Genomic DNA, 144,179 nt, shown 5'->3' with positions numbered 1-144,179 from the left:
CAAACGAATACGATATTCGTGATGGCTGAGGTTTCATTAACTAGGCTCAGCTGTTTTTTCTCGTATTTAAAACCGCTTCAGCTTCCCTTTAAAGGGCATCTCCGCCGTAATTCTTATAGTCATGGATTTCTATAAAATTTTCACCATGTATTTGCGTGCCCTTCCTGAGCATGTGTACGAAATATCTCGGAAAAATATTAATTTTCTTAGAAGAAAATGAATTTTGAAATTTACACGTCCACACCCAAATCACTTGCTGCCGCCCTACTGGCAACACTGAGGAAGAGCGGCACACGGAGGCTGCCATGATGGCACTGACGTTGCCGTGACGTCACATGTTGGTCAGGGTGTTTGCTTTGGAGCTTGTTGGTGCTAGGACTGTCTGGTTTTTGCTTATTTTATCGTTTTATACAGCACACGCGAGCGCGCGGATGAAATGCACGTTCACGAAGCCGAAGCTATACATGCACGAATGATGTCTCAAACGACGCTTTTACAGCGCGAGAATGGAAATTGAGGTTACGAGGCCCTAACGATCTACCGTTTCCGCGCTCGTACCTTCTTTCCATGGGGAGTTTTAGTAGATAGTTATCAGAGGCCCGCTACCCCTCCGGGCGCGCGCTAGAGCATGCTTGGAAGTGGCGGCGCAATCTCGCGCTACGGAAGCGTCGCTTGAAAACATGGTCTACTAAAACCGTCTATTGTCAGACCCCAAGATATAACAAAAAGTGCCTCCAATTAAAAGGCATAACGTCGATCAGTTTTTCTTGGCGTGCTAGCAACAAAAACTGCCTTACCATTCCGCTTCGGAAGCGGCATCTGGGTCCACATGGCGGATCACGAATGCAGCCGCCGCTGGCGCTTCCCTCGGAGGCGATGCCGACGGATCGTATGAAAACGGGTTATCGTCATCGTCCTCAAAATCTAGCCGCATATCCTCATCGTTGCTGGATTCAGACGAGCTTGATGAGTCCATTTTCATCCGCGGCACGAACACAAAACAGTGACCTGCTGCCAGGCTGGCCAGGCTCAAACTGCACACGTGCGAGTGTTTATACCATATGTGACGTCACATCAAAATGGCGGACTAGTCGAGTGGCAAGTTAGTTTCGGTTTCGGTTTCAGCGTATTTTAACGATTATAAATTATGTAAACAGTTTTTTCATGATTTAACCGCTGCTATAATCTACATTTTTAGTATCCTTTCCGAAAATATGTTTCGATAAAAACGCTCAAATTGACGGCGGAGCTGCCCTCTAAGTATGGATCGACGGGAAGATTGGGGACCCAAAGGAAGCCGAATCTTCGCACGTCTTCTAACTGATAATAGCCTTCTCGGTCCCTTTCTGGCTCTTTACTTGAATTCCCAAGCCACGGCGGAAAGCTGGTACTCATTCTAGCTCTGTGCCGTCTGAGCTGGATGAACTTAAAACTGCTCCTGCTTTCAGAAAGCCAGAAGTGTTCGTTACTGCCATGGCTAATACATTATTCAGTTCAGACCGGAAAGTGTGCGCCGACTATTCAAGGAGCCACAAGAGAATAGTGTTTTACGGACGCCATTTTCGTCAAGTCTCGGAGCTAAACCTAAGTATTCTTAAGCAAGTTCTACCGGTTGAGGACGCCCAGCGCGTAAGCCCTGGAGATGTTCTGTGCAATAACTGCTACACAATGTTCTAGGGTCAGATTGAAGGACATAAGCCAGGACAGGAAATTTTGTCATCAAGCTCATCGTCATCATCCCTGAAACCAGCGGAGAGATCATTCGTTGACGAGGAAGCCCTGGTCCAAAGAGTGTCTGAAGGAATTGATGCTGCCGAAGTGTGACACCACTTAAACTCCCTTCTAGCGTGACCCCACGAGGTCGTACCGGCTGTGTTAAGCGAAAAAAATCCGAGATAACCGCGGACTTCAAAAAGAAAATTGATCGTAAACTAAGTGACGTGTAAGGAGAACCTACGGGCACAGACAAAGAAGATCCATGCTCCTTGTACTCCGACTGGGTCAGCAATTTACGAGCAGCCTACGTCAAGAGCGCGTCGCAGGTAGAACGCTACCGCCTCTTAACTCTCTTTCCATCTAACCTCAAAAAGAAAGATATCCTGAAAGCAATTCCTGAAGTGACAAAGCATGCTTTGGACCAATCAAGAAAGCTGAAAAAAATGGGGGTCTGGGCGCCACCTGACCCATACCAAGGACATGCTCTCAACGAAAACAATGTCGCTCTTGCGTTGACTTACTACACATCAGATGCGAAAGACTGCTCAAGACAAAGCCCGAACAAGAAGGATGTCCTAAGGCTTTTTATTGATGGTCAGGAAGTCTTCGTCACGAAGCGATTTATGACGAGATATATTAGGGAAACCTACAAAGAATTCAAGGCGGCCAATCCCGAGTCAAAAATGGGCCTAGAAAAATGTTTTTCTCTTCGGTCCAAGTGAGTTAAGAAACACCCTGTACATGAAGAGTGTGTGTGTGTGTATGCTGCGCCAACTTCATACTCTGTCTGACATCTCTGTCAAATGCGGCGGGGAAGACCATGACCTTTGAAGTCGTCCAGAAAATTTTTCTGTGTGAAAATCCTTCCCAAAACTGCTTCTTGCTGAGGTGTGAAGCCTGTTCGAACCGGAAGGGCATATCCCTCGAGATGCTAGGAATGAGCGCTGAAGATTAACTGGAGTTGGCACTGTGGGAATCTGGTGGCGAGTTGGTGAAAAAACATTTGGAGGCCACTGCTTTTCTTAACGAACTCAACAAGTGGACGAAGAAATACATACCCCACTATAATATTCGGCGCTCACAACAGAGAGCAATATGGCTTGAAAAAGCAAATGTGAAGCCACGTGTCGTAGTCCTCCACTTTGAGTTCGCCGAAAACTGGAGTATTGTGCTCCAACGTGCAGTGCAGGGATACCACTGGAAACCCAACGCAGGTGACCATCTTCACCTGCGTTGCGACGACCACGAAGGGAACACTAAGTTTCGGCGTCGTGAGTGACGATACCTGTCATGATTCTGCACACGCGCTCTTTGCGCTCACAATGATTAAAGACAGGCTCGAAGAACTCTTGCCCGTATTTTTAGAGCTGATCTATATTTCGGACGGCGCTCCAAGTCATTTCAAAAATCGGCACCAATTACACGAATTTCAGAAGAAGTTTGTTGTCAGCAGGTGGATCTACTCGGCGTCAGGGCACGGCAAAAGTGATGGAGTAGGTGGTGTGCTGAAGCATCATGCGTCCCTGCATAACTTGAAAACAACTGAGCTGAGCTCCATAACTAACGCGCGTACGTTCGTTGAAGCTCTCGGCCAAAAAATCAAGGGCATAACGCTTCTCTTCATCGACCAAGAGGAGCTGTCCCGTTATCGGGAGCTTAAAAGGAAGGGGTGGGAGAAGGTAACCCCATCGAAAGGCATCAAATCTTCTCATGTGTGGACCAAAGCAATGGGAAAAGGGGGAGGTGATGTGGTCCTAGAAAGAGTTTACCAAACCCTAGAATAGACAGAGCTAAATGGTGGGACCGTGAAAAGGCCGGACAGTTTCAACAGTGCGTTCATCCTTGTCCCCCTGTGAGTGCGCGCTGTGTGATCAGACGACGCGCCATAGACTTTGACACTGAACTGACTGCAATTTGGACAAAGCGAAAACTGGCTCAGAATCGCATCAACCTCTTGTCTCGAAATGTGCTACGTCGAAAGATGACTACCCCTATCCCAGGTGTTTATCACTGTTTTTGTGCGAGCAGCGCCGTGTAGTATTGGAAAGGTACTGCCTCGTCTATCCGTAAACCAGACGGAATTCGGCGGTGTTCAATTCATTCTAAAGTTTATATTTGTATTAACTTTGAGTGTATTTTATGTTAATTAGGAATATATGAGACATTTGGTCAACACATTTTGATATGTTTTATGAAATGAACATGTTTAGGCTACAACATGAAATATTACTTCTCTTCTCTGGTTACGTGTCGCATCTTGAGTTTAAAATTCCGAACTTTATATGTAATTGTCATATTTTCTTATGTCAAACAGATATGCAGTGCATATACATATGTGCGATTTAGTATCTGACGCTTAGGAAGTACGGTCTATTTTGTGCACATACGGGCTCTTTCGTAAAATAACGAGCATTTCGTGGCGTGTAAGGACGAGCATTTCGAGGCGTGTAAAGCTTCAAATGCGTTAGTCATGTGTTTAGGTTTCATTTCTATTTGCAGTGATTCATGCCAGGTTACTTAGACTTTTCCCTCGTGACTTAAGTTTGTCCGTGAGTTTAGATGTTACGTACTTCTCCGTCAATACATAAGGCGAAGCTCAGACACCTTTCAAATCACCCCAGTGCCAAGTAAATATATATCGTAAGGATAAATATTGTTACCTCACTTGCTTTTACGCTCAGATATTGTGGTAAGTACTAACATTAAATAGAAAACTTTACATTGGCCAAAATTCTGCTCAGCAAAGCACCTGTGCGAAGTCCCGTTCAAAACGCTCATAGCACAAGATTCGAGTCTTAATAGCGACCATACAAACAATATATTACAATTTCTGTTGGTAGTTCCTGATAGACTACTATATTAACTAACTGTAAATAAAAAATGAAAAAATAAAAAGTGTTTTTTTTTAGAAAATTGACTCCAAACTTGCTAGTTTTTCGAAGTATTCGTTTTTCAGGCACATGTAGCGCATTATATACTTGTGGCAAAATATTGAAATTATACTCAAAAGAAAGAACATAATAGGTGCTTTACGGTGATATAAAGATAATAAAAATATGTTGATTGGGTCACACAGCACAGCTTGCTGAACTTCGTCAAATATCGTCACAGAGAGGCGGTTTGACAAATAAAAAAAAAATCCTTAAGAATGTTATGACCTAGACGCTTAATTAGCATGAAAAAGCCTATGTCTAGAGTGTTCCCAAAAAAGTTATAATGATGTAGCGTAAAAAGTAGGGAAAAGGGATGGAGTGAAATATGGCACCTCCGATAGGCTGGAAAAACATCAATTTCCACCTTGACCGCTTCAACGGTCCATAACTTGAGAACAAAAAATCCGACGAAATAACCGTTTGCGTCTTCTTTTATGATAGGAATTGCCCGAAAACATATATTGTTTTCGTCAAACTTAAAATTTCGACCCTAAATCCGTGCCTGAGTTGAGATGAAATCACCCATATATATATATAGTATTCGACGTTTCGACCTCAGGCAAGTATCGCCAGGAATAGGGATACAAGAAAAATGTGGTTCTATTCATACAGTTCTTAAAGGGGAGAGAGTTTGCATATAAAGAGACTACGTAAGGAGAACAGATAAGGGTATACACCACCCAGAATTTCACACAAAAGAAGGGACGAAGTCGGGGGATGCCGCACACGGAGCTCGCAAAGTACATTGGTGACACATAACTAAAAAAAAAAAAATGTACCGTGTACTGGAGGGCTCGTATCTCGTCACCCTAGATGTATCATCACTCTACACGAATATCTCAAATGACGACGGAATAGCCTCTCACATTGAAATGTACGAACTACACAGACAAGAAGACACCCGTGATAGTCACGTAATTGCCACCCTCACGCACCTGGCCTTAAAACTGAACTCATTCGTATTCAACAAAGTATATTATAGGCAGTTTAACGACACTGCAAACGTTGTCGTGTGAATGTTTATACAGCCGGAAGTTGGTCTGCCTCAGTGGGCGTCTGGTGTCTCAGCTGTAGATGAGTTATTTAGCCAGTGCGCTACAACCGCTAGCCAGGGGTCTTTAACGTGCACCACGCAGTAGTGATACACGACCGCACGCCGGTATATTTTTCTTTATTCATGAAAAACCCGCAGCGCCTATACAGGCATTATTGCAGAGGGACACAATTTATTAAAAAAAAGATCCACAATCTCGCGGCACACCACTTTCGCCGGTAATGAGTTCCCTTCTGCGATGGTTTGTGAAATAAAAGTGTTTTATAATGTTTGTCCTGCAGAAGTACGGCTGAACCTTATAACAATTCTCTGTATGAGCAGAACGGTAATATGGTGAAAGCAGGAACTTCGCAGCACGAATTCCTGTGCGGTTATAATAAATCGAGTAAAACAATTTGAGGCGCAGCCTTTTACGACGTTCATGCTCATCCATGCTCACGCTCATCCAGTTAGAAACGTGCAGGGGTGCGACTCGAACCCTGCAGCGCGAAATTTCGCACCACGTGCTCCGAGCTGGTGTGGGCTGCAATGGTGCGATGGTGTGCGGCACTGCGATGGGTGCTAAGGTGGCACCTAGTTATGCCAACATATTCATGGGAAAACTGGAGACCGAATTCCTCGCTGACTCTTCTTAGCAACCACTGATCCACAAGAAGTTTATAGATGACATTTTTCTTATTTTTCCGCACACAGAAGAGAAGCTGCTAAAGTTTATACATCAGTACCACACTGTACATCCGACCATCTGTTTCACTCACACTTATTCTCAGACCAGAATCAACTTCTTAGATAACACTGTTATATTAGACAAGGGCAAGCTTACCACGAAGCTTTATCGTTAGCCAACAGATCGACACAAAACTGAGTTACGGGTTTTAGTTGAGCTAGTTGGTAGATACTGTTGGCAATCAGGTCAGCTGAACACGGAACAAAGAAGAACACGAAGGAAAGGACTGGACACCCTATTGGAAAACCCCAATATAAACAGCGTATTGTGGATATTGGTAAACAATACATTTTTATTGTATTGCAATACAATATAGACAGTGTATCGGAAAACATTACATTTATTGTATTGTATTACAATAAGGATTTGTTATGGGATTACAATATCCATAATACGCTGAAAATATTGGAATCCAATACCGTATAAACCCTTATTGGATCCCCATGTGTCGTATGGGGATCCAATAAGGGTTTATGATTCCAATATACTCAGCGTATCATGGATATTGCAATCCAATATCTTGTATCGGCTACCAATAAAACTATATACAAGTTGGAATATCACGTTCAGCGCAACATTTCTCTGCAACGCAGTCTCTTCTTGTGTGTATTTCTGAGTGATAAATTAAAAAAATGTTGCTGTTGTCAAATTGTGAATAAAGAAGCAAAACACTGGACTTATCCATACCAAATATATTTAACATACTCCTGAACTGGAGGATCTGGCATTTACTGCAAAAGAAAGTTAATTGTTTAGGACTCTCATTCAAAAACTTATGTTTGAAAACAGAATGTGAAATCCTCACCTTAATGAAAACAGCACCTGCTAGCTGTAGCCATATAGAAACTGCAAAATAAAAATTTGTGATTAGTTTGCGACAAGTAGCAATCCTTCACGAAGCCGGATAGATTCAAAATTATGTCTGCGTTTGATTGTGGAAAAATAAGCTTCAATGCCACTGCCACAGGTCATTCTGAGCTCGGTCAATTAAATATACGTATCCGCTCGTCTGGATTCACTATTCCTGCTTTGCACCTAGCTAGAGTATCTGGAATGCTCACCTTTGAGGAAAAACGAACTGGTGCTTGCTTGCTTGTAGGCCGTGGAAACTGGAAGAGAGATTTGCGGTTAGTTGCGTCCAAGTAGCAGTTACTTTAAGTAGCCACGTAAGGTACACTAAGTCTGAAAGATTCAAAATTACGTGCGAGGGCCATAGATATCCTCTTGCGACGTAACTGGGCACGTGTCAATGTCGCCCGCTTTTATTACAGAAAAATAAGCTTCAATGCAGGAGCTCCCAGCCGTTCTGAGCTCCGTCAATTAAAAATGCTGTACCGGTCGTATGGCTTCAGTATTCCTGCTTCGGGAATCTGGAATTCTTACCTTTGAAGAAAAGCAAACTGGGACCTGCTGGCTCTTAGGCCGTGGAAACTGCCAGGAAGATTTGCGATTAGCTGCGTCCAAGTATCAATTTCTTTGACCAGCCACCTACAGCACACTAAGCCGGATAAATTCAAAATTACATGTGCGTGACATAATATGCCTCTTGTGACAAAAGTGGGCACACGTTTTGTCGCCTACAGCAACACTGAAGCCAGACAGCCAAGCGGTACGGCACCTTTATTGACGGAGCTCAGAACGAGTAGGGACGCTTTCACTGAAGCTTGTTTTGCTGCAATACACACTTGTATCGCAGCAAAACAAGCTTCATTGAAAGCGTCCCCAGTCGTTTTGTCAATTAAATATGCCGTACCGCTTGTCTGGCTTCAGTATTGCTGCTTCAGAGCAACCTAGAAAATCTAGAATCCTCACCTTCGAACGTTGAACGAACTGGCGCCGGCTGGCTTGTGGGCCATGGAAACTGCAAGAGAGATTTGCGATTAGTTACGTCCAAGTAACAATGTTTTTGGGTAGCCACCTACAGCACACTCAAAATTACATGCACGGGACACAGATGCCTCATCCGACGGAACTCCCTTCGTCCTTGTTTTCTGTTAACTCTGCTCACCTTCACCACTCGCCTCCGATTTCTGCGCTACTTCTTTAATCTCGATTCCCTGCTTCCCAAAGGCCATGGCATGGCTTGCGCCAGTCACGGATCTGTCAGCTCTGCGACTGGCGCTATTGTGGCAAAGACGCCACAGCACCTGGCGCTTGATGCGCTCTTTCAATATTTTGAGCACGGCTCAAAACAGGTGGATGGGTGACTGGTATGCCCTTTGCTTATTTGCGGATCGTTCCGAATCAGAGGGTAGGCGCTTCTGCGACCTGGGCGCATGCCCGGTATTTTAGAATAGTTGAAGCCAAACTCTGCAGGAATCTTGAAACATAACAAACATAATGTGCACGCCAAAAGGCATAGCAAATGAAACACCCACCATCTATCTCTTTTCGTTTCTTGTCCGCGAGAAGCTGTCGTATATGTAGCCTCCCTTGCTTAAGCCGTTCTTCCCTAGTGTCCCGGTTGGGTCTCGTCCTGATGAATCGTCGGTGGAGACCTGAGGAGCGGTCAACATCAGATTAGACCTTTTCGAGATAGAACCATATACTTGCTGAGAGGATGCACACTTAAACGAATCTCAGGCATGTAATTTATAGTGCGTTTTAAATTGAGACGCATGATCTAAAATGAGCCGTCAATACTGACGCACCCCTTTTGCGAACCCAAAATTTTGAAGGCCTTGTCCCCCTCACTAGGGGGACAAGGCACATGAATCCCGGCAAGTGGATGATATTTTTACCTTAACATCCCGACTCAATGCCCATCCCTGAATAACCGCCACACTTAAAAAAAAATATTTTTTTTAGAAAACGCAGAGTTATCTACCACCCCTGCAAACGCCTGAACCAAGCATACTCGTACCGTGGCTTGTTTGCTCCGTGCCGCCCCCGAGATAATTCGGGCTGACAATGATTTTTTTTTTTAAATGAAACCCACATTCTTAGTTTTGGTTTGTCTTGTAGAAGCAGGTGGATACTTTTATAACGCTTCCTCTCCATGCGCTTCGGAGTCAACATTTTTGCAATGGCCAACCATTGGGCTTTGATTTTGCGCTCCTTGATGAATGCTGAAACTCATATAGGTGGGCAATAGCTCGCCTTGAAAATACTTGACTTGGTGGCCGAGAACAAACTCATGTTCCTGATTGGCAGCCACTTGCTGCCAAGAATTGATGCACATATCCTAAAGACTAGTCTAACACCGATGCTTTGGCCGGACAGAGACACAAAAGCCTGAAACAAGACCACTATACAGACAGGAAATAGAGTGTCTGTGAGAAATGACACAAGCAACTCAGATACGCATCCAATCACTCACCTTGAAAACACCTGCCATGCGCGGCAAAAAACAAACTTCTGGCCTTGATTGGCTGGTTCTTGCCACAAAGACCTGCATGTATAAGAAAGAACCCGGTCTTAATTAAACTTGGGTGCTTTTGCAGAAGAGAGACAACAAAATACTAGTGCAAGATCACTACACATAGGAAATGGCATCCAAAAGGAATGAAACACAAAACTGATATAGGTGGGCAATAGCTCACCTTGAAAATACTTGCTCTTAGTGGCCGAGAACAAACACGTGTTCCTGATTGGCAGCCATTTGCTGCAAAGAATACCTGCAGATATCCTAAAGAACCGAGTCTTACTGTAACACAGATGCTTTGACCGGACAGAGACACCAAAGCCTGACACAAGACCACTATAAAGACAGGACATAGAGTGTCTGCGAGGAATGAAACACACAACTCAGATAGGCGTCAATCACTCACCTTGAAAATAATTGCCACGCGCGGCAAAGAGCAAACTTCTGGCCTTGATTGGCTGGTGCTTGCCACCAAGACCTGCATGTATAAGAAAGAACCCGGTCTTAGTCAAACTTGGGTGTTTTTGCAGAAGAGAGACAACAAAATACTAATGCAAGACCACTACACATAGGTTATGGCATTCAAGAGGAATGAAATGCAAAACTCATATAGGCGGGCAATAGGTCACCTTGAAAAAACTTGCTCTCGGTGGCCGAGAACAAACTCGTGTTCCTGATTTGAAGCCATTTGCTGCGAAGAATACCTGTAGATATCCTAAAGAACCCAGTTTTAGTGTAACAGATGCTTTGGCCGGACAGAATACAAAAGTCTGATACAAACCACCAAAAGCAGGAAATAGTGTCGGCGAGAGATGAAAAAAGACCCAAGTGGAGAGGCTCGTTCTGTTTCACATTAGTCAAATAGTGTAGCTCATTTTGCTAAAACGATGCATATTTGCTAAAAAAAGTATCTATATTTTGCCCCATTTAGCAGAGTTTACTGCCAAGGGTACCTGCACACCAGAATAAGTCAGAATTAGTCCGTTTTTTTTTCTTCTTTTGATGAGCGACAACAGAATCCTAAACAGGTGATGAAACAAAATATGAACCCAGCAAGACAGGCTAGTTTGCCTTGATGCAAGCACAGTGCCTCGGCCAACCAAATGAGGTTCTATTCTTTATCACTTGTCATATTTGGTGGGAATAGTAAAGTAAATGAAAATAAGGCAATCTCTCTTGTAGCCAACAGCTGCAAACAAAATTCACATACCTCGATGAACGACCTGGAAATAAAATTGGGTGGTGGCCAAGTGGTTTAAGGTGTCGAATTTCAAACTTACAGACTGTAGTTTTGGTTTAAGTCCTCCTGGTGTATATTTTTATCCTTATAACTATAATTACATTGTTTTTTTTTGTATTTTTGAGGCACAAGTACTTAATTTATACGCTAATTCACCTTTAGAAGCGTTTTAATTACACTCCATGCCTTTCTAGTGCTCGTAACTGATTCTTGGTGAAACCGGTCTTAAATTTTTCTTTTCTTGCTGTCGCTGCTGCTTGCTCTCTCACCTTTAGAATGCTGACAACTCGACACAAAAGTAATGAAAAATGTGTTTAAAATGTCATGAAGATCAGCATTTCCAAGCTGTACCCCTGCTTCATGCGCCGACCATGCCACCATACCATAGCTGAGTGCAGCGACAAATGGTCCCAGGTTTGTCACCCGACCGTATATGGGCTTACGGTGTGGCGCGACTCACGCAGCACCAATGCTTCGCGATGGAGCCAGTGAGCGAGGTGTGACACACTAGGGCTGTGCAAGCCACAGCTTTACAGCCTGCAACGCTTGGGAAGATCCCTCTCCCTTTGCAGAGCTGGCATTAGCTCACCGAGAAGCTATTGCAAGCACTAGAAAGCCACTGAGTGTGAATAAAAGTGCTTATGAAAATGAATTAATGTGTAAATTATGCATCTATATGTTAAAACTTAAAAAAAGTGTATATGTATATATATATATATATATATATATATATATATATTTAAATACTAAAAAAGGCGAAAAAAATGTTTCCAGATGGGCTTGCACCCAGAGCTCCATGGCCCTTGAATTCAGTTCCCTAAAGCCCGCTTCAGACGGAACAATTTCGCCCAGCAACTTCATGTCGCAACACCAGCAACACGGGCCGCCCGCGTTCACACGCAGCAACCGAATTGCTACGACTTGCCATCATCATCATGAAATTTTATTTTTCTTACAGTATATAGATGCACAGTTATATCCTAAAAACATATTTTTATATCTTTAAAATGCACTGAGAATACTAACTCATCTTTTTGAAACAGTTCATATTCAAAAATGATCCATTTCAAACCATAACTAAGTCCTCAGTTCTCATCATCACGACCACAGGGGTGTCACGTGAAAATATTGCATTCCTGATTGGCTGCTGCCGCTTCAAACTTCTCCGAGTAGTCAGAGTTGCTCGTCCGCTTCGAGCCGGACCCCATCTCAGCAATTCGTGTCGATCTAGGGAAAACCAGGGAACAACCCGCCAGTAGCCCCGAAATTGCTGGATAGGTTGCCCCGTCTGAAGCGATCCTATACTCTGTTTCATACATAGAGTGCAACGCAGTCAAAGCTAGCGCACCGGTTTGCAATGCTGACCGTGCCTACGTTCGCCCCATAAGATAGTGCATCCCCTGCAAAAAACTTTTAAAAAGTCGAAAAATGTGCTTCCTTGGGGCTAGTAACTGATAGTGGCGTTATGATTTCAACAGAGCACAAATGTTTTTCAAGAAAAAGGAAAAGATAATGTAAACCACCTTAAATTGTTTTCGTGTTCATCCGTGTGGCAGCCGCTGTGGGTTTTCGGGTTGTGTTACACTGGCTGGTTTTGAGAAGATGGCGTCTTACGCAGCAAGCTCAAGTACCTCTCCTGCTCGGATGTTTTCGAAGATTCGTTGTGCGAAAATCTTGAAGGAGTGCAAGCAGATGATAGCCAATGTGTACGGGAGTATAAGAACACATTCCCCGGAGAATTCGGTCGTGAAGTCCTGGAGACGGCCAGTAACGACACTGGAGTGTGCCCTGTACTGTCGCGAAGTGCAAGGCGCAGTGCCTATCTGGCAAGGTGGCGTCCCCGAAGCAAAGACCTCGCAACGTGAAAGTTTCGAGCACGGGGACCGTCAAACATGACGAGTTCACACAGAGCGCCATTCGCCTGAAGGTGCATCGCAAGTACTCCGAGAGGGAGATTCCTACCCTTGACAGCTATTTCAAAACAAACTGTACAGGCCACAACTTTTGTCGATTAACGTCTTATTATAAATTTTGGGACAAGGCCGCTATCAGGGCGATTCCTCATTCCACGCTGCACGAAAGAAAAATGTAACTCGGTGCTAGAGGCAAATAACACGTGCAAAGCGGCAGACCAGATGGTAGAAATCTGGCCTCTTGGCGACTTATAAATAAAAATCAAGAAGGTGGAACTGAAATATGCACTTCGTCAATGCGCACAATCTTGCACATAAAGTATGGCTAAAAAAGAAAAAAAAACAAAAAACTTTGCGCGTAAAATGGGTTCGAACCGCGGCCACCGAGACGTCAATGTCGCCAGAGCAGCGCCTTCTACCACTCGTCCACGAAACGCACGGAGTAACACTTTTTCTATTTTTTTCATGTGCACCACTTTAGTACCTTTGACAGCGTTGCGCGCTAAGTATGAAACAGAGTATAATACACCCTATTGTCTGGTACAGAGACCATTTATGAACGCTTGGGTGTTAGATGATGTACTACAAGTTACAAAAGGAAAAAAAAAACATTGGGTGTTCAAACGTTGTACTACCCTTTTTTCAATAAAAAAAGCAACAACAACAACAATAAAAAACACATTTCAGAAGAAAAAGTTAAGGAAACCTAATGTACCATTATGTTCAGTGAAGTTTGGTGACAAGACTCGGGATTCGGGCAGGAATGCAGTTATCCTTGGTGTGACCCCATGATACTGTCTTGATGCCTTTTCTGGGGTTTATCTAACTGAAGTACTTGTACAAAAAGTAGAACACATGTGCATAACACTCATTATTCACAAAAAAATGTGTCAATGTCCAAAATGACCCATGAAGAAAATTATGCGAGGAATTTTCAGGCTGCGTTGGCCGAGTCACCTCTCGTGGCCAATGTTTCATAGCAACTTTAATTGTAGTGAACAGTTCTAGGGTATATTACGAACAAAGCGCAATTTGGTTTTGTAGGAAACTATAACACACAAAACGACACTTGAATACAGTATGTTGAGGCACCTCTAAACAAACTCCAGGGTTTCATGTCGCCTCGTTCAGATACCTGATGTTGAGCATGAAATATGTTCACCAAGGAGTGAGCAAACAGCGACATCAGATTTGTCTCTAACACCAGCGACATGTCGACAAGGAGTGCAACGTGTAGAAGGTCGTCTAGAAGTGTGCCAAGATGAAAAAGCAAGATGTAACGATATCAGAATAAGATCAGACCAACGAGGCACCATTGTGGTGAGACAATCTACGATGTAGAGACAGTAATCGGGAGTCAACAGACGTACGACCGCGATTTACTTTGCGGCAACTAAATTGAAACATCGCAAAAAAAAAAATCGAAAATTAAAAAACGCTTTTTTTTTTTACATTATTCGTTGAGCGCAGCCGGTAGCAGAGCAGTTGGGCGGCGTCACGAAAATCTGACAGACTCGCTAGCTTTTCTCAACTTCGTACGGCGGCAGTCGGCACCACAGATGAATGGTCGGCACTCTTAGTCTACCAGGGAAGAAAAACGTACGAGCTCAGAGCCCAGCGTCGATCGCGACTTTCGTAAAGAGAAGCTCCGGTAACACTTCGGCGACTCGCGAGCGTAAAACAACGCCTCTTCGAACGAGCCCACGAATCCAACACGTCGAACGGTTTGCGCCGGTAAGCACGCTGGAAGCCAGGGGGCTGGAGGTTGAATATCCGAAAGAGACGAGGCGCTGGTTTCTACGTCTATTTCGCACATGAGACAACAAGATAGCGAAGCTAGCCGAGTGTAAACACTGACTGACGTTACATCAGAGTACACGCAGTCGAAATGACGTCTGCAACGGAGCACAGTCAGACGCTTTCAGCAGGGGACGCATGCGTTCAAATAAGCTGCGATTTCAAAACATCATGTCTCCCTTCTGTCCTTCAGTGTTCACTTTGATCTGTGTATACCAAAGCACTCAATGCTGCAAGTAATAAAGTCGTCTATACGTACTATCGTGGACACTGTTAGCTATAACACGGCAGCGGCGGCCGTCCCGTACCCCCAGCGCCCCATAGCAGCCGCCGTCCGAAACTCCGCGCATGCCCCGTGCGGCAGACTCGCTCTTCCCTTTTGCGAGCACACCCTCGCTTTACCGTCTGCTAGGTGCAGAGCAGGCGATGCTACAGTGCTGCTCGTCTGGTACCCTCGCTATAGCGAACTGGTCTCAAATTCATTTTCAACTAACGATTTGTATTGGGGCAGAATGCAGAGTCATTAGAAATACCCCTGTTTAAGATTTTTTTTTTTTTGCTTTGTCAGAAACATTATTTTTAACGATATGCGTTCGCAAACCAGTATGAGCGCAGCAGGTGTGATTCGGAAATAGACTGTTATACTCCATTTCACCTTAAGTCCGACCGCAGCGTACACTTCAAAACGACAGAGCCAATCAAATAGCGGCAAAGGTGCAACGTCACGGAGTGCATCCCCGGGGGACCCAATAAAGTGCAAAAAGTCCTTTCGTCGCTGTTTGGTGGGTCATATCGTCTCGTAGCGTCCGCAGCATTTAGACCTAAAGTGAAACGGATGATAACTGCAAGTTTGTCTCATAAAAAAATTTAATCTACCGTGATGTTACATTTAGTTTACGATGATTATCCTTAGCCAGCGGAGTCGGAATCAATCGTGGGCACCTCATACGCGGTGGTTCGCTGAACCATGTTCAGCGAAAATTGGCGAGCGCTGTGGCGTCGTCTGCTCTGTGCCTAGCAGTCGACAAAGCGAGGGTGTGCTCGCAGGCGGGAAGAGCGAGTACGCCACACGGCGCATGCGCGGAGTTTCGGACGGCGCCTGCTATGGGGCGCGGGGGGTACGGGGCGGCCGCCGCTGCCGTGTTATAGCTAACAGTGTCCACGATAGTACCTTTCGAAGCGATTGAAAGTGCGTTGGTTTCACTTGGAACCCACAAGCAAAGTGCGCGACGAACTTGACGAGCTGTCGTCCGTCGGTCCCGCCATCGCCGCCATCTCGCTGGGTTGGCGCGGTCGCGGTCGCTGCGCAATAGCGCAATCGCGCAATCTCGGCGCCTCAGCTAGGCTTGGCTGGATCGGCGGATTCGGCCACTCGGCGGCTCGCTCAGCCTGGCTCAGCCGCTCGTCTGGCTCGATGGGCTACTCGCGCGGCTCGCTCGGCTGCCCTCTCTTCGGAGTTCGAACTGCCTCCGAAGCTCGAGCGCTCGAGCTTTCGCGCGCGCGGGTTGACGATGGAAACTTTTCTCATAAAACGAGTCTGTAACGTATCGTTTGATGGCGCAAATGCACGTATTTTTCCCGTCGTTTTTTACAGTGTGTGAATCTTGCGAAACAGGCGACGAAGAGTGGTGGGTGAAATGTGCTCGTGTGTGGTTGGGGATTTTGTGTACGACGTAGTATTACCCATAAAGGTGGGTCAATATCGATAAATGTGCGGGTAAGAAGCACGTGACCTGTCAAGCCGATTAATCCTCATTATTTTATCGTGCGAACTGACATTGTCACGTATCGCGTTCGATTTGGGTTCCAACATCGGTAACCTAACTTTTGTTGCATTAACACTGCAATAAACATTTGTTTGAAAACGATCACTCCAATGAGGACGTCGTTATTGGGCTTCTTCATTGAAAGGTAGGTCGCGGGTGTCCCAGCTAGTTATTCTGAATGGTTTGGTGGTTGTCAAGCATTTCAAGCGCTCGAGGTTGTGTGTACTGTGTGCCGTACGTACACTTACGCTTTCGATCAATGTGAATGTGTTTGCAACGCGGAACGTTTGTGTTCTGTGTGTATCCACCTCCAATATCGTTCTCTCTCGTATTGCCGTATGGTAACTCCTGCTGTTCTACGATATCATTCACGCGATGTCGTATATGAGGGCGTACCGATATCCACATGTTGCTTCACGGGCGTTCAATACTGTGTTACGTATCCTCTTAGTCCGCGGTATATGCCGACGTAATTAATGTTGGTAACTTGGAATTCGTTCTGAGATTTATCCACGCGATATTGTATTCTCCTTTGGGCCCGTGATCGACGACCGATATTTATATATCGTGTGGCCGCACAGTATGCCCATGTCGGTCACCAATATGCACGTGGTGTCGTATTCTATTCCAATAACCGTAAGTTCTGTCGGGATATTGTGCTTCGATATCGTGTTGTATACCAATAACCGCAAGTTATATCGGGATATTGTGCTCCAATATCCTGTTGTATACCAATAACCGCATACTATATCGGGATATTGTGCTCCAATATCCTGTTGTGTACCAATAACCGCATACTATATCGGGATATTGTGCTCCGATATGAATTCCCATCGTGCGTATTGGGTTAATCGGATAACAATACGTTTTTATTGGTTTTCATCAACTTCATTGGAATACAATATTTCCAATAAGCCGAGTTCATATTGGCCTTTTTCAATAGGGCAGTCACACACAGCGGTGTGAATATCCAGGCCAGTCCTTCGCGTTCTTCCCCGTAGGGGGCACCTGTGAAAGCGGGTGTTTGGAGAATGGCGCCTACACGGACCCCGAGCCATGCGGGTTCGCCCGCCCACGTCTGGCTGTGCGTGGCTTTCCCGTGCCCGGGGAAAAGGAAATCCTGGTGGCTGAGCTGAAGCCGGGGTAGGTTTGGGCCTTTCGGGGCCCCCCGGGTGAGGCAATACACCACTTCGGCCCCCGCTTCTCGTAGACGGGAGTCCTGGTAAGGCCCGGCCAGGATGATTCAGTCTAGTCGCATTTTCTTCTACTATCCCCTCCAATCTTTCACCTTTACCTTTCCTGCTTCTTTTACTTCTCTCTCATTCTCTTACTCCTTTTTCACCCCTCTATGGCGGCAAGGGCTAACCTTGGGTGGCAATAGACCTCTGTCTTGACCCACACTTTGGTATAGTTTCCCGGCAGCACTGTTAGCGTAACGTCTCCAGCCAAGCCCTTCTTGTTATGGTGCGTTACCTAACCCCTTGTTGGGCTCGGTGGTGGGCGGTGCACCGCGCATTTTGAACACCCTTTGCCCTCCTATGGCGCCCCACCCCTCTAAACCCCGTTCAGAACACGCCCTTAAAAGGCGTTGTCTTAAAAACAAAACCACTGACAAACATCCGGTGATTGAATCCTTTACAAAGCTTTCTGTTGTTCACTCTCTTGATGAACAGAAGTCAGTTGCAAAGATGTCACCTTTCATTGTAGCCAAAGTTCTAGAGCACCTTGTAGGGTTTTCCTACAAGGCAAAAAAACTGTACTCTGGAGACCTCCTTGTGGAGGCAAACAAGAAAACAAAGCGAAGCACTCCTCAACCTGACCACCACTGATAAGGATAGATAACTGGGCGAGTTGTTGAGAGTTCATGTTGAAAAACAGCGCGACTAAGACGAGGACACAAAGAGACGAAGGGAACAGCGCTTTGTCTTGTGTTCTCTTCGTCTCTTTGTGTCCTCGTCTTAGTCGCGCTGTTTTTCAGCATGACCACCATTGTTGACGTAAAGGTGTCGGTGAGTCCTCATCGCACACTTAACACCATTCGTGGAGTCCTCTCTGGGGGTGACTTTTCTGACACAAGTGAAGAAGAACTCCTCGAGGGACTCAAAAGTTCCAGCGTTGTCGCCGTTAAACGCATCATGTTTCGGAAAAATGGTGAACAGGTTCCTTGGATACATGTTCTTCTGACTTTTGAAAGGCACACACTCCCAGAGACCGTCAAGGCAGGATATCTGAACTGCCGCATTCGCCCTTACGTCCCCAACCCCTAGCGGTGCTTTCGTGGCCAACCTTTTGGTCACGGAGCACGCAGCTGCCGAGGGAAGGAGACATGTGCAAAGTGTGGCAGTCAGGGCCATGTTTCTGGCATTTGTGAGGAGGCTGTGGCCCACTGTGTTAATTGCCGTGGACCACACCCCGCTCAGTATCGTACCTGTCCCTCGTGGAAACAAGAAAAAGACGTCCTTACCATTAAAGTGAAGGAGAACCTATCCTATTCAGAAGCAAAGAAGCGATTCTCCTTTCTGTCAAAGGGGCGTTTCGCCGACATGGTGCGCAGGGGCCCAGCACCACGCTCGGAGTCGAGGGCCACCCAGGTCTCTCCCGAGATCTTGGCGGCTGACCGCAGGGCCCCAGCTCCCCAACAGAGGCAGCAGCAGCTTCCCCCAGTCCCTGTTGGTAGCACGCGTGCTGCCCCTCCATCCAAGGACAGGCCGGCAGCAGCCGCGCCTTCCCCCTCTCCTAGGTCCCCTCCTAGGGAAGAGCGAGCTTCTCGCTCCTGCTCGGTGGAGATGGTCCCCCTACCGAAGGAGCCGCATTGTACCCATGCAGCTCCTGTGAAAGGAGGTGTCAAGACGAGCTTGGGTGACCCCTCGCCCAGCTCGTCCGCCTGTGACCCCATGAGACTGTCTTGCTGCCTTTGCTGGGGATTATCTAACTGAAGTACCTCTACGAAAAGTAGAATAAACATATGTGCATAACACTTAATATTCACTAGAAATTTTGTTAACATCCAAAATGACCCATGGAGAAAATTATACGAGGAATTTTTCGGCCACGCTAGCCGAGTCGTCTCTCGTGGTCAATGTTTCGTTGCAACTTTAATTGTACTGAACAGTTATAGGGTATATTACAAACAAGGTGAAATTTGGTTTGGTACGAAACTACAACACAGAAATGAGCACTCTAATACAGTATGTTGAGGTATCTCTGAACAAATTCCAGGGTTTCATGGGGCCTCCTTCAGATAACTGATGTTGAACATGAAACACGTGCACCAGGGAGTGAGCAAACAGTGGCTTCCAATTAGTCTCGCGACATGTCGACAAGGAGTGCAATGGGTCGAAGGTCGTCTAGAAGTGTGCAGCCAAGATGAAAAGGCAAGATATAACGATATCAGAATGAAACCACACCAAAAAGGCTCCGCTGTAGTGGGACAATCTGCAATCTAGAAACAGTAATGACTCAGCCGACGTACAGCCGCGATTCACTTTGCGTTGATTGAGATGAAACACGGCCAAGAAATATATGTAAATATATGTAGGAGGAGGAGTGAAGGGTACTGAGGGGAGGGTAGACCCCTCCCCCTTCTCCTCCTCCTCCCCTCATTCTTTAATATGCTCCGGGGGGGGGGGTGTCACGTGACTTCGGGGAGGGGGTCACGTGACCTCGGGCAGGCGTGACCTGGGGGTGACCTGAAGGCCACGTGACCCCAAAGGTGACCCCCACGTGACCTTGGGGGTCACGTGACCTGGAGGGGTCACGTGACCTCGGGGGGTCACGTGACCTCGGGGGGTCACGTGACCTCAGAGGGGTCCCGTGACCTCAGAGGGGTCACGTGACCTGGGGGTCACGTGGGGTCACGTGACCTTGAGATGACCTTGGAAGGGGTCACGTGACCTTGGGGAGGCGACCACGTGACCTCGGGGGTCACGTGACCTTGGGGAGGCGACCACGTGACCTCGGGGGTCACGTGACCTCAGAGGGGTCACGTGACTTGGGGGTCACGTGACCTTCAAAGGGTCACGTGGGGTCATCTTGGGGTCACGTGACCTTGAGATGACCTTGGAAGGGGTCACGTGACCTCGAGGGGTCACGTGACCTTCAGGGGGTCACGTGGGGTCACGTGACCTTGAGATGACCTTGGGAGGGGTCACGTGACCTTGGGGGTCACGTGACCTTGGGATGACCTTGGTTACGCCGACGCCGACGCCGACGGCGACGGCGACGCCGACGGCGACGCCGACGCCGACGGCGACGCCGCTCAAGCCGGGAACGGGCCCCTAAGAGCTGCGCTCTAAAAACGTGTCTTTTTTGACACTATTTGCTTTGCGCAGTTGAGAGCAGGGCAGTTCGGCGGCGTCACAAAAATCTGACTCACTCGCTAGCGTTTCTCAACTTCGTTCGGCGTCAGTCGGCACCACAGATCAGTGGTTGGCACTCATGGTCTACCCGGCAGGAAAAAAGTATGCGCTCAGAGCCGAGCGTCGATCGCGAGTTTCGTAAAGAGAAGCGGCCGGTAACACTTTGGCGACTCGTAAGCTTCAAACAACGCCTCTTCGAACGGGCCCGCGTATCTAATATGCCGAACGGTCGCGGCAGAGAGCGCGCCGGAAGGAAGGGGGCTGGAGGCTGAGTATCCGAAAGAGACGCGGCACTGGTTTCTATGTCTATTTCGCACATGAGATAACAAGATAGCAAAGCTAGCCGAGTGTGAACGGAGACTGACGTTACATTGGAATACACGCAGTCGAAATGACGCCTGCAACAGAGCACAGCTAGAGGCTTTCAAGGGGACAAATGCGTTCAAATAAGCTGCGATTTCAAAACTTCACGTCTTTTTTCTCTCCGGTGTTTACTTTGATGCTTGTACACCAAAGTCCTCAATGCTACACGTAATAAAGTCGTATATACGTACCTTTGGAAGCAATTGAAAGTGTGTTGGTTTCACTTGATGCCCACGAGAAAAGAGCGCGACGAACTGCCCGTCGGTCGCGCCGGCGGCGCCGGGTCGCGCGACCGACGCCCGCCCGCTGCACACTGCGCATGCTCGGCGGCTCGCCCGGCTCGGCCTCGGCTGCAGCGCAGGCTCGCGCCCTTCGAACTACAGTGGTCCCACTCAATGCCACCTCCGGTAATCGCGCATACACAGCGGTCCTCAAACCAGAGGGCGAAAGCTGAAGGTGTAAAACGAAAAAAAACAAAGAAGAGGGAAAAAAGAATCGCAAGAAACTAAATTGAGTGCGTTAATGTTAATATTTTTAGAAAACTTAATAAGCTAGGTTATAATGATAAACCAGTATGGAAAGAAAAAATCGAGCAGTTACCGTTAGCCTTAAAAGTTCATTGCCCTAACCGAAGCCATGTTTTTTTTTTTTTTTTTTTAACGTCGCCGGTCGCGTTGTCGGTGTTGCTGTTCTGCGAATTTCTCTTTCTTAGTACATTTCCCTTTCGGTTGGATGCTCGCTTGGCGTTTGAATGTCACGTGAGTTACCGAATTACGCTATGAATGTGTTCTAAATGGGCCTGGTCAGGCAAGAAGCCAAAAAGCCGTGGACTCACTTCGCCGTTCGAGATTCCGGGATTCCGCTTCAAGTTCGTTGCTGGTGATTGCAAACATTTTAAAGTGCTCGTGCTGTCTTTCGCGTCAGGCATGGCACGATCGTCTTTATCCAACGCAGTGTATGTGACTCCGTGAATTCCTTAGGCGTATGTACGTCGGACGTGACTTGTAAAACGGTTGAACGTAATGAATTGCTTGTTCACGCGCAACCTCCACGTTTCGAACCTTTGACACCACTTTACTGGAAAAAATATAAATATCGTGGCGATTGTTGCGTATCAGGACCGAACCGGGGATTTGCTAATCTGTAAAATCATAAAGGAGAAGTTGGCATTATGGTATAAGATATAAAAGAAACAAAAAAACAAAAAAATACGCAACATTATAAAAAGTGAACTTACCAGTTGTTATATATTTGCAAACAGGCTAACCCTACTGAAAAAAACCATTTGGCGCTTATATGAAAATGAACGGGTCCATACCGGTCACAGTTTAACCATACCGGTCACAAGTTTGTCAAAGGGGTCGCCCGTATGGCTCAAAGGGGTCCCCCGTATGAGCCATAACGGTCACCTATTTGGACAAACAGGTCACTCCTTTGGCAAACGGGTCGCTCTTTTGGGCAAATGGGTCGCTCGTCTGGGCAAGTGGGCGACTCGTTTGGGCAAAGTTGTCGCACGTTTGCTCAAACCGGTGACCATGTTGCAAACTGCATCGGTTTAATCAAACGGCTCTCCGAAGCCCATTTGATACTGAACGTACAGATCGGCGGCGTGGACACGCCTAGCGTTTCAGCTGTGGCAGCCAATGTTTCCGGAAGGCTGGGAGCGCCGGTTCATCGATTTCAGATCGTCCGCGTAATGTAAGTAATTATATTTATATTTCAATTGCGTTGATGTTCGCTTATACTGCAACTAAAACTAACACCTTTTTTTGTTGTTGTTTTACTTAAACGCGCGACGTTGGTGAGCCGATATTTTTGACAGAACTTTAAAACTTTGTCCATTTTTGTTGCTCAATTTACTTATTCAGCTGGAATCTCTCTCGCAGAAGACGCGACCGCGTGAAAGAATGTACGTCTAGACTCCGTTTCACTTTAATTCAAGACGCAGCGAAGGTAGCGCGTGTACACGCGGCTGCAAGAACATCGAGCATTCCGAGAGCACGCCCGCCATTGCAGCAGTCGAACTACGAGCTCGCGCTGAGTACTTCCTTCGCTCGGGCGCAAGCCGAGCTTCTGGCCGCTCCGCCGCCATTTCCAAGGTTCGAGCGTGCTAAAAGGTTACAAAAACACATCTCTCTGGAATGCCTGGGGAGAGGGAGAGGGGCTGTCCCTGTGGTCCTCCCCCCCTCACTCCTCTCTTGTCACCTGTCACTTGACCCGCAGTCGCGCGGGAGCTACACGCTGATAAGCATCGAGATCCGGAAGGGTGCGCCTAGCAGCCGCTTTTTTCTTTGTCTGCTTGTTGTCAGTTCCAGCTCGAACTTCGGGCGTCCACCTGCTTCGATCTGTCGCCTAACCCTGCGGTCTTATTAGGATGTGACTGGACAACGTATTGGATGTGCACCAAAGCCACGAGTATTCGAAAAGTCCTACGTCTATATCGCCAACAAGCGATTCCTCGAAAGTCAGGAATTCTTGCGGTTTGGTTGGGTTCGGCAACTGACAGCTTGTGCGCCACATCGTGTTGATACTTCCAAGAAGCCGTTTCCTCTCATTTGTGTTTGTGTGGTTGTCCTGCTTTGACCGTGTCAACAAATATCACGGATTACATCTTTCAAGTCCGCTATTTTTATGGTAAGTGCACTGCAACGTACTTCTTGGCAACGAGTGACCGTTCTTCTACTCGTACTCTTTCAGATTATCTATATAATTATGCCGTCACTATTCTCGCGGCAGCCGGGTGAATAATTTCCCGAAAGTCTACCTTCATAGTCTATAATTACCTCGGTTCTTGTTTGGTTTGCTATCTTCTCAGTTGGATAAAAGCTTAGAGTGCCTCTCAAATTTCACAGATCACTTGCACGTTTGTACTTGTCTACAGAAGGCGTAATAAACTTTGAGGAGAATTGAAAACAATCTTTTGTGTCTGTTTTCCTGTCCATTTGCAAGCACCTACGTGAGCACATTTGTTCTACGTGTTTCCTCCATGTTATAAATAGGTTTATGAGTTTAGGAACGTCCTAAATACGTTTAAGATAACCAACCTACCAGATGATCCCCGTTTAGGGCTAGCGCATAATTTCCCGATTCGAATGGCACGTTCAAACGTGTGGTCACGTGCAAGGTCGAACGGGCACCTGTATCAAACGGGCAGCCGTATCAAACGGGCACCTGTATCAAATGGGTACCGTTTCAAACGGCTACCCGTATCCCATAATCACGTTTGATCCAAACGGGTCGACAAGTTTGCACCATTTGATTTACCAGTTTGCCACCCGTTTGAATTTCAAATGGTTTTTTTCAGTAGGGAAGCAAGTTGAATGGCTACATTGAACATCATTCTGAATTAACTAGTCAGATGTATGTCCCTTGAAGAGAATTAATGGGAAGGCATCTTTAAAAAAAGTGTTGCTAAAACATGCGAGTTTCCTGGACTCACACCTGTCTTTTCTCTCTCTTCAGGATACCCTGCGGGTATGGCAGCATCTGGCACCTCTCGTTCAGCAGGCGTCAAGACCCCCCCCCATGTCAAGCTCCAGACATAATTTATCTCCGCTTGGCACGCCATGCAGTAAGACCCCCAGTACTTATATAATTTAGAAGTATAAGCAGGGACGGATCCAAGGGGGGCAACGGGGGCGGCCGCCCCCCCCCCCCCCCAAACAAAGCCGACCCCCCTCCCCCTTTCTCGGAGGGCAATTTGACATGGGTGTACTCCCCGGTGCACACGAAAGAATGGAAGAATACTATCCTTATAAATTTTCAGCCCCGCCCCTCCAAAGAAACGAAAAAAAAAGTAAAAGCCGTTTACAACTCCCTGTAATGCCGAATTAGAGCGCAGCTCTTGAGGAGGAGGAGGAAAAGGTACTGGGGGGGGGGTCAAGTGACCTTGGGTGGGGGTCACGTGACCTAGGGGGGTCACGTGACGATGCCAATGACGGCATCAGTAACGATGACGATGTGGATACCGATGACGTCATCAGTGATGATGGGGATGCGGATGCCGGTGACGTCATCAGTGATGATGACGATGCGGATGCCTGTGACGTCATCAGTGACGTCACTGATGACGTCATCAGCGATGATGACGATGGGGATGCCGGTGACATCATCAGTGATAATGACGATGCGGATGCCGGTGACGTCATCAGTGACGTCACTAAAGACGTCATCAGTGACGAGGATGCCGGTGACGTTATCAGTGATGATGACGATGTGGATGCCGGTGACGTTATCAGTGATGATGACGATGTGGATGCCGGTGACGTCATAAGTGACGTCATCAGTGATGATGACGCTGACGATGCGGATGCCGGTGACGTCATCAGTGACGTCACTGATAACGTCATCGGCGGTCACGTGACTTGGGGAGCCACGTGACTTTGGGTGTCACGTGACCTTGGGGCTCACGCGACCCTGGGGGAGGGGTCACGTAACCTTGGGGTGACCTTGGGGAGTCACGTGACCTTGGGGTCACGCGACCCTTGGGGAGGGGTCACGTGACCTTAGGGTGACCTTGTGGTCATGTGACCTTGGGATAACCTTGAGGGTCAAGTGACCTTGGGATGACCTTGGTTACGCCGACGGCGACGCCGCTCAAGCCGGGAACGGGCCCCTAAGATCTGCGCTCTAAAAACATAAAAAAACGGAGTTTTGAGTCTGGCCCTGAGTATAAGGTGTCTCACTTTGTACATTCACCTGTACGCTGGTACTTTCGTGTTCCAGTACGATGGTACCTCGGAGAATCAAAGAGAATACCACGTGGGCGTCAAACGTGTGGAAAGCAAGCTGCAAGGGCCGGACGCCAGAGACAAGGATTATCAGTAAACAGCCCGAAGGAAAAATTCATCAATGTAACCCTGTTTGGCAGTCAATGTTTTCTAATGGACCGCTGACTGTGCCTGACTGTACGTCAAACATGTCTGATTGGCCAACAAGTTACTCTGACCGACAGTCAAACTCCAGTCAGACCCCGCTTGTCGGTTTTCTTATGGTTTCCTGGTGGCAGTCGGCCGCCGCGAAATTCCATCAAGATGTCTTGGTGGCGATTCTGATTGTACATCGATTGGCTCTGACTGTACGTCAAAAAGCTTTGACGTGCAGACAAACGTACGGTCAAAGGACGTAAATTTAGTTCGTTCGGATACCACTATTTCGTCAAATCTATGAATACGAAAAATAATCCATGCACTGAAAACGATTTCGGGACGTGAGCCCATAAAACCGCTGATGTTAGAGATATGACACGCAGCCCACCGACAAGCTTGATCAGAAGCCCGCCGAAACGCCGAAAACGCCACTTCGCTTCGCCCATAGCTTCGCCGAGCTTTCATGAACGATTGCTCTCGACTCGTTTTGTTTGCCCGCTTGCTCCAACCTGTCTTTCCTGCCCGGGCTCTACAGTGTTTTATGTTGTAGTAGAATTTCTACTCTACAAGACCCAGCCTGTTGTGAGTTCCGACGATGTAAGGGACTTTAGCGGTGTAGTTGAAGACGACAAGGTGTACCAGGTCTACTGGGCCGGAGACGCGCGAACAAAAGGGTCGTTCTACGGCGCAAAAGTACTCTACATGGCGGGTGAGTAGAACTGAAGTACGGCGAGTGATGTACGAGTGCTTTGCATAACATGCTGAAGTCTTAACTGGATTTGCAACCGAGGCATCTCATATAAAACGAATGGTGAAATCGAGTTTTCTAACCAACGGCGTAGCATAGGGGTTAAGGTGTCCGATTTGTACGCAAGTGGTCGCGGATTCGACCCAGGGTGGTCCTGCTTTTTTTTGTTTCTTTCTTTTTCTCGATCATTTTGTTTTATCGAGACATTTGGCGATATTTATGAGTGCGTATAGTTTTACTCTTCTATAAATGCTGCCGGGTGATTTCAGATAAGATCGACCAAAGGGTGGCTGGTCGACATTTTTAAATCAACTGATGTTTTTATATGACATTGTCTAGTGTCTGGTATAAACAAATCCACACTTAGTTTTGACCAGAAAAAAAATTTGGAGACAAGAAAAATCGTAAGGCAGGGAGAGGTGGACAGTTGCAATAGCGCGCACTGATGGAGGGGGCAAGTTTGAAAGTGAATAATTAAAACAATAAAATTCGGACAATTTTAAAACTTTTTACAAACAAACTATGGGTACAACTTGCTTGTAATATAAAGTAATAATATTTATTAAAAATTTATTTAGTTTTCTAACAATTGCCAAACATGCCTGCTCGAACGACAAATGGCAAATTTTGGAAATCTGTATCTCATGAAATAATTTAATCATTATTACATAACTTGAAGACATTATTTTACTAATATATGGCTATTATTGAAAAAATAAGTAAGGTATCTGAGTGATACAATAGTTACAATATATTTAGGCAAACATGGGAAAAAAATCAAACAAAGAAAAATTCCAATGCGAATAAAAAAAAACACCACCTTCGATTTTTTTTTAAATTTGGGTACCCTGTTATACTCTATTTCGGCATTCATTTCTATTAAAACATGTTGCATCATTGCACTGTGAAAGATGGAACAACTCCCCAAAGTAGGGTCCTTTTTCAAAGCCTACACTTAGCAGTGTCCTATACAAGAAGTGACTCTGAGTTCCAGTTTCATGAAACTTGCACAAATCTTTTATATACATTTATTCAGATGAGGTCATTGATAAAAAGAGTGATCGGTCACACAGTAAAAGGGAGGAGAAACTATATACAGCATTTTACATAAGCGTACAAAGTGGTATCATATTAGAGACTAATGATTTGAGAAAAGATGATGCAGTGTGAAGTTGTACCTTCCGGTATATTTTACATCTAGAGTAAAATAAATAACTTTACTTCCACACACAAAAACAAAGATATAATAGTAAGATATTTAGGTTGGCTGTGTATTTACGATTACAAACAATTTCAGGTGACGGATGCCATAGTGCCTAACTGGAGCAGCTTCGATGCTCTCGGTGTATGAATGAATCGTGGCAAGCCGATATATTTTATCCTGCTCGAGGATAACATTTTGGGATTTTTTTTTTTATAGTGATCAGATCAAAATTATTAGTAACCACCAACAAAAACAGTAGGTTAAATACCCCGTGAAGAAAAATGTGATAAATAAGATGTCCCTGCATTCAAAATGAGCAGTCCTTGGGAAATCAAATTCGGCACTTTACGCTAAGGTTTTCCTCGCTGTACCCATTTAATAAAGTTGCTTCCAAGCAGATCCGACTGTCCGTGCTACATATACGTCACAGGTCCCTTCTGTTGATGACTTGCTGAGCCGCCACGCGTGCCAAGACTGAATGCCAGGGAAGGCGCGCACCGTCAGCCACTCTTCTTTTTTTTTGTTCACGAAACCGAACAACCTCATTTTCGTCCAGATATACAAGATGCACGCCTTTCAGTTTCTTTGATAGAACGCTCACCATTGTCCTGGCCGTCTGAATTGCGCTTACTGAATGTTCTCTCAGGTTGTTCAGCGTGGCCTGGTGCTTCACGAGTCCGCCAACTCCGTCACATGCATTTTTCCCATGTCCAGATGCAGAAAATAACCACTGGGCTTGTGGGCAATCGTCCTTTGCAAATTGGTGAAGCTGGTAGCAATTCTTGAAATGACTGGCGGCGCCGTCACTTACGTACGTCACGTACGAGTATACCGCAACGTTGTCTTCAACCCACTCTTCACTTTTTCTAGAGCCAAGCAAGCGTGAGCGGCGTCGTGACACAGGTCCTCACTGATTATGGCAAAGCTGTTTGTAGATTTTCTTGTCGTCACTACACATGTAAATATCGAAACTTGTTTTTTTTTTCCAGTGATATGCTTGCACTTCGTCAGGAAGCACGATGGTCCAGTTTTCAGCAAAGTCAAAATGAAAGACAATGCTCCCGCGTTGCATGCACTGTTTTTCATCGTAGATCGCTTTACCTTGCGTTTGCCGGATATGGTTGTGAAGTACCCAACTTCCAACCGTCACTTGGATGACTTTTAGGAAAGTCTCAGGTTCCAAAGTTTTTTTCACAAGGTCGCCGGACTCCCATGTTGCAAGCACTATCTCTTCATCCTCCGGGATATCAAGTTCCTGGAGTGTAAGAAACTGGCCTTTTGGGCAGTGATCACAGTCTCCTTGAAGGCACAGTTCTGTTGCTGTGTCGCACAGAAATGCCGAGTTCATTTCACCAGTGTTGAATGTTGAGCCTGTAACGTTCTCTAGAGCGGCAATACAAAAATAATAATTGGCGCAGCGCACACAAACGTACACTTCCTGGTGTGGAATACATTGGACCCATCTAGGGCGCAACGAATAAAATTTCGTTAGCCCAACGCCGGAATCGGGATGCTTGTCTTTGTATGTACGGAAGGCCTCTCGTATTGAGCGTGTCATGAAGCGCTTTTGCACGAACGTTTTCTCTCCGTTGAGCATGACAGAGATGACGTCCTTCTGGTTGGGACTTTGGCGCGAACATTGTAGCTCGTCTTTCGTGAAGTACTCTAGGGCAGCAGACAGGTTCTCAGGGCTCACCTTGCACCTCATGTAAGGATCCGGCTCATTCCACACGCCATGCTTTTCCTTGAGTTTTCGGGATTTACTGATGAGGTACATTGAGGCCTGTGGAATCATCTTTTGAACCTCATTCTTCGTCAGTGTTGACGGCAGGAGTGTAAGCAGTTGACAACGTTCCCGGAGAGAGGTGGCGGTTTCAAAGGCCTGCCGAAAGTTGTCCACCCACTCAGTGCATGTGGAGCATGTTGGTTCGGACGACCCCGATGGTGCGTCCCTGTCGTACGCAATACGTAGCCTCGAGCGTATATTCTTGACAGCAACCTGCTCCAGTTCTGTCTGCTTTCTCTTGACATAGTCAGGCCTGTCCCGACTTCTTACGACGCTTGGTTGTCTCAGCGGCGACACATCTGTAGGTAGTATGCTGCGATTTAGATCTTCAATTGCTTCTTTAGCTGGCACAAATATGTCAGGGCACTGCTCTGAGCTTCCCATCGAGATCTCCTTAGTGATGTGCATGAAGAAATGGTAGCACAGGTAGTCCGTCGCACTCACTTTGGTGGAACAGTCAGGCGGAAGAATTTGCTTCAACGAGTTTAGGTCCAACTCGCCAACACTTCGAAAATTCCGCTGCTTTGGTATAGTCTTTTTGTGTTTGCAAAAGTAATCTGCACAAAACACTCGTTCGGAGCTCCAGGACGTCTTCATAATGTATACATAAATAATAGAAATTAAACCCCAACTGATGGCATATAATTGCCAAGTGAAAGAACTACTGGGTGCACAAGTGACAAGTCCGAGGCTGAGGAGCTCACTCACTGCAAACATACATTTGAAAAGAGAGGTCACAACTGTGGCTGTCGGCAAAGCTTGATCCACGTCAAAGGAAGAAAGAGGGAAAGTCTCCAGACAAAAAATTGTGGTCAGCGGCCTTCGAAAAAGACTTTCCGGAATCGCACTGTCGTCCCTCCACGCGCTGATATGAAAGCACCCGAGCTTCTACCACGTGGTTCATGACACAGCCTGAGCCATGTCGGCGACCGGTTCGCGAGGGGTTGGCGGTGGGGTTACGTTGATGGTCACTCGGATTAGCCCTTGCTGTACTGAGCTACCGCCAGCAGTGCCTTATCGCCGGCTGGTGTCAACAACGAGAACACACACACCCTGTCTACACCAAAACTACAAGCGTTCACCGCACACGCGTCGCCGCCGCTTTTAAGCTTTTGTGAAATTGCTTTCTTTTGCCGCGGAGAACCGCCTTATCTTAACTACGCGCCTGAAATCCTTCCAGGCGGGCGTACACAATATCAAGCGTTTCGAGAAATGCCCGTGGAGTAGAACTATGGGAAAATTCGGAGCCCGCGATGTCGATATCGTCACCGTTGTGTTAGTACGCCGTCGCGTACTGCAGTCCCCCGTTGGGGGAGGGGGGGGGGGTGGTCTTACTACGATAACATGGCGACAGCGTTTACACTCTATGTATTTACGCGAGGCTCGAGTATTTGGGGATAATGCTGCCGGTTGGTGTGCCCCTTTGTGCCTGATATTATCGCCCGTGACGCCAGCGAGTGAGATGGCGACAGGCATGACTGCTCAGTAAATAGGCGTCGGCGGCCATGTTTTGCTGGTTGAAGCGAACCCCCTTGTCCTTGACAGCGAGCGGGGAAATGCGAAAAAAAGATTGTATCGGCCGTTTTGCCAGAACTAGCGACGAGTGTCGTCTGGGGTTTCCGGCAACTATTTTGCCATAATCGTTAGCTTAGCGAGGAAATGATTTTTGCTAGCCACAGAACACTACCACGCAGAAAGGGAATGCTTGAACATGTTTTTGTTCTGGATATATATCAGGGATATATATGAGAGAGAGAGAGAGAGAGAGATGAAGGTAGAGCGGAAGAGGGAATAGCATATAGTGTCGCAGGAGAATAAAGTAAACAAAGTTCCTAGTGGCCGATGGCTGCATGATCTTTTCTCGGATTACTAGTCCGTAATATGATACCTCTTTGTACACAGTAGTTTCTCCTTAATTTAAGTGTGTGAACGATTTCTTTAGTTATCATTGGCCTCATCTGAATAAAAATATATAAAAGATGTGTGTTGGTTTCATGAAACTGGAACTCAGAGTCAGTTCTTGTATAAGACACTGCTAAGTGTAGGCTTTGAAAAAGGACCCTACTTTGGGGAGTTGTATCTTCTTTCTCAATTATATGATGCAACATGTTTTTAATGGAAATGAATGCCGAAATAGAGTATAACAGGTTAACTAAATTTAAAAAAAAATCGAGGGTGGTGTTTTTTTTTTATTCGCATCGGAATTTTTCTTTGTTTGATTTTTTTCCATGTTTGACTAAATATATCCTAACTATTGTATCACACATATACCTTAGTTATTTTTTAAATATTAGCTATATATTAGTAGAATAATATCTGCAAATTATATCATAATGATTAAATTATTTCATGAGATACAGACCTCCAAATTTCGCCGTTTGTCGTTCGAGCAGGCATGTTTGTCAATTTTTAGAAAAATAAATAAATTTTAAATAAATATGATTACTTTATATTACAAGCAAGCTATACCCATAGTTTGCGCGTAAAACGTATTAGAGTTCTCCTAATGTTATCGCTTTAGTTATTCACTCTCAAACGGGCCCCCTCCATCAGTGTGCGTTAATGCAACTGTCCACCACCTCATGCCTTACGATTTTTCCTGTCCCCAAGTATTTTTTTTAGTCAAAACTAAGTTTGGATTCGTTCATACCAGACACTAGACAATAACATATAAAAACATCAGTTGATTTGAAAATGTCGACTAGCCATCCTTTGGTCGATCTTATCTGAAATCACCCTGCCCTTGTTGATGAAAATCCCTTGGCAGTGGCAGTCAGATGTCATCTGATGGACCATCAGATGACGTCTGATGGTCCATCACGTTTCATCAAGGCTGCTGACTGGCAGTCAGTGTCCCAAATTACGTATCTTGATGGAATTTTAAATAGGGATGGGGATAAAGTTAGAAAGCTTAAGAGGCAGCTCATCATCTGGGCCACAAGAAGAAAATCGGAGACCGTACGCTGGGAAATTTGTCGACGCTCATCCTTGGGTGGCATGAGCATTTTCTGGTCATATTCGTACGTGAGGTGAACTGTTACTGGAACTAGATTGACTTATTCTTCTGCAGCTTACAGGGCGTTACCAGAGCTACGGCACCAACCAGACAACCGGAACATTTGGCTGAGGGATGGGACAACATATTGTGGGAGTATACTCTTCCTACGGAGAGCTCTCACAAAACTTGCTTCGTTGCTCTGATAAGCTCCAAACGGCGGCAGTGTTTTTTCTTTGTAAAATTAGGCTGAAACAAATTATAGCTGTAATGTGGCCACCAAAATTGACATTGCGGCATAACATTCCTCATGAGGGTTCTGGCATCTATTGTATGATCTCTTATGCAATTATGAATGTCGCAGCCAGAAGTGACCACCTGGCAATAAACTGCAACTCGTCATATGACAAATGCGTAAATGGTTGGGTAAGTGCTGTAGCGGTAGTTCTGCATATCTGGGAAAAAACAGTGGCTGGGAGGGCTCCCTTCCTCATCACAATCTGTCTTAGGGAAAGCTGTTTTGAAAACCCCTGTCAAGTCATAAGTCTGAAAGGGAGTTTCTGGGATACCGCTGACGCATAGTAATTTCGGGCATCTATGACACACTTGAGAAGGAAAACCTTATGCAGTTGCAAGCTGCGAACTAGATTGCAAACCGTGAGGACGACTTAGATCAAGTGTACGAGTAATCTCAGCATTTGGCACGCAAGCTGTGGAGCAATTCCGGCAATTGGAACTTCAAGCTCCTGTATACTGGAGCTGTTCCCTTCAGCACGACAACCACTGCTGGTTGCGACGCCAGTAGACCTCGTTCTGAAGTCACCTGAAGAAAACAACAATAACCTGTTGCTGCCATTATGTTGTATTGGCCAATGGTCAAGAACAAGACTTTTTCTCTTGAGCTCGGACAAAGTTTTCTTCAATTAGTTTTCTCAAAGCCCCTTTCACACGCATTGGCACACATAACTTAGCTCAGTGAACACCATACCTGTTAGTAGTGTTTCTAGTTTGTGTAAAGCCACGAAAAGAGCCCTTGAAGAATAAGGTAGTGATGTGAAAAAGTAAATTTTTAATTCCTTATACCGGAGATTCTCATTCGTTGGAGTTTCAATAGTAGCAAGCTGTAGTCTGCTCTGTTAAAAGCCTTTCTGAAGTCTAACTGGACGATTTTGCACAGAGTTCAGTTGTTGAGGCTGGTGCTAAGTGCATGGGTGAAAGCTGCAAGGGCCGATTCGCAGCTCCTGCCGGGGCGGAAACCGTATTTGTGGGGGCTAAGGAAGTGCGACAGCTCAAGGTGGGCTAAGAGTCGCTTGTTAATAACTCTCTCCATTGTTTGGCAAACGATGGAGGTTATGGAGATTGGTCTTTACGAGTGGATGTCAGACTTGAGGGGGCACCGTGTTCATTTTTGAGAGGCGTTACTGACGCAACTTTCCAGGATTTAGGAACAGAGCTGTGGGAGAAAAAATCGTTGAAGAGGCGAGTGAGGACGGGGGAGATACGGCAAGCACAGGATTTAAGCAATGCAGGATGGAGGCTGTCTGGTCCAGTGTGTTGAGAGGCGTTGACACAGGCGAGGGCTTCATAAGTTCCACTTCGAAGAATGGCTGTGGAAGAGAGTGTGGTTGTTGCTGTGGCCTCGAGTGGAACAGTTTTGGGCTGGGTGGGACAAAGGTTAGGTGCGCTAGGGTTGAGTAATGCTGCAGCCTGAGAAAAGTGGTAAGAGAAGAGCTCTGCTATGTTGTCAAGATTAGAATAGAACCTGCCGTTATGTGTGAAGACCGGTGCATGGAACATTTTTTTATGGTGAAACATGCCCAAGAGTTTGGGCTGGCAGGTTGCTTTTGCTCCTAGTTGCTGTAGGTTATCGTTATGGGAGATGTGGATGCTATGTTTGACTTCAGTACGTGCCTGGTGGGCTTGGTTGAGATGAGTGGGATTTAGAGACGCTTTTTTGAATAGCCAGTGTTTACGTGTAATTAAGACTGCAATCTCCTTTGTCACCAATGGAAGGCTGTCGTGCCTCCTGCTGATCCTTAGGGTGAACACATTTGTGTTGAATTGCTGATATGTTGAGCAAGAGGTCGTTGGCCTCGTCAACCGATGGGAGTTCAGACACGATGAACCAGGGAGCGAGGTGAATGAGCTGATTGAGATGAGGGTAGTTAGTTTTTTAGAGCTGTTGGAACTTCTTGGCTTGTTGACGTCGCTTAGGAGCTGAGGAATGGATATTGGTGGGGAGAGCACTGCGATCACTGCCTGGTAGGCTGGATTTCACTGTGCTGTGGTATGATAAGATGGGATTATTGGTGCGGACGAAACCGAGGAATGTAGCGTTGCTGTTTTGAGAACTGTAGAATGGGGCGTCATGAAGTTGGTTGAGGCCAGCAGTGTCCATTACGCCTAACAGCATGTCATCGAGTGGATCAGATGAACAGTAGAGAGAACTTGCTGGGGTCGACGCGCTCTAGGCTGTCTTGGAGGAGGGTGTATGATTGTTCACGGAGGGAGGGTTGGCGATAGGTAGACACCGGAAGAAGCTTTCCATCTTTGGCAAATACCTCGACAAAGATGGCTTCTATACACAGCGGGTGAGGTTGTCGAGACGCTGGCAGGGCAAATGTTTTTGCAAGGCGAGAACGGACGCCTTCCTCCCAAGGTCAAATGCGCCTGGGACGGTCTTGCTGGAATAAAGAGAATTGTGCGAGGTTGATTAAGTGTTCATTAATCAGCCACCGAAGAGAGGCGTCCAGCCATGTCTCGCACACAGCGAATATTGTACTTGGGAAAGATTACTTCAGTGCTTTAAAGTCAGGAAGGTTGTCTTTAGAAACAAGCGTTGGAAAACCAAATGTGATTGGAGTCTGTAGACTCCAATCGCGCACTTTCCTCACGAAGACAATGCCAAACGCGGAGTTGTTGTGCGAACGGTGAACGCTGCCGATGTTTTCGCTCGCCGGAGGTGGGTTGGAGAACTACTTGGTAGGGCTGGCGATGATGGTGGGGTACGCAGGGGCTCCGTGCTGCTTAGGGGATGGAAAGCGGTCATCGGTTACGGGTGGGAGCTGGCACGCCGCACAGAGCCATTCAGTTGATAACGAGAAGAGGCGTCTATACAAAGTGAGAGATACATCTTCACATTTTTGGTGGAACCACAAATCACTAACGTCGCATTGGAGAATGGCAACATTGTCGAACACAGACTGGGAACAACAAGGGCAGATGGGACGTGAGCCGGAGTTTGAAGGTACACCCGTGAGCATTATGAAAGTGAACAGCCCTCTTCTTGTTTTTGACGCTCTTACAAGTTTTGAAACAAGCTCTGTTCTAGAAGAGGGGTAAAACGCAAAGTTTAGACCCCAAGCCACGTACAATTTGAGATTTTGAGAGTTAATATAGGTTTAGAGAGCCATAAAACAGGCAGGAGTCCAGGTAAGGTGTTCACCTTCATATTGCAGGCGGCCGTACATCACCAGTATTCAGCAATAATGGGATTAGATGAGGTTTTTGGAGAGGGTGACGAGAGAAGAATGCTCAGCCAGGGGGTTGCTTCCATGGACGACAATGTTGGATGGTGATGCTGCAGTTAGAAAGTGGCATTCTAGATGATTACGGCTTGTCGATGATAGGTGATATTTCTATCGAATGGCCAGTAGCCCCGTTGGGCAGATATGGAGACGAAGGGTTGTAAAGGCGCGCTGTCAACGATCCTAACATCTAAACACTGTGCTGAAGAAATTGACTGACTAGATCCAACATATCTCATAGAAAACTGACCAGGGGGCTATGTTGGACAAATGTAGAGTTTCTGCTAACAAGAAACGGAAGTGACAATATCGCGTCTGATTGGTTAGGGGCTCAAATGACGAAAGAGGGAACTTTCATCATTTGAGCCTCTAACCACTCGGACGCAATATTGTCACTTCCGTTTCTTTTTAGGAAAAACGTGACATTTGTCGAACATAGCCCCCCAGCTATATTGAACATTCATCTTTTTGGGGGGGGGGGGGGGGGGGAAGGTCGGGCAGGTCAAATGCACCTCCAGACACTGCTTCATTCTTAACCACATTAGCCTGTAGTTACTGTTAAAGCAACTGGTTTGTAATTGCACTCATTATGTAAAACAATGTCACGTGTGTGCAGTTTATTTTTGCATGGTTTATGAATAGCTGTTTTGAACTATAGTCGGTTACAAGTCAAGGAGGTAGGAGAAGCTCCTCCCACATGTGTGATGCGCCTGTTTCAAATCTCTCCGCAGTCGAAAGAAGAGTTCACTGGAAACGCTCCTTGTTCCGCTTCCACAAATTCCCACTTGTCTCCGATCCCACTTTTTAAGAAAGCGACCTTTGTGTTCATCGGAGGGGGAACCGAGCCCCTGAAAGCAGCCTTTGAATCCATCGGGGGGGAAGCTAATCCCGGAAAGTCGTATTTGTTTCCGTCGGTGGGGGAGGACTCTAATCTCCCTCTCGTGGCTTCCACAATGCTAAGTCGAAGTCGAAAGATAAAGCTAATATGTACAGAAGGGCAAGACCCTCCTCGCGCGTTGGCCGCGACGTCACGGAAACGGTGGGACGCTATTGGATGCGGAGGTGGCGGAGGGATATCTGATTCCCTTTGAGGGGCATTTGCCGCTACCTTCTTAACCTGTAACTGACTATACCTTTACCGCGACTTTACCTCTACCTGTTTAGACTATGTTTATCGATCTTAGGTTTGTCATTTTTTATGCACATAGCTTGAAGGCTAACATTCAAATTGTTTGTACTACCGGGTCTGTTCGCTTACCCGTCAGAAACCTTATCATTGCATGTGCTGTTTGTAACGTTTTCGTATAAATTGTACTATGTAGAGCGAAAATAAACATTTGCCTGCTTGAAATAACTCTTGTGTACATAAATTACCTGTAATTGTCGTCCAGTGGTGCGCACGTCACAATAAAGCGAAAACGCAAGCAAGCGGACGCGAGAAGCCGGTAAACAAAATGCCATGGGGGCCGCCATCTTGAAAAGCAAAACAATCAAAATGAAACATAAAATGTGGTTAGTTACCCCATCCGTGGTGAGAGGGAGCTTTTACGAGTTTAAATAATTGCTTGAGGAACTTTAGCTCTTTTTGAATTATTTGGTTATCAATATAATTTATATTGTGTAAATAATATTAAATGAGTTTAGTTCTACAATGTACTTTTATTCACACAAGGCCCTCGATCACGTGGTTTGCGATTACCGCAAGCTTATTCTACAGTGGGCAAACTGTGTATGATAAACAGTGCTTCGAACTGCCTCCAGAACGCGAGCTGGCGTGCGTGCTGGTTGAGGATGGAAACTGATCTTCTAAAAAAACAAGCCTGTAACGTATCGTTCCATGTCGCAAATGGACGTATTTTTCACGTCGTTTTTTATACAGTGTTTGAATCTCGCGAAACAGGGGACGAAGAGTGGTGGGTGAAATATGCTCGCATGTTGTCGTGTATTCTGTGTACCACGTAGGATTACCCAGAAAGGTGGGTCAATATCGATAAATGTGCGCGTAAGAAGCAATTACATGCACGTCACTTGTCAAACCTATTTATCCCTATATTTTATCTTGCGAACCGACATTGTCACTTATCGCATTCGATTTGGGTCCCAACACCGGTAACCTCGAATTGTATATCGTGTTCGATGTTGTATATCCCACCGTCGGTAAATTCGTATTGATATTGTATTCGATATTGTGTCCCAACACCGATAGTTTCTTGCTGTATTTCGATGTTGTGTTGCAACACCGAATTGTATTCCGGTATGTTTGGTTTATCGTTTGGCGATCAACTTTTGTTGCATTACAACAACTGCAATAAACATTTGTTGGAAAACGTTCACTCCTATAAGCACGCCGTTAATGGGCTTTCTCGTTAAAAAGTACGTCGTGGGTGTTCCAGCTAGTTATTCTGAATAGTTTGGTGGTTGTCTAGCATTTCAAGCGCGCAAGGCTGTGGTTACTGTGTGCCGTCCTAACAGCCGTACATACTTGCACTGTCGATCAATGTTGAAGTGTTCGCAACGCAGAACGTTTGAGCTCCGTGTGTATCCACGCCCAATATCTTTCTCTCGCGTATTGCCCTGTGGTAACTCGTGCTGTTTTACGATATCATTCACGCGATGTCGTATATGTGGGCATACCGATATCCACATGTTGCTCCACGGACGCTCAATATCGTGTTACGTTTCCTCTCACTCCGCGGTATATGCCGATGTAATTCATGTTGGTAACTTGGTATCCGTTCTGAGATATATGCACGCGATATAATATTGTATTCTCCTTTGGGCCCGTGATTGACTACCGATATTTATATATCGTGTGCCCGTACAGTGTGTCAATGTCGGTCACCAATATGCACGTGACGTCGTATTCTATTCGAATAACCACGCATTATATCGGGGTATTGTGCTCCGATATGGTGTTGTGTACCAAAAACCGCAAGTTCTATCGAGATATTGTGCTCCCATATCGTGTTGTATACCATTAATTTCAAGTTATAGTGTGCTCCAATATTGTGTTGTATACCAATAACCGCAGACTATATCGGGATATTGCGCTCCGATATTTATTTTTATTTTATTTAGAGGATACTACAAGCCATCGAAGGCCCAAGTAGGTGTGGGAAACAACATATACATTCACACATAAAACGAAAGCAAATAACACGACATTAAAAGGTTTACAACTAACTAGCAAATATACAGGATATATTATTTAAAAAAAAAAAAGGGGGGAGGGGGAAAAGCAAGCATCAAGCAGTATGTAATTCCATCATGCACTAATACAAAATGACCTATCCAGATGTAGTATGAGGGTTTATACAATCCTAATGTGCATGCGAAGAAGATGAAGGTGCAGCAATGTACAAAGCAAAACATGTTAGTTATCAAGACGCTCGAGACCTTCTACAAAGTTGGTGTCGATAAATAGTTCGAGAGGTAAACCGTTCCAGTCGCTAATAGTGCGAGGGAAAAAGCTAAACTTAAACATATTAGTACGCGCAAAAATGGGTGTTAGTGAAAACTGATGTCTGTGCCGCGTAGCTCTTGACGCTAAAGGGGAAATATATTGCAATGGGTCTATGCGAGTCTGTCCTTGCTGAAGATGAAACAAGAATTTCAACCGCGCTAGTTTCCTTCTGGCCTGAAGAGTCTGTATTCCGTTAGCCTGCATAAGTTGAGATGGTGAATCCAGCCTTCTATACTTTCCGTAAATAAACCGAACCGCTCGACGTTGCACCATCTCCAACTTCTGGATATCTTTCTGAGTGAATGGATCCCAAACGATATTTGCATACTCCAACTTGGATCTGACTAATGAATAATACGCATGTAGCTTAACCTGAATCGGAGCGTCGTTCAACTTTCTTTTAATGAAACCCAACTTCCTGGATGCCGAAGTACAGATATGTTTTATATGAGGAGACCAAGAAAGTGTGTCCGATATAATTAAACCAAGATATTTACATTCTCGCTCCACAGTAACCGGGGTGTCCGCGATATTATAAATGTATTCAAAGGGTTGCTTTTTTTTTGTAATACGTAAAAGTGTTGATTTAGCAGAGTTAAGCTTCATTTTCCACGTATCGCACCATGATACAACGGAATGCAAACTATGATCTAGCAATAACTGATCCGAGCTCGAAGTTATTTCTTTAAAAATAATGCAATCGTCGGCAAAAAGACGTATATGGACACCTGCGTCAATGATTGAAACAATATCATTTATGTACACCAAGAACAAAAAAGGACCTAAAACGCTCCCTTGGGGGACCCCTGACGTTACAGGCAGAACTGGAGAGATGCAACCTCCGACGGAAACAGACTGTGTGCGATGTGACAAGTATGCAGCAATCCAGTTAACAAAACCATGTGGAAGACCAAGCTGTTCAAGTTTAAAAAGCAGTTGTTCATGAGGCACCTTATCGAAAGCTTTGCTGAAGTCCAGGAAAAGCACATCGGCTTGACCTCCCCTATCGAGGATTTGCGCAAACTCATGGATGGTAGTGACGAGTTGGGTCGTAGTTGACAAGCCTTTGCGAAAGCCATGTTGAAATTCTGTTAGAAAATTACGACTGTCCAGCAGTTCATTGATTTGACTGCAGATGATATGCTCTATTAATTTACACGAAGAAGAAGTCAAGGAAATTGGACGGTAGTTCTCAACTGCCAGGCGATCCCCTTTTTTGTGCACAGGTACCACTATGGCAGTTCGCCAATCATCTGGCAGCGAGCTGTTTGAGTATGATGCACGAAAAATAATGAGAAGATAATGGGCTAGGGACTCAGCGTACCGTCGTAAAAACGTGTTTGGAATCTTATCGGGACCAGCACTTGTTTTCGTTTTCAGTGACAACAGCGAAGAAACTATGCCGTAATAAGTTATGAACTCAGAGTGATAGTTTGATGTGGTGGAAATCACATAATCATGGTTACGGATATCGGAAAAAACCGACTGAAAATACTCATTGAAATGGCACGCTTAACACCAGGACCAGTTGAGACAGTGTCATTCACCACGATTTGCTCAACAGGCTTATTTGTTTCAGTCAAGTAGCGCCAAAACTTTTGGGGGTCATGTTTAAGATAGTTTAGAAGCGTACCGGAGAAGTAGTTGTTTCTAGCCACTGCAATTAGGCTACGAAGATCGCTCTGCTGATTGGTGACATCACAGTTAACTGGCCTTGATTTCTTCGCTCGTTTTATCCTGCGTTTGAGTTGTATGATTTTTCTGGTAATCCACGGATTATTACGATTAATACGCTTGTATTTTGTAGGTACAAATTTGTCAAGGCAGTATTCACATAAGTTTTTAAATTTTAGCCAAAGGGTATCAACATTTGTATCAGTGAAATTATCAAGATTTATGTCAAGATAATCGAGTATGCTAGTATCGTCAGCTCGCGAGTAGTCTTTGAAAGGCGAATATATAACTCTTTTTGTAGGTGAAAAGCGCTCAAGTAAACAAGTCAAGAGGACCAAATAGTGATCAGATATACCCTGTTCAACAGATATGGTGCAATCACTAAGCGAATTGTTTACGAAAACAAGATCAAGAATTGAGTGACTTGTACCATGTACTCTGGTTGGAACCTGAACTAACTGCGTCAGATCAAAGGCAAACATCATATCAAAAATAATTTCAGTTGCAGAAGAAGAACCACACATATTCGGCCAGTCAACGGACGGGGTATTAAAGTCACCAGCCAGGATTATTTTATGGCTGCTAAATTTAAACAAGTGGTCAAATAACCTGCACAAGTAGTCAGGAGTAGCAGAGGGGGGTCGATAAACAGTTCCAAGGATAACAGTGTTGCCCCAACAGTTAAGGCGTAGAAACAAGCTTTCATGATTTTCTATTTGGGTTTCCAGGACCGCTTCAATGCCTGGTTTAAGTAAAACAGCCAGTCCGCCACCCCTTCCATCACGATCCCTGCGAAATACATTGTACTGATCCGGAAATACCTCTCCGTCACTAATGTAATCAGTAAGCCAGGTTTCGGTTATAACACAAACATGCGGGTCATGCGTAAGAAGGATAGATTCAAGTGCGTGTGATTTGTTGCCGACACTTTGTGCATTTAAGTTCAAAAGTCGAAACTGTTTACGATTAGGTACAAGTCAGTCAGAACGGGTGGTTTTCATCTGGGTTGAAATACTCGCGCGTGTATTTTTGTTTTCGTCCCATACAAATACATCGTCATTCACGTGAAGCTTATCATTAAATAGATAAACACGGGCGCCTTTATCTTTATCGTTTCTGGCACTCTCCCACAGCATTTTTCTTTTCATGAGTGTAGCCTGCGAGTAATCATTGTTTATAAACACTTTCGAGCCTTTAAGTTTTTTAGCATTACGAAGGATTTCCGTTTTTTCATTGTAATCCTGAAAGTATAAAATAATCGGTCTTTTGGAGCCATGTTTACCAAGCCTGTGAGCACGCGCCACGGACGAACACGCAACGCCCAGTTTATCTTGAAAAAGTTCAACGAGTACTGTTCTTTTTAATTGGTCGTCGGTTTCATTGGGAGTTTCGGGGATGCCATGGATTACAAGGTTTGAACGGCGACTTCTGTCTTCCAGATCAGTAATTTTTGCATTTTGTTTCAATATAATTTGCTCAAGAGTAGTTACAGTTTGCTTTAGGGAATCAATCTGCATAGTCTTTATTTGTAGATCGCTCAGAGTTCTCTCGATTCCCGTGCATTTAGACGTTAGGTCTTCAATTTTTTTGTCATTACGATCGTGTCGAGCCCTGAGCTCAGATATTTCACTTTTAATCGCGATTTGGCCATCAATGATTGTCTGAAACATTTCTTCAGTTGTAGGCCCCGGGTTTGACTCCACATCCCCACACAAAAGAAGCGTACATACTAACAAACAGTCATGCGCAATGTGACACAAAGTCCGTGGGCACGGCACAACTACAATCGTAATATCATCACTTCTAAACGATCTGAATGAATAACCAACCTGTAGGAAGAGCCAGCAGAAGTTAGGCGACATGCTTGCTCGACAATCGCCGTGCCCACTGAAGATGAAATGTTGTGGCAGCTCCCTTTGTAGGTGTCTCACAGGTGACGTAACCGCGGAAGCGGAAATCGATCCAAGCGCTGCGATGACCGTGGTGGGCTTCAGCGCGTGAAGATGACTGGCGTCCGGCACGGGTTTACTGAGCGTCATCGTGGGCGTGGGGGCCAGGTGGCTAGTGATGTTGCATTCCCCGTTGGAGCGTCCGTAGAAGCATGACAGCGCCTGTAGGAAGAGCCAGCAGAAGTTAGGCGACATGCTTGCTCGACAATCGCCGTGCCCACTGAAGATGAAATGTTGTGGCAGCTCCCTTTGTAGGTGTCTCACAGGTGACGTAACCGCGGAAGCGGAAATCGATCCAAGCGCTGCGATGACCGTGGTGGGCTTCAGCGCGTGAAGATGACTGGCGTCCGGCACGGGTTTACTGAGCGTCATCGTGGGCGTGGGGGCCAGGTGGCTAGTGATGTTGCATTCCCCGTTGGAGCGTCCGTAGAAGCATGACAGCGCCTGTAGAATTCCCATCGTGCGTATTGGCCGTTAATCAGATAACAATAGGTTTTTATTCGTTTCCATCAACTTCATTGGAATACAATATTTCCAATAAGCCAAGTTCATATTGGCCGGTTTCAATAGGGCTGGGATCGAGTTTGACGATGATTTGAGTTTCAATAAATCAACTGGAAGTTGGCGCCTGTCTGTGTCGCACGTGTGTCTTTTTTCGTCATGTTTTTTCGGGTCTTTTAACCATTTAATCGTAGCATTCTTAGTTACTTCTGAGGTGAAGTAACGGGTAACTGTACATCGTTTTTTTTTTAGGAGTAATGTATACAACGCGGTTTGTACAGCCCTGTTTTAATTCTAACCTGAGTATGCGTTCATTAGGAGAAAGGCCGACGGGCAACTAAAGAAATAGCTAAACGGTTTGACAGTGTAGCAACGTTTATCGTTTAACACGCGAGTCGAACTCTACAGCTGGGAATGTCCTTCACCCCTCTAGAAGGTTGAACCTTCTAGAATCGTGCACAGACCAAATTTAAACCCGGAGGTTGCATACACGGGAACGATTATAACCGATTGTTAACTTGAAAATTTAGAAGCAGTGAAAACAAGAGAGAAAGGTGAATCACAGTATTACCAACTCTTTCTGAAGTACAGCAAGCCGTTCCTTCGAGAGCATCAGTAGAACGACTCATCACCTTTGCTGCAGACGTATTCTCAAGGAAGCAGAGAAACATAACTGATAAAAACTTGCTACTGCTGAAGCGCAAGGACTACTGAAAAGACAATAGTAAACCGGAAAAAAGCTGTTGTGTTTGTGATTGTCAAAGAAACGAGAAAAGTAACTTATTACTTTGGAGGTAAAGCAACGCGTTAATATTTTTGGGAATGAGTAGTGAGTAACGTAATTAGTTACTTATTTAGCAGCGGCCGAAATGAGGGAGCGGTACCTGAAACAGATATCAGAGCTGTCTTGCGATTAAACCAATGATGCGGCAGAGAATGAAGCCGGAAACACATTTGCGAAAAAAAGCCGAATTTCGTGCGAAAACCGCACACGGAAATGGCACGGCAGCTAGGCTCCTCCCCTTTTCCGAAAATCGGGAGCGGTTCGAAAGATCTGCAGCGCCAGATATTTTCGCACGGCGCCTCCGAATTCGGGGCGGAGGAGCTCGGTGAGCGAAAGCCCGGAACGGGACGGAACGAAAAGATACGATCGGCTCGCAACATGGCGGCTCGCGCAGCTTCGGAAGCAGCGCAGGCAACATCATATGCCGTCCCTGCGTTCTCGTCTCAACCTTCGTAGAAAACCCCTTCTCTCTTTATCAAAGGGTGGTGGTACAAAGGCTCGCGTGGCATTCAACGAGGTTTTAATAGCTGACGTTTTTAAGAGGCGCGAAATATGGGACGCCAGTTCGCCAGATTACCGCACAGCCTCCTGAGGTCGGAGCACGAAAACCGCAGTGCATTGCGATTTCCGCGCCGCGCATTCCACCTCATGTGGCTCGTCTTCCGAAATTCGCAAGCTACGATTTTCGCAGCCTCCGATTTCTCTCCGATTTTTGGTTCGTTTTTTCGCAAATGTGTTCCCGCCTTTTAAGGCGGCTCTTGCGATTGTCGCCTCTCCCCGATAGAATTATCGCATAAGATCTTCGTTTCTTTATCACCCACGCTTTAAATTTTTACTTGTTTGTGTTCTTGTTTTTGCTACTCTAGTCGCATCTACGAATTTACCATGTGGGGTTACGATATCACGGTGATTCTGCAGTTTCTCTGATAAAGGCCACCTTCTTAAAACAACAAAAGAAAAACATAAACAAAGAGCGATTGGTTTTATCGCCGAGTCACGCATCGATGATTGTTTCGGAGCTGGGAGTGTAACTCCAGAAAACAAGAACGGCATAATCTGCCAGAGTGAGCCGGTAGATGACGCATACAGTTTCTCCGGCCACCACTCCCGCGGTATATTTAACAGTTAAGTACATTGTACATTCTTACCCCGAGCGTAAACGATAATGAGGCCAAAATGGCCTTGCTTAGTCACCCACGCCCTAGCTCTTTCACGAACGTTCTAGGCCGAATTATGGAGATGACGACCGTAGTAGATAAATAGCCGAGCGCCATATTGCCAATTCATTCACTATTTCTTTCTCACGATAGCCGGTTGTTGCGCCTATACTCCGTTTCAAACATTGCGTGCAACGCTGGGAAAGCTACTGAAGTAGTGCGCATGAAAAAACAAACAAAATTGTGTTACTCCGCGAGATTTCGTGGACGAGCGGTACAAGGCGCTGCTCTGGCGATGCCGGCGATGCCGACATCTCGGTGGCGGTGGTTCGAATCCACTTAGGGCGCCAAGTTTTTTTTTATTTTTTTTTTTACGAGCGATTTTTTGTACAAGATTGTGCGTATTGCGGAAGTGCATATTTCAATTCCTCTTTTCTTGTTGAGTTTTATTTATAAGAAGGTAGACTAGGGGCTGGTGTTCCGCTCGAACTTGCGCCGGCCTCGTCAAAACGGAAGAACGGTCGAGATCCAGGGCGTCTCTATTTAAAGCCGTTTATTTACATGGTAGCGTGAAAATCATAGAGTACCTTGAAAGTGTGGTGGACGGTCCTTTATATAACGAATATTGTGATTAGGGGACCGCACTGCCATTGTTCAGACGGCTTGGCATTCCCTCACGTGATGTGACTTCATGGAAGTTTCCTTCAGAGTCAGAATACTCGCCGGTGTATGGAAGAAGTCATCCAGACGGCAGTATCTCGGTGCTCTGGTGCCGGCGCCCCCATGAAGCGGGAGTGATTCACAATAGACGCGTTCACAACACACGGCACTCGAGATCAGGATCGAGTGTTGTTTCCTTTTCGAGGAAAGCAGGGGCCTCGGAATACAGGCACGGGCATGTGCGTCGTTTACTTAGCCGACCGTGCCTCAGGCAGACGGAGCCGATCAAGGTTACGGTCCCGCAGGCAGAAGAACCCAGACGCTTCGGAATGCAATCACGGGCACCGCCTGCTGTAAGGTCCCGCAAGCAGACGGAGCCGTTGTCACGATTCATCACCGACACAGTTCCTTCTTGAGGCTTGTTTGACTTTGAAGCCATAAGGCCGATTTCAACACCAGAAATAACAGGTGGCAGTTCACAACACTGTCCGCGTGCTCGGAACTTTCACGTTGCGAGGTCTTCGCTTCGGGGACGCCACCTTGCCAGACACTCCGGTGTCGTTACTGACCGTCTCCAGGACCTCACGGACCGACGTCTCCGGGAAACACGTTCTTGAACTCGCGTACACGTTGGCGATCACCTGCTTGCACTTTTGCGAGATCTTCACACAACGAATCTTCGAAAATATCCGAGCAGGAAAAGAAAGCCATCTTCACGAAACCGGCGAGGCAGGGGCAGCCGCACAACCCGAAAACCCGAAGCGAGTGCGAGTGCCGCACGAACGAAAACGGAAAATAATTTGGAGTAGTTTACATTATCTTTTCCTTTTTATTGAAAAAGAATCGGTGTTCCCTCGAAATCATAACGCCACTATTAGTTACTAGCTACAAAGATGTACACTTTTCGACTTTTTTTTTTTTTTCAGGGGCCGCTCTATTTTGTGGAGCGAACGTAGTCGCGGTCGGCTGTGCAAACCGGCGCGCTAGCTTTGACTACGTTGCACGCTATGTTTGAAACGGAGTATAAGGTCCCTTGATACTTCATTTATAAGTAGCGACAGCCGATACAAGTCACAAAGCATATTCCGCTGGAACCAAATGGCGGCATTCAGCTCAAACCTCTGCTGTGCGGCGCCCGCCATTCGCTTCCTAAAACCTGCACTGTCACCTAGTCGGCACTTCAATGGATGTCGCTACTTGTAAGAAACTCTTATCGAGGGATTTAGTCACCCCGACGTACCGCCGCCTGCGGCTGCCGGCCGACGCTCGCTGCTGTTTCTCGACGAGTGTTCTTCCTTTTTGTTTCTCGCACGAGTTCGCCCTAGTTAGATATTTAGTTCTTCGCGTTTTCGCCTGCCTCATCATGTGTCATTCGTTAGATTTCCGGTGGAGGTGCGTTCTACTGAAGCCCATGAAACGTACCCCTCCGAGGCCTCGCAGCGCAAGCCCAGTCCCCGGCTCAGAAGACCTTCCGTGGAAACTACCGAGACACGAGGAAGCTGCAGTGTTCAAGGTTCGCCCCCGGAAGTTTGGCTGCTTCCGTAAAAGTCCCACCGGTCGAAGAAGCCAACGATGTGCAACAAATCATCTTAGACGCCTGCCGCACCCCAGTCGTGTACTTCCCCGTCGCTCTTCGTACACCAACGCCCTTCCACGGCGAGATTAACGAAGACGTCGAGGACTGGATCCAACACTACGAGCATGTGGCACGCCAGAATAGATGGACGCCGGACGCGTGTCTACAGAAAGTTTATATTTTCACTTGAGAGAACGGAGCGACACTGGTAGGAAAACCACAAGATGACGATCACCTCATGGGAACTGCTCAAAGCGGGTCTCCGACGGACGTTTTGAAATAAACATCGACGAGAGAAAACCGAAGACCTGCTTCGGTCGAGAACCCAAGGCCCGAATGAGACCGTCTCTAGCTTCGTGAAAGATATCTTGCACCTGAATTCCCTCCCCGACCCCCAGGCCACAGAAGGAAAAAAGCATGAAGTCCTCATGCGTGGCGTAGTGGACGACATCTTCGGTGGCCTCGTCCGTAACCCCCCGACGACGGTTGGTAGACTTGTCACCGAGGCAAGCGACATTGAGCGAGCACTGGCGGCCCGAGCTCGCTACTACTAACGACACGACGACGCCTCAACCCTCCCACTGCCGCACGCAGAGCGCAGCACTAAAGGCGACAACCTTCGCGACATCATCCGGGAAGTCGTTCGAAAGGAGCTCCGAGAGCTGCTGCCTACCGCTGTTCCTCCAGCATATCTCTCCATCGTCGGCACTGTCCGCAAAGATCTCCAACGTGCACTCCAGCCAGAAGTTTCGGTCGACGCTGCACAGAAAGCACCGGCCTGACATACGCCACCGTGGCTCGTCGTCTGCAGCCTCCCGTCGCTCAACACCACGGGGCGCTTCTCCAACGTGTTGATCCATCGCTGGAGTACTCCCGACGCCAAGACGAACGTCCTTAGTACGCTCGCCCTGAGCAACCTGCACCTGGGAGGACGGACGTCTAGAGAACAGTCGAGCAACGCCCGCTTTATTTCCTTTGCGCGGAAGCCGACCACGTTTATCAACGTTTGCCACTACCGCCAGCTGGGACTGCGAGGGTTTGCGCCCAATAACCTTCGACCACGACTTGGGGAGCGAACTCAGGACATCACGGACTTCCTTCGCAGCTCGACATCTCCTGAGCTGTCGCCCCGCCGAGCATATCAATAGCCTTCACCGCGACGCCCTCCATCGCCTCTTCATAGGTCCCGTCGCCAAAGCATGTCTCCCCAGCCTCACCGGGAAAACTAAGCGCGGCAACCCCCGAATGTGAAATTGCTATCGACCGACGACGTAAAGAGCCTCCAAAAACTCCGGAAACCTCCCACTCGACCGACACCATGCATCGAAGTGACAATTTCGCAACGGTGCCCAATAACCTCAACGTTGTTAATGAAGGCCACGACGCGTCGGCACTCGTGGACACCGTTGCGGACTACTCCGTATTTAGAGGGACACTCTTTCGACGCCTAAGGAAAGTGACGACGCCATGGGACGAACCTGAAATACGAACCGCCGGAGCACACCTCATCACGCCTGTTGGAAGATGCACTGCTTGCGTCGAAATTCACGGAAAACCTGTCTAATCAAGTTCGGCGTCCGTCAGGACTCTGAGAGAGACGTCATTCTTGGCATGGACTTCTTGTGTGAGCACAATGCCGTGATCGACCTAGCTGAGAACAGGATGATGCTGCGAAAGCCCGCCCTACCTTCGGAGGTATCCAAAACGACGCCAGCCGCCGTCCGAGTCATTGCAGCCCACGCGAACCTGCCGGGTCTCCCCAAGAGAAAGAGAGGCCATTCATTAAGAAGTACAGGAGATGCTCAACGGCGACACCATTCAGTCTTCAAGCAGCCCGTGGGCATCTCGAGTCCTACTGGTGAAAAAGGACAGAACGCTTCGATTCTACGTAGCCTACCGGCGGCTCAACGACGTGTATCTGGTTTCCGCGTCGACGACACACTGGACCGGTTCCGCCACTCCCGATACTTCTCGTCGATGGACCCGATGAGTGGCTACTGACAGATCGACGTCGACGAAAGGGACCGAGAGAAAACTGCCTTCTTCTAGCCCGATGGACTGCACGAGTTCAAGGTGATGCCCTTCGGACTGTGCACGGCGCCAGCCACTTTACAGCGTATCATGGACACTGTACGCGGGCCTCATGTGGAAGAGCTGTATCATTTATCTTGACGACGTCGTGGTATTCTCGGCCAACTTCCACCAGCACTTGCGACGCCTTCGTGCCGTACTGGAAGTCGTCAGGACCGCCGGACTCATCCTCAAGCTGACGAAGTTCCGGTTCGTCTAGTGCGAACAGAAGTTCCTAGGCCACGTTGTGAGCAACGAAGGTGTTCGCCCTGACCCTGAGAAGACTCGCGCCGTAGCGGCATTTCCAACGCCCGCCGACAAGAAGGCCGTCCGAGGATTCCTGGGGATTTGCACGTACTACAGGTAGTTCTTTCGGGATTTCGTCACGCTTTTTGTGCCGCTCACGCACCTCACAAAAGACAATGTGAACTTCGAATGGGGAGAAGATGAAGAATTATTCGACGAGCTGGAGCGACGACTGCAGTAGCCACACATTCTCTGCCACTTCGACTAGTCAACTGAAAGAGAAATTTAAATGGACGCCAGCAATACAGGACTCGGAGCGGTACTGGTCCAACGACAAGAGGACACAGAGCGCGTGATCCCCTGCGCTAGTCGGACGTTGTTGAACGCGGAACGAAATTACACGAAGACCGAGAAGGAATGTCTTGCCTCGCCTGTGCGATCGAAAAATTCAGCCCTTACTTATACGGGAGCCCTTTTCCAGTGGTCACCGAGCTCCACTCGCTATGCTGGTCAGCGAGCCTGAAGGACCCATCGGAAAGCCTTGCTCAATGGAGCCTACGGCTGCAAGAGTACGACGTGACCATGGTCTACGAATCAGGCCGAAAGCACAGCGATACGGACTACCTGTCCAGAGCACCGGTCGAGTCTGCTACCGGCTGCGCCGAAGGCGGCAACGGCGACGACGATAGCTTTCTCGGTGCAGTGAGCGTTAACGGTATGGCAGCGCTCCAACAGGACAATCCTGAACTGCGCGCGTTGATCGACCAATTGGAGGGGCGAGGGGGTATAATTCCCCGAGCCTTCTCACGTGTCCTTCCAGCATCCGCCATGCGGCCAGGTATGCTCTACGCAGAGAACTTCGAGGGTAGTAACTTGACGCGGCTCCTGGTAATCTCTACAAGAGTTCGAGAAAATATCTTCCAAGCCTGCCCCGACGACCCGACAACTGGGCCCCCGGGCTACTGCAGAACTCTTGCACGAATTCGAGAAAAATACTACTGCCGAAGCACCCGAAGAGTGTCCACCTCTACGTCCGATCGTGCCGCGAGTGCCAACGACGCAAGAAGCCACCGACGAGGAGGGTAGGACTGCTGCAGCCGATCACTCCACCGACTACGCTGTTCCAGCAGATCGGAATGAACTTGCTTAAACCGTTCCCATCATGGACGCAAAGAAAACGATGGATCGCCGTCGCAAAAAATTACGTCAGAAGGTACGCCGAGACAAAAACGCTCCCATAGGGAATCGCTGTGGAAGTAGCCAAGTGCCTCGTCGAGGCCATCGCCCTCAGGCACGGCGCCCTCAGAGTAGTGATTACAAACTGAGTGTCGTCGTTTTTGGCCCAGCTAACTCAGGAGATCCTCCGACTCAGCTACAGCGGTCATCGCCGAACGACGGCGTATCATCCGCAGACGGACCGGCTGACGGAACGGCTGAACAAAACCATCGCCGACATGATCGCCATGTACGTCGAGATGGAGCACAAGACTAGGGACGAAGTCTTACCCTACGTCATGTTTGCATAATACAGGGTGGTACAAGAGACCACTGGAGTCACACCTCTCCGACCGGTACATGATCGAAAAGTAACAACGCGATGCTGAACGCGATGCTGCCCCACGAACCAGCTAACCATCTGGGCGATGACGCCCAGATGGTTGCTCAGCGGGCCGAAGAAGTCCGCTAACTCGCACGACTGCGGATTCAGGACCAGCAGCGTGTCAACGCTGGCCGCTACAATCTTCGTTGTCGGGATGTTCATTCCAAACCCTGAGACAGGGTGTGGGTGTGGGCACCCATTCCTCGCCGCGGCCTCAGCGAAAAACTGTTGAAACGACACTTCGGACCGTAAAAGGTACTTAATCCCCTTGGGAAGCTTAACTGCGAAGTGGTACTTCGCGGATTTCAAATATTATCACGACGCTGACCTCGACCCGATATGGTTCACGTCGTTAGACTGAAGCAGTTCTACGCTAGGTAGCACTGAGGATTTTTCGTTTTTCAGAGGATGTTTCTAGCTTACTATTATTTCGTTTTGTTTTTTGTTGCATCGGGCGATGCGCTTTGAAAGGGGGCGTAATACCGCATGCATGATCGAGGAGATACGGTTCACCGTTCGTCGAGAAGATTCGCGTACATTCTATAAGTAGGCCAGAATAACCCTGTCTAGTCAGGCTTGCCCTAGCTCTTCGCAAATCTAGGCCGAATATTCGAGACAGCAAGCATAGTAGATAAGGAGACGAGCGCTGTATTGCCAAGTTATTTACTGATTCTCTCTCGCAATTGCCATCTGTTACGGCTACGCACCGTCGCCTGCTGCTGTCGCCTCCAACTCTCGCTGCTGCTTTCTCGACGTGTGTTCTTTTTTCGTTTCTGACAGAAGTTGACCACCATTAAATCTTTAGTTCTTCCCGTTTTCCTTCCTCATCGTCCGCCATTCGTGACGATCATTGTTCTAAATCTTTACTAAATAAGCTATTAAAGATAATGTGATCAGTTTTATTGCGAGGTCCCAGTATTCAACTTCTGCTAAAACCTTAATATGTAAAGCATCTTCATTTTCCTGTAACATTTACCTCTCGCTTTGTGCCGTCAGAGTTGAGAAATTTGAGTTACTTTGTGTGTCCGAATAAAACTTGTCATGCCACTGCGACTCGAAAGGGGAGTCTAAACCAAAACGATATTCTCTTGAGTGACTGTCGCTGCTCCGGAGTGAATAATTTGGGTCTCGCCGTAAAAAAAAATAAAAGAATATATTTACGGAACTATATACAGTATCAGAAATTAAATTACTTGCTCATTCCTGGCCGAGAACTGCCTGCATAGCATACTTGGCACCAAACTCTAGAAAATTGAGTGGGTCGCGTTTTAACGAGAAGCAAATGTGAATGAATTTCATTTTTTGAAAATATTTACGAAATTTAATTTCTTAATAGTTATGGGACGTGCTTTCGACATGTCGGCGAACATTGTCTTAATAATGACAATTTATATTGGTGCTTATTTGAATCTATCTTCGGAACACGTTGACGCTCATTACCACGATCGATAGGTTTTCAAATATACAACGTTAATTTAAACATTATATTAAAAATAGCCAACATGCCGTCGATCTTGTTTTGCATGGCGTCATATTATTGAGCTCGACTTTCTAATAACCGATAGCACCAAGTTACCTGAAGGTTTATGTTGAAAAAAAATCTATCAAAGTAATTCGGAAATGTAAGAACACATTTTTGACTTCTAAGCTTTCGAGGCTACAAAATCTAAGGTATGGCGTAGAATTTTTTTTTTCAAGATGTTTTTATTAGCTAGTTTCCCTGGCAATATTATTCCAGGATTTCCTCGTCCGACAGTTAGTTGGGTGGGTTGCGGTCGTAACATCCGTGTTCATGTTGCCTGTAATAGAAGGATGGATGTACTTGAAATCGAAAACGCGAGTTGGGGTGGGTATTTTGAGTTGCCTCAAAAATACACAGGGTATTTGACTAAAGGAGTACATATTCGATATTGCGAAAACTACGCATCGAAGCAAAAAAAAAAAGGCTTGTGTCGTTTTGGTCCTGCGCCAGGGGCTATCTAGGAAAATGATTAAAGTCCGGAATAATTAGAGTATCAATTATTTTTCCATAATTAACTATTTTAATATTGCGTTTAAGGGCATGGTTTCGACTAGAAAATTGATCAGCATCATCGAAAAAACATTATATCAACATAATGCAGAAGGATAGAAGACACGGGAAGCATTTTACGGCTTTCTGAAACACCACACAAATTCGACGGTTTGCAATCGGAGCGCATCTCGCAATGCAGCCTCTGCTGCATTGCACGAGGACAGCCCCGCAGATGATAGTTGCACTGATTCTCCACGGGGCGCGGTTCCGTTGGTGCCGAGAAGCGCTTCAATTGCAAACCGAAACTTAAAAACCCGTCGAAGTTGTGCGGTTTTTCAGAAAGTCGTAAAATACTGGGCATGCCTTCTATCGTTCTGCAATTTCTTGATTTAGTGTTTTTTGATGATGCTCAGTAAGATTCTCATTGAAACCACGCTTTTAAACTCAATATTAAAAACAAATACGGGAAAATAATTAACAATGTAATTATCCCGAACTTTAATAATTTTCCTAAATAGGCACCTGGCCCAGGACGAAAACGACACACGCCTTGTTTTGGTGCGACTCGTAGTTTTCGCAATATCGGATTGGTCCACCTTTCATGAAACATCCCAAATATAACAGCCGCACTTCCGTAATAAGCAAAACCGCAGTTTAAATTTTATAGAAAGTTTACTTCCGCCGAGTTCTTTTTAGGGGACCCAAGGTGAAATTCTACATTTCCCCTGATTGATTTTTTAACGCAGTTCCGTGCGTTGTTATGAATAGGTGAAAAAAGAAATGTTCACAATAAAATTTATGTATGGTGCGTGTTGGGCGAGTTGGTGCTGGAACTTTTAGAACATGTTAGCGCTTCTAGACACGGACGAGATGGGAGAACAGGACAACACACTGCGCAATCATAGAATTTTGCTATATAAACGTAGAAAAAACGGTCTTTTTCTTTTTGTCTGAACTAATCATTTTTGCCATTTTAATGCCAGAAATAACGGGTGACACATATCGTACATTCGACCTTCTGGTGAGATACTTGTAGCTTTGCATCTTAGGATACATATAAATGTTGCTTATTAGATACTCTACACCTACAGTCATATGCATATCCTATCGACTGGTATCACTTAAGTTTAAGTTAGATTATTTGCACAAAATATGCATCCAGCAACTTAACAAAAAAGATTAAATTTAGTAATTTTTTAGGTCAACTTTAGTGTAAAGAATAGCATTTTTATTTCTTTTGATATTTGTTTTCCCACTTGTTTCAATGATGCTAAATTTCTATTGGCCCAATGAAAGGTTCGTATGTTTCGTTATAATTTGTGCAGTTTTTTTCTTTAGTTTTCCGAATCGACAAAACTACAGGTTTGTTGATTCGGGAGCATTGTTTGACATCTTGGTTAAACAATGACCCCCTCTCAAAAAAAAGAAAAAAAAAAAAAAAGAAAACAGCGGTGGTTTAGCGCGAGTTGGCTTACTGCAAGGCTTTCCAGGCTTAAATGCTACGGGCATTGGCCTTGTAAGCTTTCAGCTTGGGAAGTCAAGGGGCTGGGGGAGCCGGCTTTCGAGAGGTGAAGGGAGGGGAGAGTGTGTTGTGAACGTGTTCCTATTATAAAAATAATGTCTGGCCCGCCCCTCCGCTCTTCTGACACGGTAGGCTACGAGTGCTTTTGCTTTGTTTTATTTTAAATCAGTCACTTGAGTCGAGGTGCATTTTGTTGTCTATCTGAAGTTTAATATATACCTTGTTTTTAAGGCTTCACAAAATTTGTAAAAAACGTGAAAACAACACTAAGAAGTATTTAATAGTGGACTTATACGGCAAGGAGAACATAATAGAAGAGTATAATCTTCAGGATAACTGGGTTAACGAAAAAAAGGTGTTAATGAACGTTTTTAATTATGGAAGACAAATATATAGTTCGATACGAAATCTTTGTGAGCGTAATCTTAAACAACTAAATAGTAAATTTGAAAAAGATCCGAGGCCCATGGAAGGCGCGGTGCTGCGCTAGACATACGACTCGTGAAACTGCGCAATGCTAATAATGCAAAAACGGGCCTGCGTTTTTTTTTTTTTTTTTTACACGTTTTTATTTTTTTTTATTTTTACACCGCCAGCATCGCGTCCTTCGCACAATTGGTAACTGTACCGCACCACCGCGCTTCGAACGCTCCCAACGTCTTTGTAAACTTTCTTTACAAAGTTGTTTTCAGTGGCGCTCCGCAAGTTTCGCACTAAAAGCATGGGTTTATTTTCAAAATTAGAAAAGGTAAAAGACGCTTTTACAGAGTCCATCAAGCAACATTGACCGTCGCCATTTATTGGGCATGAAGAGCCTGATTGAATCCGAGTCTTCGCCGAATGCCGACGCAGCACTCGAGTCCAATAGATTCGCAGAGCACGTGACCAAGTCATGGTGGACAGGCGAAGGCGAGGACTATTGGAAAGGGTCTAATAACAAATCTTTGATAATGACTTGGCTTAACGTGAAACCTCTATAATATGCCCTTTTTGGCCTCATAACTCACTTGCACAAACCGTATTAGGCAGCTCTTGCGGCTTTCATGAATAAATTTGTAAAGCGCTCCCCTCCCCCCCCCCCCCCCCCCCCCCGGGCCAGACACATAAAAAAGCAAAACAAAACAAAAACACAGTGTATATTTTTTTCCCCATATTGTTCCAGTTTTCTTAGTAAATATCTTATATTTATGAGAAAGTTTCTAGTCCAATAACCGCATATGACTAATTATGATCATATAAGGGCATGGAATTACCTTTTAAGAACATATAAGAACAAGATTATATAAGAATTTATAAGACACTTTTTAGAAGTTTCTTGTAACTGCTTATATAATATTAGGGTCGAAGCTCCTTAGGGGCTAGCCATGTCCGTATGTCCGTCCGCCGTCGGGTCACCAGCACCTGACCACGTGCTCCCGTGCTCGTGTAGGGCAAAAAAACAACAAAAAATAACCGCATCTCCACGTGGTGAATGATATTGATTGGGTCGAAGCTCTGGTGGTGCTTGTCTGCGCAGACGGTGAGCCGCAGCATGCCGTGCCTTTCGTTCGTTTTCATCCATGTAAGAAGGAGAATGGGTGGTATGGAACGTGGTTATATACGCATTTGAGCATTTGACCGCAGCGTGACATGGATGACAACGAACGAAAGACTCGGTATGCTGCGGCTCAGCGTCTACGCAGAGAAGCACCACCAGAGCTTTGCCTCAATCAACATCATTCACCACGTGGAGATGCGGTTTTTTTTTTTATATTGTTGTTTTATGTTCTTATAAGGTCATTGTATGCTTTTTTATTATCTTATTTATTCATATGCGTTTATTGTACCTAGAATTTTCTTATACATATAAGATTGTTTTCTAGGATCTCTGTCTGTCGTGTTTTTTCACCACTGTAGAATATAGGACTTGGTCCCAAGAGTTAAAAACCGGACGAAAACATCTACAACCCATAGACCTGGTAGTGCAACTATCATTCAAGATCCGAACTTTAGCCTTTTACTTTTAAAGTTGGTTGCGTCTAGTTTTTTAAATTACTAATTTTCACAGATTTGATCAACAAATGATGGTCGACGAGCTCATGTTAGTACACTAGTGCTCTTTACGAGTGCAATGTGCTCAAAGACTTTGTGGAAGGAACACCTGGCGGCATATTAGACCATAAAAATTTCCGTCGGCAAAAAACAAAAACCTCCTACAGTAACAGCTGAAAAGAAACATAGGCAAGCCTGAAGTTGCATTTAGCTAACATTTAATTTTAAAAGGTAATAGCTACAGCCCATTGGGTCGATCCCAGCAACTGAAACTTGGTAGCTTATTGCTTCTGCTTCCCGTGTAAGCAGTTGATCTATGCGCGTTGAGGTTTTGCCAAGGCGGTGTTTGGTAGGGGGAGATAACAGCTTCAGATACTCCTATCAGCGTTACGGTAACTGAGGAGAAAGGATTAATCCGTCAAATGTAAAAATATCTCCATAAAAAGTGGAGAAAATGCAGACACTTTTAAGTGCGTGGAAATTATAAGATTTTTTTTTGTGGGTGCAATATTAGCGTTAATGTACTGCACTTCTCAGAGAGTACCAATTATAAAAAAAAGGTATTGCAAGCAGAAGATCGCAGTCAAAACATACATGATAATGTCTTTTGTGGAAACGTATCTGACGTGTCTGAAAGCTATGTAACGGAGGCATTAGAAATTACAACAGTTTATTCACTCCGTTCATCAGGAACGAATTTGAACGTAAAAAAAAAACAGCATATGTTAACAAGGGCTGTACCGCTATAATCTTTTTTCTACCCGTTCAAATATGAAATGACAAGTATAATAAAAGATATCTCCCTCAGCGCTTGTCAAAGCTGGCCTCAGCATTTCCACGCTGAGGTGTTTCACAGAGCGGAAACTTTCATTCCGATGTGTCATCTTATTCTGTTGACACTCCTGAACAGACTTGACCAAAGCTTGAACGTCTGCCATTGAGAAACTTAGACGCAAGCAACTTGGAAAGTGAAAAGCCGAAGCAGCGGTATGAACGCTATTAACAACACGTACAAGGCGTACCTTCGTAGATCTTGTCGTCTGGTTTCTAACAGCCGTTAGGATCGAGTTCTTCAATTTTCGATGGAGAAAGAACACGACAGGCAGAAAAACACAACGTGAGAGGTACAGAATTGTTGCGCACAATAAACTAAAATAAGCAAAAGTACGTAGGCCGACTCAAATCTTCTAATTCGAATTGAAAGCAAAAAAGAAAAAAACGCGTAATCATTGGTATCAAAACAACGGTAGATTGGACTTTTTGTTTTTGTTTTTGTTTTTTGCTGATGGCTACACGTTCGCGAATCCCTTTCCCTTCTCTAGCACCTTCAAAGCCAGCTCATGCCACCCACAAACAGGCAATTTTAATTAAGCCAATAGAAAGTTAACATAATTTGGAATAACACGAAAAATACCAAATAAATACAATTCGCGTTTTTAAAGAAAAGAACAAAAATAGCAAAATCCATTAATGCAATTTAACGATTCATGTTATCGTTGTCATGAAAATAAATTTATATAAATTAGTACCGGAATATAAAACATGTATAAGATTTCAGGTTAGCGCTATTTAGTAAGCGATGTAGGTGCTTACTCCTGAGATGCAGGGCTCCAAAACATGTCAACGAAACGTAAATTGTACGATGTTTTTCAATGTCAATCTCGTACTTGTTTACTCGAAAAAAGCAATCGTTTACAATTGCGTTGGCTTTTTGTAAAACATAGTCTAATATACTTCTTTACTGCAGAATAAGAAATGTAACTGGCCGTTGCTTGAAAATGTAACCGTTACTTTTCAGATTACTTCATATTTTCAAGACGAACGATTTGTCTGCTGTTTGAAAACGTGTCTTTCGTACCTTTTATTATTTCATCAGAATCATCGAATTTTAAACTACTTTCCTTCTTAATCCTCCAATTTCTGTAAACCATCCTCCTGTCTGAGACATGGTTCGAGGATTCATTGGTAGAAATCTTGTACAAATTGCGCCATTAGAAAGAAGAGTGAAAAAATGTAACGGTTAGAAAAAAAGTTTAGTACTTCAAAAAGTAATATAATAACTTTTGTGATTACTTCCAAATGAATGTTATACACAATTACTCGAAATGGCAATCGATTGGAAGTAATTGTATTACTTGTAAATAATGCCGTACAGGACCGAGGGTTGTACTTTCGACATTTGAAACGGGGGGGGGGGGGGGGGGGGGAGGGAGTTGGCTGATTAGATTTCCTCAGGCTTCTTTTGCAAAATAATTTCGGTTTACGAGGGACAATCCTACTTGCAACACATATTGGCCCCCCCATTCTCGCATTATGGTTTCGTAGTCTGTGTTCCAAATCTTACCCAAATGAATCCCAGTTGCTTCGGCGGGTCGTGTCACGTGACAACACAGGTTGAAAAACGCTGGACGCGGGTAGGTTGTGGAAGCCCAATGTACAAAATTCTTACCCTGGACTAAAATTGTGTAAATATTGGAACACGACGGTTTTATGCTCGTTGTAGTGACGGAAGAAAGAAAGAGTGAGAGGAAAACACGGATAGTGTTGTCATGTGCGAGCCCAAGTTTTTTTATTGAGCTAAAATATTATTTAAATAATAATAAATTTAGCAGTGGTCTTTTAATATTACTGGTCTAGTGAGAACGTCATTGCTTATTGTTACTGTAAATAATTAGCGTTGATTTCTAATCTAATATCTCTATTACCACTGAGTTGTTTTTGTTCAACTAAGTGCAGCCCATTAGCATCACACAAACCTCAAACATGTGCTAGGGATTGTGGAGGATGTGAATTAATAACTGAAGGCGCACGTACCCTACACCCATTATGAACGAGGCCGCAGTGCACTCCGAGAGTGTTTCGTTGTTCTTTCCATTCGGCTTCCCCATAAGATAGCCGTCATCGTAGTCGCACCCTTCGAACCCATCACTTCCTGGAACAAACTCCCAACCAGGAGGGCCTTGACCGTCTTCCACGGCGCCCATACTAGAAGGATAAACATGTAAGTCTTTCTCATGAAGTCAGCACATAGATGCAAACAAAAAAAAAAAACACATTATGAACGATGCAACAACTGATACAACAAAGAAACACATCATAGAAGTCAGTATACGTTTTTTCAATAACTTTTCTTTTGTGATTGTAGTTTCGAACGCGATGATAGCGTAAAACTAATTATAGGTGTTTCCGTTTAGCTTATTGAACGAAAGAGAACTATGTAGCAGCTAGGAAGAAAACATGGAAGGCGCAGGTTGTGAGGACCCAATAAAGATTCCGAAAACGTTCCAAAGACGCAAGAAACTGTATTGTAGAGGGTGAGTCAAAGGGAAATTGGACCACATACATCGCCTTCTGAGCGCATCGAGCTAAGAGTTTGTACAGAGGTGGCCAAGGAGCTAGCATTACGCGTGTCAAATTTTCGCTAAAAAAGCTGAACTGAGTAATATGTTAGGAATCCCTTTCGACGGCATCCAGAGTGGGGTGCAACAAATGTTTATTTATGGTTATTTACAGAAACACCTTGATCATCGTTAGGCATTATTGCAGGAGGTTGATTATACAAAAAAAGTTTATTAAACACAACATAACAATGTATTTTGAGCACAACCGCTGAAATATTCGGTTATATATCAAATTCTATTTATACATCCCATCCTATTCATCAAAACCTATTAAGGCACTTTCCTGGAAATTTGTTAAAAATACATCTCTAGGCTACCCATCCCAATCTACAGCTGTCGGGAAAAAGAAGAAAACGCAAAAGGCATTAAAATTATCTGACGGCTAGCTTTGGTAGGGCGAGATACATTTGGATAGGGCCAGATTAGATGGCCGCTAGATACGGCGTCCGTCTACTAAAGAAGGGCGCCTGATACCGCAACCGCCGACAGATGGTGGCACGTAATATGGCGGGCGGCTCAGGCGGCCACAGAGGTTGCTTCCGTCGATCTCGGTAGTAGCAAAAGAGGTTGAGTTGAAGCGATGCGCTGTTTTTCTGAACCAATTATGCTTTTCCCCACATGTTGGGCGCCATCTATCGGGAAACAGAAAAAAACGTATTTGGTGGCCTACCTTGCTTCTCCTTTTGCCCGCTGTAAGCTATGTTGGCTGTCTGAACGCGGTCGGTGAAGGCATTCAGCGTTTGTATTTACCATATCTATCGCGATTGACTAGTTTACCTTTGTTTTAATAAAGGCGCTGACTACAGACGACTTTGTCCGTTTTGCCGAATGAATGGATGAAGGACTTCGGATTTGTTTTTGAGTCGACTTTGTTTAGTATCGTTTTTAAAATAATACAACATGTATAACCTATCATTGCCTTCAAAATTAAACAAAGTTTGTGCCTTTGTTATGTACGACTACTGAGAAATAAATTATGAAACAGAGATTTTCACCTATCTTTCAATTTCAGCGGGCTGTATAGAAAATAAAAATTAATTCTTTTTTTTTTGCGTCACGTTTTTTTTTTTTTCGCACCCTTCTTTTACCCAGAATACATTCCTTTAGAGAAATATGCACTGGATTTGAGTTTTAAGCCTCTAAATATTCTAAAAAAGAGCAAATGCCGATGGTGGCTTTTGACGATTGTCGTGTGTGGCGTTTTTGAACCACTCTCAATCTCAGGGTATTCGAAAGAGAGCTCCTGTATTTTCTTCTTGTTATGTATACTCAAGTCGGTTATGTGACATTCCAACTACTATTTTGCTATTCCAACTACTATTTAACTTTGTTTAATTTGGAGGGCGATGAAATCTACACGTGGTATTTTCTTAAACGCGATATTAAACATAGTCGATTCAAAACAAAAAAAAAATCTTTAATTTAGATCAGAGATGTTCGCGGAGGCATGTTTGGGGATTTTTACAATGATTGGAGCGACGAATAATAAATAGTAGTTATAATGTCGTCTTACCTAGTTGCATATATATCACACTAAACAAGCATAGACGCTCTCTTTTGATACTTTGAGATTGAGAGTGATTAAAAAACGCCACACACGACAATCGTCAAAACCTCGTCGTTTTTTTCCGGTTCTCTGAGATTTTTTTCCTCGGAAACTAAGCATGTCAGGATATTAAAAAAAAGGAGTGTTTTTATTGGAACATGCGCCACAAGATATAAAAGTTTGAAGCAAGATAAGAAAGGTTACTGCACCTCGTTGCCTGAATCCAAATGAAACCGCCCATATATATATATATATATATATATATATATTTAGCACGGTATATGGCAAAATCGAAATACCTCAAGAGAGCAGGAGAAGGAGGAGGGGGAAAGGAGGAAGATGGGAGGAGGAGGGCGTACGGAGAAGGAGGAGGGCCATACCCTCCTCAAGAGCTGCGCTTTAATCCGGCATTACAGGGCATTGTAAACGTCTGATTTTTTTAAGCTGTATGAGTCTACAATCTTCTAGCACCTAGTGTGTGTAAAGTAGAAGTGTTTTCGCAAATTTTTGTAATTGCTTTGATATCGCCGTAGGGTAGGTAGTTATATTCCGCTGTTTAAATACGAGGGGTATTCAAGTTCTAAGGTCCTCTATTTTATTTTTGATAAGTTGAAGCCACCAAGAAGCAGAGATTACCGCCATTTTGCTACATGGTCACGCTCATATTCAATACAATTTTCGCAAGGTGGTCGCCAGTATTGCATGGGCGTTATAAAGAGTTTTTGGGGGCCTGTAGAATAATTGGAGTATTGCTGACGCCAAGGCGCAGCCCGTTTAAAAATCTCGAAAATGGTGGGATAACCTTCAGGGTCGTAAATGGCTAAAATATTTTGAGCGCAAGTTCAGGGGACAAGGAGGCGTGAGGAACCAGTCGAAAATGTTTTTTGCTAAGGTAATGTTTTCTATTCTCTTAAAGAATGAATTTAGCTTAACGAAACTCCCAAAAACCCCTAATCCCAAGATTTTGTCCAACCGCCCGTCCCTCCGCCTGGGCATTTCCCGGTAAATTTAGTGTGGCGAATTCACGTCACTTGCCCTAGACTTCACTTTAGTTTCCCCGCAAAATCTAACTAGAAAATTCATGTTACGTGAGCTGCCACGAGACGTATACACTAATTCAGTTTACCTGCTCAAGTTAAAGAAAAAAATTCGTGTGACGTGACTTCCGGTCACGTGAATAATACACTAATTCAGTTTCCCCGATACATTTAGTGGAAAAATCGACGTCCCTTGGCCTATACATTGATTCAGTTTCCCTGCGAAATCGGGTAGAGAAATCGATGTAATATGACTGTACGAATCGCTTGAGGATTTGATCGTTTCCTGGAAACTGAGGTAATCGACCTTCAACCGTTCGGATGTGGGCACCCCGACGGCTCGCCCCGAGGATAGGCGGATGAGCGGCTTGAGCCCTTTTTAATCTTTGGCCCGGGAAGGAGACAGACATTCTTGCCTGTCGCCGCGAGGTAGTGGCACCCTCCCCGGCTTTGTCGTCACGGCGCTTTCCCAGTGACGGCTTGTGCAGTCGGGAGACTGCTACATTGAGGTTTTAGTGATGAGGGGCGCCGGTCTGGGTCCACTTGAACCCTATTACGCTTTACTCGCTAACTTCGAAGGACACGGCGCCAATTTGTTTTGACGCGGCGAAGTGGGGGGTGTTTTCCCCGTAAAGCAGTAAAGTATCGCCCCGATTGGAGAGTTCCCCCAGGGGTTTAGCATTGTTTTTCTTCTTAGAAAATAAAAAATAACGAATTCGGTGGCCTTTCTGTGATTGGTGGAGGACCCGCTGGCACTGGGGCCAATAGAATTGTATAATCTTCCTGATTGGACAGGCCCTGTGTCAGCGGGAAGTTTTCTCGTACGCGCTGGCGAGGAAACGTTGAGTTTGAACAAGCCCGTGCGCGGAGCAAGTTATCTCCCGCGGTCCGCCGGTCCGTGTAGCTTTGTCGCGAGCGACGAGGAGTTTCTTTGAGCCTCACCGTGCGCGGTGGGCACTTTGCGCCGAGGCGCGTTTGGTTTGGTATCTCTACTGCCGTCAGCGGACAGTAGATATCTGTAACCAAGTTTGCTGTTGACGTTTTAATACATTTGTTTTTATTAACCGTTGGTCCCGACTTTGAGCATCTTTCTTCGAGGCTCCGCCACTACCAACGAGCAAGAAGCGACCATCCTTCGCGGCTGTCCACGATCGCCCGGCCCTGACCTACGACTTCTAGGAAGGGCCGGGACAAAACAACCTGACTCTCAGGGAGGGGAATTCTTTACTATGACCTATGCGCGAAGTCAGTTTCCCGCTAAATATATAAAATAGAGGTTCTTCTTCACTCTTCAAAAAGTGGTTCAACGTCCTCTAAATAAATTTAAACGAGCGCTCCTTAAAGGGCGCATTTAATGCATTATAGAACATTGGGGTAAAGGTCGGTGCCAATTGTTTTCCATAATATGTCTGTAGGATACAGCCGACAAAGTCGTACCCTTCGGTATGCAGTGGGTGAGGATGACACCTTCACTGTTCCAAAAGAATGACACCATCATCTCCATACTGGCGGTAACACGAAATGTATTCCGTGGCGCGGAGCGGAGTCGCAGTATTTTCATCACTGCGACCGACGTTTGGTTTTATAGTTGAAAGAAGCACTTATATCTCGTCTATTGCCGCGATTAATAAAAGGAATCGATCACTCATGCCGTCCTCATGCTACAAAATCGCCTGATTTTGCGTCAGTGTAGAAAACAAATAACTACACTATGATCTCTGAAAGTGAACGACGTCATTTTTAGCACTAGAAACTTTTGTAGGAGCAGGTAGCGCTACCACCTTTTTTCATGACACTGACAACATAACTACATCTCACACTCATTCTACATAGAGTATAGCATCTTTATGGTGCTTTTCATAGTGCAACTCGCTCAAGTTTCAGAGAAAGTAATTACGAAACAATGCAACTTGAACGCCCTAATATTAGAGACAAGCATACGTGTGTCTGAGCTTTCGTCTTATGCCATCAACTAGAATCCCTAGACACTTGACGGTTATATATTAAAGGGCTTTTGAAATGTGCAGTTTACGTATGCAGCATACTGACTTACAGAAATGACAGCTCGCGAGTGGCGTTTCCAACACCCCGGAATTTTCCATTATCCGTCACGGCTGCGACAAAATGTTCCTTCAAGCAAATTCCTCCGATTCGTCCTGCAATGCCTGAAGAATGTTAAAAAAAAATTTAAAAAAAATCGGGTGCCAGAGTCAAGTTGCTATTTAAATCAATGACATGATTAAGAAAATCAGTTCTAGAACGTAAAATCTCCCATACATACCGGTTAGAAGGCCCTTCCGCTTACTGGTCACACCATTGTCCTTGATAGTGTTTCCAATATCAATCATGGACACATTTCTAATGTGTCTCCTGAAAAAACACAACAAAGATGAGAGACTAATTCATTTCAAAGAATGTCAAACATTTTCTAACGCCTTACCCAGTTTTGTTTTACTGAACTTATTAATGAAACGTCAAACAATGACACAAGGGCAAACAAAAATATTCAGTGCACTGAATAAAGAGTTGGTAAGACAAGCGCGCGTAAAAACAAAATGCCCTAAATCAATTTATCTCTTTTGCGTATCAAGGGTATATTTTATTACAAAAAAAAAACGCATAAATCCACATACATGTATCAAATTCAACAGAGTTCAAAGTGGCGACAGGGACGGTCGTCCAGTCGCTGACGGCTCGTGAAACAATATGGTTCATTCAAAATGTACCACAACATTATAATAATAAAAAAAAAGAAAAACGGAAAAAGTGCTTAAAAATATTCGGTCATATTTTCTATCAAAAATGATATAAATGTTATTATTTGAAACTGTTTTATATTCATAAACGATCGATTTAAGGCGGCGGTTCCAAGGCCGCAACCATAATTCTGCTGGTAGGTGTGCTAATTCTCTCCTGCTTGTGGTACAAACATCGTATCACTGCGCGTGCTAGGCATATCGTTCCTTTTGTAAATAAAAGGCTCATTTATGATCAGTGTCTTAGCGCAGAATGTGACATGCATTGTCAAATCTTAACGCATAATTGAAAAAGCAAAAAGTGCAAGTTTTTTTTAAATTTTTTTTTAAATCCTGTTTTTATGATTTCAAAGTGTTTAAACGATGCATCAAAGCCTCGTTCTTGTTTCTTTTTTTAATGAAAAAATGAAGGATTCGTGTAATTCTGTAGTGATGTCTTTTTTTTTACGTTTTGCACTCGTATTTTTTTTTACTGTTTATTTAAAAGTGCTCTTTTTTACGATTTTGAAGCATAGTAACTCAGGGTCACATCATAACTCAGCAACGACATTTAAATCGATATTGAATCGAAACTTAAAATCTACTTCTCACGTTGAGAAATAAGTTCAACATCATCAAATTTATCTGCTAATGACTCACGCTTGTATTTCAAATGGATGGCTGTATTTTTCGCTCTAAATGCTCAATTCTGGCGAGGGATCTAGAATCAGCCACCGAAGAGCGCGGTGCGTTTCGGGGTATGCATCGCGCTCGCGACTCAGCCGCCACGTCATCGACCTCCCTATTGCCAAGCATACCGTAGTTACGCGGGTTGGCACTTGGTGGCGTCAACGCGTTAATACCTTGTCTAGTCAGAGTGTCCGGGGGCCATAACATATCAACGGGAAATAGAGGAGCCGGCGGAGTCGTGCGCGCTATGGCAACACGTAGTAGGTCGTCCGCTCCGCGACTTGGTTGATATGGCGACATCGGTATCGTTGGTTTCGGGCCCGAGTTCGCTGCTTTTTAAACAGGTCGACATTGTCGCGAGCCGGCTAAGCTATTTCTGTTATCATGCATAAGGCGAGGTGGTCGTAGATTTCCTACCTCACATTGGCGAAGGTGACGGCAGAATCATGGGTGACATTGGTAGGACAAGGCAATTGCTGCTTAACTGGTATGTACCACCAACTTGTCACAAGGACCGAATTCCGCAAAGGCGCCAGATTAACAGGGAAATAAATATCGCCTTGAAGGCGTTATACCAGAGGGCATCCTTCATTTATTAAAGAGTCAAAGAAGCAGGCTGGAGTTCGGTGAGGCAGCACTTCGGTGGCATCACTCGAGTATTTCACGCAGCGTATCGCATTGATAGTGGCGTGACCACAGATGCGTCACGCCAACACTGAAGAACGCGTACACCACCACTATTTTGCGACATTCCTTGTCACAAGGGCGAAGAGTAAACGAAAGAAGGGAAGGCATCATGAAAGAGCAAGCTTGTGCAGATCTTGACGGGTCGTGATTTTCCAAGCGACGGCACAGAGCGCAGAGAGCACGACTGTACAGTTCTGGCTGAGCCTCGGGGGGATCACATATGCTGGACGCACGAGTCGGGCTCCAAGAAGTGCATTTTCCCATGCAGATCAGCCCATTTGATGGCTGTTAAACGAGGGATTGCTTAAATGTGTCTTGAGGCGTCCATTAAAAAAATTATGTGATCAGATTGCGCAAGAAAGCCCCAAGAAACAGACAGCGAGCCTGCAGAGGGCTGGTTTCCCTCAGAGTGTTCTGGTAGAGGTGGCGGAAAAACTAGTCAAGAAGATTAAAGGCAAAAAAAGGGCAACTTTGAAAAAAACAAAAAAGCACGGTTAGATCAGTTGCAATTGTGTACATGCACTCCATTAACCACAACCTTAAAAAGGTAGCTGACCGGTACGACGTAGCAGTGGTTTTCTCGGCACCTAATAAGCTGTCAAGAGTGTGCCGCAAAATAAATTCTTCCACTGATGCTGCGGACAAATGCAAAACTAAACACCGCAAGAAATACGCAGAATACACAACGGGAGTCGTTTACGAAATTCCAATGTGGTGCGGGTCAGTATACGTCGGTCAGACTGGCCAATGCTTCATTCAACGCGCGCGTGAACATGACAGGGCGTAACGAGCAACCCTACCTGGACATCTGGCAACACACTGTAGCCGCTGCCATTGCTCTCCGTCATTTGAAGACAAAATTTCCGGCCAGATACCCAAATAAGATATCCAGGGGGCTCTACGAGTCTTGTGAAATCAAAGCAACAGGCAGGATGTGCACAACTCACACTTCGATAACCTTATCGACAAAAGAAGTGGATTTTTTAGAAACGGGTCTATACAGTGCCTAGTCCTGACGAGGTTTTTTTCATGGCTATATAAGGGATTCGTTTATTCAACAAATGTTAGTTGCGAATGCTCCAGTGTTTACGCCTCTTCTTCTACTTGCGCATTTTCGGCGCCTGTCTTCGTTCGTACAATTCTCATATCGTCGCACAAAAACTACCCCTAAAACGCTCGCATCGCCACGAATTTGCAACGAGACTTGTCTCGTTGGCGAACTTCATACGAATAAAAAGGAACCATCGGCAACGCTTTCACCGGTCTCGTCGAACGAGGCTTACGCGTTCATCCATGCGGGAGCATTCAGCGCTTCGACGGCGACTAAGTTGGACGGCGAGACGACCGCTGCATTTTCACATCTTAGCACAGAAACTACCGCCCACAAAACCGGAAACCGGCACAGCTCCGCGACGTAAACCAGGGTCACTTCGAGAAGTCGGCGTCCCTCGTCAAGAACGACGTTGAAATCAGCGCCCGTCATGTAGAAAACGAAAGTTCATCGGAAGCGAATGCTGGCGGAGTGTATCCAAGGTGGCCCACGGCGCTTTGGCTTTCTTCGCTAAACCTTCAGTATTACGTTCTGGCCAAGATAATCTATACTGGTGAACGCATTTCCAAAAATGAGGTGCTGCCGGCAGGCCGGTGCCCTCACACATTCCATCGAAGCTCCGATTTTTGAAAACCGGTTGGTTTTTGATAATCGGTTAATTCAGTTAAAAATATACTTGCTTTTGTTTTCCAACAGAATATTGATGTGTATGTAGTTCTAACGCTGCCTGCATCATTTTGAAGCAAAAATACAAGCTCCAGAATTTGGTTTTCGTACCCTTTTAAGGGAATGGTCCTAAAAATCCTAAAAACTCGACACATCACACACACACATATATATATATATATATATAGAGAGAGAGAGAGAGAAAGAAAGAGAGAGAGAAAGGGAGATGCATGGTGCCGGTAGGAAACATACTAGGAGGATTTTATTCAACATATCGACCTGAGGCGAGTCTTCGTCAGGAATAGGGCGTTATAAGAAAAATGTGGTTCTATTCATCCAGTCCTTAAAGGGGAGAAAGTTCGCATGCAAAGGAACTCCGCCTCATAAAGTATGTTCTCATGAGCGGCCGCGCCCTTCCCCCTCCCCCTAAACAAAATTCCGGCTAAGTGCCTGATATATATTATATATATATTAGTAGTGCAACACAAGCAGTTTATTCAAAAACACCACTTTATTAGGATAAAATTTCAAAACATATCCTCCAGCCAGTATTCGTTTACTCACAGCTGAAACTGCATCCACTGCATCAAGCACGAGAGCTAGGGGTCACGGCTTTCTAACGTTCTTCCGCAGACCGAGCGCTCCGGGAATCGCCCAGAGCCAACCGGAATTCCCGTGACACAGGACGACTTGGACACAGAGATAGCGCAGCTGTCCTGGTAGATCGAACTTCTATGCCAGAGAAAGGCGCGCGTCACGGCTCGTCGTAAGGAACGCGCAGCTAGGCCACCACATGCAGGGACGCAAATTTCGCCTGCTCCTATGCCACTCCAGACGGAAAACACGACCCCCTTCGATCCGGCCAATTGGATGGCCGTACTTGACACCATAACAATTTGAAACAGCTGATAGGGACTTGCCTTCGTCATTCCAAAGTCTCAACAGCAAGCGGTCGTCCCATAATAGAATTGGCGAGGGCTCCATAACAGAGTTGGAGAATCCAAGACCAAGAAGACTAAGATACTTTTCGGCAAGCTTCATGTGTGGGTGCTCCTCTTACAGGAATCTAATAAACTTAGTGCACTCTCCCACTTCATTGGCTATCACAACCCTTCCATTCCGGATAGACGAGAAGGCTCCTACTCAGATAAACCGGGAAGCAAGGTTGGGCAGTAACGCGATACTGCCCAACCTTGCTTGCCGGTTTTGTTATAATAGTTATAATACCCAGTATCGCAATACTAGGTATTGCGATAGTATTTCAGAAACGCATTTCGTATCTGTATTTCTGTATCGCGATACATTTTTTCACCAGTATCGGCATTCTTGTACAGAAATACATTTGGAATGTTCCTTTGTATTGGGATACAACAAGAATGAAATGTATTTTGTTACATTTCTTGAGAAATAATCCCCCCCCCCCCCCCCGAAAAAAAAAAAAACAAGTCCGAATATTTTTATTTGTTTTTACTTTTTAGGGCACCAGGGTCAAGGGGATGCTTCATGTGACTTAGTCCACGGCGGATTAAAAGCCCATTTCAGGCTATGCCTGAGAAGTTTTGCTGTGCAGCTCCTCCCTCGAAGACCAGCTCGCCCTGATCCAGCGGGCAAGAGCTGCAGAAGAAAGCATTGGATCTCTGGACTAAAAGGTCCCCCCCCCCCCCCTACCCCGACCTTTCCGCTTTCCTAAATAGCTCAACAAAGTTTGTACCACCACCACCGAACATACTGCACTGCGCTGGCACCGCGTGACGCGGGCGAGAGCACGCAGTGAACGTGCAACGTGCACAGGGGACTAGTCAGATCATCGACACCATGAGTTATACCCAACGTTACTAAAACACTGAGTTGGGAAATTCACCCTCGAAACCTGGGCCGCTGGCGTCCACCGAGACCGAGATAAATACGATAACAGCGCCACTCTTTAGTGACGAGTTAAAACATAAAAGTAGCTTTACAAAGCTACGGCGTGATGGCCCTGCGAGATGGAGCCACCGGCCCTTGCCCGGCGGGAGATATGGCGGCGCTGCGATCGCCATTAGCTTGCTTCTCGAATACAGATCGGAGCCACATTTTTTAAGGCAGGCTTCATGGCAGTGGCCCAACTAAGTGGTACTAGTAACTTTGGTTATACCAGAATGTCGGGCCACATGAATCGGTGTCGCTACCTAGGGATAAATTTTTAAGTTTCTTCAAAATGACCGCCGTAGGACCTTAGCCTTAAGCTTATCAAACAAGAGATCTACCAAACAGACGATAATATTTGCGCGCATGTCGAAACTACGCATATTCAGCGGTGAATATAAAAGATAATAAGTGAGTAAATTACGTTTGTAACAATCTTTTTACACAGTTCAAATGAAGATAACTAATCAACGTGATCCTTATATAAACAACTGCCACAATCTCAAAGGTTTTCTTCTGGCCCGCCGCATGAATGCCTTCCTAGATTGGTTACGAAATTGTTGACATGGCGGCTCAATTACCTGTTGAGCCGATTTCTTCACTTTTCTGAAAATTATGTTTTATGTTATTTGCTTCTGTGCATTTTCTTTCTATGTTTGCATTTCGGTACCCTCCTGCATAATGCGTGAAGGCGCATTAGGTATCAATTTAATATAAAACTGAATAAATAAATAAAATGGTTTCGGCAGCAGCACCACTGGCAAAATGCTGTGCAACCCTTTCTGCTTTGTGCTACATGTTGGGACCATACTTTTGAGAGCCCAAGCAGCATCGCATGGGTGTAATCGAGCAGGGACAACTGCTAACTGGAAACGTGGAATTCCCACCGAGTCGCCGGCGCGTGAAGATCTCCGCGTCATCGATGAGCCGCTCTTCCCCTACGTGACGCCTTTCCATTTTACCGCTCTACAGTTGCGTCACGTCACATGGATCATCGAGCGGCTCTAAGAACACAGACGACGCCGTTCTTCACCAGGAGTTGCGCGATTCGAGCTTCAACCGTCGTCGCGTCGACAGCTATAGTTTGGATCGAGATCGCCCTTCACGCCATCCCGTCTTCGCACCGCCGCTCTCGGAATACGTTTTCGGGTGGCTCTCTGACCGTCGTCATACTCGAGATCTACTGCTCGCAAACACAAGCTTGGGAATTTGACATCTCTCGCCGACACAACAAGACGACCAACGGAAGAGCGACTGCTCTCACGTTCAGCCCCTTTGAGGACGGAGGGTATGCTCCTGCCCCCCATGCTCACGCTCTCACCAGCGTCACAGTTTCGGGCCGCCGTCGCCGTGGCTACGGCCCCAATTGTGATTGTGTAAAACGACATCACGGAAGGTGGGAACACAGCTGCTGCCGGTCATCTCGACAACGGTTAGCAACCGCGGAAGCAGGAACAAGTGGCAAAACCGTGGAAGACAGTAAACGGAACCATGACAACTAAACCTCCAACGACACTTCTGACTCCGACATGACTACATCAGGACCAAAGACCAGGATGACGAGGACTTTATTTCTGTGAAGACGAGACGCAAACGGAAGCGTGAAATCGAGAGCGCCAGTGACGAGGAAAGCAGAAAAAAAGGCGTCGTCGTACTCAGTCTGACAGTCATCTTCGCGCCCTTTAAAAGCCGACGATAGTTCTGAACATACTCAACGGCCTGAAGCTCACAGAGGCTCTAAATAGTCAAGCTCCTACCGAAGTTAGTAAAATTTGCTCCAACAAGAGATTGCACATACTCGCGGTGGACACACCAAACCAAGAAACCGCAGAATCCATGCTGCGCATCAGGAAGCTCGACAGCGTTAGTGCGGGCATACGAGCCTCGGAATCCGAATACTGCCGTGGGCATCATTCGGGACGATGACGCAATCATTTCGGAGAAAGTGTTGGTTCGGAACCTAAGCCCGAACATGACAAAAAACACGCAAGTGCGTCGGTATGCTGACACAGAAACGGTTCGCGTCACCTTCGCATCCGCGACCCTACCAGAACACGTGTTTTCGGGCAGAAATTGTCTAAAGTTTGGACATGTAAAGGCAGTTTGCATTTGCCCAAATTGTGCACCAGATGCTCTCGCTGCCACGCAAGCAAGAGATGCGAAGCCGAAAGGGTCAAGTGCGTGAACTGCAAAGGGGCACACGAGGCAACCTCAAAAGACTGTGATGTGGTAAAAGGAACGAGCCGTAAACAAGTACAAAACAATTAACGAAGTAGATTTCAGAAGTGCCCGGGCTGCCTTTCGAAACCGCGGCCAAAATAACATCGAACGAGACAACCGGATCGTTCTGCAGAATTGTTTCAGTGACTTTTATAAAGAAACGCAGGACCTCCTCTTGAGCAAAGCAATGTGCCAAGAAATGAAACACGGAACTCGCACCCTGCACGGCATGTTTCATGAACCCTTGAATCAGCTTCTCGGGAACAAGGTGCATCGAGAGAACAGCGCCCGGAGCCCCTCTAGCACTAGAGAGAATAAAACATCCCAACATTCTTCACAGCACACAGCACAACGGAATTCATACAGTCATACGCTCCGCAATGCCTCTTCTTCAGCGCAATCACAGCCAACCAGCAACCGTAAAGCCCCCCGAAGCGCGACCGGCCACGAACAGCCAGCCTGATTTCTTCATTAGGAACCTTAGTAGGTACTGTGGTGCCAGCGGACACGGAACCTTTAAGGTCTTTTGACTCCCCTGTGGTACGAGCGATTCTCCAAATAATCATACTGGTTCAGCATTGGCTCTGCGATGGAGCTTGCTATGCATTAAATTTCTACAAATGAGTTTCCTACAACAACACAACAACCGGTATCGTATTTCAAGAGCGCAATATTGAACGACGTCTAGACTCTGCAGAAGAACCCGTTATGCATCAATTATGCCACGAATGCTCTGTGCTCCAGTGGAACGTGCGCGGCGTACGTAACAAACTGCCTGATATACGGGACTTTGTACGAAATTATGAAGCGCTCATTAAAATTCTTAAAGAATTGAAAGCGTCTTCAACGCTCCGCATCTCCGGATATAAGTTCCATCATTTTGTTCCTGATCGGGAGAAAAGTCGTATCACCATGGGTGTGCGCACAGACATTTAAGTTGCCAGGAAAGAAGTCCCACTCCTCACTATTTGCGATTTCGTGTGTTTAAAGCTTCAGTACAGGAAGATATGTTTCACAGCGATCGCGGTCTATATTCCGCCAAGAGTGCATTTCTCTGGCGAGGAAATCCAGCCGTGCTGCAGAAAATTGATGGACCTTTTCTTCTCTGTGTAAATGTCAACGCACATAACCCGCTGTGGGGCGCAGATCAACTTGAGGCGAGAGGAAGACTCCTAGAAGACATTTTCAGCTTTTGGAAGATAGGGATTTTTAATAATGGAACATACAGATTTCTTCGGGGAGCCTTCAAAAGTGCCATTGATACACTGCAGTTTATGAGGGCTTCCGTCTTCCCATCCAATGGATGAATGATCTTGACACCAAGGGCAGCGACCATCTGCCTCACCTCTACGTATCTCCCTCGACGGCTTCGGGGAAATCAAGCACAATCCGAAGATCCTATATACAGACTGGAGTTGTTTCAAAGACGAAGCGGAGCCAGCACATAAAAAAGGTGCAGAGGTTACGGACATCACCGCGTGCATAACATCATCGTTGACATCCAGCACGAAAAGAGTGAAACTTCCTGTGAAATACCTTGCGATCGGCGCAGATAATGAGAAGTGCGACGTCGTGGTGAATGGTGGCTTTACCGTCATGGCGGAGTGGTAAAGCCGCGGACTGGGCGGAAGCATGACGAACCCCGGTAGTCGTACGACCACACTTAATTCGACTCTATAGGCGACGTTGAAGAGATACCTACAGTTATAAGGACCCTCACAAGCTGTGAACGAGACTATGGAACGTGGCCCGAGGGCTCAAGAAAACACACAGGCAGAAGTTTCGCTTCCGCGCCTTGACACTTTCAAAAGGAATCACTGAGCGCTCTGCAGCCAATACGTTCTGTCAGGTTCAGCAGCGGTGCCCCGCTAGTGGATTGTCACATGTGACAATCACTGAAACCGGCGCGCTACCGGAGCTCGACGAGGCGTTTACCATGAAGGAACTCAAAAGCGCTCTAGAGGATTGCTTCGAGCACACCTCTTCAGGCCCGGATGGTGTTACATACCAGGCGCTGGCCAATTTAGGATCTCTCACCCTCAATGTCCTTCTGCAACAATACAACATCAGTTGGAACACAGGACAGATCCCAAAGTCATGGAAGAAACATCGCTTCATTCTCACTTTGAAAGCAGAAAAATCACCTCTGTCGATGGAGTCATACCGCCCCATTGCGCTGCATAGCCGCATTGGGAAGTTGATTGAGCGTATGATCCTAAACCGTCTGCTCTGGTGCTTCGAAAAAACATTCGTCTTCCCCAAGCGCATGTAGTGGTTTCGTCCGAACTGTTCTGCCGCTGACGACGTCCTGGACCTGGTCTCAGATGACGAACAGCATCGGAGCCGTCGTCTCTCAACGGTAGCTGTGTTTCTGGACATAAACGCAGCTTTCGACAACGTGGAACACAGCAATACTCACGTCCCTCATGAAACTCTGCGCATAGGTGGTCAAATCTACAACTGGATCTTGGACTAACTTCAAGGACGCACAATCTACCTAACCACAACAAAAGGAAACACGGACTGTTTCTCCGTAACTATCGGCGTTCCACCAGGCGGTCCTCAGCCCCACACTCTTTAACCTCGTCCTGGCCCGCCTGCCACAGCAACTTTTGAGAGCATGTAAAGATGTAGACGTATGCCGACGATATGTGCATCTGGTTTACGGGCCCGACCGCGCAGGGATCTGTGGAAGACTCCAAAAAACGCTAATTGGAATCGAAAGATACCTGAACTGCAGAAGCCTACACTTGTCGCCAATCAAATGCGTCGCTATGACTTTCACCAGTCGAAGTTGCAAACGCTTTCCAATACTCAAAGGAGAGCAGACTATACCCTACGTCAGCAAGCATACCTTTCTTACAATAGTCATCGACAGGCGCCTCAAGTGGGCACCTGAATGAACAGACTTCGACGCATGGTCAACTCGTACGTGGAAATCATGCAGTGCCTATCTGGCTCGACACGTAAAATTTTAGCCGCCCTTAGGCAGCTACACAACTTAATGGTACTGGGAAGTCTGCGGAACAGTCTGCCTTCCCTGCACCGGTTCAGTTCAAAAACCCAGAGGGGACTCTTGGCACTGCAGGGAAGTAGCCTCCGCGTTGTGCTGGGAGCGCCCCGAGCGTCGCCTGCTGCATGAGTGGTAGCAGAAGCGCACGAACAACGTATGGAAGCGCTCCGTGTTCAAAAGACCCCCCTACACTATAGTCGTTTTTTAACCCAGCACAAGGCGCATCACCTGGCGGACCTGCAGACCTCACGTCCAGCGTCGAGTTTTGAAAAAGTGGTTAGAAACCACGTCGAAGCCTTTCCGGGGAACGCTGCACAGTATCGTTACCCCCAGTGAGTACCTTGGACATGGATGACCCCCACGGTCCACTTTTCAATACCGGAAGTAAGCAAAGGCACAGCCTTCGGTTTTGTGACGCTGCTCCTCACGGAATTTTACCTTGAAGATAGCTACAAGAGCGCCACCCAAATACACACAGATGGATCAAGCACTGAGATTAATTCGCTCGTCCTCTGCAATTTACGTGCCAGATGCGAGCGTTTTGGAAGGGTCCAAACTCTCCCACCGCACTCCCTCAACCATTGACTAGCAATTATCCTCACTTATGGACAATATTGATTACTTAGAGAATAGAAGTCGCAGCAATAATTCGATCATGTATGGACTATATGAATTTAATACGGAGGCACCAGAGGTGCTTGAAAGCAAAGTAATGAAATATGTTTTCTCTAATAAACTAGGTATTACTGCAACTAGAATTCAAAGGTATAGACTAGGGCGAAAAATTGAAAACAAACTTCGTCCTACCATTTTAAAATGTATGGACTACAGAGAAAAGACGGATATACTGAAGTCTGCCTACAAACTTAAAGCCACCACGATATCGATATAAGAGGACTGTTCTTTTAGAATTCGTGAAACAAGAAAACCGTTGTGGAAACGTTCAATCAAAGAAGAAAAACACGAGCGCAAGTAAAACTTGTATACGATAAGCTGAGTGTTAATAAGGTAGTGTTTGTTTGGTACGAAGGGAAATGCACATGCTTTAGGCTGAACAAAGACGATAATGATAAGTGACGGCGTAGCGGTGGCCCTCGATCATTGAAAGTATGAAATATGAATTGTAGGAGTGTTCTTAACAATGTTACCGAGTTAGACAAAATGTTGCTTTCCCATGATCCAGATATCGTTCGTTTAACAGAGACGCGTGGTTAAGCCAGAGCATATATGATAGTGAATTTGTTCCTAGTGGCTGGTGTTTACCGGAGAGACCACGAAAGTAAAGGTGGCAGAGTGTGTGCCATTTTTAAGAAGTCTTTAAAAATACTGAGCATGCCAGATGTTTCTGATATAGAGTCCATTTTCTGCAAAACTTACAGTAGTAAGATTACGAGCCCTTTACAGGCCTCCTAGTGCCTCGGTTGCTGTTTTCGAGGAGTTGAGAAATTATCTTAGCGTACATATTAGGCCTGGCAATCGGATTATTTTGTCAGAAGATTTTAATTTGCCAAACGTCGATTGGCCAAACTTTATTTGTCGGAAATCAGAGTGACGAATCAGGTGAAGCAATGTTGGATGTGGCATTTCATAACAAGTCGTTGAAGATTTCACGAGGATTTAAGGTACTAACTCTAAATGAGTACTTGGCTTTTTTTTTGTAACTGGAGTAATTTTCAAGAATACTAAATGTGAGGTAGTACATGGAATTTCCGATCATCAGGCTGTTTTATGGACGGTAGATGACGTTTCCATGGACAGAGATCGCAAAACCTCGTGTTTACGCAACCTCGCTCGTGGCGACGACGTTTCCATTTAGACATGCTTTCCTTCTACTTTGAAGCTTCTTCAAAAATGTTGTAAATGAAATGCCTTGAACGATTTGTGCCATGAATTGTCACAAATAAGGAAAAAAATAGCCCTGGATGTCTTGGGAGACATTAGAACTGATGAGAAAACTAAAGCGCATAAAAAGAAAAAAAAGTCGACATGCACGGAAAAGGTGAATGAATTTTTTTTTTATATTCCTACTGAGCTTAAAAATCAATTAGCCATGGAGAAACAACACTATTACGATAGATCATTACCGCATTTCATAACCATGTCTCCTGAGAGGTTATGACGATTAATATTTCCATCATCTAGGTGCCGTGATGAGTTTGAAATTGGTGGTAATCAAGTTTGTTATGATATAAAAATTTCAACTGCCTTTAATGAACACTTAAAATCGGTTTTCACGTGAGACAATAGGGAGTTTTAGAATAACGTACGCAATTTTAGCACACGCTAGCGCTAAATTTAGCGCTTGCTTAAGTGCACGCGACGCAAGAGACTTTTAGAATAGCGTTTCTCTGCCGCGACGCAAAAGCCCAAGCATCTCGCGCTTGCAACGCCACCAAGATACAGTCACGATTTTTATTTCACACACGAAATGCTGCAACATGAAAAAAAAACAAGATTTTTGGTCCGGAGTAAGAATTTTACATTTCTTTAAACGTTAGAGTGCGACGCGAGCGGTCGACCGGTCGTGTCCGCCACATGCGTCGCCTCGGCAAGAGGGTACTGACCTTCGCCGATAAATGTTCGCTCGTCGCAAGCATCAAGTTGCCGGTGATCGTTGCCCACCCTACTGGGTTCCAAACCAAGTGCAATGTCGTCCCGCGGTCCCGTATTGAAAATCGTAGTCGCGAGGATGCCGCCGACGTCGCGCTCACGACGCCGCCAAAGCGACCGCAGCCGTGGTATGGCCGTGGTCCTGGGGGCCGCCATGTTTTTTTTTAACCGTGCTCGTCTTGGCTTTAGCCAACTTCTCATCACGAATCCTCCTTAGAGGAGCGCAAAGGCCCTTTGCGTACGCACGCTATTTCCGAGAACTAGCGCACGCTAAAATTGCGCACGCAAAGCGCAAAACCTGGTTTGCGTTCGGAGCATGCGCAGTGGCGACGACGCTATTCTTTGCGTACGCAAAACTTTAGCGTGCGCTATTATAAAAATCCCTAATAATTTTTACCAACTTCTTATGCGCATTTTCCACCCATTTCTGATGTTGTGATTAGTGAAAATGATGTACACCATGTTCACTAATAAATATCACTAAACATCTAGTTTCAGCAGCACGTTAAATACATATTCAACATGCAGCTGAAACTAGATATTTAGAACTCGTGTGGACCCGGCAAAATTCCCAATGCATTTTTAGGAAGGAATGCGGAATGGATATTGAAGCATGTGTATGTAAGATGTTTGTGCGGGGGCCGAATTGCAGACGACTGGGGGAACGGCCAGAGCAAAAGCGCCACATAACATTGGGAAGAGCCAGTGTATCAACAACTAACATCTTATTTCACTGACACAAACTTGTTGCAAGCTTTTAGACCAAATAATACATAGCCATATATAGGAGTTTCTCGATAAATACAATATCCTGACTCAACGTCAACATAGGTTCAGGGAAGGCTGGTCAACATGTACTCAGCTAATTGAGACGATACACAATTTTTTTACATCAATCAATAACAGGAAACAGGGAGATTAAAGTTCATGAACTTTACAAAAAATATTTGATAAGGTATCATGAAAACTTATTACACAGCTAGATAAGATATTTAAAAACGTCCAGTAAGTTAAATGGATTTTGGCGTACCTCTCTAATAGACAACAATTTGTAGTAATTAACGAAATTTCTAATAACAAAATTTTCATTTATTCTGGCGCTCCCCAGGGTCTCCTCATGACCACTGCCTTTTTAAATATGTATTATTGATACTTGTAGGGACCGGCCACCGTCAAGGTCAGGGACGAACGAACACACACGCGCGCCTGGTCCGGGTTGATAGAAACGAGTAACTTCGTCTACCTCTTTACTCCCTCATATATGTACAACCTAATGGTAGCGACACCTATCACAGCAATATTGTGGAAGACATTCCAGTTAAAATTAAACTATATGCTGATAATTGTGTAATGTACTCAGAAATAGATGGTATATAGGATCGTTTTTGCTAAGTGATGATTATCAAAAAGTTGCTGCTTGGTATGATGCAAGGCAAATGTGTATTAACTACAACAAAACTATTTTCATGCGGATCACTAACACGAAAATTATATTAAAATTTAATTACTTTTTTTAATAATGCCCTGGTTTCGGAGGCAACACACTATGTGTACTTGTATGAGTGGATCTCAAGTAATCTTACTTGTACGCAACAGATTGACTCCGAACGATCCAAGGTCATACGGTCGCTCTTTCTCAAATAGCCTTAAAACATTCTAATCCCTCTTGTTCGCCTTCTAGCATACAAATCAATTGTTCAACCAACGTTAAATTACGGTGCTATTATTGGGGACCCTTTCACCATGGCTAATATTAATAAAATTATGGCGCACAGAAAAAGGCCGCTCGCTTTATATAGAACAATTTCGGACGTACTTCTGTAACCGAGCTTTCAGCGTTACCACCGTTAACACAAAGAAGTCGTCATTCCCGTCTCAAGTTTCTGTTTCAACTTATAACGGGCATCATAAAATTGGCATATCGCAAATATTTTTTTTGCTCCTGGGTATGCGACAAGACAGAGACATCACCTAACCATAACTTCCTTCCGCGTACGTTTCTTCAAATATTATTTTTTCCAAGAACAATATTTAATTGGAATAACCTCAGTAATAATGTAGTTTTGCAGCCGTCATTGGCGTTATTTGCCTCCTACCTTGGTTCATGATGTTTTGTTTCATATTTGTTTAAACATATCTTTAATCATGTATGCTTTTGTTTTTTCTGTTGCTTTGCTTTTCTGTCAGCTATGTATCGGTACTTTCACCATTGTAAATAGTGATGGGACGAATTTTTATCCGAATCGAGGTTCGGAGCCGAATCTGAAGATTCGGAAAGATTCGGAAAAGTAGCCGAATCTCAAGCGAATCGGAAAAGTTCGGAAAGATTCGGAGCATTGCCATGGTTGCCAAATCACGTTGATGTGTGTTTCAACTTTTCGTGATATTAAATTCAATAAATTCTACAAAGTGCACGAAATAATATTGTAATATAATATCAGAGTAATAAATAAAATGTTCCGCTTTCTTAATATTATTTTGGATGTTTATCGAGAACGGTAGCCTAGCCAGACATCGCGGAAAAATTGGTTTCGTGTCCGGATCACGACCCAAATAGGCATGTTGGTGCACGCACGTGGAAATACAAGCGCATGTTTTCATCGCCGCAAGAGATTGATGCCGTACATGCTGTTCGGTACAAACACATTTCGTGCCCATAATTACAGTCGTAGTGGCCCACACCATATAAGTGAGTATGTTCGATTCGATCATCTCCAACGAGTGCCCACTGAGGTATTTCTATTGGAACACGGGAAACAATCTGAAACTCCTGGTTAATGCAGGCTTTCCGATTTAGTGTTTGTTTCCGAACAATGAAGTTGTATTGGACACCCCTGTGTTGTGCTTCTTTTTCATCAAATAAAGTTCATGTACACAAAACTTGCTGCCGAGAACGGAGAATCGACAGTTGTTCTTTGCCACCGGTGCCAGCACGCGGCCTAAGTTGTGACGAGCAACATTCATCTCGCTCTCGCGCCTTACAGGTAAAGGCATAAGCAGCTCTAGAGAACGAGACGAATCATTTCCTTGCCTGAATATATATTTATTGTGCGTTGCGCCAGATTACATGTAATACACAGCGTTTCGCTACATTTTACCGATCACCGCGAAACCGCACAGAGAGCGAGACCGTGCATTGGTTAGGCCTACGCCAACCACACTGAAAAGCTCAGCTGGACCTGGGCGTGTGCCAGGGTTTACAGTGACAGTACAGTACATAACATACGTTGAAATAGGTTTTAACATGAAGCTTGTCGTAAACCTCGTAAACGAGGTTTACGACAAGCTTCATGCTGCCGCCTTCATCCAGCGACGAATCTGACGAATCTCCGAATCTGCCGAATATTCGTCGCGAAAAGTTCGGAAATTTCCGAATTTGTCCGAATCCGAATCTCCGGTGATTCGTCCCATCACTAATTGTAAACCCTCCCTGCTAAATTCCCAGGCTAGGGACTGCAGTTTTTATAAATAAATAAATAAATAAATAAAAAAATAAACAAAAATATACAAAAAATAGTTGTATGCAGCTATCGGTCGCAGTGTTAATTTGTTTTTTTTTCTTCAAAATGTGCAGTTCATAATTTAATGTTAAAATGAAAGCCAGGTGTTAACCTTTCTTGACGCCTAAATTTATTGTTGTCTCATTCAGCAGTTGTTTTATGACATTTAGATGTTTTGCTTTGGGACATCCACAATAGAGACTATTGTTTTTGTTTTTTTTCTGAGTTGAAGAATAACAAATATTCGTTTACATGTTATAGTAATCAAGAAATCATATACTATGAAGCCCTTGGTCTTTATACTACAGTTATAATATTATGGTAAACTAGCTGAAGAAAACCGATAAGTTTTATAAAATATATTGTATTGACAGTATTCTGAAATCGCAAAAAGTTTATATGACAATCCCGAGGAACTCCTAGCAAATGTTCGTAAAGACTGCATCCTAAAAAGAATATTTTGTGTCTACTTTAATACACAAGTTTTCTAGAGCCAATGACAGCAATTTCTGAATTTCTGAAACAAAACAAAATACGTAATTTTTAAACCAGCAAATAAACGGGACGCCGATAGTATAAGTATCAAATTTGAAGGTTTAGAACTGAAGCAAGTACGCGAGCAAAAATTTCTTGGTGTTTGGTTTAGTGAGGAATTGTCATGGAGTACGCATATAAACAAGTTAAAAGCTGGCCTGTCCAGAATCATAGGCAATTTGTATAAAATCAGAAATTTTATCCCATGTTGGCTGCTTAAAAATATGTATCACTCATTGGTTCTTTCAAAATTAAGCTACGCAATTTTGGTCTGGGGGACAACAACAGCCTCAAACTATAATAAATTAATGGTCCTCCAAAAAAGAATTTTACGTATGCTCGAAGACTACAAGGGGGATTACAGGAATCTACGTACGGAACCTTTGTTTTTAAAACATCACATGCTTGGGGCAAATCAAATATATTACTTTAAATTGCTTCAATCAATCCACAGGAATAGAACCTACTTAGCACTAGAAAGTGAACTAACACCAGTGTACGATATTCGACGACCGAAACGTAAAGTACCTATAATACGCACAAACTATGGACGACAAACTTTAGCCTTCCAGACTGCTACAATTTTGAATCGTGATTCACTCGAATTAAACTTTGATGTATCAATATCAAAATTTAAAAGAGACTGTGAAACAAATGTACTGTGCAGTGCTCTCACTTTTTGTTAGTTACTGCTTGTCTCTCTTAAAACTGCAATCATATTTTGTTAGCAATGACCTTACCGTTCTCGTTACTTCGTTTTTTGATAGGTCTTATCACAAGTCTATACAAGTTATTGTATAAGAATGTTTTTTGTATTTTGAAATTCTTTCTTTTGTAGCGTCATGTTTTTCCTACTTCAGTTTGTCAATGTATATCTCGTTTAGGCTCGTGTAAAACTGTCGTGATCTAGACTTTTGGATCTACCACGTATATGTATCTAAAACTTATCTGTTCTAGTATGTCTAAACTAAAAAAAACTGTATATTTGACAGTATTAAGATTTGGCTATTGAACTGATATGACTTTAATGAATCTGTACTTAATATGTATGATGTATTATATATGTACTATGTATTATATGTGTATGGTGTATTGTATGTGTATGGTGTATTATATGTGTATGATGTATTGCATATGTATGTTGTTGCTCGCTGCATGCCAAGAGGGGGTTAAGGCCTCGTCAGGCACTTTGTGCCTTTAGCCTTAAACACCCTCTGCGGAACTTGTATCCGGAGACACAAATAAAGAAAAAAAATAGAGCTCGTATATAAAAAAGGGATGAAAAAATCTTTAGATATAATAAATGCAGCCCGAAGGAAAAATCCATCAATGTAACCCTGTTTGGCAGTCAATGTTTTCTAGTGGACCGCTGACTGTGCCTGACTGTACGTCAAGCATGTCTGATTGGCCAACAAGTTACTCTGACCGACAGTCAAACTTCAGTCAGATTCCGCTTGTCGGCTTTCTGATGGTTTCCTGGTGGCAGTCGGCCGCCGCGAAATTCCATCAAGATGTCTTGGTGGCGATTCTGACTGTACATCGATTGTCTCTGACTGTACGTCAAAAATCTTTGACGTGCAGACAGACGTACGGTTAAAGGACGTAAAGTTCGTTCGGACACCACTATTTCGTCAAATCTATGAATACGAAAAGTAATCTATGCACGAGAAAACGATTTTGGGACGTGAGCCCATAAAACCGCTGACATTAGAGATATGACACGCAACCGACCGACAACCTTGATCAGAAGCCCGCCGAAGCGCCGAAAACGACACTTCGCTTCGCCCATAGAGGCTTCGCCGCTTCGCCGAGCTTTCATGAAGGATCGCTCTCGACTCGTTTTGTTTGCCCGCTTGCTCCAACCTGTTGATCCTGCCCGGGCTCTACAATGTCTTATGTTTTAGTAGAATTTCTACCCGACAAGACCCAGCCTGTTGTGAGTTCCGACGATGTAAGGGACTTTAGCGGTGTAGTTGAAGACGGCATGGTGTACCAGGTCTACTGGGCCGGTGACGCGCGAACAAAAGAATCGTTCTACGACGCGAAAGTACTCTACATGGCAGGTGAGTAGAACTGAAGTACGGAGAGGGATGTACGAGTGCTTTGCATAACATGCTGACGGCTTAACTGGATTTGTAGCCGAAGCATCTCGTATAAAACGATTAGTGAAATCAATGTTCAAAAACGGTGACAGAGCATAGCGGTTAAGGTGTGCGATTTGTACGCAAGTGGTCGCGGGTTCGATGCGCCGTGGTCCTGCTTTTTTTTCTTTTTTTTTCTCGAACATTTTGTTTTATCGAGGCATTTGGCGATATTTATGAGTGCGTATAGCTTTACTCTTATATAAATGCTGCCCTTGTTGATGGAAATCCCTTAGCAGTGGCAGTCAGACGTCATCTGATGGACCATCAGATGACGTCTGATGGTCCATCACGTTCCACCAAGGCTGCTGACTGGCAGTCAGTGTCCCAAATTACGTACCTTGATGGAATTTTCAATAAGGAGTCTACGCTCTGGTGAAGTGCATGAGCTTTCAATCAGTTGCGTAGTGGAATGACACGGTAAATAGCATTTTGTTACAAAACGTTTTTTTTATTGTAATTTGTCGCGCCCTCTCCGTAGATAAAATATATTAGCTCGGCCAAAAGGTATCGTTCTGTAAATATATGTCTAAAGGTGTATAAGGGACATCGGGTAATTGGTATTTTGTTAACACACCTTGTAATGTCAGAACTATTAAAGTAATGGCACGTTTATCTAATATACTCCCAACGTACAGAGAGGGATGCACTTGGACGAGCGCGTTGCTGAAGGCAAATTAGGTGGTGAAAATCTGGCAATGATTTACTAATAAGAAGTGACATCACTTAGGTAAAATATTGATGAAATTGTTTTGGAATTAGAATTTGTGACATATTTATTTAAAGTACTTGAAGAACTGGTTTTAAGAATTCTTAAGATATTTGACGACATCCCAAAAAGACACTAGGCCGAAATATGACTTTCGCTAGTAATTGTATTTGGTGCACTGCAAAACAAAAACTGGTAGTGTTAATTTGACTATGTTGTATTACTCTATTACCTTCATTTGAACTCGACTAAAAATAATAAACTCACTGTGTAAGAAACAATACAGCATCAATACCTCTGTGCTTTTTCTTCTCCAGATGCTTGGCAAGCCTCTTCCCGTACAACTTCAAAATTGCAGTCAAGAGGTCAGCATCAAGGGCTCTCCTGTCATCAGTGAGAGCTCTGTATTCATCCTGCAAAAATAAAAATATTTAAAACAGCCACTGCATAAAAGCACGAGTAACGACAACTTAACTTACCTTCCATAGACTGGCTCCGAGAAGAGAGAAACGCACAGTCAATTCAGGTTCCGCTGTTTCCAGTATTTCGTTTACCTTCAAACAAACAAGACAAGAAATGATATAGTGAGATAATTTGAAAATTTCGTTTCTAGAACTTAATTCATTTATTAATCTATTCCGGGTGCTTCAGTGAAGAGTTAAAAAAATTCCCACCAAGAGGGTGTTTCAGAAAAAAAAAAGAATTTTAGGGAACAACCTGGAAACCACGGCGAACATCAAGGATTGCAAAAAACATACTAATGAGCTAAATAATCTGAACTTGACCATTTGACCTCTAGTTACTGAACACTAACATGGAATATATACTTCATAAGCAATGTTGAAAACACGTGAATCAGTTAATAATAATAACAATTTATTGATTTTTCTTTATATACAAAAGAGGGAGATGCGGCAAAAAAGGTGCATGGCTTGCAGCTTGACGATGCCCTACCCCGTGCCGCAAAGCAGAAAAGAAATTTCAAACAGGACAAGCGAAAAACAAGGTACTACACCTTATTGCATCAACTATCTACAAAAAAAGTCGTTATCACTGTTTCCCAATAGCAGGTTTCGTAGCACACCCTTTGATTTTTTAGTAATGTTAATATTTTCACCTTCGAGCTCATTTAAAAGCGACGGTAGTGTATCCTTTAAAGAAGTTAGTTCATAGCTCGTGCGGGAAGTGGTAACACACCAGGCCCTCGCTATGTCTGGTGTCATACGTCTGGGTTGTTCTCTCGAGCACAACAGCACAGAAAGAAAAGAAATTCTTATTTTGTTTTACTGCCGTATTGTAGACTCCCATCAAATGATAGTTGTACAAATGATTAATTGTCACATCTTTATGTTTACGAAAAAGCTCCCCAGAAGAATGCAAAAAAGAAACATTTTGAATTATGTGAAATACTTTCTTCAGTGTTAGTAGTAGTGTTGTTGAGTTTTGTTTCGTTGTGGCTGCCCAAACCAGGTGACAGTACACGTAATATGTGTAGATCAGAGAGTATTACAATATCAACTTCACTCGCGCGGGAAACATAAAATGAGTTTTAGATATTATTCCCATGGCTTTGCAAACTTTACTGTGCATATACTCAACGTGTTCATTCCAAGAGAGAAATTCCTTAAAAATGACACCAAGAATTTTAACAGATTTTGGAATCTCTAAGGGAGATGAATTCATCGTAATATTTAAAGGCAACAATATTTTACGATTCTGTGGTCTAAACAGAACGCACTTAGTTTTGTGTGTGTTTATTTTTAGTCCATTAACTTGCGTCTATATGTATAGGTTTTCAAGATATGCCGCCGTACTTTCGATCTCAGAATTTGTTTGAGCTTTAATAAAAAGAGTTGTATTATCTGCGGAATTAAAAACAGCGCGAAAAGACGAGGACCAGACAAAGAAGTGACACGGACGTAGCACTTGACGAGCGCTACGCCTGTGTCACTTCTTTGTCTGGTCCTCGTCTTTTTGCGCTGTTTTAAATTCCGAAGCCTCAACTTTAGTATCATCTGCATATGAAATGAACCTGTCGTTTGGTGCGCATTGTTCGATGTCATTTACAAATAATATAAACTACAGCGGCCCAAGCAGGCTCCCGTGGGGGACTCGATTCACAATTCTTTTGGTTGCTGAATTATAATTGTTTAAGCTAACATACTGCGTACGATATTCCAAATATGATTTAAAAATCTTAAGTCCAATTCCTCGGATGCCATAGTACTCCGACTTTTTAATTAGTATGTTATGATTAATTAAACCAAAAGCGTTCGAAAAGCAACATACACACGTAGAATAAGCTCTTTATCCTCGATAGATTTTAGTATTTCTTTCTTGTGCATTAACAGCGCTGTTTCAGCTAAACGCTTCTTCCTCAAACCGTGTTGAAAATCGGAGAGTATGTGATGTTCTTCTAGATAACAAGAAAGTCTGTTATGCATTATTTTTCAAGAACTTTAGAAAAGATTGACAACAAGGAAATCGGTCTATAACTTTTAAATGGGTTCTTATCGCCGCCTTTGAATATAAGCACAACTTTCGCAACCTGCATAGCATTTGGAAAGCAACCAGTTGAAGGTGACACGTTAAATATATATGTTAATACAGGCGCAATTAGCTCAATAGCAAACTTAATTACTTTGATGCTAAAGCCGTTAACGTCGCGACTCTTGCAATTTCTTAAGTTCCTGAACATGGCACAGACCTCTTTTTCATCTGTCGGATATAAAAAAAAGTATCTGTAAAATAACGTTTCATATAACCACAAGGACCAAGCTCAATTTCCAGCACCGAACGTCATCTGCTGTGCTAATTAATTATTAAAAGCATTCGACAGAGAATACCCAAAGAGAGTAGCCTCTTCACAGGTTACTTCGCCTAAATTATGTTCATCGTATACGGATTAATTGCGCTATTAATTCGTTTCCAGAGTATTCCTGCCTCTTTATGATCATCTTTTTTGAAGAGGTTTATATAATAACTAGACTTTGACCTCCCCAGTAGATTAACAAGCTTAGTTCGATACGTTTTAAAAGCCTTTAAGGCCACGGTCCCCTTGAATGTGGCAGTTTAGGTCCTTTTTGGCAGGTCATTACTCATCTTCTTTTGAATACTGTTCTGTGGGATTGATGTCGTTCTTAAGGTAAAGTAATCCTCTTTCATTTGATATTATGTATGAATTGGTTTATACTGCTCATGCGCATTTGTAGCGTGGCGAATATGATGGCGCGGACCCTCACTTGCTCCGTCGGTTCATCTTTCATGAAAAATCTATTAAAGATAACAAGGTTCCAATAGAGCAGGTTTGTTAAGATGACGTCGAAGAAGAATGTAACGATATACTTTATTGGTATTTGCTCTACTTTGTTTTGTTCACCTCTCCAAATATTGCCCTAAAAGTGTAATTTTTCAGCATAAATATGTTTTGAATGACATGCGCTAGGGCAATGAAATTAGCTACAGATGTAGTGCTGATAATTGGTAATATGCAGACAAAAATGTAATGTTGTGTAAATTTTTTTTGGGATATTCTATATCGAACGTAGCACTTTTTTCTGCTTCGAGTCACGGTGCTTCAAATGCCGTCGAGAAAATGTTTAAACTACGATAAAATATTTTATAAAATTTAGAACTACAATGGTTGCCCAAGAAGTGGACGATGGCTTTTTTTTAATTTTTGATCATAACGCGCCAAGAGCCCTTTAAACTTACCTGTTTTTGACGCATATCTTTTACGGATATCAAACAGATTTATTAGCATCTAACAACGTTAGTAAAACACTCAGTTGGGAAACTCCCATAGAGACGGCTTTGAAAAAGTGGCCCCACTTTGTCACCGAGCGCCGAACTAATGACGAACACGACGCCACCATTTCTCCCGCAGCGGCCACTCGAGGAACTGCACACGACTTCTATTGTGGCTTTAAGAACAGATACAGCGGAAGAGGTTACAGGGGTGCCACCTCCGTCTCCCCGGCGGACGCGCCGCGTCAAAATACGAAGTTAAAATGCACCTAGGTCGGGACACGCTACCTGAAAGCACCGCTGAGGCATGGTTGCATAAAAACAATATTAATTGTGCCGAAAAAACCTTGCAAACTAAAGATTTTAAAAACATAACGCGCCCCACTTTTTGTACTAAACTCCAATAAATTTCATACAAAAAGAGTCTTTTCCGTTTGTTTTTACGCAAAAACAGGCTTTCAAAAAGCTCAAGGTGACCACAGTACAGACAAACGATAAAGAGTGGCGCTGTTGTCGCATTTAGCTCGGTCTCGGTGGACGCCAGCGGCCCAGCTTTCGACGGCGAGTTTCCCAACTGAGTGTTTTAGTAACGTTGGCATCTAATAACATTTATTGCATGAAATTGATATACATTGCGATGGATTCGATTTTCACAATGATCTTGCTTTGGTTTCTTGATAGGTGTAGAGTTTAGTTAATTTTAAGAACAATTAAAAACTGTTTGGGTGCTTTGTTGCGCTACCTGCCGGATGGCAGACAAAACTGATGATTTCTAATGTTCAAGAAATTCTCGAGGGCGGCGTTGGCGTCTGTATCATCATCAATGCCCATGTCTTCTTGCCTTCACATTTATAAAATATGTTGGAAGACTTACTACCGACAAATGAATGGTTTAAGTACTGGGTCACGTGATAAATCTAAGATAAATAATTACACAAGCGTAGTGTGATATAATGTGTTCATTATTTGATATGATTGAAATCGATAAACAATAAAGACGGAAAGGAAGATAATACACCCGAGTTCGCTTCGTGCCTAGAGCCACTAAATGAGCTGCGCTGAGAGTATCGGCACTCCGTTCCCCAACATTGTTGCGGGCGCCGCCATTTTCGGTCTTCTGCAGAGCAAACCCAACTGCCAATCGTCATGATTCAAAAGTTCGACTTCCTCAGCATTAGATCCGGTGTCAGGAAGCTGACGCAATATTGCTTTGCTCTGTCGCGGACTGTTTAAACATTTGCGGAGGATGGAAAAGCGTTTCCTGTGATTTTAGATAAAGCTTCAGACAACTGGCAACCATGGTTTTAAGCCACAATATGTCCACGTATCGTTACTCTAAAGCGTAGCTTATATAATGGTACTATTCATACCCTTGTTCAACGAGCCTGTAATACCTGAAGGGGCCATGACGTGAGCCCCGTGGGTTCCACAAGCCACTACCTTTTGACGCCTGCCTCTTCCTCATTTTTCCCGCTAGTGCCACTAAATTAGCTGCACTTCAGAGTAGCGACACTTGATCATATTGTGGCTCAAAATTATGGTTGCCAGTTATCTGAAGCTTCATCTGAAATCACTGGAAACGCGTTTTTGTTCTCCACAAGTGTTTAAACAGTTCGCGGCAAAGCAAAACAATATTACATGAGCCCCCTAACACCGAATCTAATGCTGAGGAAGTCGCACTTTTCAATCATGACGACCGGCAGTTCCGTCTGGTCTGCACAAGCACCGAAATGGCGGCGCCCACAACAATGTAGGTCAACGGAGTGCCGATACTCTAAGAGCAGCTCATTTAGCGGCTCTAGTTCACGCGAATCTCCTTTCCCCTGACAGAAACTGAAAATAAATATGAATAATACACCATTATATGGCTTTTTAGTTATAACCATCTACACACCATGAAAGGAGGAAGCGGCAGAGTAGGAGAAACGCGGGTTTTATGAGCGACCGTTATAACCGTCTCAGAAGAGAGAACGCCAGCTTGCGCTGGTTTAAAAGAAGATTCAAAGAAAAGAGGCTGCACGCTGTGTTCTTTGTGATTGTGCGTCTAATTTATATACAGGTATATTTGAAGGTCGAGGATGGACGTCGATCCTCTCGAGGTAATGTAACGTAATAACATTATATAATTAATAAATATAATGAAGGACTGAACGACTCAATTTTTCAATTCAAGGATTGTAATGTGGCGGTAGCCTATTGTACTTAGTGTTCATGAAGAGCAATATGAGTGACGAGGTAATGTATAAATGATGAGGCTCCATAAGGACGACGCCGTTAGTTGGTATCAAACCAGAACGTACAGGGCCAGTCTCGTTTCAAGTATCGTGCACTCAGACTTTTCTTCACCCGCAACAAAATATGGTAGAATCAATGAGGATGCTGCCTTACAACTGTACGTTGAACATGAAAACTGCACTGTGCGAAAGCGCTGCTTATTCATTAATATGAAGGACAGATTTCTAGCAGCATCCCATGTTGGACTGCTTGAAAAAAAATGGCCTAGTTGAGGTAAGGTGTCCCCGTTCCAAAATATTCTCATAGCCTACCGAAACCGCAAAAGAGTATGAGGCGAAAAATAAAAAAGGAGCCTGGTGTGAAAGGTCGAAATTACCACCATACCTTCTGCTACAAGGGCAGTTACACAATACACAGAGATAGTTTTGTGGTATCGTTATATTTACACTCAAAGGCATTGATATCGAACGTATTCAGAGGGATGACACCTTCTGGTCAAACAACATAGAGCCTTTTCTACTCAAGGTTTTCATGAAAGGCCGGAGTTCCGCTGAAATTCCTCACATAGACCAGTTGTCCAATCGAATGAACAGTCATTACTCCCAATCTGGGAATCTCTCGATCTTCGTTCGTAGGCCATAGTGTCATGAGATCGAGGGGTGTGGCTCTTCGTACGCCAAACATTGCTTCGACGGGTGTTGTTCTCGTTGAAGATGAGCCCGTCGCGTGCTGCCGGAACAAGAACCTGGAGATTTTTCACTGAACTGCTTCTTCCGTAAGCTCCAAGATGGCTTTCTTCGTTTCCCACACTATCTGTTCTGCTTGCCCGCTAGTTGCAGGATGGTATGGTGCACTAATGTGGTGCCTGACGCCGTTTTTATTAAAAAAAATAAAGCTTGTATATTTTATTTGAAAGAAGATTCGGCGCGTCATGAGAGATAAGTATGTTCGGTAGGCCAAAAGTAGCTGAAAGAGAGCGTAGAACGTCAATGACGTGTTTGAACGTCGTGGCTTGCATCGTGTAAATTTCAAATCACTTACTGTACGCATCGACGATGACTTTGCAGATGCGGATACGTTTCGCCACCCACCGACTGAATAGTGGATCGTTTTCAGTTACTGTTCATGATGGCGCTGGACTCGAGGAAGACTTCGAGTCTTTCCACAAAGTTAGCCCAGGTGCCAACACTTTTGTCGAAAACGGTAAGTGCTCAAAACGTCGACAACGTCGGCAGCGACGTGCTGTGCTTGACGCTTGACGCTTACATTCGCCGAGAAGAAACTTGCTTCCTCGTCTGCCACGGGTCGTTCGATATCAGGTCATCATTGCAACTCCATCTTTTGACAAAACAGGCCTTCATTGTCCGCATGTCCATAGTTAGCAATCATGGGAACTGATAAATTCTCGAACGCTCATCACTTGCCGTCGCTAAACGCCGCTCAATCATAGCGTCTTCATTGCAAATACACGTCTTTCTCTTTATACTGATGCTTTTCATCATACACCCCCTAAGCTGTACTTACAGCATAATGTGTGTCGGTACTTCCGACAATATTGCAACGGCCGTTTGTCTTCTGGGAACCCCCTTTAATGTTCCGGATCACGTGAAACTCAATATTTCGTGACGTTACTTTTCAGTCGTCATTATAATGGCAAGATAAATACCATAAATCGCGAAGCAGCTTACTAGACGTCCGCTTCCACTGGTGTCTTGGGAGATTGAGTCTACTGAGCGTGCATTCCTGCAGAAGAATTTTTCATTGACAGAATGTTCGCACGTCAATCAACAATTGATTCCTTCCTTCTTGGCAAGATTTCTTGCGAAAGCCCGTGGCAACCGCCGAACCGCATGTCCCTATATCAGCCTGACAGTCTCGCATACATGAGTTTGCTGGGCCACGCTATTGAGCCATTTGAGCGCAGCTGGCACAGCGCGAGCAAGGCCACGATAGGAACGTGATGGTACTCGAGCCATCCCACCGTGAACCAATATTTCGGCCACTCCAGGGGTGCGTGTCGCATTCTATTGATTGAACTAACGCCTTGTTCAAGATGGCTGCCGTGAGACCGCAGCCTTAAATCATCTGGGTTTCTTGTTTTCAAGAAATGCTGAAAGAGACTTTTTTTTCATTTATTTTATTCAAAAGCTTCCTTGTCATCCAAAGTTTGCGAATTATTTAACACTGCTTAACCGTCCTGTATTATGGGAAACTCTCCACGTACAGATTTTGAAATGTCTGTAAAAAGGTTTCGTATGCGAGGTTCGCGTTTGTTTTCGAATATACTTGGTTCCAGTCACTAACGCTTAAAGACGCTTTAAAGGCTTCTAGAGCAGTGTTTGTTATGTTTTGAATTTGAAAAGTAAGCTGCGCTGAACGTTTTTTTAGGTTTATGAGATTTGTGTATCAACATAAATATAGCCAGATGATCACTGATATGGGTACTAACAGCGTCACCAGTGATGGAGGACGCGTCATGGTTGCTAACAAAAAAATCAATGAGTGAGTGCGTAGTACATGTAATTCTTGTTGCTCATTGCCATAATTTTAAAACCATTAAGGGCAATGACTGAATCAAGTGCTTGCCTACAAGTTGTATTTGCAAGCATGTTAATGTTAAATTCTCCGCCGAGAAAAATAGTGTACTTGTTTTCTACTACAAAGTTTAGGAAGCCGTTCAGAAAGTTAAAAACATTCGCCACGATTCCAGATGGTGGACGATAAACCACAGCTAATATATATCAGCCGGATCGCAGACACAAAAACTCAAAATCACTTGTAACTTGAGTAAATTCTGATACAAGTTCGCATTTGTAGTCATTTGATACACGCAATGAAACACCGCAATCTCTTTTTTATCTCGACGAAGTGAATAATGCTGATATCCCGGCAAAATAAAAATGCAAGACTCATCTGTATGCCAGGTTTCTGAGAACATAATAACCGAGAAAGAAAAACCAAGACAATCAAACAATAGATGCAGACTGTCATCTTTTTCTTTGGCTGACCTAACATTCAAGTGAAAAAAAGATAAAGAAACGGGTTGCTTCAATGCAATATAGCGTGCAAAGCCAAGCGGAGCGATAGCAACTTGGGGCTGAGACACAAGGCGTCCAGTCATTGAAGCAGCTTTCCTTCCTTTAGCTTATGTAAAGATGGGCAATGTCGCCCTCGTTTTTTATATAAATCCCTCGTGCCCCTTCAGTTTTTCGCACAAGAACCTTTCCACATGTGTACCACGCGAACGCATATCCTTTTTTCTTTTGACTGATCTTTAGCTTTTTGTAGAAGCTCCTTGTTGTGCCTTCTCAGGTTTTCTTGTATAAAAATACGTAGCATACTGTTCTTTAGGGTATTTCTTTTCTTTAGCCACGCGTCTCGTTCCTGCTGCCTGGTAAAATAAACAATAATTCCGGGGACGTTACCCTATCTCGCGGGCAGCCTGTGGGCAGAAACAATATCGTTCTGTGTTATTCGGGGACCTCGAGTTTATTAGCAACTTTGTTTAACAAGACCACCAGATCCTCACCCTGCTCCGCAGAGACCCCATGAATTTTGAGATTCAGTCGTCTACTCCTAAATTCCAGTTCGTTCACCTCCTGTTGGAGCCGCTCCTACGTTACTATGTTCGCTTCGTCTCTCTCCTCCAGCTCTGTCACTCTTTTCTTAAGTTCTTTGATATCTGTTTTATGACGTTTGATATTTTTTCTCAAAGTTGTCGAACTGCTTAGACATGCACTGGATGGAAAGTTCCATGCTCTCTACTTTTTTTGTTTAGGAGCGGCAAGCCTTCCAGCTTCTGGTTGATCGACGCTAGAACAGACGCTATATTAAGTTCAGCTTGGTTGTCCTCAGTGCAGCTAGCACGCGGGTACCCGCTCCTACACATTGGACACCGTCAGGTCTTTTTTGCGGCTGCTTTTTTTCCTTTGTAAGATTTCTCAGTGATACCCGCACATTTTCCGAAATGTTATGTGCTCGCACACTCCATACATTCTAGAGACCCCTCCTCCTCCTTCATGATGGGTGACCGACATGCCGACCATACACTGGACATTTTTGCAGAGCACGGAAACACAGCACTAACAATTCAGCAGGGGCATGGCAGCGGCGGCAGCGGCAATGAGGGTTATGTCAGAATAATAGAGAAAGGAATGCCTACCGACCTGCAACAGTCGATGTAGTTCGATTAGCGAGGTTCTTCAGTTGCCGCCGCCGCTGCCAAATGACCTCCGCAATGGAAACACCGCGGTTATCTGCTGTCGATGCCCAGGACGGTGCCTGCGCCGGCAGAGTCCGTTGGAGTTTCAAGGTTGGCAGAGCAGCACAGTAGGACCGCCGACGAAAAAGCAGCAGAACGTGGGCGTGAGCAGTCGCCACAGCGCCGGCAGCTTGACTGAAGGCAGCGAGTATGGCAGAGTCCTGCTCGGTTTCAAGATGACACTGCAACAGTCGATGTAGTCAGATTTGCGAGGTTCTTCAGTGGCCGCCGCAGCTGCCAAATGACCACCGCGATGAAAACACCACGCTTATCTGCTGTCGATGCCCAGAACGGTGCCTGCGCCGGCAGAGTTTGTTGCAGTTTCAAGGTACGCAGACCAGCAGAGTAGGACCGCCGACGAAAAAGCAGCAGAACGTGGGCGAGAGCAGTCGCCACAGCACCGGCAGCTTGGTTGAAGGCAGAGAGTATGGCAGAGTCCTGCGCGGTTTCAAGATGACACTGCAACAGTTGGTGTAGTAAGATTAGCGAGGTTCTCCAGTTGCCGCCGCCGCTGCCAAATAACCACCGCGATGGAAACACCGCGCTTATCTGCTGTCGATGACCAGAACGGCGCCTGCGCCGGCAGAGTCCGTTGCAGTTTCAAGGTACGCAGAGCAGCATAGTAGGACCGCCGACAAAAAAGCAGCAGAACGAGGGCGAGAGCAGTCGCCACAGTACCGGCAGCTTGGTTCAAGGCAGAGAGTATGGCAGAGTCCTGCGCGGTTTCAAGATGACACTGCAACAGTTGGTGTAATAAGATTAGCGAGGTTCTCCAGTTGCCGCCGCCGCTGCCAAATAACCACCGCGATGGAAACACCGCGCTTATCTGCTGTCGATGCCCAGAACGGCGCCTGCGCCGGAAAAGTCCGTTGCAGTTTCAAGGTACGCAGAGCAGCTCAGTAGGACCGCCGACGAAAAAGCAGCAGAACGTGGGCGAGAGCAGTCGCCACAGCACCGCCAGCTTGGTTGAAGGCAGAGAGTGTGTCAGAGTCCTGCGCGGTTTCAAGATGACACTGAAAACAGTCGATGTAGTCAGATTGGCGAGGTTCTCCAGTTGCCGCCGCCGCTGTCAAATGACCATCGCGATAGAAACACCGCGCTTGTCTTCTGTCGATGCCCAGAACGGCGCCTGCGCCGGCTAAGTCCGTTGCAGTTTCAAGGTACACAGAGCAGCACAGTAGGACCGCCGACGAAAAAGCAGCAGAAAGTGGGCGTAAGCAGTCGCCACAGCGCCGGCAGCTTGGTTCAAGGCAGAGAGTATGTCAGAGTACTGCGCGGTTTCAAGATGACACTGAAAACAGTCGATGTAGTCAGATTAGCGAGGTTCCCCAGTTGCCGCCGCCGCTGCCAAATGACCACCGCGATGGAAACACCGCGGTTAGCTGCTGTCGATGCCAGAAGGGCGCCTGCGCCGGCAGAGTCCGTTGCAGTTTCGTGGTACGCAGAGCAGCACAGTAGGACCGCCGACGAAAAAGCAGCAGAACATGGGCGAGAGCAGTCGCCACAGCACCGCCAGCTTGGTTCAAAGGAGAGAGTATGTCAGAGTCCTGCGCGGTTTCAAGATGACACTGCAACAGTTGATGTAGTCAGATTAGCGAGGTTCTTCAGTTGCCGCCGCCGCTGCCAAATGACCACCGCGATGGAAACACCGCGCTTATCTGCTGTCGATGCCAGAACGGCGCCTGCGCCGGCAGAGTCCGTTGCAGTTTCAAGGTACGCAGAGCAGCACAGTAAGACAGCCGACGAAAAAGTAGCAGAACGTGGGCGTAAGCAGTCGCCACAGCGCCGGCAGCTTGGTTCAAGGCAGAGAGTATGGCAGAGTCCTGCGCGGTTTCAAGATGACACTGCAACAGTTGTTGTAGTCAGATTAGCGAGGTTCTGCAGTTGCCGCCGCCGCTGCCAAATGACCACCGCGATGGAAACACCGCGCTTATCTGCTGTCGATGCCAGAACGGCGCCTGCGCCGGCAGAGTCCGTTGCAGTTTCAAGGTACGCAGAGCAGCAGAGTAAGACCGCCGACGAAAAAGCAGCAGAACGTGGGCGTAAGCAGTCGCCACAGCGCCGGCAGCTTGGTTCAAGGCAGAGAGTATGGCAGAGTCCTGCGCGGTTTCAAGATGACACTGCAACAGTTGTTGTAGTCAGATTAGCGAGGTTCTGCAGTTGCCGCCGCCGCTGCCAAATGAGCACCGCGATGGAAACACCGCGCTTATCTGCTGTCGATGCCCAGAACGGCACCGGCCGCGGCAGAGTCCGTTGCAGTTTCAAGGTTCGCAGAGCAGCACAGTAGGACCGCCGACGAAAAAGCAGCAAAACGTGGGCGACAAGTGTCACCACAGCCCCGGCAGCTTGGTTGAAGGCAGCGAGTGTGGCGGAGTCCAGCGCGGTTTTAAGACGGCACTGCAACAGTCGATGTAGTCAGATTAGCCAGGTTCTCCAGTTGCCGCCGCCGCTGCCAAATAAGTTGTCAAATCAATTTTAGGAATGCGTAAAGCGCCTGTAAAGCGTAGAAGTGTGCTTAAGCTGTCACTCATGCTGGCAGGCAGAAAATTGTAATGCAAAAATGCGGAATAAAAAAAAACGAAAAAAAAAACATCCGCGTTTTTGCATTGGCAGTCTCGAGCCTGGTACACGAGTGGAAAGTTTAGCGCACCTCCACGATTCATATGCACTTTAAGGGATACTACAACGAAATTTCGGCTCTTTTTTCTTAGTTTGTTCCTGTTCAATGGAGCATTTACACAACAGACACACCAGTCGGTCGTTGGAGAAGAGACGAATGGGAATTTTAATACGAATTAAACTATTAGCAAAGAGCACCTGGTGGATGTCGCTAACGCCTCGTTTGGAATGCCCAACTAGGAACCTTGACAGCTAGTGACGATAACTGTCTCGCCTCCCGCCACCAGGAGAGAAGACCTGAGGGAGTCCCCAAGACTCTCCTTTGTGTGCCCAGATGTTGCTATTGTCCCTCTACAAGATTATAAATGATTAACCCGTCACTCAAAATGTGTACAAAGACAACATTAGAGTTACTTGCGGATCGCTGGTGGGTGCTTCGGCTGCTTCCAACGGATGCTACGAGCCATCGGAGACTATCCAAGGCCGTGAGAATGTCACGCGACCTTAGAGAGGGGGCACAGCGACGCGCGGAAAGCGTATCACGAACTACGTCCAGAGAGTTGGATTGGCTAAGGTAGCTCGCAGGGCGTCCGGTGCGTCCGGATGTAAGGTCCCGAAACAAACTACGTCACGATTGCGGCGGATGTGACGTGCTCTCCGCTGGCTGCTCCCGGAGCGTTTGCCAGAGTGGGCCGTTTATAACGAAAAATACACCCATCAGGCTCGGAATACAAACGTGCGATTCGCATTTACCGATTTTGTGGAATATGCACATATATTCAGCCTATTCGTGAACACGAAGGGTATATTTGAAATTTCGTTGAAGTACTTCCTAAAACTGACTGATCTAGGCGATTTTTATGACGTTGAACAAAGTTTTCAACTGAAGCCATATTTTAATTTTTGCTAATTGAAAGTGATTACGTTTTAGTAAATTATAAAATTCATAAGTACATTTATTGTAGTCCATGACGTCCACCCTAGCTGGCAGTTTGCTCTCGAACAGTGGTATTTACTTGTTGAACCATTCTATTGGTAGCATGTTTTAAACTCTTTGCTGAAATACCCGCTATATTTTTATGCTTAAAACAGCCTAGCATTGCGACGGTATGGACGGTACAAAAGAAAACTACGCCGAAATTTTAATAAAAAAACAATGTGAGCAAAACTAGTTTTCAAGAGTGTCTTCCGCAAATAAATAGGTACATCAAATAGTGCATCATGATGCGCCGACTGTTATTTTGTAATAAAATAACATAATGGGATATAGAAAACGCATGCCTAAATGCTAGCCTCCCCTCGTTTAGGTCGGGGGGGCGGGGGGGAGGAACTAGCTTGTTTGAATTGCCGGGGGGAAGAAAAACATGCTTAGGCGGAAGTTGGAAAGGAGTTAAACCGATAAAATACAGCGCATCGGCTTCCTGGGCGCCATGCAATAAATGTATATTTATGCAAAATTTTAATAGAGGAGAATTTAGAACCTCTTTTTAAATTCTGTGTGTTTTGCTGCATCCATCGTGTTCGATGGAGCATTTTCATAAGTATTTTATTGGCATTGTGTACGACCGATTTCTTGGACGCAATTTGAACTACAGTTACAATGTGTTACTTAAGAAACTTTGTTTATGCTCATTTTTTGACGCACGGCGTTACCGGGATACTTTTTTTTGTATAAAGTTGTTAATGAAATTCTCGACTCGTCTGACTTGTTGTGCTCCGTCTGTATTTACGTCCCACTGCGTACTAGCCGTAATCATTGCTTCTATCCAATTGCGCTTTTCACCACATCTCCCCGACGACGATTGGAATAGGACGAACCATTATTGTGAAGCTCCTCGTGTAAGCTTGCATTTTTCCGGTATTTTGTTAATTTTCTTGTCATGGAGGCTTCTTTTGTAAAGGACACATCAACCAGTGTTTCACTGAATTATGAATACGAATCTTGTGCAGCTCGTTTATACCCAAACCGGGAACACCTTGTGTTTTCCGATGAATGCGACCGAAATGAATGTTCGGCTAGGATAAATGATTTTAGATTTGGGCTTTACTAATCGCATATCGTTTAGTGGGCCAAAATAAAGGAAATAGAAAGTCAAAAGTCAGCCTTTCTGTATGAACAATTGAAAAAATATAGTGCACTATTTCGCACCTCCTTTCCTTCAAAACCTCTCCACCTTTTCACTATGATACATCCCAGGTTCTCAAGGCTCGGCAACGGTACCCCAAGCACCTCAGGCGACCCAAGCTCACGGATTGGAAATTGTAACTGCGTTACTCGGACGTATGCGCTCGCCAACAATTAATCCGTTGACGAATATTGGGATTCGCGTTCGTGGCCAATGAGTGCCCTGACGAAAATTATCATCAATTGCGAAGGACAAGTTCTGTGGCAGGCTTAAAAAGCATGGTAAGAACCTCAGAGCCAACGCACCGGCGAACAAGCATGACATGATTACGTGATTTCTCAATTCTATTTTGAGTTGAGGACTAAAACTAAGAACGAAAAAAATCATTTTATGGCCCCTTTACACTTTGGCATCGAGAAGTACAATATTTTCATAAAATATGGGACCAGCACTTTGAAATGCACGGGTTGCACTTGACAGGATATTAAGTTACCAAAAAAACACGTTAACATATCTTATACGCCTAATAACATGAAATGATCGATATGATATGACATGGATGTTTCATCTCATGAGAGCCGAGGCGCCGCAGAAAGGCCAATTGCCCATACCTTGAAGGCCTGCAGCGAGGCTCCTAATGATGATGAAATGGTATAGTCCAAATAAAATGTGCGGATGAGTACGATAATGATTGGATGATGTAAGGGTGAAGAGCGTCAGGCCCAGTAGCAGTCTTCGCGACAGTAATCTTTGCTGAGCCGTCATGGGCTGCTACTTCTAATAGGCCAGTATGGAGTGTCTCTCCAGTGCTTCCTGTTTGCCCAGCATGCAGACGATCCGGTTGTAGTTCCGCTGTAGGGGGTTTCACATCAGTCTTGTACACGTTCCTCAAAAAACGAAAGCTCGTTCCTCGTTGCTTCTCATTTTGGAACGGGTTCCCGTTACAAGTTCCATTTGTGAAAGAGGAACTCGCAGACCAGCGGAATGCATCGCCACGAAAACTAAGTTTTCAATTTTTGTAGGCGCCCATCTGCCCGCAAAACAAACGAGACGGCCGATCCTGGATTCAAGCGACGATATCAAGAGATAGCTGCACGTCGGCGGCCACCGCATCGATACCCAGTTATCAGCGGATGATTGCTCGGGCCTGCTGGCGGACAGCGCATCGGGACAGCCTATCGTCGGAATCTCTGGGCTATAAAAGCGGCAGTCGCTGAACAACTTCTCGCAGACCAGCGGAATGCATCGCCACGAAAACTAAGTTTTCAATTTTTGTAGGTAAGATTTCATAATCACTCGCTTACTATTTGTAAGTGCGCGGGTGTGCATTTCGCTGGTCTGCTTTTTGCTTTTTTTTTTTTTTGCTTTTTGCTTTTTGTTTTGTGTTTTCACGAAAATGGCTGAAAAAAGTGACTGTCTCTCTTGCCTGAAAAAAAATTGGACATGATGCTGCATGTATTAAGTGTTCGGAGTGCACAAATTATTACCACATGGGCAAGTGTTCTGGAATGACAAAAAATGCGATGAAGTCAATGAACGACGTAGAAATTTCCGAATGGCAATGCAACACCTGCAGGTTGCACTCTCAACGACAGTCTGTGACTCCCGAGGTATCTCAAGGGGCGTCAGAGCTGACCCCAAATGAGGAAAAACTTGAAAGGTTACTCAAATAAAATGAATCTATCAGTGCAAAGTTGACCTCCGTCCTTAATAGGACGTCTTGCATTGAGAGGTCTCTCGAGGCGCAGACTGCGAGGTCCGACCCGATTGTGCTCAAAATAGAAAATCAGAGTGAAACAATAGCAGAAATCGAGGCAGCCATGAATGATCTGACAGCAAGGTATGAGGAATTGAATGTTCATTTGGATAACCAAGACAAAACAGTAAATTAATTACAGCGGAAAATCGGTGAACTAGAGGGAAGGATATCACAGAGGGATGAAGAGGTTGGTGAACTAAGAAAGGCTATCGACAATGCAGAGCTGTACTCTAGACGGCAGAATATTGAAATCCATGGTATAGTCTAACGACCGAATGAAGATGTTAAGAGCGTAATCAACACAATGGCAACAAAGCTGGACCTAGCACCAGTGACTTCGAACGACATCGAGGCTGCCCACAGGCTAAAAGCTAAAGAAGGAAGAATCACACCTATATTGGTGAGATTCATCGAGAGGCGTACACGGGACTTGACGGTGAGAAAAAGAACTACTCTTAGAAATGATAACATTTTTATAAATGAAAACTTGACTAGAGCGCTGAAAAGTTTGTTGTGGTCCACCAAGGCACGTGCGAAGGAAAAGGGATACATGTATACTTGGATGAAGAACGGAAAGATATTCGTAAGGCAGAAGGAGGGAGCGGCGGTGATTCAGATTGAGAGCGAACGAGGCTTAATCAAAATTAGGTAATCATGGAATCGCTTTTTGAATCGTTCCGTGAGTGGGACGGATATACGGAAAGTTCTAGAGCGGAAAGAAGTAACGCTGACACTAAACTAAGCTTAATTCATGTAAATGTTAGAAGTATTTACAGACATTGGGATCAGTGAATGTTAACTTTATCTACGCGACTACCAAGTTTGGATGTGCTTATCTTGAGTGAGGTCAGTGGTGATGAGGCAGGTTGCGCTACATTTTCCTTGCCAGGCTTTCATTTTTTCTGCTTGTGCCGAGAACAAAGGTAAAGTGGCGGAGTTATGATGTACATAAATGACAAATGCTTATCAGAAAGAAATAGATGTTTCATTTGTACAAGCAGAAGTGTGTGCTGCTATTCTTCACAAAAATAATTTTTCTTATGCTGTGTGTGCTGTATACAGGCCACTGAGTTCAAATATACCTATATTCTGTGATGAATTGGAAGAATTCCTTCATAAATTTAATAACAACAAATACCTAGTTCTGGCAGGAGGCTTCAATATTCATGTTCTGAATGAGAATAAACAAAGAGTACCGCGTTATCTTGATACCCTCGCTTCATATGGTCTAGAAAATGCCATTCAAAATTATACGAGGGAGGAATATTATGGTAATAAAATTACAAAATCATGTATTGACCACATAGTTATAAGAATTAGTAATTTGAAAACACTGTCTGGAGTCATTAAGCAAAAAATAGCTGACCATTACATTACTGTACTCTCAATATTGGGCGAAATTACTGCTGAAAATGTAGATTTAGAAAATGGGTACAAAGTTAAACTAGATACTAAAAAAATTGAAAATTTAATACAATCGTTCGATTGGAATTCTTTATGCGAGTTCGATCATATTGTAGCCTATGACAAACTAGTGGACACGTTTCAAGATATTTATTCTAAAGGTACCAGAAAAATAGAGTTGAAGAAACGAAAACCTGAGAATGTTTGGATAAACGAGGAAATATTAGAATTCTGTGATCAAAAGGAAAGGCTTTGGAGCAGATGTAGGCAAAATCCCAAAAACACAGAACTAAGAAATTAATTTCGTGCAGTGCTCAATAAAGTGACAGCAAAAATACGTTTAGAAAAAGGGAAACATTATTTAAATCGATTCACCTCTTCGAGAAGAAATATAAAAAATACATGGAACCCAGTAAACCAATTAACTGGCAGAAAGTCTAAAAATAGCGTGGATGATACAATTAAAAAAAGCTTTACTGGATTAGATTCTTATTTAACGTTATCGAAATCATTTAATAAGTGTTTTGTTGACTTCCTAAGAACCATAAAAAATAACATTTCACTGAATGGTCCCAATCCCGTCACTTCACAGGTCAGATTCTCTAGTTCGGCGTACTTACCTCAGATGACGGAGAGCGAACTTTTGAGGAGTATAAATGCTATGCCAATAACTAAAACACCAGGATTTGATAATATTAGAGTGCGAGATTTTCGGTATAATTTTGATAAATTAAAAGATGTTTTGATGAAAATAATTAATGACACCTTTCAAACCGGAAGAATTTCTAAGGACTTGAAGATATTTATTATACGTCCACTACATAAAAAGGGGAAAAAACAGGAACTGGAGAGCTACAGGCCCATTTCCATTCTGCCTGCATTAGCTCATATAATCGAAAAGTGGGTACAACTAACAATCACCAATTTTTGTGATAAATTTAATTTATTTTCTAGTACGCAATATGGTTTTCGACAACAAAAAAGCACTATTACACTTTGAGAAGATTTTTCTGACTGTGTTAATCAAGCACTAGACAATAACAAGATTGCCCTGGCACTTTTTATAGATCTATCGAAGGCTTTTGATACCATTGATCATTCTCTGTTACTTGAAAAGCTTTACAGATTGGGTTTCAGGGGACAGTTTGTGGGAGCGAGGGCCGGCCGCCACCACCAGAGGCCACTACGACCACCCAGAGAACATCTGGGCCGCGCAAACGTCCGGCCGCGCAAGTGGATAAAAGAGGGGGACACGCCCACAGGAAGGAAAGACGGTCCGGCGACACAGGGACGTGTAGGTCGAATGCCCGGAATTATTATACTTTATTACTAACAACCCTTTGATGTTACTTTAATAAATGTAGTTTCTCATTTTGGAAACCCCGGATCCGTGTTGTTCCTCCCGGATGGGCATGCAGCAAGGCAACCCTACCACAAGTTTTATAACTTTTTTCAGAATTACTTTAACGACAGACCCTAAATGGTTAAAATTATGAGTAATATAAGTATTACAGCTAAAGTCGAATGTGGTGTACCACAAGGTAGCACTCTGGGACCAATTTTATTTAACGTTTACACAAATGATTTGGGTATTGTACCTCTATGATCTAAGCTATTTCAGTATGCTGACGATACGGTGCTAGTTTTGCCTTATGAAAACTATTATGATGCTGTTTTAGTCTTCCAAAGAGATATAAATGAACTAATAGGTTGGTTTAACTCAAATGCCATTTCCGTAAATTTTGCCAAAACTAAGTTACTGTGTTTCCGAAATTCTCATAAACGTGTTGATATGTCACCTAGAATTTTACTTCATTCGACACCGTGTAATAATTGTACTTGTAAACCTTTGCCATTCGATAATTGTGTAAAATATCTAGGATTATACCTGGACGAACATTTATCATGGAATCAACATGGGGAATTTGTGACTAAAAGACTACGTGCCGTTTCAGCATATCAGTACAGAATAAAAAGCTTGTGCAGCGTAAAGATAAGACTACTGGTGTACAGGTCGTTAGCTGAGTCAATTTTACGATATGGAATCACTTTATATGGTCACTGTTCTCCATGCAAGACCAATGCAATAGACAGAATTTTAAAACATATAGTTAAAAACATTACATACGGAACTACGTACGGAACATTAGATATGAAAGATAAAGCAAAGAAGCTCCAAATTTTATTCTTTAAAAATTGTCATAGATACGTTACGTTTATAAATTATTTCTACGATGCAACTTTCAAGGTTCCAGTGGACAAGCCTAGGGAACTAAGGCGCAAAGAAAGGTTTAAAATCCCCAGAATTTACACGCGATACGGGAAAAGATGCACAGCTCACTTTATTCCCATCTTAGTTAATGAGCTCACTGAGCCTTTAATAAAAATAAATTCGATAAAAGTACTTAAAAAAGAAATAAAAAATTGGTGCCTCTCATTACCTCCATAGACACTGCTTTACTCCCATCACTGTATACTTGCCTCTTAATGATTTCGATAGTTGTGTTCATTTTGTTTTGTGCCGAATTGCGGCTTTGTTTTGTATTAATGTTGGTATCAATGGCCACATTGTACTCGTTCGATTTTTTATCATGATGTATTAATATGTATTTCGCTAGATTGTCTGGTCGTACGCACAAGCAGGATACTGCTTTTGTAGGCCAGCATTATTTGTATGTATTTGTAAAGGGAATAAAAAACACAATATCATTATTATTATTATTATTCCCGTTACAGTTTAACAAATGGAACGTATTGTAACATATGCGTTACATTTGTATTTTGTTGATTGTCATATTCAATTAAATCAAACAAAGTTGTTTGTTGTTGTTCTCTTTTATCTATCCCATGAAATGGCAAGATACGAATATAAATGCCGTGATTGAAGGAGGGGCCCTAATTTGTACGTTTGGCGAAAAGTCGCTGAGAAATCGGGTGACTCTGATTGGCCTGCGCAAAGGTCAAGTGTGGCATCGACCATTCACGGCCGCCGAATTTCTCGCCGAGTGTTTCGCCAAGTGTCCAGATTAGGGAACCAGAGGAAGGAAACAAGCGGAAGCAAGGGTTTCAGCTGTTGATATATTCACTCTTTAATATCTCAGCTTTTAACCTTATTCATGTTTGTAGTGGGCGATTCTGACGAGCCAAATATACTGTTACCCCACATTGCATGATCGTTTTAGAGCAACCTCGCACTTTTCAATCTAAGAAAGTTTCTTGTTCAAACTTAATAACAGTTGCTTCTTGATGTTACTGTCCGTAAGACGAGCAAGTAAAGAAGAGAGTGGGGCTTTTGGAAGGTCAGTCTTGAAAACTACCAGTGCCTCTTCGTGAAGGTTGAATTCGTTGTTGAGATTGAAGGTGGGGAACAAGGGGAGAGGATACAATATTTAATTTTTGGGTATCCGTTAAATGACCAATGTTCGGGTTAGAAGGGTGCATTCGATACCTGGCAACCTGTTATTTCGTTGTAATTGTAGGTCTCTTTGTGGAAGTTCAGTGATAGCTGTAGTCGGTCTTAGGTTACTGGATGTAAGAGGACTCGTGGAGGCAAAGAAAGTAGTCAAGCTTGAGACGTCCCTTTTTTGTGTATTTTTCTACAACTAAAAGCTTTGCTTTTTGTTCTGCAGTCTTGGGCACTGAAAGAAGAATCAGTGTCCACTAGCTTTCCTGCTCCCAACAGTTATCAAGCGAGAGCCCCACAATATAAACCATAATACCCTTCTTACACGGGCACTCTTAACCGCGATTAGCTCAGATTTAACTGCTGTTACGTGGGACCACAGTTACCGCACTATACTTTCGGACAGCTATTTCAGAAGAAGTAAAGAGAGCGCGTCCACTGCTTTAATGAGTGCTCAAGATGCTCAACCGCGCGTTCTCCCATAGCTTTGACTGCATCGCCGCAGAATGTTGTCTGCGAGTATTGTGCGCCACCTGTGGCTTAGCATCACTGAAGTTAAGTGCGCGTGTGTAGCAAGTGGTATGAGATAAGTAACAAGAAAGTTACCGAGACCCTGCTCTTTGTAAAAATATGGCTTTGAAACTTTTTTTAGAATTTCCTTAAGAAATAAAATGAAAATGACCCTCTGAACGAAAACAAAAGGAACGCCGTTCCTTCTGCCGTTACAGTAAAAATGTAACGAGTTCCCGTTCCAGTTCTACGGATGCAAAATGCAACGACCGCGTTCCTTCGTTCCACCTAAAAGGAACGCGTTCCAGAAACGCCGTTCGTTGTAATGCCGTTCCGTACAACACTGTTTCACATGCAGCGATTTTGGCCCTAGAGCGGCTCGATTTCTGCCGTCGCGGCACTCTGGCCAGCCGGAGCGGCTGAGTGGCACGGTTCTACCAGGTTGGAAATTTTTCTCCGCGGCGGAGCGGCAGTTTTCGAGCTGCCCAGTCACAGAGCGGTGGGAAATCACGTCACAGGAGTAGAAACATTGCTGGAAAGCTGTCGCATAGGACGGCGGCGTTTCACGTTCTTGAAGCAGACGACAAGCAGAGAAAGTACGCAAGCAACTGGCTTCCGGTTTCTTTTTTCCGGCGGGCCGAGCCTCTTTGCTTCAGCAATCGCGTCGGAACTGTTCAGGCGAGTATGGAGGAAAGGGACTGCTGCGCGCTTAATCGGAGTTTGCTTTCTCAATGAATCACACGCCTCCTTTTTACTTTCCTCGCCTGAGTACCAACGATTAGCGCAATAGACGCTAATCGGAAGTGGCTCGTTAGAGCGCTAGTGAGAGAAACAAAAGAAGAACAAGAACTTCAGGACATTGACGTGTCTTTTCCAACACAGATCGTCACACAAAGTAAGACAAAATGTATCACGGCCTGTTCAATGATCTGCTTCTCAGTGAACTGTCAAAGCGTGGGGTTCTTTGGGACGCGCAGCTCAAATAAATTAGAAACAATGGGACCAAAGCTACTCTTACAGTCTCCGTAAACGGACATACCCCGCTTATGAGCACATACCCCCATTTCAAAAATATCTTCTCCAACGCCGTCCAGGATGTTGGGGTCAACCTTATCAGTTGGAGTCTTTACATCCAAGGAAGGCGCTGCCCCTGACGCTGCCGAAGATCATCCGAGGTTTCAACCTCGGCGACAACGAAGTTAAAAAAAAAAAAAAAAAAAACAGAAAATATTTTGATTTATTTAGCATTTTCAACGATTTTTTGTTTTGTTTTGCCTCGTTAAGCGGAAATTAAAGCGGAAACTGAAACCTAAGGCATTAAAAATGCCAAAAGTGCCACATCAGGATACATTATATTATCTGGTGCGGTGTGCACTCTAAAACACACTAAGCCGCTCTGATATGCACATCAGGATACCGAGCTGGTGTGGTGTGCACACCAAAACACGCTAAACTCCTCCGATGTGCACATTAGGCTGCATAACCTGGTGTGGTATCCACAGCAAAACTCATTAAGGTACTATGATGTGCGCGTCAGGATTCATTAGGCTGTTTGTTGCGCACACTAAAACACACACTCTGTTCTGCTGTGCAAAACAAAACACACTAAGCCGTTCTGATGTGCACATCAAGACACATTGGGCGGGTCTGATGTTGACAGCAAAAGAGATTATGTGTGTCTGCTGTTTACACGAGGGCACATCCGAATAATCTGGTGTTTACACTGGGAAGTACAAGAACACACCAGAACCGGTCTGCTGGATGTTTTGATAGGGTAACCTTATTACTACCAACTTTGATGTTACTTATGTATCGAAAACGTGGCTGTGCCATAGCATTCCGAATTAGAATTTCTCAGTGTTGTACACGTTCCTCAAAAAAAACAAAAGGAAAGCAAGGTCGTTTCTCGTTCCTTCTGATTTTTGGATTGCGTTTTCCTTATAAGTTCCATATGTGAAAAAGAAACTCGTTCCCGTTACAGTTTAAAAATGGAATGTATCGTTACATATACGTTACATTTGTATTTTGCTGATTACAATATATATTTAAATCGAGAAAATTGTTTTTATCTATCCCATCAAATGGGAACATAATAATTTGCATGCCTGATGGAAGAGCACCAGGAGAAGAAAACAAGCGGAAGCAGGCTTTCATTTTTTTGACATACTCAAGTTTAAAATGCTCAGCTTATGACCGTATTTATATTTGTGGTGTACGATTCAGACGAGCCAACTGTACTCTTACGCCATATTGGACGCGTGTTTTACAGCAACCTAAAAAAGTCCCTTGTTCGAACTTAAAGGGAAGCTGAAACGCTTCTTGGAGAAAACGAGCTAGAGGTGAATTCTGGTGTATTTTTATCTCCTGAATTCGAATATTACGTTCGTTTTCCCCGAATGTATAACTAAACACAAGAAAACACGAAAAACATCTGACTGGTCGTGACGTCCTAATAGAATCTTTGTGTCGCCAAGCGCGGGCCGCTGGTGTGGGCAGCGCCTGCAATTGCAAGCATGCAAGATCGCAGATTCCCCTGCATTGACACAAGTCGGGACGTCTCTTTTTGACCTTTTCTGAAAATAGAAAGAGTGCGCGTGCACATCTTTGAAAGGTGAAGAAAATGAGCAAGAGTGGAGATCCCGAAAACTCTTCATATGACCTCGCCCCCCGGGAAGGAGGAGCTTCAGCGGTATTTTGGAAGTCAATTTCTGCAGCCTTCGTGCACTAACTTGAAAAATAATTTCAATATTCGTGATCCTGGAGGCCAAATGAAGACAATTTTGGTATTTCTCCTAAATACAGAACTGTTTCAGTTTTCCTTTAACAACAGTTTCTTCTCAGTGTTGCTGTCCGGAAGACGAGTAAGTGAAGAAGAGTGTAGTGCTTTTGAAAAATCAGGCTTGAAAACTATAAGACCTTTTTTGTAATGTTGGGACTCGTTGTTCCGTTCAAAGATGAGGGACAATGAGAGGATGAATAAAGGCAATTTTTTGTGTATCTCGCATAATTCAAAAGTTTAGAGACCCTGCTTTTATGATTTGTTTATTTTGTGCATTAGTTCGTTCACAGCTTGAACTTGCCTCAGTGGTTTGGAATTCACTAACACGTACACAGTCTCTACATACTGAATCGGTGCAACAAAGGATGATGGGCATTGTATATGACAGGCACTTTCAGGGTCGCTTTTATTATGATTGTGATTTTTTTCTTAATACTGTTTTACTTTGGCTTTTGTGAAATTCAAAATTCTAACGTTATTTGATTCTTTGCGCAGGGTGGTTAGCGGTTGAATTGATGCTGATCCAATTCTGAGTTTTGTCCATTTTAATATTCCTTGTCGCGTCACAAAGATGTTTACTGTACTTTACGTTCAATTCATGTTTTAACTCTCACCACTGTCCCGTATGCAAATTTCATTTTATCGAATCGCATCCTCTAGCTTGAACATTCTCATGCATCTCCAAGTTTTTCGCCGCGATTTGGAGACTTTCATTGAAAGTTGAAACTCCGTAGTACATTTTGTGTGCAGTATAACCACCATATGTAGCCATGATAATTTGTACATTTGAAGCGGTACGTGTTTTGTTTCATCTTTTTATATTCTTGTGTGCGCCAATGTGAACACCCGTGTGGTTGTCTTGGAGCATAAAATAAACATTAATGTTAAAACAATTATAATATTATTATATTATTAATATTAGTGTAGTCATTGTATTAGTAGTAGTAGTAGTGCACTCTACGAAATCAGCACAGCGAACGACTAGGCGGAACATCTGTTTAGACTCAAAATTTAGCCTGCGCTGTAGCATTTGGCAATGCAAGCATGACGCCTTACACTGCGCAATAGCGCAGCCCAGACTTCAGTTTTATATTTAAACGGATGTTCCGCCTCATCAGTTGCTGAGCTGATTTTGTAGATCACAGAGATTAACTCTTGGATTGCTTTACTGGTAAGTAGACGCGCAGGCATTTGTCTGAGTGTAGTACTTGTAGCAGACAACTTGAATTTAGCGACTGTGATTTGCCGCCACCGTGAAAATTTTGGTGATGCAACTTTTTGCCGCAATCACTATGTTATATTATTTACGTAGTTGGATATCTATTGTTTATATTTTGGTTTTTATTAGAGTTGTGTTTTACTTGTGTATTACACAAAAGGCACTGAGCTGCTTGTGGATACGGTGAAACAAAGATTACTATATTGGAGGTTTTTGTTAGATTATATAACTGATCATGAAAAGAAAGTTAAACAGAACAATGTATTTGCGGTTGTATTTAGTTCAACCAACATCTTAAAAAGGAAAGTAAGGCCCTGAAAACAATATATTAATTGCTTAGTAATACTGCCAATCAGGCGATTCTAGAAGGCGATAAACTGCATATTACAGCTTGAACAGTTGGCGATAAATAGCTCTATCTACTTGTAATATGCATAAAAAGCTCTAGATATTTGTACTATGCATACATAGCTCTATATACCTGTATTGTAAAACCTAAAGGAACTATCATCTCTAAGAATATAACTGAACATAATCGGCATCATTTTGTCAGTTGTAGCAAAACACTTATACATATTGATCGTTTATGTGCCCATAGCTTCTTCACTTCACAATGACGAAACCTAGATTACACTTGTATTTATTGTTAGAAGCCTTCACGTCATCATAAAGTACGCACTCATTGGCACGCAACCTGTGGCTTTCATCATGTCTTTTTTTCATAATTTCAATAATAAATAACAAAAATCAGAGAGGCCAGGAGTAAATTCTTACCGAAGTCAAGCATTAAAAAGTGATTTATCAGAAAAATCACGGCCAAAATCGGCATTGCCTGCTAGAGGATACGAGCTGCTGGTTGAGAACATAATTTACTTCCTCTTTATATATACCTTCTAATTATTATTTGCCACGTTGTTTATTTTGTGAGCAATACATTCGTTACAACAAATGGGATTCCGAAACAACAGTGTCTAATTCCTGCATTCAGAGGACATTATAATATGGATTCATTAATGTATATCAATAAACTTTCTTTGCCCTGTAACTAGAATAGCTTATATATTTGAAATAAAACGACGCAGTTACAAAGTGTCGTTTTGGAAAGTACTCGAAACGAATCTGTGAATTCATGGGTTAAATATAATTATAATTTTTATAACCTTGTTCTGTTTCACCAATTTTTGTAACACGTTCCCTTATGTAACGCCCGAAGGAGCCTTTAGGGTTAAAATAAATTAAAACAAAATATTTCGCTTGAACTACATTCTTCACCCGCAGCAAAGATGTTCATTGTTGAATGAGATCTCCTGGGATTTATTTTCAATGTGAGTTTTTTTCAATTCTTCACAACTTTTAAATTCGAAATACTTATAATTAATCGTGAAAATAGAACGTTGAACTCTTACCAGGGAAGTTACTTCCCTGGTCAGAGTTTTACTCAGTAAAACAAATGTGCCGCATAGTTTCAGGCCCATGTGCAATAAAACACCAACAAATGAGCGAAGCTTCGAAAAAAGCACGAAGGTATTTTGCGTATGAATCCTAGCAATTACATTATGTTTAAGTGTGGGGGAAAAGCCGACTGAAATTTGATGTCAGAAAAAAGGCAGGGCTTCAAGTCAATGCATGCCTGTGGCCGAAAATTTGAAAATTCCGCAGATCTAGTTAACTTCTATCACTGTTCTACGTGAGTTTTTGTTTGTTTAGTTAATAGTGCCACAACAATATCTCGAGAGTTATAGCATAAGCTGGTGCAAGGCGCTTAAATGTACTCACCCTTTTCAAAAACGCTTTCAAATATTTCAGCACCTTTGCTTTGTGGTCGAAATGTTTCTTTATGGTTCCACTATAGTATATGTAAAGTTCCAGGTACGCGGATTCTCCATAATAAAGATAATCTGAAAACCAATAATAAGTTTGAAATATACTTAGTAAATGCAACGAACTCATGTACGTTTGCATTTATTACCTACGTGTACAACCGGTAAGCTCCAAATTTTGTTTAAACTTCAGTAATAAAAACCTTTTCAGATACACACGAATTTAAAGAAAAATATACAACATTTTTTGCCAAAACTGCCAGATACATCTCAATAGAAATGAAGATGTAAAATAGCTCTGTATTATAGAATAGACTCGAAAAGTTTTGCAGCCACTAGTTCAGGGGAGAAATAAAAAAAAAGAGCTTTGGTGTGATTGACATATTCATGTCCTTTATATTATTTATATAACTCAAACATACAAGTTCGCGTTGCACGCCCAAACACAGGGTGACGAAAAACATACAGATTTATGAATCAACAAAATCGAATTTCTCGTATTCACATCACATCACCCCGAGAATAATGACATGTCGCCACTCAATACCGCTTTAAACATGGCCGGTTGATTCTTAAACCTGCATGACCACCAAAATCAATGTGAAAAAAACATCCACCGTAAATTTAAATATATTGAAAAGTATAGTTTATTTACGACACTTTTATGCCTGATCTAAAGGCATCGTTTTTTGAGAACCAAAAGTGAATATACGTTTTTAGTTAGTGAAAAGAAAATTGCTGCAGTTCTCCACAATGTCAGAAAGTGAGTCACTTTAAAATTTACAAACATGGAATCCTCTTCAAAACAGCTTCAGCCAATTTTTTTATTGTTTTTTCAAACATTTTAGCCGATTTTTTTTTCTTTCGATCAACTTCGTGAAAACGCGAATACCATTGCCGAGTGGGCACACCAGCTCGGAGCACGTGGAGCGAAAGCTTGCGCTGCATAACCCAGGGGTCCTGGGTTCAATCCCCACCCCTGCCCGTTTCGATCTGGATGAGCATCGTACCGGCGTGCGGCCGTGGATCAATACTGCGTGGTGCACGTTAAAGACCCCAGGCTTGCGGCTGTACAGCACTGGCTAAATCGCTCCTCTACTGCTGAGACACCAGACGCCCACTGAGGTAGACAAGCTGCCGGCTGTATGAACACACACACAACAATTTTGCTTGCTTTGCGGGCGGCCCCAGATGAAGTATTAGGGGTCTCTGGGTCACTCATATTCGCTGTGTGCTTTTAGTGCAAAGAAACAACAACAACATAGAAGTTTTCAAAAAATTATATTTGTGGTTTTTGAACTCAAGCACAGTTTGCGAGTCGCCTATTGATAATTTTGTAAGAGCATAAGGCGGTGGCATGGTCTCATAATAAAGGCTATTCGGTGTAATGACAAAATGAATAACTGGCCTATGAAATAATAACCCTAGATGGATAACTGTCTGTCGGTCTCTGACTCTCTATGCCAGCCTGCGTGAGTGCACACGTACGCACAATTTTCTTCGTCTGACGAACAAATGGGGAAGTAGAAAGGTCAACACTCCATTTTACTCAAAACATGATCAATTTGTTCTGAACACGAACAGTACATGCAAAACAGTTTTAGTCACGCTTAGCGCAGGTTGGAAACGCGACAAAGATAACACATTTTTTATTGGGAAAATTATATATGATTCAACACGCGTCAACCACCTTAAAGTACAAATGTCAGGTTGAGCTAAAAAGGGAGCATATTTCTGTGGTAGGTGAAGGTGAATTTAGATATGTTTTTTTTTTTTTTGTTTTGTTTTGCGTATCAGTTTCCTTCTATACGACCAAAGCTACATGATAGCTGCATGTTGCTGAAACTTTTTTCTGGTTGGTTATTCCTCCGCTCTTCGCCCCCCGCCCTGTCCTTAGTTACAACTAAACATCTCCATCGTGTATACCTTGTCTTTTTCCCGTTGTGTGCTTGCCCTTCACTATTTGCTTTATTGCTCAATATTCGCGTCATCCGACCAGAGAACTTGAAAAGCAAATCGTCCTCAGGTTTTTATAGTTCGCATACCTTGATCTTGGTATATCACGTACAAAGGGAATTTGAACAGTTTTTTCTCTTGTTGTTTTCTTGACTTCTTGACCCTTTACAACGCGTGCATAATAAATTGAGCAGCAGCAGCTGTTTGCATTGTAGCCGGGGCAAATTTAGGATGGAAAGCTTAAAAATAACGAATGAAAGAAGCGACAGTTTGGAACGCGTCGCCGAGTCGTGGGAAAGATATGCGCGAACGGCGCGTGCCGTGGAGCACGCGGGCTCGTCCCAAGCGGTGAGTGAGGCTCTCGGGATCTTGGTTCCCGGGGCGGCACCTAGCGCCCATTTAATCGCTCAGGAGTGCATCGCGTTGAAACGAGCGAATGAGTGGGCCAGCAGATAAGAATGGACGCGCATGCGCATTGCGTGGGTCTCGGCACCAGGCGCCGCGCCGTCAGGGAGCGCAGCGATGCAATTCGGTCGGCGCTCCCGTGTTATCCAGACTTTTGCTCACGACAGTATGTATCCATGAGTGATTTAACAATATGTTTAGAAAGGTTCTAATATTTTTCAACTGATCGTTGTGAAAAAGAGTTGATGTAGCCATCCAGAAAGAGAACGATTTCATTGTTAATGACGTAAAAATCCGCTTTCTTATAATCGCGAATAAATTTGATTCATTCGGAGGGAGTAACTACAGGTAAATTTAAAGCGAGGTGTAACGTACAATGATCGCTGAGCTCAGAAAGATGAGAAATTTTAGAAACAAGATACGGTAAAGACGTTAGTTAACAGTAGGTCAAGCAAATTGACAGTTGTGGGTGTAACACGTGTTTGCTTTATGACAAGCTGCGTTAGCTTGAAATCAACGCATGTACTTAGAAAATCTAGACATTCTGAAGAAGAGAGGAAACACACCAGTCCACACAATGCTAGAATAGCTAAAATCTCCCGAGACAAAGAAGGGAGCGTCAGGAAACCTGGTTAAAATCCAATTAGGAGCGTCGCGTAGCTCTTTGAGGAAAGTAGCAGAATAATTGGGCGCTCTATAACAAACACAAAAAGCTATACGTTTATTGCTTGCACTAACGCACACACAAAGAAACTCAATATTAGTGAAAATGTTTACACAGAAATATGTCATGTTCTCAGATACAGCAATTAACACACCTTCACCAGATGTGAATTCCCTATCATAGCAATACACATTGAAAAGTTTACCACACGCGAAAAATTCGCCGTCACGTATTTTAGCAGAGAGCCAAATCTCTGTGAGATAAACTAAATCAGCGGATGATGGTTTTAAAAAGGCATTAGGTGCCTCACGGTTTTTAATGACACTCCGAATATTGGTATAAATAATCGAAGTTTGTTCAACAGGTAGACAATATCTGTTATTCCTGTTAATCTGCTATGGCGAAGATGTTTGTGCAGGGCTGGAAGAGGACCTATTAGTCGAAGCGGTCGCTACGGCCTCCTGACCCTGATGACTCCAAGCTCAGGGGTGGTGTCAGTTTCCAAACAATAGACAAAGACCTTTTTGTCGACATAAAGCTTGTTATAACGCAAAGTAATGGCAACATTGGAATACGAACCCTTCGCGAACTCGATTAGCTTACGTCGTGCATGACGAATTTCCGGCGAAAAGTGCTCGTTATCAAAAACACAGCTTTTTCTTTTAGTACTGATTCTGAATTCAAAATATTATTTCTAGCCTTCAGGTTTGCGAACTTGATAATTAGCGGACGTAAACGGCCAACAGAGAAGGCACCTGTGTTTCACTGCTGAACGTGAACTGCCATCTTAGAGCTGAGGCTTTGTCAATCTGCATTTGTTGCAGGTTTTCGCCCCAGCTACCATCGTTCTTTGCGAAACAAAATAAAATTGATTGATTGATTGATGTGGCACATACCAATCCCAATCAAGAGCACCTTGTGCCAACCTAGTCTGCTTCACTTCAAACAACCAGGCCGTTTTACATGTCTGACTCTAACCCTCCTCGCTTCCCCAGGCAAACGTAACACCCAACCCCTCCGCCCACTCAATGTCTATAGCTGCCCCCCAGACGTCTATGGACGGTTCAACATGTTGTTTAAAGGACGTTTTAGGCGCCTCATCTCTCTTGAGCCTACCCTGGCGACACTCATAAGGGTCGCAAGTTACACATTTTGATGCAAAAACACAATCTCATTCTACTTACTGATCCATCGACACCTGCACGTCTTGGCACCAGTGTTTTCACGCGACACATGTCCAGGACTCACCCTGTACCGTGGCACAAAACCCTGCACCTGGCACAAACTTGAGACACAGCTCGGGAGTGACCACTCGATTCTTGCCACCCATAACATTAACTAGTACGCGGGGAGGAACGGCAAATCCGTATAATGGGCTGGCCTGCCTTCCTCGCTCTTCCTCCTCTACTTCAGCCAACACAGTCATTCATTCGGTGCAGACACTGCAAACTCGGCTATACCGACACAAGCTCTCTTAACACCCCTCCCGATGCATCACATATAGATTCTTACCTCCACCATCTATCGGAAATGCGCCGCGTCCCATCCAAACGGCGGCGACTTCAATGCTACAACCAGAAGCCCGAAACTATGCATTGCATACTTCACTGTAGATGCTGCAACATATGCCCCCAAGCTCGTTGATCAAAACTGCCATACGCAAGGTGAAAAGCTGCATGGCACGCTTAATACCGCACGAATGTGGTCTCTACTTCGTCATCTAATACAAGCAGGCCAAGTTAAATCCTATAGGGCGAAATGAATTTACAAAATCCTCTACGCCACTAGTCTAACAAACTCCCAATACCTCACACAGTACGACAACGTTACCTTCGCCTTCCTGACACTCGACGCTACGCGAACTACATGAGTTCTCTCAACACTCTCCCTGTGCGCTGCACTCACCTACATTCGACGCAACATATCGTCTGGTCCTGGCAGGATTCGTTGTTTTTTTGTTTTTTTCTACGACCTATCTGACTCAGACACCACTCAGCTCATTACCAACTTAATCTGGGAGTTGGGTACCCTCCCCAAGGAACGAAAGGAAGCCACAGCCATTCTGATTCCCAAGCCCGGTAAACCAGCCTTCTTGGGGGGCCTGCGCCCGATTTTTTTACATTATGTCTGGCCAAACTGGTTGAGCAGGTTCTACAGCCATGCAGCGACACAGTTGTTTTGCCGACACCGCCGTCCTTGCCGATATTCTGTATGACTACCGTAGCGTTATTTATACTCCGGATGTACGGCTCAGCATATAACACGATGTACTAGACTCTGCGAGCACTTCCCAATATGGCGCTTTCATTGCCGCAGATCACAAGGGGGCCTCCGACGACCTGTCCCACGACCTGCTCCTTGAACAGTTGGTAACCACTAGCTAAAATAGCGAAGGTGTGCAATTATATCCGCACTTTTCTCTACGACAGATCTGCCAGCCTCGTCCTTGGTCGTTCCGCTTTTCCTCCGCACCGGTAGCACTGAGCAAGGCACTGTACACTTTCCTTTCCTCTTTAATGTTGCCAACGCGAGGTATCTCTCCCCTTCTGGATGAGATCTCAGATCTCAGTCAAGCATTTTATGAGGTTGACATTACTGTGTCGAAAACGACAGGCTTTCTCGTACAAAAAGAAACTCAATCGAAATTACTGATAGGAAAAAACGTGTGCAGGGAACGCAAAGTGTCACTATCGACGGCAGGAACGTGAGTGGACAGCAAATGGCAAATCTAATGAATATGCATTTTGTTGACGTTGGTTCACCACCAGAACACGAAGACACTTCGCAATGCTGTATCACAGACGCAATGACTTCCTTATCAAGCACGATAATGCTATTTCCAACTACGCCATATGAAGTAGAAGGGCTTATAAGTAAAATTAAAAATAACGCCGCAGCTGGCGTAGACGACTTCAAGCCAAGGCCTGCCAAATATGTCTCCCAACAAATATATTATATCTTGTCACATGTAATCAATCTTACTCTAGAAACTGGAATATTTCCTAACGAACTAAAAATTGCAAGAGTTACTCCAATCTTTAAGGGTGGCGGGGAACACCGTCTACAGAATTATAGACCAATCTCGGTTTTGCCAATTTCTTCAAAAATATTGGAAGTTGTTATAAATTCTAGATTAGACAATTTTTTTTCCAGGCACAATGTATTAAACAAATGTCAATACGGCTTTCAAAAATCTAAATCTGCAGAGCAGGCACTTGTAGAAGTAAAGGATAAAATTATAAGCAATATTGAAAATAGATTATACACCTTAGGCTTATTCCTAGATTTTAGAAAGGCCTTCGATACGATCCAACATGACATATTACTAATTAAGCTTCAAAGGTACGGCATACGTGGGGTTGCTTTAACATTTAATAAAAAACTACCTCCAAAATCGCATGCAGTATGTTTATATTAACAACATTTATTCTAATTCAATCAAAATAAAGTACGGTGTTCCGCAAGGGTCTATTTTAGGCCCGCTCTTATTTCTTCTTTATGTGAATGATATCACAAATATTCTGGGATCCCCTGAGCTGGTCATGTACGCAGACGATACTAACGCATTTTTTGCTTCAACCTCTAAAGCGGCCTTAGAATCTATGAAAAATAATTATCTAGACAATCTATCAGTGTGGCTTCAAAATAATAAATTACAACTAAACGTGCAAAAAACAAAATATATAATTTTCACTCCCGTTAATAGGTGCGACAACACTAAGGTGACAATATATTTTGAAAAGGAAAATATAGAGGAGGTAACAGAACAAAAATTTCTTGGTGTGTGGTTCAATCGGGAGTTCAGTTGGAACACGCACATAAATAAACTGAGCTCTGAGCTATCCCGAGCCATCGGATGTATTTATAAAATAAGAAATCTCATACCTTTGTGGCTAAAAAAGAATATATATTACGCTTTATTTTACTCCAAACTGTGTTATTGCATTTTAGTCTGGGGCACGACATCGGCAACCAATTATAATAGGTTGATCATCTTACAAAAAAAAATTCTGCGACTATTTGAAAATTCTAAAGGTAAGCCTCAAGATCTCCCAACTGAACCGCTGTTCAGCAAATATGGCCTACTTAAAGTGAATCAAATTTATTATTTTAAATTGTTACAGATAATACACAAAAAAAAACTCTTCGCAATTCCGCCAGAAAACACAGCTCTTAGACAGAGAATCAGACGACCTCCAAAAATACGTACCAATTACGGAAAACAAACGACATGCTTCCAAGTCGCCAAAATCTTAAATAATACGGAAGATCTAATAGATTTTAGCTGCAATATACTCCAATTCAAAAAAAGACTAAAGACACTTCTGGTGGGCAGTGACATTGTGTTCTGATAGATGTGTACTGTGTATTTATTAAATCATGTTTATATTTCACTTTTGAATTGTTAAAACATGTTTCTGACCAATTTGTTTTTATCCTTCTTTGCTGACAAAATTATCGTGGGATATTTGATCGATCCTGTTTTTTATTGTTTCTGAGTTGTATAGAATTTTATAGGTTCTTTTCTCTAATTTTCGTGTTCTAAAATCTATGTACCCCGCACTGCTGTGTTAAAACTGTAAAGGGGACAGAGACCTCGTCAGGCATCACGCCTTAAGTCTCTGTCCACCTCCCGGTCAATCTGGAAAGAAAGAAATAAAGAAAGAAGAAAGAATCACAAGACGTTGCTGTTAACATCGACAATTATGGCCTGGCAAGTAGGCCTTACATATTCACCGGTAAGTCAGAGCCACTACTTGTGACAAAACAACCCCACAGACAAAGCGATCTTCTCCTTACCATTACACTAGATGACGAATCCGTCCCACCGTAAATCGGCCATGCGGCTACTTCGCTTCACATTACAATCCCACGCTTAGGCAACACAAACCTTCAACCAACTCACTACCCAGTGCTACCAAATTATACACACGCTAAGCCGCATCTCTAACCGATGAAGTGGTCTTAAAGAGGGGGACGCTTTACGCCTTGTCCAGGCATTGATACATACACGCTTCCTCTACCACGTACCGTACCACTATCTTACCGAAAACGAACACAAAAACTACGGAAGGCGCATAAACTAGTGCTCGGTTTCCCCGTTTGTGCAGCCACCCATTTCCTGGAGCGGTTTGGCGTGACCAACACCTTGGAGGAACTCAGAAGCGCATCAGGCTGCCCAGACCACGCGCTTGCGCACGACGGCTCAGGAGCAGAGTCTTCTTGCCACCCTTGGTTGCCCACCCTGTCCGGATCCCCACACTGCTGCGGGTCTCGCTCCCGCTTAGCGTGCCAAACTCATTGTAGTTTCTATTTTCAGGTTATGCACCCAACCCGTCACTCTGCCTGGCGCGACCATCGTTTGCGCTACTTCCGACGCGCGTATCCTGTAGCCTGCGGTACCGTTTGTGCCATCTTTACAAACGCCACCGCACCTGATGCACGAGGGGGGACCACAATCGTTATGAACTGCGACCTCAGGCCGGCCTACGCTGCCACGGAACGTGGTCTCACGGACGTGTCCTGCTGAGCATCCGGTCGCCAGGGCACTCCTTTCCACCCCCACTCCCTCCACTCCCTCCTCTTCCAACCCCCCCCCCCCCGCCCCCCCCCCCCCCCCTCTCACATTCTGACTGACTTCCGTCGACCTGTTGGCACTTCCTCTATAACACTCCACTACGTCCCCACTCGGCTCCTTCCTATCCTCCACCTTACACACTTTCCGGTGCCTGGGTGCCTGGGCAGACAGTCATCCCCGGTGATGAGTAAACTCATGCGCTCGCCCGAAAACTCTCACACTGGGCACCTTTGGAGGACCTTGCCACCATCCCACCAGTCCCTTTCGCATACTCAACTCGCCTTGCTGAGCTATGACTCGCTCAACAACATTATCCTCCTCTTCAGACTTCCCATACTCACAGATCCAGGCTCTCCTATGGCGTCAATACAAACCAACACTTTCCAGACGCCCATCTTCTACTCTTGCGTGTACCCATCCCGCTGTCTGCCTGTGTGCTCGAACTTCGGCGACCGTCCCACCTTTCTCCCTGTGGTCTGGAAACGCCAGGCCATTCCCTCTGTCTCGCCCCTTCCCAACCGCTCCCGCACCTCATAGGAGGTGTGATTGACCGACGATTTGTCACCGACTAGCAAGTGTTGGTTGACCTTGCCGAATCGGTGCCCGCCACGAGTGGAGCCCCGAACTATGGGCTCCAACTGGGGAGTACTGGAACCCCTCCTGCAATAAATTTTATCCATTCATTCATACCATAGTCCCGCGCCACAACTTGGATTTCATCAGGGCTTTTTGCATCTACATCGGAATATTCATTCAGCGACATTCCTGAAAAAAAGTGGTGCACCTCAGTAAATGTTCCCGTCGTGCCTGTCATTATATGCAGCAAGCAAATCATAAAAAATACAAATTGAACATAAAAGTATTTAAATTACACTGTAAAACCCTATGTGAATTTTGATTTTACTCCGGTGAAATTATTAGCGAGGAGAAAAAATTCAGATTTGCCTTTTTTATTGGCCAGTTCAGCGAAACGAAACGCAAGAAAATATTTGTATTACTTATCTCATCTATATCTTCGTTAAGAAAATCCACGGTATAAATAATAATTGGGGTTGTCTGGCTATTTATACAGCGTGTAGTCACTCGCCGTAAGTGAGCAATTTAACCAGTGCAGTGCAACCGCTAGCCTGTAATCTTGAACGAGCATCACGCCGTAGTGTTAAACGACCGCACGCCGGTACGATGCTCATCCAGATCGAAAGGGACAGGAGCGGGGATTGAACCAAGAATCCCTGGGTTACGATGCAGCATGTAGGACGTCGTGCTTTGGAAGAGCAGAGCATTACCGTTTATAGTCTGCGACAGCCTAAGAAACGCGGGGCGTGGCGAGTCTCCGTTATTTTATTAAGGCCCAGTAGCCAACAAAATTGCGTTCTTAAGGCTGGTTCACATATATGTATAGATTGCGTCGAGAGCAACCGAAACGGCAGCCACCACCGGAGCACCGGGGGAACAAGCGACTCATAATTGCTTCAGAAAGCTACGTTTTACGTTGTCTGGTACGTTGTATAGGGCAAATACTTCTCCCGGCGACTTTGTAGCAGAGGTCGTTTCGGTAGCTCTAAGCTTCTAACACCGGGAACGCAACTGCCTGAACAAGGCTTTAGTCGAGAACTTTGACTAAAAAAAAGATTGCGAAGCGAGAAATATGACCATAATAGGACGTGACCTGGGATTCTTAAGCTGTCAATGATTACAAGTATTGACAAGGCTTGTTCACGATCTCCCCCGTCGTGTCACACCAGTAAACCTATAAGGAGCGCCGAGGCAGTTAATCGCCTTCCTCTCTCACATTCGTGATCATGTTTGCGTGATCTTGTTGCCGTAGCCTATGGCAAGCTTTTTCGGGACATCTAATATTGAGCCTAGGGCTGTAGAGAGGGAACAGTGAAGAGCCATGACAATTATTGATTTAATGTGAAAATACATTCTAGAACACGGCTCATTTGTACTACAAAATAGCCTACAGCGTCAAATCCTACCTTTGTGGAGCGAAAACCCCGCGTCCGGGAGAACGTATGCGCAACCCGCTGTCCACGCTGTCGCGTTATCGTGCTGCGGAAAGGGTGGCCTCCAACGCACCGAGATACCGAATTCGCGAAGACTGCCTCCAGGAATTTCTAAGACGGTAGGTGGCGGTAGTCACCTCTCTCAACTCAAAGGGTTAAACTGCGATGCTGAACGCGTCAAGCCGTTAAAACGCAAGAAACGCTGTCACCGCCAAAGCCATTGATTTTTTGCTCGCTCAGTAATGTGTATTTCTACTAAGGTATTTGGGCATGCTATGTGGGTAGTAATGAGTGGAGCAACAGAGGGCTTAAGAATCCCAGGGCGTGGCGCGTTATCTTCCTGCTTCTTGTTGCGTGATTCGTTGTTCGGCGCTTGGGAAATGACAGAATCAAATCGGCTGCGGATCAATGATAATATTCTCGTTCTCTTGCTACGCCATCCGTTGCTTGAGAGGCTGTTGGATGTTTTGTTTAAAGCGGAAAGGGTACGCTAGTACGGTCTGCTTAGGTAATTTTAACGGCCAGGGAGACATTGTAGTGGCCCCTTTTTATGTTTGGCAGCAAACAGAGTGGGAGGGTATCCCCGGCACACTTCACGTATATTTGCTAATATTTTTGCTCACAATCATTTTATCATAATTGTGAATGAAATCTGACAGGGCTTTGGTCATTTACAGAAGATAGCGTGTATATTTGTTTTCCCAAAAACTGCGAAACCCTCCCTCTAGTTTAGAACCGGATGCAGTTTACGGCTATTTGCACACGGGCGTTACAACGTTTAAACTCACGCGAGACAGAGCGAATAGTTGGATAATGGAAAGCATGGAAAGCGCTTGAAAAGCATCGAGGAGAGCTAAAGTTATCACTCGTTCAGCAGGCGCAATTGGCTACCCACGATAATGCGAGCGAGCGGTGTCTCTGTATCTTAGGATTCGTGTATTCTCTTCATTCAAATATTAACCCGCATTATCTAAAGGCGTTACAGCCAGGGGGATACAGCCTTGCAAAAAAAAAAAAATATCTTCATTTGCAATGCACACTTGCTCCTCAGACAGCTTGCTCACTGTACAATGGTTTTACAAAAATAAACTAATTCGCTTGAATATTTTTTTCGCCTTGGCATTCTGCCTCTTTAAAGACATGATCATTCCGATGAGAATACTAATACAACCTAATATATGCCTGCGCGTCTACTTAGCAGCAAAACGTTCAAAAAGCATATCTCTACAATCTACGAAATCAGCTCTACGAATGATGAGGCGCACCTAAATATAAATTCTGTGCTGTCGCATTGCGCACTGCAAAGCGTCATGCTTGCATTGAGTAATGCTACAGTGCAGACTTCATTTTAAAGTATAAACAGACGTTCCTCTTCATCATTCACCGAACTGATTTTGTAGATCGTAGAGATTGGCTCTTCGAGTGTATTGCGGGTAAGTAGACCCGAAGGCATTTCTTAGATAGTATGGTTCTTTCAGATAATGTTGCGCTATTTATTCCTCTTTTATTAGCAAATATTGAGAAGAACTTTAATCACAGTTTTTTTTTTCGTCGAGAGAAGAGTGATTCTCAATTAAATTTATTTTCCATTTTCGTGACACTCTCCTTCCGCCGTACCGCCCTAAGAGAAATTCGAGCAGTTCAATGTTTTATGTTTTCGAGTTTATCAATCAATATTTTTTGTGGATGGTCCCACACGGCGCAGGTGTGCCGTTTGGGACCATCGGCCTGACATATGTTAGATAGGCACCATTTAATAATGCAATGTCTGAGCACTTTAGATTTTTGTGAATAAGGTTCGGAGCAGTATCAGCGTTAGCAATTGCATCATCTACCTCAGCATTGCATGAAAAATGAATGGATAAAATAACACCTAAATTGGATTGGAGCCTTAGGCTTCCTTTTGTTGGTTGATTACTTGAATGACATTTATATAATAATCATTTTCAAGTTTTCGTTTTTATTTGCGAAACATAGCTGTACACATTTTTGGGGATTTGAATTCATTTTCATCTCAGAACACCAGGTATGAATACGGTCTAAGTCCTTTTGTAACTCAGCGACATCCCTCTTAATCTTAATTTGTTTTATGCAGAACGAAATTATCAGCGAACAACCTGACGCATGAAAACGTTCCTGCTGAAGTATCATTATACAGATTGAAAACAAAAGAGATGCAAAGACCGACCCCAGCGGAACACCCGACGTGACGTAAACAGAATTCGAAGTTTCGCCGTTCAAAATTACACACTGTGTGTGCTGTAAAACATAATAAACTCATGATAATATTCAAGGAGTTGCGTTGAGCTAGATAATTTTTTTTTCCGAAACCCGTGTTGTCCTTTTATATATATACAAAAAAAATGTTTTCTGTTGTATGCTCACTTATCTCCGGATATAAACTCTGTTCTATAATTGAGCATGCAATCGATATTAGTGAAATGGGCCTATAATTTGATGCCTTTTTAACCTCTTTTTTGAATAGGGACAACGTGGGCGACGTTCCAGTCAATGCTGTTGATAGCGACTTCACGGAATGAAATAAAGATAAAGCCGAAATCGGTCGCACACATTACTTCAGTACGCGGGGTGAAATATTACTGGACCATCTGCATTTGTTTTATCGATATCCCATAACAGCCCTACATTTCCACATACACAAAGTTCAACTGGTTCCATCAGCGATATAGTAGTTACGTACGGTAAAAAACTGCGAGAGAGTTTTGGAAAAATAACACGGAGTAAAAAATATATTTAAACACGTTGGGTTCTCAGTTTTATCTAAACAAAAAAAAAAAAAACACCTGCACAATCTCAGTTATTCCTAGATAATCTGATCCGGATCCTTTTATATATTGTCAAAAACATGTAGATTTGGCTTGTAGTATTCCATGAATCCTTTGAAGTATAATTATTTTGCGCTTTCCATATTCAATTTGGCTTCACGTGCTACATAAGATATTCCCCTTTACTAATTTTTTTCTTTTGTATATAGAACAAACGCTTGTTTTCTTTTTTTAATCATTCTGAATGTACTGGAGGTCACCCATGACTTCTTCCATTTTTTTAAAGTTTACAAGTGTCTATACTTAAGCATACATATTCGTGAGATCGGACACTTTCCTTTCAAGGAGGCACCATAATTCTTATATTTGGTACTCCTCAGAAATACACTGAAAACCCAGACAGCTGGCTAAGAAGCTTATTAGCGATGCGAAAAGAATCACCTTTCTATCAAAAAAATATTATCTTCGATTCACCCGACTTCAATTTTTTAAATGTTGTTCTTATGCTTGCAACCCGAGCTTGGTGATCATTAATACCTGGAAAGATACGCATGGAGGTAACCAGGTGGGGCGAACTACAGAACAAAAGGTCCAACACGTAATAATGCGAGTAAGCTCCCTCACATACTGTACTAACCTCAAAGTATCTACAATATATTTTATTTCAAAGTTCACGTGGCTGCTTACTTTAAATATACACACATATACATACTTCCGTCGTTTTATTCCCCAGTTCGCTGACATAGCTGCTCCTCTTTTTCATTTTCTTCAAAGTCATGTCTCATTTGTGTGGTCTCCCGAATGTGAACGCGCGTTTAGTGCCCTGAAGACAGCCCTTAAGTCCGATCCAATACTTCGTCACTATAATGAGGCAGCACAAACAGAGTAACACATCGACGTCAGCGGCAACGAGGTCGAAGTCGTCTTAGTTCAGCATCACCCCGAAACGTCACACGAATACGTTCTCGCCTACGCCAGCCATTCACTCTCCAAAGCAGAGAATAATTACATAATAACAGAAAAATAAGTGCCTGACCGTCGTTCAGGGCATTAAAAACTTTCAACCGTACTAATATGGACGTCATTCCAAAATCGTCACCGACCATCGCGCCCTTTGTTATCTCTCTTCACTTAAGAACGCAACGGGACGTCTTGGTCGATGGATACTGGCATTACAGGAATATAGCTTCACAGTTGCTTACAAATCTGGTATGAAGCATACGGACGCAGAAGTAGTCTCACTCTGTCCTGTCTAGGGACCGGACGAAGCCATAGGTCATATTGATGACGCTTTTGACCTAGCTTCAATTCATACAACCTCATTCTAAACCGAAAAACAGAAATATCCTTTGATTAGGGGCCTTGTTGGGTATTTTGAACGACCAACCGATCTCTTAAATAATGCACTTCGAAAACAAATGCAGTAGTTTTCATTGCGTGATGGAATCCGTTGTCGCCACAATATTTCTCCAGATGGAAATCGATGGCTTCTCGTTGTTCCAACGCACCTCCGGCCTGGCCCTCTTCGCGCTTTCCATGACGACCGCACGGCCGGCCATATGGGATTCCCAAAAACATACGCACGTATCAAACTGCGTTATTATTGACCGAAACTTTATGACACTATCCTTAGATTAGTACAATCATGTCTTCAATGTCTGCAACAGAAGCGCCCCACAAGCGGTCCCACAGGATCGGTTCAACCCTTAGTTTGCTCAGATCATCCGTTTGAACGCGTTGGCATTGACCTCTTCGGACAATTCCCACTCTCTTCCCAAGGGAATCGTTAAATGGTCACCGCGGTCGACTATTTTACTAGGTACGAGGAAACGGCTGCGCTCCCAAATGCACCCGCTGAAGCTGTTGCCAGTTTTTTTTTATAGCGAACATCCTGCCACGCCACGGTGCGCCGAAATATCTTTTAAGCGACAGAGGCCGTCAGTTCTTATACCAAACTGAAGAGGCCACCCTAAAGGCTTGCAGCGTCGTACATCACACCCACCTCTCTCTATTACCCTCAAACCAACTGACTGAAAGCTTTGATAGAACCGTCGCGGATATGATAGCAATATACATCGCTTCTGATCATAACAATTGGGACACCATTTTGCCCTTCGTAACATTCGCATAGAATACCGGGCAACCAGACACCGCTGGTTTCTCTCCCATCTTCCTTTCTTATGGACGCGAAGCATCGTGTAATTTGGACACTGCTTCCCCTTATTCAGCGAGCGATCAAGAGGCCCTTCTCATACAGTTGACATATGCCGCGCCGAGGAGCGCCACCAACTCGCTAAACTTTGAACTGCTCAGCAGCAGCCTACCGCAAAAACTGGCCATGATTTGCTTTATAAAGTCGCAACTTCCGCACCAGAAGACCTCGTCATGGTGTGGACACCCATCAAGCGACAAGGTTTAGCAGACAAGTTCCTGGGCAAGTATGTCGGGCCATATCGCGTCTTCAAAAAACGACACCAGTCACATGCCACGTCGAACTACTCTCACCCCCATCCGATGCCCGCTTCCGACACAACGACATTATTCATGTCGATCGACTGCAGAGATACGTTCAGCCTCAGCCAACCGCTCTCAAGCACTAATCTCCGAGGTGCTTCTCACCCTACAATTGCAAACACCAATACCGCGTTTCTGTCTATGAGCACTCCTGCTGCGTCGCACTCCGCAGCAAAAGTTTTCTGGGTGTCAAGCGGGTAGGGAGGCCTGGCGAACGCGCTTTGTCTAGTCACTCAGTCGCACGTCCAGGCGGCAGAACCTATTTGGAAAAAGGTGGACTGAAAAGGGTGTTTAGTGCAGCGGACAACATCTTTACATAGAAACGAGGCAAATGTCCGATGAGACTTTTTAAGAGCCAGATGTTGCTCTAGGTCCCAAAAGTGTGAGCTGCGGCAAAAATAAACGCTTTCATAACACTTGTGTCATTTTTCTTACCCTATTACAGTAAAGTTCAAAGTAACGCCTCGAAAGTAACGGATTACGTTTTGAAGTAATGGTCACTCTTTTTTATGGAAGTGCAATGGTAACTGTAATTAGTTATATTTAGCCAAAAGTAATTGTAAATGCAATTCCTTACCTTTTTAACAACGTGTACCGATCATGACCAAAGACTAGTAGCAGAGATGATAAGGAAGAATAGCTCAGCAGAAACACTCTTCCCCCAAGGCCGGACCGGTAATTTCGATAAGCAACAAACTCTTTTAGGAAGAATTCACTATTTGCAATGGACGGGTTCAGCCATGATTCTCTTCGAAATTCTATATCAGTCTTGGCAGAATCAAAGAGTCCAGCAAGTTCCTGAACATTAGTTATTATACTTCTGTAGTTTGCAACAAAAGCTACTAAATTCCAACAGCCGTGTTATTTCGTTCACGGTAGTGCCAATGCTTTACTAGCAAAAATACTTATCGCACTTGAAAGGTGTCCTTTAACAATGAACTTGTCAATTTTTAGTTGCAACCGGTTATTACTGTCGGCTTTTATTTTAACTTAGGGTATTCACACAATTTTTTTCGGATATTTTGGGTTTAGCATTTGACAGTACGTCCTGCTTTTCCTTATACGACGCAAATTTAACAATAATTGGTTTTTTACCCTCTCGTGGTAGCGACCAACACGTTGCGCTCTTTCTATGGAGGTTAGATCCATCGCGAGGTTAGCTTTGCAAATCTGTTTAGTCAAATCTTCTGACTGAATCTAAGTTTCTGAGCGGTTTTTGTCGTTTACGTCTTAGAAGACCATATTATGCCCACGACTTCCATTTCTTAGGTCAACAATCTGGTTTTGAAAATGTAACTTCTTATATAAGGTCTGGTATGGAAATCGCTTGTTTATATACTGATTTATTAACCCCCTGGATCTGCTTTTCGGTTACACCGAGCTTACAGTTCACCTCTGCCATCATAGCCTCGTGCTCTGCAAACCCTGTCGCCGATACTATCAAGCTTATTCATGTTTGCCTATTGCCCCATTTGTAAGCACTTTATCAATTATATCTAAGCTTCAATCAGCGGACCGGGATTAAGCTCATCACCGGCGAGCAACAAAAGAAGAGTCAAGTATAGCACGCGGTTTACCAACAGGCTAGAGTTTCTACGAGACAAATTCACACACGTTTGTTTACGGTAATGGGCAGTAGAAACACTTATTGTCCTGGGAGGAGCCGGCAATGCACACTAAAGCTAATATATTTGTGTAGGATAATACGCTAGCCTTGTGTCTGCTGCATGAGTGGTGGCTTTAGTGCGCAATAGTGAAACAAACTATTGCACTTCAAGTTTCTCACAGCTCAATGTTTCATCAAAAGTATAGGTTCAGTGGTTTACGATGATATTCAGTAAGTTTCTAATTGCCACCACATGTTAATTTTGCATAAAATTAAAAAGCAAATATACAAATTTTAACTAATTATTTCATTTATTGTGAAGATTAAGCTATCATGTCCCCTGGCTGCATAACTCGCCTACATCACCCGTATTAGTTTAGCATTACGGCTTTTTAATCCTAAATGCATAAAACCGACCCTGTACAATTCGGGATCGCGTATTCTGCACACGGCTGATTTTGTTAGTTTACTAGTTGAAAACTCAGGTGTTAATGGGGGATGTTTAGATCCGTCGCCATTTATTGCTGCCCAACAGCAATCTAAGTTTATCGTACTTCAACTTGCTGTCTATACTTCGTTTCTGCTTAAGTCAAGATGCTGTCGAAGCTACAACCTAATGGGACAAACCAAACAGCGCCAAAAGGGCAAGCCACTATGCCGTACTTATACACATTTGTCCAGAGATGATAGACCAGGTGCAGAAACATGACGAACACCTTGATTGTGCGCAGTCTGATTGGTCCCACCAGCATGTAGCGCTGGCTCAGACTTAAGGTGAAACGATGCATAAAAAGCCAAATTTTCTTCAGTTTCGCGCAGAAGAGCACGCAGAAAGGGTATAAAAGCACAGAGAACCACAACTGGAGTTCTGCTAATGCGGTTGCTGAGGTTATGGCTAGGCCTACAACATGCAAGCTGCGCAGGGAAGATGAGCGGGGTGTTTGAAACGCCTAGGGTTTGTACAGACATCGCATTATTTGAGTTTAATATTATTTTTAAGTTTTGTGTTAGTAGCGCCATACTCGAAATTGATTTGAACAGTGCATAAGCAACTTTTACCAAAGACGTAAGGAGGCACAATTGGTAGTTTATGTCCCCGCAAGTATACGAGCATAAAGAATCGCCTCAATAGCACCGCTCCCTTAGCGTTCATGAAATGCGAGATACTTGATGGAGATTCTTGAATACTCCCGTACGACGAAAGATTCCCTCTAAAATGTTGAATATCAACACATGGGGGCCTCGATAAATTCCCCACTTTGTAAATTCTGTATATTTTCATCGTCCTGAAAATTTTACATCAACAAACTCGGAAATCCTGTCGAAGCGGAGCGATCGGAAGTATCTTGCGTATAGCCGCAGACGGGTGCCGCTTCACTCATTACCGTTTTCGTACGTTTTCTTATGTTACATGTAAGTCAGCGAAACAATCATGTCTCGAATATCGCGTGCCGGGATTTTTCTGTAAACTGGTACCCACACTTAATATGAAGTACAGATGTCTCGGCGATTTGAAGCATAAGCTCTTGCAACCTAACATAATGTAAAGTAAAAAAAAAAAAACAGTTTTTTTTACTTTAAGAAAACTTAATATGAATAGGCCTTTACTGCGGCATACGTCGAGAGCCACTGGAAACATATGTACTTCGTATGAAGCGTGGTAACCTGCTGAAGGAATACACTTGCACACGATGTTCGCTCACTGATCTTCCGGTGACTTACACATAACGTAAGAAAACATCACGGAAAAGCGCCAATGTTTGCAGTGCACGGCTCACATTACGAGCCGGGGGCCAATCAAGCAGCAGCAAATAGTCGGCGTTATTGCGTTCGCAGTCTTTCGTTGCGTGCCCATTCGCCAGTTCATCTAATCAAACAAAGAAAGTATGCTGTAACTCGGTGCTTCTATTATGTATGCTTGCAAATGTGTGTCTCTTACAGTTACTAAAAATTTAGGAAACACTTTTCGAGGCCATGCCCCACTTATCTTATTATCCCTACACAGCCAATGACACTGCGGCATCAGCGCGTAAAAACCCCAAAGACAGAATCACGATGCAAGAAATGGAACCTTAATGAGCCATGACCTGGATTTTTTTTATATTTTAATGACTATATAGCCTGTGACAGCGCTCTAACTTACGGTGAAACGGAGTCTAAGCATCTCACGTTTGCTTACGAAGTGAATTAGAATCATTCGGCGATAATAATTTGCATCTTCTTAATGTTAACTGCAGAAGTTTAAAAACTGTTATAGGTGCTTCTTAGTTCTACATGAACACAAAATTAGCCGTAGGTATGCCAAACTTAAACATGAAAAGCACGCGAGATCACCCAGAACCTTCGCGTGAAAGGTCTTACCGTAAGCTAGTCCGCAGAATACAAGGAACACTTGCAGAAGAACCATGATCTGAACTCGAAGCAGGCGTTAGAAGAAAAATACTATTTCTGATGGACAATATGTATGTGACTCGAGCCTTTAGCGTGAGCTGGATAAGATACACACATTTTCTTGTCTCTCTTATACCTGAGCGGAGGCGGAGCTTGTGCCTGTGCATTGTTCTTTCATAGGCCACAGCGGAAGTAAACTTTTCCTAGGAAGAGTGGCTGGCTGTTACGACGGTTTCGAATTCTGTGTAGGATATAGGCGGCATTAAGTCTGTGTTGTTTCCAAGTGGCAGTGATCTCAACGGAACAATAAAGCGGAGGTTTTGATTCGGTTGCCGTGATGATGCAGCAGAGTGTCAGCTGTCCATCACCATTGAATCGAGTTGCCCTACGCCAAAATATTTTGCTCTCGCCTTTTTTGTGACCTCATTCTATCTAAAATTCTGTTTGAAGATATCCCTTACTCTTAACGCTGCCCATGTTTTCTTCCGCCCTGCAATTTACCAAGAAAAGAAAACTGAAATGCAATAATAGTATTGTTAACGTCAGGTGTGAAGAGGAAGTGTTCATATTAAACGCTCAATAACCATAACCTAAACAATAAAGAACACTATACCATTTTATATTGAAGCAACCTTCAATTTAAAACACAACAGCAACCGAACGCACCCGATAATGGGCAAGGAAAAGCTGCGAGATAAAACAATCATGTTTTGAGTTTCATAAAAAAAAACAAAAAAAAAACGGCAAGGTAACTAAAATGTATCAAAAACAACGTCAGTGTTCTGCGTACATGAATTAGCTACTTCCCTCAAGCTCGGGGCTTAAAAACTTGATCTCAAATGGGGGCCATGGGGGCACTGGGAAACCTCAGAAACTGGTCAATTTGCTGGCTAATTAAGTAAAACACTTATATCACTTATCATTTTTGTTTTGTACTTGAGGACATATATATTGCAGCTGGAGAATTTGCGCTCAAGCTCATTATGGTCTAGCCGTGACACGAAATCTTAAGTGAAGAAATAGTAGTAGGTGCTTTTGTGCGAGATATTTCATTACTTTACTCGGCTTCAAACCGAATCTATGCAAGCGAAAAATTGCCCACGACGTACATTCCTCCACCCTGCGCCAGAGGGAAAACTGTGGCTGTAAAATGGGGATTCGTCAATACTCTCAATGAGGCACATTTCCAAAGCGCCAACGGAATTGCCATTACGTTGTGTCACGCAAAATCATCCGAGATGTAGTGAGGCGTGGTGGTTAAAAAAATATTTTCTCCGCGCGGTGCTCGCGTTCAGGTCTTTTATAGCCAAGATTCCGAGTCAGCAGATATTTAAGATTGCAAATTTAATTTTTTAGTCAGAAGATACTTATAATTGAAAACTTAATTAACGCTTGATGTTATTTTAATGGCAAGGTTCAAAACGTTATCGTCTTGGCTTAAAGTTCGCTTCTGACCACCCGAGTAAAGACTCAGGTTACGTCTGAACAGATGGCATTTACTTGCACACTGAGGGTCTTTATAAGTTATATCTACTGCGTGCATTCTAAACAAGCATGTCGTTCGTTCTTCCTAAGAAGTGAGTGGAAGCACGTTTGAGTCTAGAAAGACCAGCCAACAGTTAGATACTAAGGTTTTCTGTTAGGTGCCATGTTGCAAGTTCGTTCGTAGGGTGCGTGCTTTAACCACGTTTAAGATGATTTATACTCGTATGTTGAGCTGTTAATTGTGTACACTACTATTTAACTTTTTTTAATAACTGAACAGATGCATACCTACCTACCAAACCCTCGAACTGCAAATAACAAAAAAAGAATTGCAAAAAATATTACAAACATATATGCATCTTAACAGGCGTTCTCATCATTTTTAGCGCAATAATTTTGATGGTCTTAGGTTCTACACGATTCTCTGTCAAATGTGCCGAAAATCAGAACTAGAAATCTTCACTTCCGGCAAAAACTAAGCGGATATTGTTTTCCCGCTTAAAACTATTGTGGGTGTCGTCTTCTGTGACTTTCACGATTGCATTGTTGATTTCCTGAACTTTCCAATGATTCTCGGGCTGGAGCGGAGACGTGGCAGAATGTAGCTGTCATAATGTGAGCATTCTTGTTCGTAACCATTGTGTTCTCTTTCTACTTGTTAGTTCTTTGTTTCTTTAACACAGCTGTATAAAGATCGGGGTTTCCGAAGAGCAACGAAATGCCACGGAAACCGCTACGAAATGCGTAGCACCTACTTCAAAGGACAATCTTTGCAAACTAATCTTATATTAAAAAGAAATAACCAAATTGTAAGCTCGCCTCAACGGAATCAGACCCACGACCGATTGTGAATTTGATAATCTGCGACTGCTCCAATTAGTGACTATTTTTTTATTGACGCGCCAATTAGTGAGTACACGAAAAGCGAGCTTGCTTTGTCTCAACACGGTGGTCTTTACTGCCATTTTGAACACGAACGCCGATCGCCGGACGCCCGGGTATGGCGTTCAACGTTTCGGTGTTTGGCGTTCGGTGGATGGGCGGTCGCGTTCGAACTGTTTATGGGGGGAACAAAGAAATACAAGGCGTTCCCTCCATCACATAAAGAAGTACAGAGTTTGACGTAAGTTAATATAAAATAGCCAAAAAAGAACAAAACAAAACAAAACAAAAAATGTCAACATGACCCCAAACTCGAAAGAACGCCGCGGAAAGACATTCTTTGTATAGCAATTTAATCCGTAAGAGGAAAGTGAATCAAGGCTATTTTGTATTTCGGCCAAACGGAGATTGTTTCTGCTAACTGTGCGCGCAGTGGGGTCGATTACTAGCCGTGCAAGCTCACCGCAGCTCGGAGCACGTAGCGCGAAAGCGATGAAGAGCCCCGAGATCCTGAAGTGATCTGGTGACGCGCAATGCGTCAGCGGTGGGAGCCATCAGAGCCCCAGGAAGAGGCCGAAGAGACGACTGACTAGATCCTGGATCGATGATCCCCCTATACGAATATTACCTCAAATTGAATATAATTCAGTCCAGTACTTTGGGTCGAATGGGATTAGCATTCCCTTGGCACTGCGTACGAGATTCTGCGTGCAGCACTACATAATATGGGTGCACTGGCACACGGTAGTGCAAACCAATGTACGGACAATGCACGTTAAAATATCAGATTAGGTGTCAGACTACACGTTGTCTTACAATATCGCATGAACTACTCCACGTGGCACAAGCGAGGCAGTATGTATTTTCGTTCTATGATTTCATAATAAAAATACCCTCCATTCCAAGGCATGATCGAGAGCAAAAATCTCAGGCTCATGCAGCCTTTAGTTCATTTCAATGTGAAACGGAGTACGGTGGTGAAACAAGTCACCTCATTTAACAGCAGACTAAATCCACGCTGTCTCAATGCGGAGCACAAGGTCGTCTGCTGCTTTGCAGGAATTTGGTGACGTCGGAACTTCGAGCTCTTATTGGCTGACTGACAGAATAAAGAATTGTGGAGACCACAAAAAACCTACCACCAAGTTCTACCCACTATCCTCCCAATCAGAGCCAATCGGAGCTAGGCGTCGTTCTGAGGACACCGCAACTCCTGCGCAAAAAGCAGAGGACTTGCTCTCCGCATATTAACACGACCTAATTCAGTCTTTGCGATACACTAAGAGACAAAGAAATTGCGACGAAACTACGTGCAACTGATCGAAAGCATGGGAGCGTCTCAAATATGACGCCGAGGATGACCTTGGTGTCACATATAAAACAATATTGTATGGTCCAAATATATCTTTACCTCCCAGTTCTCACGCTGCCTCTTTATGTGGAGTGACTGACTGCGTACAATTAAAAAGCAACATATAGCAGCAAGTATGTATTGTTGTGTGCATTCGTTTCTGGAAGGCGCAATTTCAATCGATGCCGTCTTTGTAACGTTTGAATCCCAACAGACCCCGTTGTAACGTAGCATAATAACTGCTTCAACGAATGCAGTTTCTGTGCATGCCCGAAAACCTATTTTCGTATTGTGTAAACCACGCTCGCCAAGACCAGGTTTAAGGCATGTGGTTCGCCTGTAGCCAACAATTACCTGGTTCTATAATATGTTGATGATTTGTTAAAATATCCGCTCGTGTATAAAAAAAAACTGCGGTATTGAAGTGAAGATCTATAATATATTAACCGAAACAACAATGGGAATGTTTCTTCAGAAACGTTAAGGTACTTCGGTTCTAGGATATTCAATTTAGAAATTAAAAGTTATAATTTGTAAGTTGCAGTGGCAATTAAGCAGGTTGTCCTGACATGCCCTGACATAGTGCGTGCGCTAACGCACAGGCTGACTGACAGACGGACGGAGGGACGGAGAGATTTATGGGTGTAAGGGGTTTGTTATAAACAAAATCCCAGCGTTCAAAACAACCGCGCAGCCGGGAGATGGGCAGAAGGGTAGATAATGGACGAAAGTAAAGGACAGGGCAGCTTTTTCAGATATCGATAATAATATGGCAAGGGTAAAGTAAAAGCACTGCCAGTCTGCAGCGTGTGTACCATGGTTTCGTCAAGCTTGCTCTTAAGAATGTTTATAGTCGAAGTGCACTTAAAGTTGTTTTTTTTTTCGCTAAAATGATGACAATAAAGGCCAGTTCAGACAATTGCGTTTGACCGGATGCGATGCAGTTGCGTTTGACCGGATGCGATGCGACTCCTTAGGACCGAATGCGATGCAGCTCCGTTGCATCGCATCCGGTCCTAAGAAGTCGCAAAAGGCTTAAAAACCGGTCTGGTCTCTCTCGGTAGAAGTCGGTCGCAACAGTGTGAACGGGCTTTAATACAAGATACACGAAGCAGGGTGAACCAGCGTTTTTGAGAAAACTGTTTCTGGGGACAAACACACCCATACACTCTTGATCTTTTTTTCCTCATTGGTTTGGCATATACAATGCCATAAAACTTCAGATAAACAAAAGCGATGCTTTTAAAATTATTTCTTGCGAAAGGCGAACATTACAATTTCCTTCAGAATACAGTTTTGATATCAGCGTGCTGTGGATATATATTTTGCAGGTGTCAGAAACTTCGGCGAATACCGACTCGAGTTTAAACGGAAATAATGGTTATGTTTTCGTCTTTAAAGAAATCTTTATTTACTGACAAGGTAAGCGACCGGCGTGGCGCCGGCTTCCGTGTACCGTTCGTCTCTTCTAAAAATCCGTTGTGCAGCGGGCATGCTTGGGCGCGGCGGTTGCACGTAGAGAGCCTAGATTGAAGAGAGGGTGCATCTCAAACCACGGGGAGCATTTGCAATTTAATGGCGGACGCCTTGCGAAAATTCTTCGCAAGTGCGCATGCGTCGCATTGTCGCGTGACGAGGACGAATTCAGGCAGAAAGGTGGAGACGCATGCGGACGATCAACGCTTTCAAGGTCTGCTCGCAGCTCGTATTGCAAACGCCGCCTGGAAGCCCCTTGACCCCGATGGAACAGTTGCACAGAGTAATACAGGCTCTCTACAGTTGCGGGGAGGGGGCGCCATCTACTATCGCTTTATGTAGTAGATACACTACGTTCCTCCCCACTTACTGATGCCACTAAAGCGACAAACAGAAGCAAACGACACCCACAAGCCTCAAACAGATGCAACATAATAGCGGTGCTAACTTTGGCAGGTTCGGTGCTCGGGAAGTAAGCATGAGTGATTGCAAGACTGCCAAAGATACCTTCGCGTGCATGATGCTCCGGCTTGTGTATAGCTTCCTTTATTCTATATACAAAGCCTGTCAAATCGCAAAAGACTCTGGTTTGAGGCTTGCCGCTGTCGTTTCTTTCTGCTTGTCGCTTTAGTCTTCAGTTTCCACAATCCCTCGGTTGACCCTTGCGCCCTCCTGGTTCCACTTGTTTGTCTTGGTTTTTGTAAGCGCTGTGACTCTTTGCAGAGTCGACACCGCTACAATAAATGTTCCGCAGGTATATTCTATGCCTCCGGGCCACCAACGTTTCCCTCTACGAAATGGACCCTTTCCGAAATTCTGTGCCGTCTTGCGGTTCGTATAGCAGTTTAGGTTTGGCCATACCGATGGCGGTAATGAACTTGTTATTTTTCCGGCACAGCAACTTTCGCATGCCAACGGCAGGCAAGGAATTGTTCAAGGTGTAGTTCTTTCGCTAATATTTCAGTTCGATAGTGACGAAGAACCTACAGTGTGAACAAAGCTCCAACCCACACCGACGCCATGATAAAATTCTATCCACCAAAGGGCTTTAAAGCCGATTGTGTGCAGCCCACATATTTACTGAATCGGAGATAGAAATGCACGCCTACATAGCTCTTGCGTTACATTCCTACGTGGCATCTTACGACCCCCCAATATACAGGCCTCGCATCATCTGCTAAGGTGCATCTTCAACATCTTCAAATCAAAATCAAATCAGTTTATTTTCACATTTATCAGTCACTAAAAGGCCGCCATTGGTACGGCACAGATGCCGTTCGACAGATGATAATAGTGATCAATGTGGCCAGAGTGTATTTCAGAAAGGGTCTATTGCGAACTGCGACCCTATCACCCTTCTTGTTGCGTGGTCCTTCTTTCTATGAAGGTGTTGCTTGGAATGTGTTGGCAACTGCTCCAGGATTGCCTCTTACGCTCTCCTGGGAATGCAAAGGTCCAGTATGGCGTTCTCTTGGAGACGTTCCGCTTGGAGGGGGTGCTCCGTGGCACATGAGCAACGGTTGGGCAAGTCTGAACTTAAGGTCTCTTCCCTATGATTTCTTGAGGCCTTTCTTCACTGTATGAACCGTATTGGTAAATATCTTGAGGCCGTTCTTTACTGTATGAACCGTATTGGAAAATCTCAATAATGAAATGATATGGAAAAGGCCCCATATTATATGAGCCATCCTATAGGTGACATTCACGTGACGTCACTCGCTAGGGGCGCTCGCATCGACCACCACGGTCGCCATCTTCGTGGTCTATTTCTATCCCACGTAGCTGTCGGTTGTCGTCTGGCTGGATTTTCTGCATGGTTTTGGAGCATTTTACAACTTTCAAGTGTCTTTTTAGGCGAAACTAGAGATTTCTTTCTTTCTTTGTTATTTTAAAGCGCAGTAGGATTTTTTTTGTATTTTTAGTGTGTTTGTTTTGGCTCGCGTACTTGTCCACTGCGACCGTGTTGCTGCTTCCTCTCCGTGCAGCGTTCCGTTCAAACATTGACGCTCCGTGTCCCCACCGTGCTCACGGCGGTATCTCTCGAGCAAGAACTGTTATTTTTCTACTCCGTTTGAACCACTGTCTGATTACGTTTTGTTTTGTTTTGCTAGTCGTATTTCCTTTTTGGTCTCTAGCGGGCTCTCTTTAATTCGGCCGAGTGACCGTGTTGCTCTTTCGCGTTCGTGTCGTGCGTTGTGCCTACAGTGTACGTTCCTGTGCAGAAACGTACCGCGCGGCTCACCATGAACGCCGCTAATGAAAAAATCTGCGTATTTCTTATTAGCGAGTGAAGCTTCTTTTCAAAGTGAAGGCTGCCATCTTCTCACACTCCTTTTGGGGTAAGGAAAAAGCCCCCTTTCGCAAAGTTTTCGTCGATAGGCTTTCACCGCCTGTAGTTAGAGCACCTTACAACCACGCAGTTCACCATCGTACAAGCGATTTAAGTATAAACCTCATGTAAGCGATTTGGCGAGCGACAAGACAAGCGACGGCGACTGGCTTCGTTGTTGCTCGCTCAAACGCGCGACGAGGCAAACCACATGAAAGCGATAGAAGCAAGCGACCAAGGCGAGGAGCGACGTTTTCTAGAAATGCAAAAACCGAGCGTTTCGACGAGCGACAGTGGAGGCTGAAGCGTATGTAAGCTATTTAGGGAGCGAGGAGACGAGCGACCGGTACAGCGACGAGCGACGGAGATTTCTCATTCTCGCTCGTCGCGTCGCTCGGTTTTTGGATTTCAAGAAATCGTCGTTCGGTCATTTTCGCGCTTCGCTTTCATGCGGTTTGACACGTCGCGGGTAACCGAGCAACTGCAAAGCGGGTAGTCGTCGCTTGTCTCGTCGCTGGTCAAATCACTTACATGAGGTTTATACTTGAGAAATCCCTGTCGCTCGTCGCTGACTCTCGTCGCTGTCGCTGTCGCTCGTCTCGCCGCTCGCTAAATCGCTTACATGCGGTACTCCGAGGCAACACGGGAATAAAAACTCCCCGCCCCCGATATAAATATTTTTTTTCTGTTTTCTGTTCAACGAAGCTTCGTGTACGATATGAAATTAGCACACACTACAAACGGGCGATCGCGTACCTAAGCCAATCAAACCGCGACCTCGAAGATGGCGGTCGACTGTGGGGCTCCCTGGCAAAATCGAACCTGCAGGCTCAGCGAATACCAGAGAGACAGAGAGAGAAATAGGTTTATTGGAAAGGTGAAGAGGTTATCCCGCGGAGATTGGCAAAATGGCTGCTTCACACTTGGGGACAAGGAGGGAAAGAGAGAAGGTAAAGATTACAAAGAAAGAGAGGGAGAGAAAAAAAAGTATGTACATATATATATATATATATATATATATATATGACGAAGCCGAGTCTCTCGGCGAAACTGTTGATTAAACATCCACTTTTTATTGCTTTTCACCGTGAGTTATTCACTTCGTTATATGTACGCCTTCGGCCCCTTGACTTTTATGCCACCATGCCCACTATATATATATATATACATATAGCGAGAGAGAGACAGAGGAACGTAGCGCAGGATAACGAAAGTATATACGGCAAAAAAGCGCACTTGAGACGGTGGTTGCATTTTTGAGAACATATTCGTAAAGTTCGTCGACGTTCCGGCCTCAGACAGACTTTTTTTGAGACTGGTTACATCGGAGGAAATATTCACACAGCTTGGTTATATCGCGTGGCCCATGGCATCAAGGGATTATGCTAATTCTAAACACCTGGCTCCATCAAGAGCCCTACGATAGAATCAACACAGTTTAATCAAGAGCCCCCAGCGTAAAGCTGCCCAGAAGGGGAAAATAAATATTGTACAATATGGGAAAATTTGACTGAACAAAAACGGAGGGGCAGCCAAAAAACTGCAGGCGCCAATCGCGAAAAAAATATCAAGGTAAAAAAATAAAACAGCATTTGGGAAAACACGTTATCTGCTGCCTTTTCCGTTAAAAAAAATAGTATTAGAACAAACTCTATATAAAATAAATTCTGGATGGCCTATAGTCTGTGGAATGTGTACGCTCACGCTACTACAGGAGGATCGTGTATGTTCACCGCTTGAATTGAAGACATAAAGCCGGGATGTTTATTGATCCCGGCTTTGAACTTGTGAATAAGGTACGATTCTTTCTGTTCGCGATCTGGGTTGCTTTTGAAACCATACTGTAAAAATGCATATATATGTGCATAAAAATATATATACACATAAATACATATTGTTGCGGTGTTGTCGTTGAAGGAGTAATCTTTCTCTGGCGGTCGGCTTTTACTTGGAACTACCGGTCTCAGCTCGAGCTGTCGCGCGCCCTAGCCATTGATTTTGCGCGTTCTTTTTCTTCATATGTGTAACCTTACCCGCCCCCCCCCCCCCCCCCCCCTTTCTGTTCGCGGTCATACCGACCGCACTTATCGAAGTTTTTTTTTTTTCTTTTCTTGTTCAGGCGGTTCAGGTGGTGGGTCGGAGGTTGTAGGGCTTCATGCGGGCGACGTGGACTACATGGGAGTCTACTCGGCGTCGGTCAGTAGTGTCTTGCTGTTGTTGCACGTCGTATGAAAGGTCAGATAGTTTGCGCACGACTACGTACGGACCGATGTAGGGGTGGAGGGATTTGCTAGCCAAGCCCTGTTGACGTTGAGGCGTCCAGAGTAAAACAAGGTCCCCTATTTCATATGAAAGGGGGAGGAGAGCCTTGTTCTACCGACGGGATTGGCGTTGCTGGGATGTATATGTGCGTAGCCGGGCAAGTTGGCGCGTTTCTTCACCACGACACACGAGATGTGCTACGGTGTCGGGAAGTTCATCATTTTGACGGTAAGGTAGGAGCGTGTCCAAGAATGTGGTCGGAGGGAAATGTGGCGAGTTCGTCTGAGTTGGCGGACTGTAAGGCAGCGGTCACTGCATAACGTGACTAGTCCACGGCAACAATGACCCAGCGGTTATCGTTGTGCGTAAAAGGGGGGGGGGGGGGCAACAGGTCGACACCGGTGCGTTCAAATGGGCAGTAAGGTGGATTTAGAGGATGACCTAATGAAATAAGTGACGTAAGTGTTACCCGCCACTATTTTCAAAAAATAATATATAACGTACCAATATTACTCGCTACTTGAAGTAAGTGATCTAAGCATGTTACTCCTT

The 144,179-nt window shown here is 44.3% G+C and overlaps 1 pseudogene; it reads right to left on the bottom strand.

Moving 5' to 3' along the window:
• Window positions 1-53,768: 53,768 nt before the first annotated feature.
• On the bottom strand, window positions 53,769-133,858 carry LOC120844736 (annotated as a pseudogene).
• Window positions 133,859-144,179: the final 10,321 nt, after the last annotated feature.

Source organism: Ixodes scapularis, unplaced genomic scaffold (genome assembly GCF_016920785.2).
Source record: "Ixodes scapularis isolate PalLabHiFi unplaced genomic scaffold, ASM1692078v2 PGA_scaffold4__175_contigs__length_147842914, whole genome shotgun sequence".
Taxonomy (NCBI): Eukaryota; Metazoa; Arthropoda; class Arachnida; order Ixodida; family Ixodidae; genus Ixodes; species Ixodes scapularis.
The sequence above is the reverse complement of the archived record's forward strand: the minus strand, read 5'-3'. Positions and strand labels throughout refer to the sequence as shown.